This window comes from Glycine max, chromosome 20, assembly GCF_000004515.6.
Source record: "Glycine max cultivar Williams 82 chromosome 20, Glycine_max_v4.0, whole genome shotgun sequence".
NCBI lineage: Eukaryota > Viridiplantae > Streptophyta > Magnoliopsida > Fabales > Fabaceae > Glycine > Glycine max.
The window spans coordinates 21,888,780-22,032,958 of NC_038256.2; positions in this window are offsets into that span (position 1 = coordinate 21,888,780).

The window sequence follows — 144,179 nt, forward strand, 5'->3', positions numbered from 1 at the left end:
TGGCAGTGATTTCCTTGGCAATCTGATGCTCAGAAACATCAATATCCACCACTCCTTCAGTAGGTCTGCCCAGGTACTTGTTAATCACAGCAGGGGAGAATCTAACACACTTTCCTCTGACAAACACCTTTTGATACTCATCACTCTTTCTGTTAGTTATGTCAGAGGGAATGTTGACAATAAATTCCCTGACTAGGCCTTCATAACAGTCTCCCAATTTGGTGACTGTCTTCAGTAGTCCAGCAGCCTTGATGAGTTCCATGGTCTCCTTGCAATCCAAGGCATTTCTTCCCAGTTCTCTTTCAACCGCAAGTCTGCGTTGATACACATATTTCCACTTTTCAACATTGCCAATGGAGTGGAAAGAGATGTTGTCCAATGGTGCATCAGGAACATTTTCAGGCACCTTTCTTCCAGATTTCTTGACCCTCTTAGATGTCGAGACATCTAGTTCGACATCATCATCAGAATCGGATGAGGAAATTTCTTTCCTCTTCTTGGAGGGGATAGCAACCTTGCTTCTTCTGGATGTGGCAGGAGTGATTGGAGTACTCTTCTTCTGTGCCATAGTCTTGATTCGTCCAGACCTCTTAAGGGGGGTTTTTCCCTTTCTGTTTTGAAGTCTTTCCGCAATGCCAGGTGCCAACCTGTTGGCAATGGGTTCTTCATCAGATTCAACTTCTTCTAAGTCAATGAGGTTACCTGGAGCAGGTTCTGGTGCCCATGGTGCAGGAGTCTCCTCTGAGGCTTGATCCTCTTCTTCTGTTGATTCCTCTTCACTGGGTGAAGGGAGGGCTTCAGCATTTGGAGCAGAGGATGTTGGAACATCTTTCTCAGCATCAGGCACAGAAACACTTGGGGTGGAAGATGTTGGAACATCTTTCTCAGCATCAGGCACAGAAGCATCCTTCAGAATGCTACTCACAATACCGCGGATTTTCTTGTCCATCTCCGTGTCTACTTCCCTAGGACTTGTTGCAAGACTAGGGTTTTCAGCAATCTTCACTCCCTGTTGTCTTCTGGGAACCAGTTTCTCAGGGACAGAAGCTTGACCAGGAATTATTTGTATGGGTTGGATGTTGAATTCTGGTTGTTCCTGGTGCGGAGATGATGGTACAGATGGTGAACCAGGAGCTGAAGTTTCTTTTGGTGAGGTAGCCATGGAAATGCAGAGCGTTTGGAATGATTTCGTAAATCTCAGAGAACTATTGGGAAATGCTGGTGAAAACACGAATGCCAAGCAAATATAAATTTGAATGAGGAATGTAGAGGGCCGTGTGAAGCAACGGTCGAATTTGCCTTGGTTCAGTAGTGAACGTGCTATTAATGTTAAGTGATTCGTTTGGGCACGTTCAGATTGCAGTAGCTGCTATAATTCCTCTAGCAGACAAATGCCCAGCTTGCCCCTCAGTTCTTCAAACTGATTTGCATCCAAAGCCTTTGTGAAAATATCTGCTATTTGTTCCTCAGTGTCAACATGCTTCAGTGTGATCACTTTATCATCAACAAGATCTCTGATATAGTGATGTCTAATGTCAATGTGCTTGGTTCTGCTGTGTTGAACAGGATTTTTAGAAATATTAATAGCACTCATGTTGTCACAGTACAATGTCATGACATCTTGTTCGACATTGTACTCCTTCAGCATCTGCTTCATCCAAACTAGTTGTGAACAGCTGCTTCCTGCTGCAATATACTCGGCTTCTGCAGTAGATAGGGACACACAGTTCTGCTTCTTGCTGAACCATGAAATAAGGTTGTTGCCCAGATAGAAGCATCCACCAGAAGTGCTTTTTCTGTCATCTGCACTTCCAGCCCAATCAGCATCACAATACCCAACCAGCATTGAATCTGAACAATGACAGTACATAATCCCATAGTCACTGGTGCCATTTACATATTTCAGAATTCTCTTTACTTGAGTCAAGTGACTTATCTTAGGATTGGCTTGATATCTTGCACAAACACCTACTGCATAGGTGATGTCGGGTCTGCTAGCTGTTAAATATAGTAAGCTCCCAATCATGCTTCTGTACAGACTTTGATCAACACTGGTGCCTGCTTCATCCTTTGACAGCTTCAAGTGAGTAGGTGCAGGTGTCCTTTTATGACTGGCATTCTCCATCCCAAACTTCTTGACAATGTTCTTTGCATACTTGCTTTGAGAGAGGAATATGGAGTCTTCCATCTGCTTCACTTGGAGTCCCAGAAAATAAGTCAGCTCTCCAACAAGACTCATCTCAAATTCAGATTGCATCTGTTGAACAAAATGTCGAAGCATCTCATTCGACATCCCTCCAAACACAATGTCATCAACATATATCTGTGCAATCATCAAGTTTTCAGCATCTTGTTTGACAAAGAGAGTCTTGTCAATTCCTCCCTTCCTATACCCTTGCTGAGTAAGAAACTCTGTTAGCCTTTCATACCAAGCTCTTGGAGCTTGCTTCAATCCATAGAGAGCCTTCTTGAGCCTGTATACATGATCTGGATGAGTTGGGTCTACAAATCCCTTTGGCTGCTCCACATAGGCTTCTTCATTCAGGTATCCATTCAGAAACGCGCTCTTCACATCCATTTGGTACAACTTGAATTTGAGGATGCAAGCTACACCAAGTAACAATCTGATGGATTCAAGTCTAGCAACAGGAGCGAACGTTTCATCAAAGTCTACACCTTCAATCTGAGTGTAGCCTTGAGCAACAAGTCTGGCCTTGTTCCTGGTTATAACACCTTCTTCATTGGTTTTGTTCTTGAAGATCCACTTGGTGCCAATCACATTAGTTCCCTCGGGTCTCGGAACTAGCTCCCAGACTTCATTCCTTTTGAATTGTTCCAATTCTTCTTGCATAGCATTGATCCAGAACTCATCAGTCAGTGCCTCTTTCACATTCTTAGGCTCAATTTTGGAGACAAAACATGAGTTGGAGACAATCTCAATCTCCCTTGATCTTGTAGTGACTCCTCTGTTTGGATCTCCTATAATCAGCTCCTTGGGGTGCATCTTCTGGATTCTAATGGAGGGTCTCTTGTCAGGTTGGTTGATGTTTGATTCATCTGTAGCAGAATCAGAGTTTTCTGCATTTTCTCCACTTTTAGCTGCATCTGCTACATTGTCTCCAGATGTTCTGACATCTTCTTCGACATCCTTCTTTCTTGCTGGAGCTAGATCATCAACAACCACATTGATGGATTCCATCACAGTTCTGGTTCTGGAGTTGAATACTCTATATGCTCTGCTGTTTGTAGAGTATCCCAGGAATATTCCTGCATCACTCTTGGGATCCATCTTTCTCCTTTGCTCTCTATCTGCCAAAATGTAACATGGACTTCCAAAGATGTGGAAGTGCTTGACAGTTGGCTTCCTCCCTTTCCAGATTTCATACAGTGTGGTTGGAGTGCCTCTTCTAAGTGTGACTCTGTTGTGGATGTAGCATGCTGTGTTCATGGCTTCAGCCCAGAGATTATAGGGAAGTTCTTTGGCATGAAGCATGACCCTAGCAGCCTCTTGCAAAGTCCTGTTTTTCCTTTCAACTATGCCATTCTGTTGTGGTGTAATGGCTGCAGAGAACTCATGAGTGATGCCTTCAGATGTGCAGAATTCAGTGAACCTGCTGTTTTCAAATTCTCTGCCATGGTCACTCCTGATTCTCTTGATGACGCAGTCCTTTTCTCTTTGAAGTCTTAGACTCAACTCCTTGAATACTTCAAAGGTGTCTGATTTCTCTCTGATAAAGTTGACCCAGGTAAATCTGGAGAAATCATCCACAACAACATAGGCATACCTCTTTCCTCCAAGGCTTTCAACTTGCATAGGCCCCATCAAGTCCATGTGAAGTAGTTCCAGCACCCTGGAAGTGGTCTGATGTTGAAGCTTCTGGTGGGACATCTTGACTTGCTTTCCAATCTGACATTCACCACAGATTCTGCCTTCTTCTATTTTCAGATTGGGAATGCCTCTAACAGCACCTTTGTCAATGATTTTCTTCATGCCTCTTAAGTGCAGATGTCCAAATCTTTGATGCCATATTCTGACTTCATCTTCTTTGGAGGATAGACATGTGGAGGAGTAGCTGGTTTCTTGAGGTGTCCATAGGTAGCAGTTGTCCTTTGATCTGCAGCCCTTCATTAGAACTTCACTCTTCTCATGTGTCACCAAGCATTTTGACTTTGTGAAGTTTACATTGAATCCTTCATCACACAGCTGACTGATGCTGATCAAGTTTGCAGTCAGTCCCTTCACCAGCAGTACTTTGTTTAGACTAGGAAGTCCATCATGAACTAGCTTTCCCATTCCAATGATCTTTCCTCTAGAGCCATCTCCAAATGTCACATAACTAGTGGAGCAGGGCTCAATGTTCAGCAGGAATTCTTTGACTCCTGTCATGTGTCTGGAACAGCCGCTATCTAGGTACCAATCTTCCTTAGCTGATGCTCTAAGTGAAGTATGAACAACAAGACTGACAGCCTTGTGTTTTGGAACCCACATCATCTTCTTTCTGCTGTTGCTACTTTGAGTTCCATGATGTGGATGGCCATGTAGATGATAGCAAAAGGGCTTTATGTGACCATACTTGCCACAGTAGTGACACCTCCACTTCTTTCTTTTTCTCTTTTTCTGCTGCGTTCCATGATGTCGAGACCGATGTTGTGACATCGTGGCTCCAGTCCTGTTTTTGGCAGGAACAAATTCTGTCATGGTTGTTCTGCCAGCAGACTTAGGATTAAATCCAAGTCCTCTCTGGTTTCCAGCATTCTTTCCAAGCAGCAGCACCTCATCAAGCGTATCTGAGCCTTTATTCAGCATCTTTATTGATTTTGTCATGTTTTCCAGCTTAGAGTTCAGAAAACCAACTTCTCCTTTAAGCTCAGAGATCTCCTCTTCATGTGCCTCCTTTTCAGCCTCCAAATTTGCAATGACCTTCTTCAGTTGTGCTTCTTGCTGAAGAATCTTCTCACTTTTGATGCATAGTTCTCTATAGGATGTGGCAAGCTCATCAAAAGTGATTTCACTGTCTGTATCACTTGAATCTTCAGCAGATTCAAATCTCCCAGTGAGTGCATTTACATCTCTGTCAGAATCACTTTCTTGTTCACTCTCTGTATCATCAGACCGACATACAGAAAGTCCTTTCCTCTGCTTCTTGAGATGAGTGGGACATTCAGCTATGATGTGTCCATAGCCTTCACACCCATGGCATTGAATTCCTTTGCTGTGACTGGGCTTTTCATCTGACTTTTTCTGGTATTTGCTACCTTTCCTGATGTCGAAAGGGATGTTCTGGACATGTGGTTTCTGCCTCCTGTCCATTCTGTTCAGCACTTTGTTGAACTGCCTTCCAAGGAGCACAACTGCCTTAGTCAGACCTTCATCAGTATCCAGGTCATACTCATCTTCTTCTCCTTCATCATTGGACACGAACGCCAAGTTCTTGCTCTTCTTTTCAGCCCCATCCGAGAGTCCTAGCTCAAAGGTTTGAAGGGAACCAATGAGTTCATCCACTCTCATGTTGCAAATGTCTTGGGCCTCCTCTATTGCAGTGACTTTCATGTCAAATCTCTTAGGCAAGGATCTGAGGATCTTTCTCACCAGCTTTTCATCTGTTATCCTCTCTCCCAAGGCAGTGCAAGCATTGGCAATTTCAAGAATGTTCATGTGGAAGTCATGAATACACTCTTCCTCCTTCATCTTCAGATTTTCGAATTTTGTAGCCAATAGTTGCAATCTGGACATCTTCACTTTGGAGGTTCCTTCATGAGTGGTTTTCAGGATCTCCCATGCATCTTTGGCCACTGTGCATGTGTTGATCAGTCTGAAGATATTCTTGTCAACTCCATTGAATAGAGCATTCAAAGCTTTGGAGTTTCCAAGTGCCAATTCGTCTTCTTCTTTAGTCCAGTCTTCTTCTGGCTTCAATTCATCAGTGGGCTTTCCTTCTGTGTCCAGCATCTTGGGATGTTCCCAGCCTTTGATGACAGCTTTCCAGGTTCTGCTATCCAGTGATTTGAGGAAGGCCACCATCCTTGCTTTCCAGTATTCATAGTTGGTTCCATCTAGGATTGGTGGTCTGTTCACTGGTCCTCCTTCTTTCTCCATGTTCATCAGAATTTATCTCCCTAGATCTCACTCTGTGATTTCGAGTGTTGGCTCTGATACCAAATGAAATTCTGATACTGGGGACAGATGTCGTACAGGATGTCACGACATCACGCTTCAGAACATGCAGAATGTGTTTGACAGTGTGTACAGTTTAAACAAGTAAATAACACAAGAGAATTGTTAACCCAGTTCGGTGCAACCTCACCTACATCTGGGGGCTACCAAGCCAGGGAGGAAATCCACTCTCAATAGTGTTAGTTCAAGGTCTAACAGCCCCTGTTTACAACCTTCTCACCTAACCACTACCCGTGCGATCTCTACCTAAGAGCCACTCTTAGATATGAGAAACCCCGCTCACTCCCTCTCAAACACTCTCCCGTGTTTACAATTAAATCAAAGACACACCAGAGATCAACTCTGAACAAAAGGGATCAACCCTACACACTAGAGATCAACTCTATACACAAGAGATCAACTCTACACACTCAGGTCCAACACTTGATGTTAGGGTACCATCAAGGTGGCTCACAAAAGACTCAAGTCCCAAAACTCACAAAATAACTCTTCAATCCCGGACTTGGTACAGAACTCGTGCAGCCTCCATGTTTTTATAGCCGTGTACGATTCTGGGCTGCAACTTCTTGATGCTGGATGAGATCTATCTTCTTCCTGAAAATCTGCAGTTAAAGAACTAAAAGATAACGTTTGATCTTTTAGTTTGAATCTTTAATCTTTAATCTTTAATCCCTGAACGAACTCTTCTACTTTAATGATCTTTTAATTCGTTCCTAAAGATAGATCATCTAATCTCTTGCTAACTGCACAATAATCTGTTAAAGATATAACAGATTTATGTGTCCAGTATTTTCGGGCAAGATGTCAGGACATCGTATCCGACATCGTGGATCCTGCAGCTTCAATGCTTCATTTGACATTTTATCTTGACTTATGCATTGTGCAGCAACTCCAGTATTTTCGGGCAGGATGTCAGGACATTGTATCCGACATCGTGGATCCTGCAACTTCAATTCTTCATTTGACATTTTATCTTGCCTTGTGCATTGTGCAGCCCGATCTTATTCCTTGACATAACGTTGGACATCATGTGCAGCAACTCCAGCTTTCCTTCATTGTCTAAGTGCTTATGTTTTAACAAAATCTTAGCCAACCTTTTTAATACTCAGTAGAGCTAAGCACTAACAGAGTTGTTATTATTATTTTTTTAATCCGAAACTGGGCCTACCCTAACGATCAACATTTTGGACCCGATAAAGTAAGATTAAATTTTTATTTTTATTTTAGTCCCTTTAAATAACATTTGGTTGTTGCAGTTGTAATTTGTAGGCACTTTTCCTTTTTCTGTTTCCATCGTGATCATTCATTGTTATTGTTAGTGACCATCTTTATAGGTACAAATGTCTGTCATACTATTTTCAGGATTATTTTTGTTATGAATGCTTTTATAACTTGTATTATGTGATTAATGATGTACTATTGCTTCATATACAAGTTATGTTCATTATGAGTGAACCTTAGATTCCTATTTGAGATTGAATACAATGATTCTTCCAGATAGTTTGGATTAATCTTGTATTGAATCTTGAATTGTCTATTTGGACAATTTGGGAAGAGTCATTTTTTATAGTAGATTCTCATATGTATAAGTTAATTCTCTTTTGTTAAATTTGATGAAATTTTGGTACAATGCATTTCACTTTGTTCTCTGAGTGCATTCTTGATTGTGGTGGAAGTCATGTCACCACTTTCATGTTGTGTACTTGGAGATCAATGCAAAATGCTGCCGAAATTTTTTCAAATTTAAGAAAAGAGACTTAACCTTTATGTATGAATCTACTATAAAAAATTTCTTCCTAAATGGGATAGGGCCACACCTTTAATGAAAAAAGTGAGGTTTTCATGCATGGAATAACTTTGTGAGCATCACAGAGTTATTAATTAAATGGATTAAAGTTGGATGAATGCAAGTTGCATGAGCTCTGCGTATGAGGAAGGCATTGAAGAGTTCTTGCAATTTTCCTTCGAAAGAAGTCAACCGGATGAGGATGGAAAATATCTTTGTCCTTGTATAAACTATTTGAATGGGAGATGAGAAGTACTGGATGAGATACGAGAACATCTTCTGTATGATGAGATTAAGAAGAACTATACGACATGGGTATGGCATGGTGAATTGACATACATGTAGAGGGAGTCCTAAACTGAACTAATTGATGTAGAAATGGGAGATTGATTAGAGGATATGATTCATGATCTTGGACAAGAGTCCTTTGAGCAAGCACATGCCCCTATGTATGACACATTGGAAAGTGATTCCAAGAAGCCTTTGTATCCAGGGTGCAAGAAATCTTTGATCTTGTTGTTAATGGTTTTAAGTCTAGTTAATGTCAAGGCTAGATATGGGTGGAGTGACAAAAGCTTTACTTTATTTCTTTAAGTATTGCAGGATATGCTTCCAGAGGAAAATACATTTCCAAAAAGTTATTATCAGGAGAAGAAGATACTGTGTCTAATGGGTATGGAGTATTAGAAAATACACACATGCCTTAATGATTGTATACTATACAAACATGAGTATGAAGAAATGCATAATGCCCTAGGTGTGGGGTATCATAGTACAAAGTGAAGGATGATGATGAGTGTAGTAGTGATGAAAGCACAACAAAAGGCCCCCAACAAAGGTGTTATAGTATCTTCCAATCATTACAAGGTTCAAGCATTTATTTGCTAATGCAGATGATGCAAAAAACCTTACATGACATGTAGATGGGAGAAATTACGATGGAATGCTTCACCATCCAGCTAATTCCTTCTAGTGGAAGAAGTTTAATCATCTATATCCGGATTTTGGAAAAGAGGCAAGAAATCTTAGGCTTGGACTTGCCACTGATGGAATGAAGCAAAAATACACGATGTTGTTTATGATGATGTCAGGCCCAAGACAACCAGGAAATGACATCGATGTTTATCTCAGTCCCTTGATTGATGAATTGACAAAGTTGTGGGATGTGGGGTTTGTTGTGTTTGATGGGTATCGGGATAAGACATTCAAGTTAAGTGCAATGCTATTTTGTACCATTAATGACTTTCCAACTTACAAGAATTTGAGCGTATACAATGTTAAAGGCCATCGTGCATGCCCTATTTGTGAAGAAGATACAAGCTACATACAATTGAAACATGGAAGAAAAATAGTATACACTTGACATCGACATTTTCTAAAAGCTTATCATCCTTACCAGCGATTGAAAAAAGCTTTTAATGGAAATTAAGAGCATGAAAGTGTGTTGATACCATTAACTAGTCAATAGGTTCTTGAGCAGCTTGAGGACATCAATACTATATTTGGAAAGACCCAAAAAAAGGAAAAAAAGTAAAACTTGGATATGGAAGAAGAGGTTGATATTGTTTGATCTTCCATACTTGTCCGATCTAGATGTCAGACATTGTATTGATATTATGCGTGTGGAGAAAAATGTGTAATAGTGTCATTGGCACAATTCTTAACATTCTAAGCAAGACAAAGGATGGTTGATGGGTCATTATTTTCTCCTATTTCTTAACCCTTCTTGTCACCATTTTAATTACTGATTAGCCTTAATTGTCAAATTAATTATGCAATTTTATCATTTGGGCCTACTTGACTAATTTTGTGTTTTTAATTTAATTTCAGGAGAATTATAAGCAATTGGGCTTGAATCCAGAATTGGGCTTGGACTTGAAGAGAGCAGAAAATTTTATTTTATCAAATCTGATCTTATCCAGATTTTATTTCATCCAATCTTATCTTATCTTGTCCAGATTTTATTTTATTTCGTTTATGGGCTTGGACTTAAAATAGATTTGTAAGCTTTGGGGCTGAGGACCTATATAACAGCACCAGGGTTTTAGTTTAGGGAGTTTTTTTTGGAGAGGAGAATAATTTTAGGGTTTTGCAATTCTAGTTTTTATTACTATTCATGCACACTGTTCACATAGAATAAAATTTGTTTTCTGCAATTTTGTTTCTGCTTCAATCTACAATTTCGTTTTCTGCTGAATAATGGAAGGCTAAGTCTCCAGCGTTGTTTTCTCTTGAGGATCAAGCACAACTCTCTTTGAGGTTTTGTTATTACTATTGAATTATGATTAGTTTTTCCTCTTCACCAATTACTCTATATTTGTTGCTATTAATCCATGCATGCTTAGTGCTTAATTAATTGTCTCTGCGCTTAATTTACGTTCATGCTTAATGATCAGTTTCATTCATGATTAATTGGTGTATGTGTTGCTTAATCACATAATGATAGCCTTATGTTAATTTTCTCTTAGTAATTTAATTTATGGTTGGATTAAGTGGTTGAACTGGTTAGGGATAAATCCTCGTAACCTAGGATAAGAGACTTGCTTATGAATCAAGGGGAAACAACATGTTTTAATTTTTTTATTTTCTAATTAAAATTTGATTGTTGTTTAAATTACAAAAACAAACAACCCCCCAATTCGTTACTGTTTTATTACTATCTATTATGAACGTTTGGTTGACCATTGCTCGTTGGGAGACAACCTCGCATCACTTCCTAGATACTGCATTTTTAATGTTTATTTGATTCGGGTACGGCCTCGATCAATGATTTGAATACTCGTCAAGATCTAGTTGAGATTGGTATATAAGACCAATTACATCCAAGGTCTGATGGTAAGAAAATATACTTGCCTCAAGCTTGTCATACTTGTTCCAGAAAGGAGAAAATAAGTTTTTGTTAATGTTTGCGCCATGTCAAAGTGCCACAAGGATACTCTTCAAATGTTAAGAGCCTTGTGCAGTTCGAATTTCTAAAATGGCGATACAAGACATTTTACCTAACAAAGTCAAGCATGCCATAACTCGCTTGTGCTTTTTCTTCAATGCCATATGTAGCAAAGTCATTGATCCTCTCAAATCGTATGAGCTGGAAAACAAGACTGCTATTATCTTGTGTCAGTTGGAGATGTATTTTCCTCTTTCATTTTTTTGTCATCATGGCTCACTTAATTGTTCATCCAATGAGGGAATTAAATGTTATGGTCCCGTTTATTTGTGGTGGATGTACCTGGTGGAGCGATACATGCAGATCTTAAAAGGGTATACATAGAATCTTCACCCTCCTGAAGCATCTATTGTTGAAAGGTGCATTGTAGAAGAAGCTATTGAGTTTTATTCAGAGTACATTGAAAAGACAAAATTTGTTGGGCTTTTCGAGTCTTGGCATGACAAAAGAGTGGGAGGTAAGGGTTCAAGAGGAATGCATGTTATCACTCAAAGTCTAGAAGAATTGCAACAAACTCATTTATATATATTGGATAACAATAATGAAGTTCTACCATACATAGTTTGTCACGAAGCTTTTGTCAAGGAAAGTAACCCAAGAATAGGGTGTTGACAGAGCATAACAAGACATTCCTAAATTTGTTTAAAGATACAATCTTTGGTGATGGTAATGCTTAAAAAATGTTAAGGAAGTTAGAAGATGGGCCTAAAAGAAATGTTATAACTTAGCAAAGATACGATATCAACAAGTATTCATTCTACACAAAATCACAAGACAACAAGAGTACGATGCAAAACAGTGGGGTTAGTCTAAGGGCTGAATCTCAACACTTTGCTAGTATACGTGATGACAATCCATGTGTAACTTCCATGCCTTACTTTTGAGTCATTGAAGAAATCTGGGAGCTTAGTTATGTAAAATTCACTATTTATGTTTTCAAGTGTAAGTGGGTTGATAACAATACCAGTGTGAAAACCGATGATTTTGGATTTACTTTGGTAGATTTGAAGAAGCTTGCTTATCAGAATAAGCCTTTCATCATGTCAAAATAAGCTAAACATGTGTTTTATGTTTAAGATCCTTGTGATGAAAGGTGGTCAGTGGTTCTACACGGAAAAACCATTGGTATTAATGTGAAGATGATGATGATTCAACTATTGATACTTGTGTTAGTCCTTTCTCCATATAAATGTTGCCTAACATAAACAAAGAAGAAGTTGACAATGTCCATGAAAATCGTAATGATCATGATGAAGGAGAATTAATTTACATCGTATAATGTAATTTGTTTTTATATTTACTTGCTTTCATAGTTTCAATTACATAACTTAATATACTTTTGAGTTGACTTTAATTAATGTTTTTTTCAATAGACACATGGCTACACCACCTAACTCTCTTCATCCTCCTCCTAAGTCAGCAGCACCTTCGTCGTTTACGTCGAAGAAGACAAGAAAAGCAACACGACTTAGATCATTGGATACTAGACAAGTTGGGGTGGAGAGACCAGTGGTTCATGTGGATCCTACCACTAGGAAATCGATGGTCCCCACAGAAAGAAATTAAGAACATATTTGAGGATCGTCGCTCGTGATAAGGTGGATGCTACAATTGATAATTGGAAACAAGTTCCTGCAACTCAAAAGGATTTGATCTGGGAGGATACTCAAGTATTTCAATTAAAAGTTGAATGTTGTTCTAATTTGTTGTACTAAAAATCTTAAATTGTAATTGACTAACTATAAAATATATTTATTGTATCCTAGACTGAATTTGATATTCATGAACCATCCGATTTGAGGATCAAGAAAAAGATACTTCATACCGTAGGAGAGCGGTGGAGGCAATTTAAGTCAAATTTGACCTCCAAATGGGCTCTGACAGATGACAAGGAGGGCAAAGATGATAAAGTATGTGAAAAGTACAACATAAGCAAATAGAAGTGGAACTAGTTTTGTTAGAGCCATAGAGACCCTTCATGTGAGGTTAGTTGATTTTCATTATTATTTAAACTTTATATTTGTGCATTATTGTTAAGCATATTAAGTTAGCTTAATGTGTAATTGTTACAGGATGTTTCAAAGAAGGCACATGCCATTTAGAAACAAAACACTATCCCTCACATATTGTCTCGTGGGGGTTATGATTTTCTAGAAGAAAAGTTGATGGAGGACAAGAAAAAGAAACTATTGGAGGAAGCAGCCCAATCCAGGAGCACTAACACAATCGTTGATCCTCCATCTCCCATTAGACGACACGTTAAGTAGATGATGACATGCACGAAAAATTATAGTCAAATGACGTCTAATGCAACAAAGGAAATTACAAATAGAATTGTAAGTGACTCTCATTTGTTAGTGGTCTTTTTTTATAATAATTATTGGATCAGTAAACCAAATTTGTTTCATCTGTTGACAACATGATTCTCTAAAAGAGTAGATCTCATAGGGATGCTTTGTGACCCATGGACATAAGGATGTATAGATTGCTGCCACTGGGCGACCAAAGCACCCTGGTCATGTCTGTTCTGTTGGAGCTGGGGTCACGATCAAACAATACTTTTGGATTGGCCTAAAGGAGCTCCCACATGTCTATGTACATGGCTCCTGAAGACCTGGAGCTGCTGACACAAAAAATCAGGGACCAGTTGGAGGAGTCAATCACCAAACAAGTGACTTGACAACTAATGTTTTCTTCAACCAGATGCAATAACAGGGACTCACATTGCCTCCTGAGCCTGAGGTTGGTCCTTCTACTGCTCGTGTCAGCATAAAGGAAAGTTGTGTCAATCCCTTGGGGTAGGATCCTAGCTTGGTTGCCCTTGGAAGAGTTTATGAGGGGTTGACGACTGTCCACAAGTCCCTTTAGGCAATGATCAAGTCAAGGTCGGTGTTGAGGATGATTGAGATGCTGATGCCTGTGTTCCGGTACCCACTCAAGAGGTTCAGTTAGTGGGGCAGACACTTAATACCTTCATTGCTTAGCTGACACATCTTGTAAAGCCTTTTTTAGAACAAATATTTCATTTTGTTGCATTTAAGAATTACTAAAAAAACAATTTGTTACAAATAATGTGTTGTCTTTCATTCACTTATGTCTATTAATTGTGTAGGATAAACAGGGAGCTTAGGGACCGGTGAAACCTATAGGTAGGCCAGATCCTTACATCAATCCCCCACACCTGATGACATTGACCATGCCACAACTTTTTCTCAAGCCTTTGCAGGTACTGTGGTATGCCACCATGTTTGGGGTGTATAATAATAACTTTTTCTTGTACATAAAGCATGAAGATCTTTTTGAAATAGCACATGGTGGTAAATGTGTCAACATCTCTATTATACAATTGTGGATTTTGTAAGTCACTTTACATTATTGTATATTAGCTAATTAATTGTTTTAAATTGATACATAATGAAATTCTGATACTGGGGACAGATGTCGTACAGGATGTCACGACATCGCGCTTCAGAACATGCAGCTTGTATATGACCGTATGAACAGATTGAACAAGTAAATAACACAAGAGAATTGTTAACCCAGTTCGGTGCAACGTCACCTACATCTGGGGGCTACCAAGCCAGGGAGGAAATTCACTAAAATAGTATTAGTTCGAAGATCTAACAGCCACTGTATACAACCTTCTCACCTAACCACTACCCGTGCAACTTCTACCTAAGAGCCACTCTTAGATATGAGAACCCCTCTCACTCCCTCTCAATCACTCTCCCGTGTTTACAAATAAATCAAAGACACACCAGAGATTGCTCTCTGAACAATAGAGATCAACTCTACACACTCAGGTCCAACACTTGATGTTAGGGTAGCATCAAGGTGGCTCACAAAACACTCAAGTCCCAAAACTCACAAAATAACTCTTCAATCTCGGACTTGGTAGAAAACTCGTGCAGCCTTCATGTTTATATAGCAGTGTGCGTATCTGGGCTGCAACAACTTGCGCTGGATGAGATCTATCATTCTCCTGAAAAATCTGCACTTAAAGAACTAAAAGATAAAGTTTGATCTTTTAGTTTTTATCTTTAATCTTTAATCCCTGAACGAACTATTCAAGTTTGTAATTCGAACTTTAATTATCTTTTAATTCGTTCCTAAAGATAGATCGCCAAATCTGTTGCTAACTGCACATTAATCTGTTAAAGATATAACAGATTTATGTGTCCAGTATTTTCGGGCAGGATGTCCTGGACATCGTATCCGACATCGTGGATCCTGCAGCTTCAATTCTTCATTTGACATTTTATCTTGCCTTGTGTATTGTGCAGCCCAATCTGATTCCTTGACATAACGTTGGACATCATGTGCAGCAACTCCAGCTTTCCTTCATTGTCTAAGTGCTTATGTTTTAACAAAATTTTAGCCAATCTTTTAAAACTCAGTAAAGCTAAGCACTAACAATCTCCCCCTTTGGCAAATTTTGTCTAAAACATACTTAGACACTTCCTGAGCAGGTACGAGCATTCATGCAAGTGGGATCAGCAACTTTCATTATCAGAGTAATCAAGCACAGCAGTATCTGTAGTGGTGACAGCAAAATTCTGCAAGTTGCACATCTACAAGTCTTTTCCAGGATGTCAAGACATCTCACGTGACATCAGCTTTCTGCTCCCCCTGTCTCCATGCTCTTGCTGCTGTGAAGTGAATATTCTGCTAGGCAGCAGTTCACTGCAGCATCTTCTATCAGCTACTAGTTTCAGTAGCTTACATCAATCATCATCAGCAGCAACAGCAGTACAAATACTACTCCCCCTCAAAATCATAAATCATGCATAATATCCTACTACTCCCCCTTTTTAGACAGAATTTGGCAAAAGTAGAATGCATGAAATTAATGTGCAGTTATTACAGACCAATAACAATCAATTGTTCAAAGGGACATGCCCCAATAGCTAGTAAGAGTAAAAAGCAAAAACATAAAGGTCTGATGGTCATGGGGTGGCATCAGAATCATCATCATTTGATTCTGTATCCTCTGCTGCATCTTCTTCTTCCTCAGCTGCTTCTCCATCATCAACACCATTGTCTGAGAGTCTTTTGATCAGGCGTTCCAGCTCCATTTTCTTCTCTGTGTTGGCTTTGATGGTTGCCTCCAGCACCTTGCATGTGTCCTTGAGTTCAGCAATCAAATCATCCTTGGACACAGCACCTGAAGCAGCAGCTTTCCCTGATGTCGAGACAATGTCTGGGACATGTGTCCCCTCAAACAGTTTGTAATGCAGGGATAGAGGAGATTCTCTCTTCTTCACAGAGTCAATGTTGTTTAAAATATTGGGATGTTGACTCAACATAATGCCACACAATACAGTTGGAAAGGCAATGGGTAATTTGACAGCAAAAGATTCTGAATGCTTAATAGTTTGATCAAAAATATAGTTTCCAAAATTAAATTTGGACTTGGTTCCAACAGCATACAGAAATTTACCCAAACCTGTGGCAACAGTGGAAGTATGATTGGTGGGTACCCAGTTGGCAGTGCCAATCCTATGCAAGATTGCATACTTCACACTTAGCTTCCCGGCAGAAAGCTTCCCTTTCTTTGGCCAATGCTGGACTTGCTTGGCAGTGATTTCCTTGGCAATTTGATGCTCAGAAACAGCAATATCCACCACTCCTTCAGTTGGTCTGCCCAGGTACTTGTTGATTACAGCAGGGGAGAATCTAATACATTTTCCTCTGACAAACACTTTCTGATACTCATCACTCTTTCTGTTTGTTATGTCAGAGGGAATGTTGACAATGAATTCTCTGACTAGACTTTCATAGCAATCTCCCAACTTGGTGACAGTTTTCAGCAGTCCAGCAGCCTTGATGAGGTCCATGATCTCCTTGCAATCCAAGGCATCTCTTCCCAGTTCTCTTTCTAAGGCAAGTCTGCGTTGATATACAAATTTCCACCTTTCAACATTGCCAATGGAGTGGAATGAGATGTTGTCCAATGGTGCATCAGGGACATTTCCAGGCACCTTTTTCCCTGATTTCTTGGCCCTCTTATGTCGGGAACATCTAGTTCGACATCATCATCAGAATCAGATGAGGAAATTTCTTTCCTCTTCTTGGAAGGGATTGCAACTTTGCTCCATCTGGATGTGGTAGGAGTGATTGGAGTGCTCTTCTTCTGTGCCATAGTTTTGATTCGTCCAGACCTAGTAATGGGGGTTTTTCCCTTTCTGCTTTGTAATCTTTCTGCAATGCCAGGTGCCAACTTGTTGGCAATGGGTTCCTCATCAGATTCTACTTCTTCTAGGTCAATGAGGTCACCTGGAGCAGGTTCTGGTGCCCTTGGTGCAGGGGTCTCCTCTGTGGCTTGATCCTCTTCCTCTGTTGATTCCTCTTTACTGGATGAAGAGAGGACTTCAGCATTTGGGGTGGAAGATGTTGGAACATCTTTATCAGCATCAGGACAGAAACATTTGGGGTGGAAGATGTTGGAACATCTTTATCAGCATCAGGGACAGAAGCATTTTTCAAAATGCTACTCACAATACTGCGGATCTTCTTATCCATCTCCGTGTCTACTTCCCTAGGACTTGTTGCAAGGCTAGGGTTTTCAGAATCTTCACTCCCTGTTGTCGTTTGGGACCAGTTTTTCAGGAACAGGGGCTTGACCAGGAATCATTTGTATGGGTTGGATATTGAATTCAGGTTGTTCCTGGTTTGATGGTGCTTTGGTGGATGATGGAGATGATGGTACAGAGGGTGAACCAGGAGCTGAAGTTTCTTTTGGTGAGGTAGCCATGGAGAAGCAGAGCTTTGGATGGTTTCGTAAATCTCTGAGAGCTGTTGGGGAATGCTGATGAAACGAGATTACCACGAAATATGAGTTTGAATGAGGAATGTAGAGGGACGTGTGAAGCAACGGTCGAATTTGTTTTGGCCCAGTAGTGAACGCGCTATTAACGTTTGAGCACGTTCAGATAAAAGTAATTGCTATAAATCCTCTAGCAGACAAATGCCCAGCTTGCCCCTCAGTTTTTCAAACTGATTTGCATCCAATGCCTTTGTGAAAATATCTGCTATTTGTTCCTCAGTGTCAACATGCTCAGTGTGATAACTTTATCATCAACAAGATCTCTAATATAGTGATGTCTAATGTCAATGTGCTTGGTTCTGCTGTGTTGAACAGGATTTTTAGAAATATTAATAGCACTCAAGTTGTCACAGTACAATGTCATGACATCTTGTTCGACATTGTACTCCTTGAGCATCTGCTTCATCCAAACTAGTTGTGAACAGCTGCTTCCTGCTGCAATATACTCTGCTTCTGCAGTAGATAGGGACACACAGTTCTGCTTCTTGCTGAACCATGAAATAAGATTGGTTCCCAAATAGAAACATCCACCAGAAGTGCTTTTTCTGTCATCTGCACTTCCAGCCCAATCAGCATCACAATACCCAACCAGCATTGAATCTGAACAATGACAGTACATAATCCCATAGTCACTGGTGCCATTTACATATTTCAGAATTCTCTTTACTTGATTCAAGTGACTTATCTTAGGATTGGCTTGATATCTTGCACAAACACCTACTGCAAAGGTGATGTCAGGTCTGCTTGCTGTTAAATATAGTAAGCTCCCAATCATGCTTCTGTACAGACTTTGATCAACACTGGTGCCAGCTTCATCTTTTGACAGCTTCAAGTGAGTAGGTGCAGGTGTTCTTTTATGGCTGGCATTTTCCATCCCAAACTTCTTGACAATGTTCTTTGCATACTTGCTTTGTGAGAGGAATATGGAGTCTTCCATCTGCTTCACTTGGAGTCCCAGAAAATAAGTCAGCTCTCCAACAAGACTCATCTCAAATTCAGATTGCATCTGTTGGACAAAATGTCGAAGCATCTCATTCGACATCCCTCCAAACACAATGTCATCAACATATATCTGTGCTATCATCAAGTTTTCAGCATCTTGTTTGACAAAGAGAGTCTTGTCAATTCCTCCCTTCCTATACCCTTGCTGAGTAAGGAACTCTGTTAGCCTTTCATACCAAGCTCTTGGAGCTTGCTTCAATCCATAGAGAGCCTTCTTGAGCCTGTATACATGATCTGGATGAGTTGGATCTACAAATCCCTTTGGCTGCTCCACATAGGCTTCTTCATTCAGGTATCCATTCAGAAACGCGCTCTTCACATCCATCTGGTACAGCTTGAATTTGAGGATGCAAGCTACACCAAGTAACAATCTGATGGACTCAAGTCTAGCAACAGGGGCGAAAGTTTCATCAAAGTCTACACCTTCAATCTGAGTGTAGCCTTGAGCAACAAGTCTGGCCTTGTTTCTGGTTATAACACCTTCTTCATTGGTTTTGTTCTTGAAGATCCACTTGGTGCCAATCACATTAGTTCCCTCGGGTCTAGGAACTAGCTCCCAAACTTCATTCCTTTTGAATTGCTCCAATTCTTCTTGCATAGCATTGATCCAGAACTCATCAGTCAGTGCCTCTTTCACATTCTTGGGCTCAATTTTGGAGACAAAACATGAATTGGAGACAATCTCAATCTCCCTTGATCTTGTAGTGACTCCTCTGTTTGGATCTCCTATAATCAGCTCCTTGGGGTGCATCTTCTGGATTCTAATGGAGGGCTCTTGTCAGGTTGATTGATGTTTGGTTCATCTGTAGCAGAATCAGAGTTTTCTGCATTTTCTGCACTTTTAGCTGTATCTGCTACATTGTCTCCCGATGTTCTGACATCTTCTTCGACATCCTTCTTTCTTGCTGGAGTTAGATCATCAACAACCACATTGATGGATTCCATCACAGTTCTGGTTCTGGAATTGAATACTCTATATGCTCTGCTGTTTGTAGAGTATCCCAAGAATATTCCTGCATCACTCTTGGGATCCATCTTTCTCCTTTGCTCTCTATCTGCCAAAATGTAACATGGACTTCCAAAGATGTGGAAGTGCTTGACAGTTGGCTTCCTCCCTTTCCAGATTTCATACAGTGTGGTTGGAGTCCCTCTTCTAAGTGTGACTCTGTTGTGGATGTAGCATGCTGTGTTCATGGCTTCAGCCCAGAGATTATAGGGAAGTTCTTTGGCATGAAGCATGACCCTAGCAGCTTCTTGCAAAGTCCTGTTTTTCCTTTCAACTATGCCATTTTGTTGTGGTGTAATGGCTGCAGAGAACTCATGAGTGATGCCTTCAGATGTGCAGAATTCAGTAAACTTGCTGTTTTCAAACTCTCTGCCATGGTCACTCCTGATTCTCTTGATGACACAGTCTTTTTCTCTTTGAAGTCTTAGACTCAACTCCTTGAATACTTCAAAGGTGTCTGATTTCTCTCTGATAAAGTTGACCCAGGTAAATCTGGAGAAATCATCCACAACAACATAGGCATACCTCTTTCCTCCAAGGCTTTCAACTTGCATAGGCCCCATCAAGTCCATGTGAAGTAGTTCCAGCACCCTGGAAGTGGTCTGATGTTGAAGCTTCTGGTGGGACATCTTGACTTGCTTTCCAATCTGACATTCACCACAGATTCTGCCTTCTTCTATTTTCAGATTGGGAATGCCTCTAACAGCACCTTTGTCAATGATTTTCTTCATGCCTCTTAAGTGCAGATGTCCAAATCTTTGATGCCATATTTTGACTTCATCTTCTTTGGAGAATAGACATGTGGAGGAGTAACTGGTTTCTTGAGGTGTCCATAGGTAACAGTTGTCCTTTGATCTGCTGCCCTTCATTAGAACTTCACTCTTCTCATTTGTCACCAAGCATTCTGACTTTGTGAAGTTTACATTGAATCCTTCATCACACAACTGACTGATGCTGATCAAGTTGCAGTCAGTCCCTTCACCAGCAGTACTTTGTTCAGACTAGGAAGTCCATCATGGACTAGCTTTCCCATTCCAGTGATCTTTCCTTTAGAGCCATCTCCAAATGTCACATAGCTAGTGGAGCAAGGTTCAATGTTCACCAGGAATTCTTTAACTCCTGTCATGTGTCTGGAACAGCCGCTATCTAGGTACCAATCTTCCTTAGCTGATGCTCTAAGTGAAGTATGAACAACAAGACTAACAATCTTGTGTTTTGGAACCCACATCATCTTCCTTCCGCTGCTGCTACTTTGAGTTCCATGATGTGGATGGCCATGTAGATGATAGCAAAAGGGCTTTATGTGACCATACTTGCCACAGTAGTGACACCTCCACTTCTTTCTTTTGCTCTTTTTCTGCTGCGTTCCATGATGTCGAGACCGATGTTGTGACATCGTGGCTCCAGTGCTGTTTTTGGCAGGAACAAATTCTGTCATGGTTATTCTGCCAGCAGATTTATGATTAAACCCAAGTCCTCTCTGGTTTCCAACATTCTTCCCAAGCTGTAGCACCTCATCAAGCATATCTGAGCCTTTATTCAGCATCTTTATTGATTTTGTCATGTTTTCCAGTTTAGAGTTCAGAAAACCAACTTCTCCTTTAAGCTCAGAGATCTCCTCTTCATGTGCCTCCTTCTCAGCCTCCAGATTTGCAATGACCTTCTTCAGTTGTGCTTCTTGCTGAAGAATCTTCTCACTTTTGATGCATAGTTCTCTATAGGATATAGCAAGCTCATCAAAAGTGATTTCACTATCTGTATCACTTGAATCTTCAGCAGATTCAAATCTCCCAGTGAGTGCATTCACATCTCTGTCAGAATCACTTTCTTGTTCACTCTCTGTATCATCAGACCGACATACAGAAAGTCCTTTCCTCTGCTTCTTGAGATGAGTGGGACATTCAGCTTTGATGTGTCCATAGCCTTCACACCCATGGCATTGAATTCCTTTGCTGTGACTGGGCTTTTCATCTGACTTTTCTGGTATTCACTACCTTTCCTGATGTCGAAAGGGATGTTCCGGACATGTGGTTTCTGCCTCCTGTCCATTCTGTTCAGCACTTTGTTGAACTGTTTTCCAAGGAGCACAACTGCGTTAGTCAGACCTTCATCAGTATCCAGGTCATACTCATCTTCTTCTCCTTCATCATTGGACACGAACGCCAGTTCTTGCTCTTCTTTTCAGTCCTATCCGAGAGTCCTAGCTCAAAGGTTTGAAGGGAACCAATGAGTTCATCTACTCTCATGTTGCAAATGTCTTGGGCCTCCTCTATTGCAGTGACTTTCATGTCAAATCTCTTAGGCAAAGATCTGAGGATCTTTCTCACCAGCTTTTCATCTGTCATCCTTTCTCCCAAGGCAGTGCAAGCATTGGCAATTTCAAGAATGTTCATGTGGAAGTCATGAATACACTCTTCCTCCTTCATCTTCAGATTTTCGAATTTTGTAGCCAATAGTTGCAATCTGGACATCTTCACTTTGGAGGTTCCTTCATGAGTGGTTTTCAGGATCTCCCATGCATCCTTGGCCACTGTGCATGTGTTGATCAGTCTGAAGATATTCTTGTCAACTCCATTGAATAGAGCATTCAAGGCTTTGGAGTTTCCAAGTGCCAATTCGTCTTCTTCTTTTGTCCAGTCTTCTTCTGGCTTCAATTCATTAGTGGGCTTTCCTTCTGTGTCCAGCATCTTGGGATGTTCCCAGCCTTTGATGACAGCTTTCCAGGTTCTGCTATCCAGTGATTTGAGGAAGGCCACCATCCTTGCTTTCCAGTATTCATAGTTGGTTCCATCCAGAATTGGTGGTCTGTTCACTGGTCCTCCTTCTTTCTCCATGTTCATCAGAATTTATCTCCCTAGATCTCACTCAGTGATTTAGAGTGCCCGCTCTGATACCAATTGAAATTCTGATACCAATGACAGATGTCGTACCGGATGTCACGACATCACGCTTCAGAACATGCAGATTATATTTGACGTATGAACAGATTAAACAAGTAAATAACACAAGAGAATTGTTAACCCAGTTCGGTGCAACGTCACCTACATCTGGGGGCTACCAAGCCAGGGAGGAAATCCACTAAAATAGTGTTAGTTCGAAGATCTAACAGCCACTGTTTTACAACCTTCTCACCTAACCACTACCCGTGCAACCTCTACCTAAGAGCCACTCTTAGATATGAGAACCCCTCTCACTCCCTCTCAATCACACTCCCGTGTTTACAAATAAATCAAAGACACACCAGAGATTGCTCTCTGAACAATAGAGATCAACTCCACACAAACTATAGAGATCAACTCTACACACTCAGGTCCAACACTTGAAGTTAGGATAACATCAAGGTGGCTCACAAAACACTCAAGTCCCAATACTCACAAAATAACTTTTCAATCTCGGACTTGGTGGAAAACTCGTGCAGCCTTCATGTTTATATAGCAGTGTACGTATCTGGGCTGTAACAACTTGTGCTGGATGAGATCTATCATTCTTTTGAAAAATCTGCACTTAAAGAACTAAAAGATAACGTTTGATCTTTTAGTTTTTATCTTTAATCTTTAATCCCTGAACGAACTATTCAAGTTTGTAATTCGAACTTTAATTATCTTTTAATTTGTTCCTAAAGATAGATCGTCTAATCTGTTGCTAACTGCACAATAATCTGTTAAAGATATAACAGATTTATGTGTCCAGTATTTTCGGGCAGGATGTCCTGGACATCGTATCCGACATCGTGGATCCTGCAGCTTCAATTCTTCATTTCACATTTTATCTTGCCTTGTGCATTGTGCAGCAACTCCAGTATTTTCGGGCAGGATGTCCTGGACATTGTATCCGACATCGTGGATCCTGCAGCTTCAATTCTTCATTTGACATTTTATCTTGCCTTGTGCATTGTGCAGCAACTCCAGTATTTTCGGGCAGGATGTCCTGGACATTGTATCCGACATCGTGAATCCTGCAGCTTCAATTCTTCACTTGACATTTTATCTTGCCTTGTGCATTGTGCAGCCCGATCTGATTCCTTGACATAACGTTGGACATCATGTGCAGCAACTCCAGCTTTCCTTCATTGTCTAAGTGCTTATGTTTTAACAAAATCTTAGCCAATCTTTTAAAACTCAGTAGAGCTAAGCACTAACAAGCATCAAGGTGGCTCACAAAACACTCAAGTCCCAAAACTCACAAAATAACTCTTCAATCTCGGACTTGGTAGAAAACTCGTGCAGCCTTCATGTTTATATAGCAGTGTGCGTATCTGGGCTGCAACAACTTGCGCTGGATGAGATCTATCATTCTCCTGAAAAATCTGCACTTAAAGAACTAAAAGATAAAGTTTGATCTTTTAGTTTTTATCTTTAATCTTTAATCCCTGAACGAACTATTCAAGTTTGTAATTCGAACTTTAATTATCTTTTAATTCGTTCCTAAAGATAGATCGCCAAATCTGTTGCTAACTGCACATTAATCTGTTAAAGATATAACAGATTTATGTGTCCAGTATTTTCGGGCAGGATGTCCTGGACATCGTATCCGACATCGTGGATCCTGCAGCTTCAATTCTTCATTTGACATTTTATCTTGCCTTGTGTATTGTGCAGCCCAATCTGATTCCTTGACATAACGTTGGACATCATGTGCAGCAACTCCAGCTTTCCTTCATTGTCTAAGTGCTTATGTTTTAACAAAATTTTAGCCAATCTTTTAAAACTCAGTAAAGCTAAGCACTAACACATAATTTACATTATTTTAACAACAATAGGCATATGACTAAGACAAGTATGCGAGCGGGGAATGGCTCTATGTATGGATTCCTTGAGCCACAATCCTTACATAGATATGGCAATCACAATTTGAATAAGAAAATTATGTTAAGAAATGGATGCAAAATTCACAGAGAGATGTCTACCTAAAAGCCTACTTGAATGGGTAAGTTAAGTTGAACAAATCAATTTAAATAATGTATGCACTATAATAACTTAATGTTCTCCAATGCAATGCACATTGGCAAATGGTCGTTATATGTCCTAAGGAAAATTTTGTCATTTGCTTTTGTTCCTTGCACAATAGGCTCGACAACTACTTAAAAGGAATTAATAACAGGCCAGTTATATTTTGTAATACATTTACTTTATGATTAGTATTTGACATTAATATTTTAATTGTACAATATACATGCATGTTTCTCTTATTCAAGGCTTTGAAGGGATTTAACAATGGTCAAGGAAGTAAATCCAAGGTTGCAGCTAGATGGATTATAGTTAAAGTAAGTCATGTAAACATTGTTTGATGTCTAAAAATTACATTTTATTACTCTATACAATAATTTTGGTTAACTTAGAATATTTGAATATCCTATTCAATTTAGTGTAATAAGCAAAAAAGAAGAAGCACCGAGTGCAGGTAATACATAATGCATTGGATGTCAACGATAGTCCAAGGAGGTTTCAAGGATAATTGGGAAATGGTAACTATTTACTTGTAAACTAACTCAATTTGTTATAATTGTTATTATTTATACTTATTAACTTATGTTTTATTATATCATGCAATATTTTACTAATCCAAGACCATTGGAACCAGAGAGAATGAAGGCAATTGGCATTTAGTGGGCAACGTTTTATCTAAAAGTTAAAAATGAAACACTAGGCGTTTAAGTTACGTTAGAATTGTAGAGTTATGTTAATTTAGATTAGGTTAGAAATGATTTTATGTATTGACTTTCATTACTTTAAATATTTCTTTTAATTGACAGTAAATAATTATTATGGACAAAATTTGAACTGTCTAATAAAAATTGTCTAGATTGGTTCAGTTTTTCAATTTGCAGGTTAATTTTGGGTAATTAAAAAAATAGACAAAATTTTAAAAAAATTTCCAAATAACAACATTAGTTTTAAGAAAAACCAATGTTGTTTACCAAAAAACGACATCGGGTTTTTCTGAAAACCGATGTTGGTGAGTAGAAAACAATATTTTTAGATAAATCGATGTTGTTGTCAATTACAAAATTGGTTTTTTGAAAAATCGATGTTGTGAGTGGACCATAACATCAGTTTTTCTAAAACCCGATGTTGGATTATACATATTTTATATTTTTTTGTTATTTCTTACTATACAACATCGGTTTTTTAGAAAACCGATGTTGTGAGTTTAGCTTAATATCGGTTTTCAAAAACCGATGTTAACATTAATACTTTTAACGTCGGTGTCTGTTCACTTCCGGCAAGTGCACCGGATCGCGCAAGTAGTATAAAACAGTAAGAATCGAGTATCAAACTCTCGGGGAACTTGTGTTACTTGGTAAAGCTATTTTAGTGAATAGGTGTCTAGTGTGAAAAGAGATGTGTTTACTATGAACAGGTGTGTAAACTAACTATTAAAAGGGAAAAATCACGTGAGAAAATGACACGTTGGTCTTCCTAATAGGTGCCTGATGCTAGAAGGATATTCTCTACTTAACAATGCTCATGCGTTCTATGGTGTCTCCTAAAATGCTAAACCCCGATTCCTCATGATAGTCTAGCCTATTCCTGACAAAGCATCATCTGTAGATTCCTCTTGTTGGACTAAACTCGGCCAGGACTGCATTAAGACAAACATACAACAACAAGGTTATCGTACCCCGATTCCTCGTGAAAATATGACAAGCTAGCCCTGTCCTGTAGAAGCATGCTTCATGATGATGAATCAAGTTGATTCAAGTAGTTTTGATGATGACAAAAAGCCCAAAGAATGATTTCAAGATTGAGTCAACAAGTTCAAGATCAAGATTAATTTGAAGTTTCATGAGAATAAATCAAGAAGATTCAAGAATCAAAAGAAGTTTGATTTCAAGATTCCAGAGAAGATGAATTCAAGATTCAAGAGAAGAAATCAAGAAGACTTCACAAGGGAAGTATTGAAAAGATTTTTCAAAAAACAAACATAGCACAGTTTTGTTTTTCAAAAGATTTTTTCTCAAAATTTTCTAAGTTACCAGAGTTTTTACTCTCTGGTAATCGATTACCAGTTTCCTATAATCGATTACTAGTGGCAAAGTTTGATTTCAAAAGCTTTTAACTGATTTTGCAACGTTCCAATTGTTTTTTAAATGGTGTAATCAATTACAATATATTGGTAATTGATTACCAGTGTATCTGAACGTTGAGATTCCAATTCAATTGTGAAGAGTCACATCTTTTCATAAAATGCTTTGTGTAATCGATTACATGGTTTTGGTAATCGATTACCAGTGACAAGTTTTGAATAAAAATCAAGAGATGTAACTCTTCCAATGGTTTTCAGGTTTTTCTCAAGGTTATAACTCTTCCAATGGTTTTCTTGACCAGACATGAAGAGTCTATAAAAGCAAGACCTTGACTTGCATTTCAACAACTCTTACATGTCTTTTTGAATATGTTTTTGAACATCTTTTTGAACTTCTTCTTCTTCTTCTTCCTTTGCCAAAAAGCTTTCTAAGTTTTCTGGTTTCCAAACCTTGTTCTTTCACAGAAAACAAAAGTGGGTTATATCTTTTCATTCTCTTCTCCCTTTGCCAAAAAGAATTCGACAAGGACTAACCACCTGAATTCTTTTTGTGTCTCTCTTCTCCCTTTTCCAAAAGAACAAAGGACTAACCGCCTGAATTCTTTTGTGTCGCCCTTCTCCCTTTTCAAAGAATTCAAAAAGACACAGTCTGAGAATTATTTTGATTCTTCCCTTTCCCTTAAACAAAAGATTTCAAAGGACTAACCGCCTGAGATATCTTTTGCTTCCCCTTCACAAAGTTTCAAAGGACTAACTGCCTGAGAACTTTGTCTTAACACATTGGAGGGTACATCCTTTGTGGTACAAGTAGAGGGTACATCTGATTGGGTTGTTGTAACTGAGATCAAGAGAGGGTACATCTCTTGTGGATCAGTTCAAGTGGAGGGTACAACCACTTAGTTGTTCAAAGAGAACAAGGGAGGTTACATCCCTTGTGGATCTTTGCTTGTAAAGGCTTTTACATGGTTGAAAAGAAATCTCAAGGACCGCAGGTCACTTGGGGACTGGATGTAGGCACGGGTTGTTGTCGAACCAGTATAAATTCTTGAGTTTGTCTTCTTCTTCCCTACACTTTTTAATTTCCGCTATTCATTTTAATTATCGCTTTTACTTTTGGTTAAGTTTCTATTTCTGTTCTTTACTTTCTTAACATTATAGTAAAAGCCTAATTGAATCTAGAAACTTTAAGAAGGATAGTTTTTTAATTAGTAAATGTTCATTAATAATTAATTCAACCCTCTTTCTTAATTATTCTGAGGCCACTTGATCCAACATGTCCTATCAAGTTCTAAGAATCAAACCAGTTTCCACTGTTGAATGATCCTAAAAACACATGCATCTACGTGATCAAGGAAATGCATGGTTGAATGAAGGTCTGATAGCACAGTGAACACACAAAACATCATTAAATAGATAAAAAGATATTTACATCAAGTACCTACAAGGAAGATCCAACATAGGATTTAGCTTTCCATTGCTGGGAAGCTTCCTTTACAACCAAGAGAAGAGAAAGATGAAAGATTGCAGAAATACAAGTAGTGGGGATGTCTCCTCCACCTCTAGGACTTCGTAATCACTCACAAACTCATCTCAAGCTCTCAGGACAGCTTCCTCTTCTAGCTCTGGTCTCTGTGGATCTTCACACAACAAATTCTCTCAAAATCTCTAGAACTTGGACCTTTCTCTCTCTAGAACTCTCCAATTATGCAGAAGCTTCATGAAAAGGCCAAACTCCCCTTAGAAATATGATTTCAGGCTTAAATAGGTTGCTTTGTTTGTGCTCGTGCGCTTAGCACAACTCTGAACCGCTTAGCGCGCATTAGTGAATTTCGGCTTAGCATGGCTTTTCTCGCTCAGCGGATGGACCGAAGCGGTGCGCTTAGCGGGATGACCCTTCGCTCAGCGAACATGCATAGCTCATCCTTCTTCCAGATTCTTCCTCGCGCTTAGCTGAGGATTGTTGCGCTCAGCGGATATCTCGCTAAGCCAGCAGATTGGTTTAGCGAGAGGGTAAAAATCAGCACTTCAAAACTTGCCTAATGATCCTGAAATTGAGAGAAAATGATTATTAATTACACAAAATGGAAGTACTATGTATTTATTACCTATCTTTAACAAAAAGTAATTACAATACTACAAAATAACCATAAATTGGAGGAGTTTGATACAATTTACACAAGTTTTATACACAAAAGTTATTCGTATTCACTGACTAACAACTCCTCCAAATTTACAATTTTGCTTGTCCTCAAGAAAATAAAGAACAGTTCACTGGTCCCCAAGTGACAATAACATGCAGTTACTATGTAGAAAGGTGTATGCAACAAAAGTTACTGGTTGAATGATAAGAAAATGAAGTAAAATGCCCTCATCACTTGTCTTTTACAAGGCATGCAGTTATCCAAAGAGAAGAATAAAATGTAACCTAAAAAATTAGATGAAGTTAGGCATAAGATAGATCTCAAGGAAAGCAGCTTAAACCACAGTCTCACGGCCACTGTTTCACTCACCCATAAGTGTTTAAGCTATTCATTAATAACAACTAGCAAAAGCTCTAATCTTTGTACTTCATCTCATGCCATAAAGTCAAAAATGTATAAACAGAATCAGAAGGACTTTCCCAGGCTTGTAATGAGGTTTGGCTACAAAAATTCATTGGTTTTTCTAGGATTCAAAGGATTAGATTCTAAGAGAGCACAAATCCTAGACTTATCCAAGTGATCTTTTTAATACAATTAGCTTGCTCACTAGCTTTTCACTTTCATTTGCTTTTGACCTTATTACATCAGCACACATTTTCTTTGATTGCTTTCTTTTTCTTCTTTTTTTAACACACAACTTATTTGTTGTTTGTGCTGATTCTTTATCTTTTTTTTCTTTACATCCCATTCAGTTCCACTCTCCCAAATTTGGGGTGAATTTGCCTTGAACCATATGCTCTCCTAGAATCTAAACAAGGTATCTGGAGATAATCATTCAGGTTTAGGGTTCAATTATTGAAAAAATCATTCAGCTAAAAAAGGGTGCAAAGGGTACAATTATCATTCAAGGTAAGCTTTTTGGTCAAAAGGCTTGTATATGCATAATCATGGCCTTCATCATGTCCTCATTTATACATTTCATTCTAAAATTCAGAGATTGATGCAAATATTATTACTCACAGCTAGTTGTTCACTCACAGTTTAATTTCACACTCTCACTGGTTTTGGTTCAAGCTTTTCTTTCTCAATCAATCTGTCTACTGACTAACAATTCAAAATGCAAGTTCACATTCTTGTTCTTTCTTTGTCTAACATACACACTTGCTCAAACTCATGAAAAGAAACACAAATTCCATCACAATCATGCATTCAATCCAAAGCCAAACCATACACCAATTTTTACAAAAAAGATAAAAGTGTTCTACTGCCATATCATCACAATCAAGTCAAACTGTTCTATATGCTTCAGAATGAGCAAACCAATTACCCATAAATAAAACTAGTAGTGTCTATAAACATAAAAGAAATAATGTACTGAAACCATAATTATAATAACAATAAACCAAAAAGCAAAAACATCATCAGGAATTTAGAATTCCTGTGACTGGTCCTGGGTGTCCTGTGTCTGAACATCCTCTTCATCTGTTAGATGAAGTATTGGAGTAGCTGGAGGAGAAGTGTCCATAGCCAAGACTGGTGTGGTCGGGTCCTCTGGTATCTCTAAGATAGGAGTGGAAGGGTCTGCTGTATGCTGAGGTGAGGGTAGGTCCACCACTGGTGCAGGAGGCTCTAAAGTGGCCTCAAGGGATCTCTCGGGAGTGGTAGCAGCTACCTGTCTCACCTGTGTCTCATCTGCCTCTTCTCCTATAACAAATGGCTCTAGGATGGTGGCCTCAGTTGACTCATCCTCCACATGCTGAGGTACCTAGGCTGTGGGACCTTCATCTTCCCTGTGAAGAGAAGGTTGGGTCCCAGGCCAGGCTACCATCTCCCTGAACTGCTCAATTGAAGGAATAGATCCTGGAGGCACCACCACCTGTAAACTCTGTAATAAAATGAGCTATCCCTGATGAATGCTCTGAAGCATGGCTTCAAAGCGCTGAGAATCTGTCTGAGCTGGGACAGAAGGAGTTGCTGAAGTGGATGTTGGAGTAGGAGCTGCAGAAGTAGAAGGAAGCTCAGTTTGCCTTACCCTCACCCTCCTAGCCCCTCGGATAGAAACTATTAGATCCTCGGGATTCCAACAATTTTTCCTGATGTAGGCCAAGTTAATGACCGGGCTCAGGTGCTCAAAGGTAAGGTTGTTAAAGACAACCCCTCTGGCTCTATATAATGCAGTGATCAGAGCAGGAAACCTAAGTCTAGAAGTGTTAGACTGAGCTATAGAGGTCATCTGGCCAGAAATAAGAGCTCCTATGTTCATGTCCATGCGAGAGACTAGGCCAAAGATCAACCTAGCTCTGTCCACTGTCAGATTAGAGGTATATGATGTGGAGGCCCTTAGTGTTCAATTAGATCAACCTAGCTCTGTCCACTGCACACCCGAGCTAGAGTAGTCAAATCCTTCCTGAAAATCTTCCCAGGATGGCCCTTAGTGTTCAAGATGAACCCTCGGTCTGGTATGCATAAGGCAGCCTCAATCTCTCTGTAATCTATGGGCAACCTGTAGTATCTAAAGTATGCAGGTAAAGTCTCACCCTCTACTAATACCATAGGTGTCTCCAGGAATGTGTAGAGACTGTTAGCATCAATCTTCACTAAATGGCATCTGACTCTGGACTGCTTTGGTGAAGGGCCCTTAGAGCTGTATAAGTTTGCATAGAACTCTTTCACCAAAGCCAAGTCTATGCCCCCATCAACCAAATTGGTGAGGCATTTATGGAAATTACGCCTCTCCAATTCAGTTTTAAAATCATCTAGCTCAGTGTGATAGAGCTCTACCTTCCTCTCAGGTAAGATGTTTCTCCCCAAAACATTATTTGTGTACTGGTTCCAAGCATCTAAGGAGGAAAACCTCCTTGTATCATATTGTGTTGTGGGTCTTGAACCAATACTTTTGCGTTTCCTAGAAGCCATCTGCATATAAAGGAACCAAACAGTTAAACAAGACAAAAGTTGATCAAATTCAAAAACTAAAAAATAAAACTGAAAAAGGCACTGGCGGTTTAGTGAGACATGGTCCGCTTAGTTGGCCTTCACAAAAAAATATACTACCACTTAGCGACACATGAAGCCTCTTAGCAGAAGTTGCAGAAATTCAGCTTTTGCATAATTGGCTTAGCTGGCAAGTGCCCGCTAAGCCTATGGTCTGCCGCAAGGATTTGTGCTAAGCTCCTCAGAGGTTGCACTTAGCGACACCATACAGTTCAGAAAATAAACTAAGTATGGGTTTTGCCACAATGAAATGCGCATAGCTCAAGGAAGCTCAGCTTAGCGCACGACTATCAACAAAAAATTTGACTAAGTTACCTGGGCTTAGCGATTTAGCCTCGCTTAGCCACAAACATCTTAGCAAGAGGATGAGTGTTCATCCTCAAAACATGAACTCGCTTACCGCGCTAAGCGAGTTCTTCCAAGAACGCATATATTCAATGAATACTGATGAACTCACTTAGCGTAGCATGCTCGCTTAGCTATTTCATCGCATTTTCCAAAAAACGCAGTTCGTTTTCTTGCACTTTTCAAGCCTCTAAAAGGCATATCAGACATGCAATGTTCCCAAAATAATTAATACAGTACAAATGTATATAAAGTCCTAACCTTAAACTATTTATGAAAAAAGCATTAAAACTCTAAAAATCTAAAGCAAAACATAAGGTTTTCTACCCTAAAGTTCAGACAAGAAAAAGAGAAATGGAAGTAAGGACCTTACTTGTATCGTTGATGCTTTGTGATTGGAAGTTGATAATGCACAAAGAAATCACAGATGCAAAATGTGCAAAATTTTGGAGAGAGAGAATGTAGAGAAGAAGTTGGTGAAATATGGCAATTGTGAGTGTAACTGCCGTTACACTCACTTAAGTAGTTTTCGACACTCTCGCTTAGTGGACTGCTGCGCTAAGCGAGCCAGAGAGACGTTTGGTTTCTTAGAGAAGCTCGCTTAGTAGATCCGCGCGTTTAGCTGACGTTTCAAATTCAAAATCAGATTTTTTTTTTGCACAAACAAAAGGCTTGGCTTAGCGCTCGGATAAAACCGCTTAGCGAGTTATGCAGATCAAAAAACCTGCTACTCTCGCTAAGCCGGGCTCTCTACCGGTTTAGCTAAAATGATGCATTTTAAGTATAGAGGAGTGTAGAAGCAAGCTTCATGATGATGAATCAAGTTGATTCAAGATTGAGTCAACAATTCAAGAATCAAGAGAAGATTGATTTCAAGATTGAAGAGAAGATGAATTCAAGATTCAAGAGAAGAAATCAAGAAGACTTCACAAGGGAAGTATTGAAAAGATTTTTAAAAAAACAACATAGCACAACTTTGTTTTTCAAAAGAGTTTTTCTCAAAATTTTCTAAGTTACCAGAGTTTTTACTCTCTGGTAATCGATTACCAGTTTCCTGTAATCGATTACTAGTGGCAAAGTTTGATTCCAAAAGTTGTCAACTAAATTTGCAATGTTCCAATTGATTTCAAAATGGTGTAATCGATTACAAGATATTGGTAATCGATTACCAGTGCATCTGAATGTTAGAATTCAAATTCAATTGTGAAGAGTCACATCCTTTCATAAAAAGCTTTTTGTAATCGATTACAAGGATTTGGTAATCGATTACCAGTGACAAGTTTTGAACAAAAATCAAAAGATGTAACTCTTCCAATGGTTTTCAGGTTTTTCTAAAGGTTATAACTCTTCCAATGGTTTTCTTGACCAGACTTGAAGAGTTTATAAAAGCAAGACCTTGATTTGCATTTGAACAACACTTACAACCTTTACAAACAACTTTTCCACATATTCTTTTACAACCTTTGAATCTCTTTGAAAATTTTCTTGAACTTCTTCTTCTTCCTTTGCAAAAGCTTTCTAAAGTTTTCTGGTTTTCCAAACCTTGAAAACAGAAGTGTGCTAAATCTTTTATTCTCTTCTCCCTTTGCCAAAAAGATTTCGCCAAGGACTAACCGCCTGAATTCTTTTTGTGTCTCTCTTCTCCCTTTTCCCAAAGAATGAAGGACTAACCGCCTGAATTCTTTTGTGTCTCCTTTCTCCCTTGTCAAAGAATTCAAAATGACACAGTCTGAGAATTGTTTTGATTCTTCCCTTTCCCTTATACAAAATATTTCAAAGGACTAACTGCCTGGATATCTTTTGTATCCCCTTCACAAAGTTTCGAAGGACTAACCACCTAAGAACTTTGTCTTAACACATTGGAGGGTACATCCTTTGTGGTACAAGTAGAGGGTACATCTACTTGGGTTGTTGTGACTGAGAACAAGAGAGGGTATATCTCTTGTGGATCAGTTCAAGTGGAGGGTACATCCACTTGGTTGTTCAAAGAGAACAAGGGAGAGTACATCCCTTGTGGATCTTTGCTTGTAAAGGATTTTACAAGGTTGAAAAGAAATCTCGAGGACCGCAGGTCGCTTGGGGACTGGATGTAGGCATGGGTTGTTGCTGAACCAGTATAAATTCTTGTGTTTGTTTTCTTCTTCCCTACACTCTTTAATTTCCGCTGTGCACTTTTATTATCGGTTTTACTTTTGGTTAAGTTTCTATTTTTGTTCTTTACTTTCTTAACATTTTATTAAAAGCATAAGAAGGGTAGATTTTTAATTAGTAATGGTTCGTTAATAATTAATTCAACCCCCCCTTCTTAATTATTCCGAGGCCACTTGATCCAACAAGGAGAGACTGCTTAGCTGATAAGGGATCGCTTAGCGCTTACATTGCCACAAGGAATTTAGCTTAGCCGCCATGACTGGCACTTATCTCCAGGAAACCCAGGGCTGGCCATAAAGAAATGAGCTTGGCGGCCACTAGTTGCACTTAGCCAAATAATACACCGCGCTTAGCGGTTAGGCCATCGCTTAGCCGAATTCAGATCGAGTTAAAATTGGCTTAGCTTAGCCTTGGCCAGCTTAGCGGACCAAATCAGCCTCAGATGCCAGGGTTGATCACTAAGCGCGTGAGAATCGCGGCTTAGCACATGAAAAAAGATGCGCTTAGCGCGAGGCTTGCACTTAGCAAAATGACTACTTTTTAGAAAATGTTTTCTAAGTCATTTTTCAGTCCCTTCCTCAACAAATTGAAACCCTTATATCTAACAATCAAAGATAAGCTGATATACTCCAATGTACAGATTATAAAGCAAGTTCCACATGATATAATGCATGAAAAACAAAGATAACAGAAATTAAAACTGGGTTGCCTCCCAGGAAGCACTTCTTTAACATCATTAGCTTGATGCATTTACCTCAATGGGTGACATCATGTTTTGGTTCTCACCTCCAGAACTTCTTGACCCACTTCCATTACCTGTAAGCAAACATTTTGTTCTGGAGCAGGCTTGTCTTCAACAAACAAATCGAAATCAATTTTCTGATCTTCAAAACCCATCTCCAGCTTCTTTCTACCCATATCAACTATGTAGCTTGCAGTTAACATGAATGACCTTCCCAATATTACAGGAATGTCAGTATCTTCACAGTTATCCATTACCACAAAGTCTTCTGGGAAGAAAAAATGTTTCACTCTGACCAAAACATCTTCAATTACTCCATATGGTCTGGTAATGGAGCGGTCAGCAAGTTGTAAAGTCATCCTAGTCGGCATGATCTCCAACTCTCCCAACCTTTTGCACATGGAGAGTAGCATTAAATGAATGTTGGCTCCCTGGTCAATAAGAGCCTTTTCCCACGGTGACTTCTCCAATTAAACAAGGAATAGTTACACTCCCAGGGTCTTTATGCTTGGGTGGAAGGATCTTTTGAATCACAGCACTACAATTTCCTTCCACTACGATGTTTTCCTGGTGAATATACTTATGTTTCCTTGTTAACATATCCTTCAAGAATTTGGAGTAGAGTGGCATTTGCTGTAAAGCTTCTCCAAAGGGCATGGTTATTTCCAGTTTCCTGAAAATATCCAAAAATCTCGCCAAATGATGGTCCTTCACTTTCTTGGAAGGTACCACAAGATATGGTACTTCCTTACCTTCATTTATAGCTTTATCACTTCTACTCTTCTCTTCATTTTCATTTTTTTCAATTTTTTTATTTTCTTTTTCTTTTTCTACTTCTTTTTCTTTTTCTTGGTCATTAAATTCTTTTTTCTTGACCAATATTTGTTTCTCTTTTTCTTGATTGCTTTCACCTCTCACATCCTTTCTCTTGTCCTCAGTACCTTTCTTTTCAGCAGCTTTCTTCTTATGCACAACACTCTCCTCATCCTCAGCCTCCATAAACCTTTTACTCCTTGTCATCACAGCTTTGCATTCCTCCTTGGGATTCTTATCTGTATTTGCCACAAAACTGTTGAATGACTTGTTAGCTATCTGCTTTTATGATTTGACATTGTTACTTGCATAAACTGAGTCAAAGTCTCCTCCAGCTTAGTAGTCCTTTGAAAGATGTTAGGCCCTTGTTGGATTGGCCTGTTCGAAGGTCCACCATGGTCTTTGTTGAACTGATTACCAGGGTGCGACCTCCATTGTCCTTGTTGATTATAAGGACCCTGCTGGAAGCCTGAAAATCCTCCTTGAGTATACCCTTGTCGCTATTGATTTCCCGTATAATGAATTTCTTGTATGTTTTCTTCAACGGGAATACATTGGCCTGTTTCATGAGCCTCACCACAAATGGTATAACCAGTAACCTGCAAAACAGAAGAATGTGAAGGTTGACCAATAGACAGTTTAGTTGGCAACTTACCAAGTGTTTCTATTAAAATCTCAAGTTGCTTAGAAAGCAACTTATTTTGTGCCAATAAAGCATCATGTGGTGATAGTTCTAACAAGCTTTTCTTTGTGGGTTGATGGGTTTTGTCGTGCAGAATGGCGTTATCACTAGCTGACATATTCTTAATTAGCTCAGTTGCTTCTTCTAGGGTCTTTAGCTTTATTTTTCCCCCTGTAGAAGCATCTAGTAGTTGCTTGGTTTGTGGTCTCAGACCATCTATGAACATATTCAATTGGATGGGCTCTAAAAACCCATGGGTGAGAGTTCTTCTCAATAAACCTCTGAACCTCTCCAATGCTTCACTCATAGATTCATCAGGGAACTGATGAAATAAAGAGATTGCAACTTTCCCTTCTCCAGTCTTGGACTCTGGGAAGTATTTCTTCAGAAACCTTTCAACAACTTCTTCCCAGGTTTTCAGACTGCTACCCTTAAACGAGTGAAGCCACCTCTTGGCCTCTCCTGCCAATGAGAATGAGAATAGGCTGAGTCTTATAGCTTCATCTGGCACACCAGCAATCTTAACAGTGTTGCATATTTCAATGAATGTTGCCAAATGTGCATAGGGGTCTTCATTAGGTTATCCTTGGAATAAATTCCCTTGTATAAAATGAATCAAAGAATGCGGGTAGTTGATTTTATGAGCTTGCACTTCAGGATATGCAATGCTAGTAAAGAATTGCGGCACTGAGCTGCTTGAATAATCCTCAAGGGTGATCCTTTGGTGTTGTTGTTCGCAACCGGCAAGTGTACCGGATCGCACAAGTAGTATAAAACGGTAAGAACTTAGTATTGAACTCTCGGGGAACTTGTGTTATCTGGCAAGCTATTTCGATAAATAGGCGTCTGGTATGAAAATATGACTGTGGTTATGAACAGGTATTTAAACTATCTAGGAAAAAAGAAAGAAAATCACGCAAGAGAAATACTGTGTAAAAACAAGTAGAGAATGCGTTGGTCTTCCTCATAGGTTCTTGATGCTAAAATGGATGTTCTCTATTTAACAATGCTCATGCATTCCTATGTTGTCTCCTGGACTGCTAGACCCCGATTCCTTATGATAGCCTAGCCTAGTCCTGATCAAGCCTCATCCACAGATTCCTCTTGTAAGACTAAACTCAACCAAGACTGCATTAAGACACACATACACAACTAAGTTCTCGTACCCCGATTCCTCGTGATAGCACAACAACTTAGTTCCGTACTATCAAGGACTTTAGAATCAGACCAGTTTCCACTGTTGAATGACCTTAACAAAGCAAGCATCTACTGATCAAGGTAAAAGCACATTGGAATGAAAAGAAGATAGCATAGAGAACAACACACAAAACATCATTACATAGATAGAAATATATTTACATCAGGTACCTATAGGGAAGATCCAATAGAGGATTTAGCTTTCCATAGTCCGGAAACCTCCTTTACAACAAAGAGAAGAAAAAGATGAAAGACTGCAAAAACAAAAGTGGTGAGGATGTCTCCTTCACCTCTAGGATCTCACAAACTCATCTCAAGATCTTAGAACGGCTTCCGCTTCAAACTCGCGTCTCTGCAGATCTTCACACAACAAAATCTTTCAGAATTCTCTGGAACTTGGACCTTTCTCTCTCTAGAACCTTCGTGTATGCAGAGCTTCTCAAGAAAAGTGCCAAACTCCCTTTGCAAATCTGATTTCAGGCTTAAATAGGTGGCCTTGTTCATGCTCGTGCTCTTAGTGCATATCAGGATCGCTTAGCGCACAGAAGTGGATTTTGGCTTAGCGCGCTTGTTTCACTTAGCGGATGACCTGAAGCGGTGCGCTTGACGACCTGGAGCGGTGCGCTTACCGGACTTGACAACTCATGTTCGCTTAGCGACACAAAATGTTGCGCTCATACTGTATTCTCGTTTAATCACCATTAAAATAAAATTCAACTAATCATTTGTGTTGTAATCTCACTTAATCACTGTTTAAATGAATTTCAACCAATCGTTTGTGTTGTTATCTCAATCACTGTTTAAATGAATTTCAACCGATCATTTGTGTGGTAATCTCACTTAATCACAGTTTAAATAAGTTTTGACCGATCGTTTGTGTCGTAAACTCTTTTCATCAAAAAATAAGTTTTAACCGATCATTAGTGCCACAAGTTATCTCTAAAAAAGGATTGTAGATTAATGAGCCAAAACCAAATAAAACCAACTCATAAACTACTTCATTTCATCAAAAAAATCAAGAGGTCGTTTCAAGGTCCAACGCCTTAACGATTCTCTCCTTTCAAAATCAAGAGGTCGTTTCAAGGTCCAGCGCCTTAACGATTCTAGCTTTTCAAATTTGAAAAAGATCGTTTCAAGGTCCAATGCCTTAATGACTCTTTCCTCTTTTCAAAAATCAAAAGATCGTTTCGAGGTCCAATGCCTTAAAACAATTTAACCAACGTTCAGTTATAAAAGAACTGCGTAGGTCTGATTTCCTCATCGCAATTGAGGAATATGTAGGAGCGAGGGAAACAACCTTGTCGACCCCAAATAAGTAAAAAACATAAAAACGAACAAAAGTAAAAAAAAAACATAAAAAAGGAAAATACATAGTTTTGAAGTCATGATTTGCACACTCGATTAGAGGCTGCCTTCCTTTGTGACGGGCACGTGGGGTGCTAATACCTTCCCCGTGAGTAAACAACTCCCGAACCCTCATTTTCAAAATATGCAGACCTTCGACCTTTTCCATTTTTGGTTTTTCTAACGTTTTCCTCGAATAAATGTTGGTGGCGACTCCACGCATTTTTCCTTCCTTGGAAGATGCACTAACGGGTCCCACGTCGCACCCTCGCTGGAGGGTAGGTTGTGACAATTGGTGACTCCGCTGGGGACTTTTTTTGAGAGTTAGGCCATTTAATCTTGTGCATTCCTTATCATGACTTTCCCCTTTGTTGGTTTCCCTTTATTTCTCTTGTGTTATTGTATATAACTCTTTGATGCTTTTAGTGTATTTTTTTTATGTATGCATTAATAAATATTTGTTCATTTGATGCACACAAACACCTACACTTTTTCGCATACACAGTGTGTTGTTAAGGGCCCTATACCCAGGTCCGTCGGAACATAGGAAGTGGAGGTGAATCTGTGGTCATGCTGAGTCTCCGACTCGCTTGATGACAGTGAAGCCTCATCTAGAGTTTTTCTCTTTTAGTGATGCATTGACGCTGATAGTCCTTATCGCCACAATGTATTACCTAAGAGGATGATATCTCTAGAAGCCAATAAAGTTACTTGAAACCACCCTTTGGAATTATCACTAGAAGTTGGACTTTTGGATCATTTCAATTAGGTTCCTCAATTAGGGAAACTTACTCTAGCATATTCCTTGATTGCATCATGCATCTCTTGACGACATCGCAATAGACATATCATTCCCGCATTTTTCATTTATCATATTCGTGCATTGCATTTGCATAAATCGCCACATTATCATGAATCTTCATTTAACATGCTTTTTGTTCTATGATCTGCATGCCTTTTATTTTCATGTTCACTCATGCATGGTCCTTGCATTTTTCCTCTGCAAAAAAATGGGAAACAAGAAAAAACAAAAGAGAACAAAAAAGGTCACACCACATTCTTAGTTACATATGTTGGGTACCATGATAATGGCTATAAACCAACCATGTTGGGATCATACACCCATTTCTCTAAAAAAAAATTGAAAATCATGTGAATGTGGTACGTAATGCATGGTTAACTAGGAAAATAATGTTTCTTCGGGAATCTCAATCTCATAATTACATTTGTCATGCATATCATGAGCATACCCTAGTCATTCATCTCTATGATAGGTTGCTGAAGTATTGCCAATCAAAATTTCTTTTCCTCGGATTATGTGGTTGATCCAAGAACATGCTTTTAAGGAAAGGTTCATCAAGTTAAGGTCAAGTATGGAAGTAACTAGCTTGCAAAAATTAGGGCAAAAAATGGATCGAGTTACATAGTTTCTTTGTCTACTGCCAACACATAAATTGAGGACTGTTGACGTCCATGTGTTACTTCGAGTTTCACTCTGACTCTGACAAGATGCAATAAACAATGTCGTTTGAACTGATTCAACCCACATCCTATGTAAAATTTGCAATACTTTTGCGTCATTCGTATACGTTCATGCTTTTCATTGGTTGCATTGCTCATTGCATTCTTTCCTTGAAATGAGAATTGTAATCATTGTTATCAAAAGGAAAGAATGTGCTTTATGATGCCCTTACCGAACACATGCTAGAGCTAGGGTAATGGGCAAAGTAGACGGGGTGCAAGAGCGGATAAAGGCCGACATAGAGGCCTTGAAAGAGCAAATGGCCATAATGATGGAGGCCATGATGAGCATGAAGAAGATGATGGAGGCCAACATAGCTGCAGTTGCTGAGGTGGACCCGACTCCCCCATCTGGTCTCAACCAAATAAATCATCCAACCTCAGATATGGTACGTTAGGGAGGCAAAGAATTGGGAAGTGCAGGCGCCCCCCATTTTGTGCAAGTTCAAAACAAGCATCCCTTCCCACCATATGGCTTGCCTCCCAATTATACACCACCCAATGTGGTGCACACTCCTTATGAGAATGTCAATAACTCCATTCCCATACTCATCGAGAGCCAACAACCTCAATCTGATCATGCACATGTCTCTCAACCCATGAGGGAGGCACATGAGGGGTAAGCAATTGGTGGTGTACCCTTGCCAAACACTTTGGAGGAACCTCAGTCTCACCCACAACCACAACCCTTGCATTTTGCGGCAAGGAGAGTCCCTCCTGCTATGGCAGAAAAAGGGAAATTGGATCATATAGAAGAAAGGCTAAGGGTCGTTGAAGGAGGCGGAGATTATGCCTTTGCTGACATGGAAGATTTGTGCCTAGTACTCAATGTGGTCATTCCTCCGAAGTTCAAGGTACCGGACTTCAATAAAAACAAGGGGACAAGTTGTCCCAAGAATCACCTAAAGGTGTACTGCAGGAAAATGGGAGCATATGCGAAAGATGTAAAATTATTGATGCATTTCTTCCAAGAAAGTCTTACTAGGGCAGCCGTCACCTGGTACACTAATCTGGAACCTTCCCAAGTCCATTCTTGGAAGGACCTAATGATTGCTTTCGTTAGGAAGTATCAGTACAATTCTGATATGGCTCCGGATAGAATACAGCTACAGAACACGTGCAAAAAGGAGCACGAAACCTTCAAAGGATATGCCCAAAGGTGGAGGGATATGGCAGCTCAAGTAGCACCCCCAATGACGGAGAAGGAGATGATAACAATGGTATTAGACACATTACCAGTGTTCTACTATGAAAAGATGGTGGGTTACACGCCTTCAAGCTTTGTCGATTTATTTTTGCCGGCAAAAGGATCGAAGTGGGTTTGAGAAGAGGCAAATTTTATTATCCTGCTTTGATGAATGAGTAAACTGGGGCAAATGAAGAGAATGAGAAGGAGGGAGGAACCCATGCTGTGACTGCCGTTCCTACATGGCCAAATTTCCCACCAGCTCAACAATGTCATTACTCAACCAATATCGGCCCTTCTCATTACCCACCACCCAATCGACCACAAAGGCCACCCTTAAATCATCCAATGCCAAACACCACCCTTAACACAAACCAAGACACCAACCATGGAGGGAATATTCCAGCGAAAAAGCCTATAGAATTCACCCCAATTCTGGTGTCCTATGCTAACTTGCTCCCATATCTACTCGATAATTCAATGGTAGCCATAACCCCAGCCAAGGTTCCTCAACCTCCATTTTTCTAAGGATACGACTCGAACGCAACATGTGCTTACCATGGAGGAGTTTCAGGGCATTCCATTGAGCATTATAGGACCCTGAAACATAAGGTGCAAGGTCTAATTGATGCGGGCTAGCTGAAGTTTGAGGAGAACCGCTTGTGAATTTTGATATTGGCAAGCAACACTATACATGGGGCAATTTGAAGGTTGTTGTTAGATGTCTCTAATGACTCATTAGGATTTTCAAGTTTATGCCATTATTGTAAACTACAGTTACAATGCTAACAATATGGATAAATTTGACATCCTTGTCTCTCATCCTCTAACGATTACATCTTTTCTTATTTGACTTCCACTGGAATGTGAGTGTAAGCCGTTGGTTTGTTTGATCAAGTGACCTACGCTCTTGAGTTTATTTCCATGTCTGTTCAATTAGAAGTTGCTAGTTCTACACGTTCGGTAAGGGTGCCATAAAACAATGAGTAAAGTCCAAGCAAAAAAATTCAAAACAAAAAAATGTTTGATTGACTGTGTTTCAAATTAAGAAGTAAAAACATTAATGTGACCTCATTTTGTCATTCCTAAAAGTTGTCTTTTTGAGAGAAAAGTGAGTTATCAAGAACAGGAGTCGTTTGACTTAATCTGTCAATTGAAAAATCCTTCACATGTTTCTCGTCCTTGAAAATTCATTTTCGAGAATCTGCACAGCTTATTTTATTTTTCCTTGCTACAAGATCCTGAAAAGACATCAATAGATACCTCAGAACCCTACACTGGGGCAATATGAGGCACCATGCATGAGCCTCAAGCGAACCTAGGGTAAATCAAAGTTCTCACCCGGTAGGTCGAATACCTAAAAGGGCGGCCTAAGCAAAAATTAGGGTTGAGAAAAAATAAATATAATAAAAAAAACACTAATCAGGGGCGTGTTGTTAAGGTTCTGTCCCAAAATCCAAACTACAAAAGGATCTAAGTCAGGATTTGAAATGACACATGGCCATGCTTCAACATCCCAAACACTAGTTTATCCTTTGCTACCCCTTCTGAGGCTTGTTGTTTTCTAAAAAACAACAACAACAAAAACACAGCAAAAGCAAAAAAATAGAAACCCTGAGTGGGAACCATCGCTTAACCTGCGGGAAGAGCAATGCAAAACAACACATGTATGAAGTTGGGCAACAATGAAAAAGAAAAAAAATCCGCCAAAGGCGAGCAAAGAAAAGAGAGACAAAAGATCTCCAGATTTTACCAAAAAGGCACAAAAGTGCAACAAAAGGATTAATGTTTAAGACAAAAGGAGTAAAGCCCAACCCAAAAGGTACAAGCGACACTCTCAAGGTTCTTATTCAATATAACCCTCAAAAACTCTTTGAGCCTATCTAATCCTTTCTTTCATAGCCCTCTTACCTCTGACCACGTCACAAGCCCAATAAAGCCCATGTAGATCAAAGAATGACTAATTGGCTTTTAAGTTGGGATTCTAGAATGAAACCCACACACACTTGTGATTGTTGAAAAAAAGAGATATATATGTGTCAATCTATGTTTTCCACAAAAAAAAGGAAAAAATCAAATCAAAATCAAAATCACAAAAAATAGGAAAAAATGTCATGAACATTGTACAACTTTCCATTGCATTGCGTTGTTGCATACAAAGCCTGCATTTACTACATTTCAAGACAAAGGTTGCATGCATCTGCATCCCCAAAAATCATGTTTATATTAAGTGCATGGATTTCCTAAATCTAATGTCCAATCTTTTAAGTTTGGGGTGAAAGGCCCTCTCAAAGAGTCAATCTCTTGCTTTCTCATAAGGTTGAGCCCTTTGTTAGTAGTACCTATTGGCTTATTTTAGAGGACCCGAAGTCCTCGCCTTAAGAGGGCTCCAAGTCCTCGCCTTCGTAGGACTCAAAGTCCTAGCCTTTAGAGGACTCAAGGTCCTTGCCTTTAGAGGGCTCAAAGTCCTCGCCTTCAGAGGACTCAAATTCCCCACCTTAAGAAGGCTCAAAGTCCTCGCCTTTAGAGGGCTCCAAATCCCTTGCCTTTAGAAGGCTCAAGTCCTCGCCTTTAGAGGACTCAAGGTTCTCACCTTCAGAGGACTCAAAAGTCCCCGCCCTCATAGGACTCAAAGTCCTCACCTTTAGAGGGCTTAAAGTCCTTGCCTTTAGAGGACTCAAATTTCTCACCTTCATAGGACTCAAAGTCCTCACCTTTAGAGGGCTTAAAGTCCTTACCTTCATAGGACTCAAAGTCCTTGCCTTCATAGGACTCAAAGTCCTCGCCTTTAGAGGGCTTAAAGTCCTTACCTTCATGGGACTCAAAGTCCTCGCCTTCAGAGCACTCAATGTCCTAGCCTTTAGAGGACTTAAAGTCATCGCCATTAGAGGACTCAAAGTCCTAGCCTTTAGAGAACTCAAAGTCCTCACCTTTAGAGGACTCCAAGTCCTCGCTTTCAGAAGACTCAAGGTCCTCGCCTTTAGAAGGCCCAAAGTCCTCGCCTTTAGAGGACTCAAGGTTCTCACCTTCAGAGGACTCAAAAGTCCTTGCCCTTATAGGACTCAAAGTCCTCACCTTTAGAGGGCTCAAAGTCCTTGCCTTTAGAGGACTCAAATTTCTCACCTTCATAGAACTCAAAGTCCTCGCCTTTAGAGGGCTCAAAGTCCTTGCCTTCATAGGACTCAAAGTCCTTCCCTTCAGAGGACTCAAAGTCCTCGCCTTCAGAGTACTCAAAGTCCTAGCCTTTAGAGGACTTAAAGTCCTCGCCATTATAGGACACAAAGTCCAAGCCTTTAGAGGACTCAAAGTCCTTGCCTTTAGAGTACTCCAAGTCCTTGCCTTCAGAGGACTCAAGGTCCTCACCTTCAGAGGACTCAAGGTCCTTGCCTTTAAAGGACTCAAAGACCTAGCCTTTAGAGGAATTAAAGTCCTCACCTTCAGAGGACTCAAGGTCCTCCCCTTTAAAGGACTCAAAGTCCTAGCATTCAGAGGACTCAAGGTCCTTGCTTTTAGAGGACTCAAAGTCCTAGTCTTCGGAGGACTCAAGGTCCTCGCCTTTAGAGAACTCAAAGTCCTTGTCATGAGAAGACTCAAATTCCATGCCTTTAGAGGGCTCAAAGTCCTCTCCTTCAGAGGGCTCAAGGTTTTCGCCTTCAGAGGACTCAAAAGTCTTCACCCACATAGGACTCAAAGTCCTCGCCTTTAGAGGGCTCAATGTCCTTTCCTTTAGAGGACTCCAAGTCCTCGCCTTCTTAGGACTCAAAGTCCTCACCATTAGAAGACTCAATGTCCTAGCCTTCGTTGGACTCAAGGTCCTCGCCTTTAGATGACTCAATGTCCTACCCTTTAGAGGACTAAAGGTCCTCTCCTTTAGAGGACTCAAAGTCCTCGCCTTCATAGGACTCAAAGTCCTCGCCTATAGAGGACAGAAAGTCCTCGCCTTCATAGGACTCAAAGTCCTCGTCTTCATAGGACTCAAAGTCCTCGCATTCACAGGACTCAAAGTCCTCGCTTTCATACGACTCAAAGTCCTCACTTTTGCCCTTTTTAGGACTCAAAGTCCACACCTTTATCTTTCATAGGACTCAAAGTCCTCGCAATTATCACGACCAAGACTAGTTTAGTCTTCCCTTCGTCAACCAGGGGCAAGCGAGCCCATTGACATGTAGAGACCAACATGGTCGCCTGCACCCTTTGTCGAAGACTCAATGTCTATCGACTGAGACTACTTTAGTCTCCCCTTAGTCATCAACAACGATCGAGTCTGATGACATATAGAGACCAACATGGTGGTCTGCACCCTTTGTCAAAGACTCAATGTCTATCAACCGAGACGACATTAGTCTCCTCTTCGTCAACCCGATGCAAGCAAGCCTGTTGACATGCAGAGATCAACATGGTCGTCTGCATCCTTTGTCGGAGACTCAATGTCTATCGACCAAGACTACATTAGTCTCCCCTTCATCATCCAGACACAATCCAGTCTGATGACACGCAGAGACCAACATAGTCGTCTACACCCTTTGTCGAAGACTCAATGTCTATCAACTGAGACTACTTTAGTCTCCCCTTCGTCAACCAGAGGAAAGTGAGCACGTTGACACCCAGAGACCAACATGGTCGTCTGCACCCTTTCTCGAAGACTCAATGTCTATCGACCGAGACTACTTTACTCTCGGCTTCGTCAACCAGAGGCAAGCAAGCCCGTTGACACGCAGAGACCAACATAGTCATCTGCATCCTATATCGAAGACTCTCTATCAATCGAGACTACTTTAGTCTCCCCTTTGTTAACCAGACGCAAATTAGCTCGTTGGTACGCAGAGACAAACACGGTCGTTTGCACCCTTTGTCGAAGACTCAATGTCTATCGACTGAGACTACTTTAGTCTCCCCTTCATCATCCAATGACGATGGAGTCTGCGGACACGCAGAGACCAACATGGTTGTCTACATCCTTTGTCGAAGACTCAATGTCTATCGACCGACACTACTTTAGTCTCCCCCTCCTCATCCAGAGGCAATCAAGTACAATGAGACGCATAGATCAAAATGGTTGTCTGCACCATTTGTCGAAGACTCGGTGTCTTTCGACCGAGACTACTTTAGTCTCCCCCTCGTCATCCAGAGGCAATCAAGTACGTTGACACATAGAGACCAACATGGTCGTCTGCACCCTTTGTCGAAGACTCAATGTCTATCAACTAAGACTACTTTAGTCTCCCCTCGTCATCCAGACGCAATCAAGTCCGATGACACGCAAAGACCAACATGGTTGTCTGCATCTTTTGCAAAGACTCAATGTCTATCGACCGAGACTGCAATAGTCTCCCATTCATCAACCAGAGTCAAGTGAGCACGTTGACACCCAAAGACCAACATGGTCGTCAGCAGCCCTTCTCGAAGACACAATGTCTATCGACCGAGACAACTTTAGTCTCCCCTTCGTCAACCAGAGGCAAGCAAGCCCATTGACACACAGAGACCAACATGGTCATCTGCACTCTTTGTCAAAACTCAATGTCTATCGACCGAGACTACTTTAGTCTCCCCTTCGTCAACCAGAGGTAGGCAAGCCTGTTGACACGCAGAGACCAACATGGTCGTCACCATTTGTCAAAGACTCAATGTCTATCGACCGAGGCGACTTTAGTCTCCCCTTCGTTAACAAGAGGCAATAGAGCCTGTTGGTACACAGAGACCAACATGGTCGTCTGCACCCATTGTCGAAGACTCAATCACTATCGACCGAGACTACTTTAGTCTTCCCTTCGTCATCTAGAGGCAATCAAGTCCGATGACACGTAGAGACCAACATTGTCATTTGCATCCTTTTTCGAAGAATTTCTATTGACCGAGACTTCTTTAGTGTTCCCTTTGTCATCTAGAGGCAATAAAGTCCGATGACAGGTAGAGACCAATATGGTCATCTGCATCCTTTGTCGAATACTCAATTTCTATCGACTAAGACTACTTTAGTCTCCTCATCGCCATCCAGAGGCAATGAAGTTCGATGACACGTAGAGACCAACATGGTCGTCTGCACAATTTGTCGAAGACTCAATGTCTATCGACTGAGACTACTTTAGTCTCCCCCTCGTCATCCAGACGCAATCAAGTCCGACGACACGCAGAGACCAACATGGTCATCTGCACCCTTTGTCAAAGACTCAATGTTTGTCGATCGAGACTACTTTAGTCTCCCCCTCCTCATCCAGAGGCAATCAAGTTCGACGAAACGTAGAGACCAACATGGTCGTCTGCACTGTTTGTCGAAGACTCATTGTTTATCAACTAAGACTACTTTAGTCTCCCCCTCGTCATCCAGAGGCAATCAAGTCCGATGACACGCAGAGACAAACATGGTCGTCTGTCCCCTTTGTCGAAGACTCAATGTCCACCGACCGAGACTACTTTAGTCTCCCCTTCGTCAACCAGAGGCAAGTGAGCACTTTGACACCCGGAAACCAACATGGTCGTCTGCAGCCTTTCTCGAAGACTCAATGTGTATCGACTGAGATTTCTTTAGCCTCCCCTTCGTCAACCAAAGGCAAGCAAGCTTGTTCACACACAGAGACCAACATGGTCATCTACACCCTTTGTCGAAGAGTCAATGTCTATCGACCGAGACTACTTTAGTCTCCCCTTCGTTAACCCGAGGCAAGAGAGCCTGTTGGTACGCAGAGACCAACATGGCCGTCTACACCCTTTGTTGAAGACTCAATGTCTATCAACTGAGACTACTTTAGTCTTCCCCTCATCATCCAGAGGCAATCAAGTCCGATGACACGTAGAGACCAACATGGTCGTCTGCATCCTTTGTCGAAGACTCAATTTCTATCGACCGAGACTACTTTAGTCTTCCCTTCGTCATCTAGAGGCAATCAAGTCCGATGACACGTAGAGACCAGCATAGTCATCTGCATCCTTGGTCGAAGACTCAATTTCTATCGACCGAGACTACTTTAGTCTCCCCCTCATCATCCAAAGGCAATCAAGTCCGATGACACACAGGGACCAACATGGTCATCTACACTTTTTGTCGAAGACTCAATGTCTGTCGACCGAGACGACATTAGTCTCCCCTTCGTCATCTAGACACAATCCAGTCTAATGACACACAGAGACCAACATTGTCGTTTGCACCCTTTGTCAAAGACTCAATGTCTATCGACCGAGACTACTTTAGTCTTCTCTTCGCCAACTAGAGGCAAGTGAGCACTTTCACACCCAGAGACCAACATGGTCGTCTGCACCCTTTCTCGAAGACTCGATGTCAATCGACTGAGACTACTTTAGTCTCCCCCTCGTCATCCAGAGGTAATCATGTCCGATGACATGCAGAGACCAACATGGTCATCTGCAACCTTTGTCGAAGACTCAATGTCTATCGACCGAGACTACTTTAGTCTCCCCTTCGTCAACAAGAGGCAAGTGAGCACTTTGACACCCAGAGACTAACACTGTCCTCTGCACCCTTTCTCGAAGACTCAATGTTTATCGACTGAGACTACTTTAGTCTCCGCTTCGTCAACCAGAGGCAAACAAGCCCATTGACACCTAGAGACCAACATGGTCGTCTGCACCCGTTGTCAAAGACTCAATGTCTATCAACCAAGGCTACTTTAGTCTCCCCTTCTTTAACCAGAGGCAAGAGAGCCTGTTGGTACGCAGAGACCAACATGGTCGTTTGCACCCTTTGTCGAAGACTCAATGTCTATCGACTGTGACTACTTTAGTCTTCCCTTTGTCATCTAGAGACAATCAAGTCTGATGACGCGCAGAGACCAACATGGTCGTCTACATCCTTTGTCGAAGACTGAATGTCTATCGACTGAGACTACTTTAGTCTCCCCTTCGTCATCCAGAGGCAATCAAGTTCGATGACATGTAGAGACCAACATGGTCGTCTGCAGCCTTTGTCGAAGACTCAATGTCTATCGACTTAGACTACTTTAGTCTCCCCTTCGTCATCCAGAGGCAATCAAGTCTGATGACACATAGAGACCAACATGGTCGTCTGCACCCTTTGTCGAAGACTCGATGTCTATCGTCCGAGACTACTTTAGTCTCCCCCTCGTCATCTAGAGGCAATCAAGTCCAATGACACGCATATACCAACATGGTCGTCTACACCCTTTGTCGAAGACTACTTTAGTCTCTCCATTTCGTCATCTAGAGACAATCCAGTCCGATGATATGCAGGGACCAAGGTGGTCATCGGCTCTTTTCGTCGAAGACTCAATGTCTATCGACCGAGACTACTGAAGTATCCCCTTTTGCTATCCATAGACAATCAAATTTGATAGCACGCAGAGACAAATATGGCCATCTGCCCCCTTTGGTGAAGACTCAATGTCTTTCGACCGAGGCTATTAGGGTCTGTACTTTGCTATCTAGAGACAACTGAGTCTGATGGCATGCGGAGACTGTAATGGTCGCTCGCTTTCATTGTTCCGACACTATCAAAATCCCCCATCATCCAAAGACAAGCGAGTCCGATAGCATGCGGAGACCATCATGTTTATCCATTTTTATCGATATCAAGGCACCAAGGCTTTTGCTAATGCACCTAACCTCTTTTATGCTCTTTCTTTTGACAGGTTTTTCTGATTGAGCTAATCGTCGATCAGGTGGAAATTTGGCTTGAACGAAATTAGTGTCTTATCTATACTCCCATTTTATCTCCAATAAAAGATAAGTAAAGAGGAGCAACTGTCATACCCTAATTTTGTCCAGGGACATTTGTTTGTTGACATGTGGATCTTTGCCAGTCACGTTGAGCTGTTTAAAGCCAATTGCCACATGATCCATAAGATTTCGTGACGTTTCAAAAGGAAATGAGCAAAAAACTCAAAATGAAGGTGAAAAGATCAATTTAGGGGGTGTTCTTCAGCACTGGGCCCATCTAGGCCCATCAGGAAGCTTCAACAGGAAGCAACCTGCTCGCCTGGGCAAGCTAGGCGGTAACCTCCTCCTCCATTTTTTCTATAAATGGACGTGGAGGGCTGAGGGGAAGGGGTCAGCACCCTTGGTATTCATATTTCACATAAAATTAGTGAGGACAAAAAGAAAGGAGAAAATCAAGGCCGAGGCGCTTCCGTAACGCTTCTGTGATGTTTCCATGATCAAATCCGCGAATGTTCTTCATCGTTCTTCGTTCTTCATCCAGTTAGTGTTTGCTTTTAAGGATTTGAAATTGATTTATGGACCCTAAGGGGTCCCCTATATTGTCTTGTGCATCTTCATCTCCTTCTTTGATCATTGGTGATCTTTTTCTTTGTTTAAAGCGAGTTTTGACCGATCACTCATATCGTAATGTCGTTTAATCACCGTTAAAATAAAATTCAATCGATCGTTTGTGTTGTAATCTCACTTAATCACTGTTTAAATGAATTTCAACCGATCGTTTGTATTGTTATCTCACTTAATCACTATTTAAATGAATTTCAACTGATCGTTTGTGTGGTAATCTCACTTAATCACCGTTTAAATAAGTTTCGACCGATCGTTTGTGTCATATACTCTTTTCATCAAAAAATATATTTTAACCGGTCATTAGTGCCACAAGGTATCTCTAAAAAAGGATTGTAGATTAATGAGCCAAAACCAAATAAAACCAACTCATAAACTTCATCATTTCATCAAAAAAATCAAGAGGTCATTTCAAGGTCCATGCCTTAACGATTCTCTCCTTTCAAAATCAAGAGGTCGTTTCAAGGTCCAGCGCCTTAACGATTCTCGCCTTTCAAATTTGAGAAAGACTTTTCAAGGTCCAATGCCTTAACGACTCTCTCCTATTTTCAAAAATCAAAAGATCCTTTGAAGGTCCAACGCCTTAAAACAACTTTTGTTCGGTTAAAATCAATCTTTCAAAAAAGATAAAAAAAAACAACTTAACCAACGTTCAGTTCTTAAAGAACTACGTATGTCTGATTTCCTCATCGCAATTAAGGAATATGTAGGAGTGAGGGAAACACCTTTGTCAACCCCAAAAAAGTAAAAACCATAAAAAGGAACAAAAGTAAAAAAAAAAGGGAAAAAGACAACATAAAAAGGGAAAATACATAGTTTTGAAGTCATGATTTGCACACTCGATTAGAGGCTATCATCCCTGGTGACGAGCGCGTGGGGTGCTAATACCTTCCCCGTGCGTAAAAAATTCCCGAACCCTCATTTTTAAAATACGCAGACCTTCAACCTTTTCCATTTTTGGTTTTTCCGACATTTTTGTCAAATAAACGTTGGTGGCAACTCCATGTGTTTTTCCTTCCTTGGAAGATGCACCATATGGTCCCGCGTCACACCCCCGCTGGAGGGCAGGTTGTGACAGTCAGTAGTTTCAACATCGGTTAATAAACGATGTTGAAAGTTCTTAATAACCAATGTTAAAAGTCTATTTTTTAGAAGTAATACAATAGACATGATTGAGGGACCAATGATGGTTTAGAAAAAGGTTGTTGCATCTCCACTTCCATGCCCACCAAGCCTAGGTGAGGGGTTGGAAATGGTTACGTGAAGAGATAAGAGATATTAACCATGAGAAATATCAAGGTCAAGAATGAGGGCTTTGATATTGGTACGTAAGGGAACATATAGCGGTCAAGATCTGAGACTCCATTTGAACAAAGGTCAACAATATTGAGATGAAAATCACTAACATGCACATACTACACCATATGCAAATGAGGGAGCAATAGCAAGCCAATCTGAAAACTAGACTAAACAATGGTCATCTCCTAGATAATATGAATAAAGCCACTATGGAGAACATGCACGACTTTAAGGATACTTTGTTATACACAAATCTTTTAATTAAGTCATTTTACTTATTTTGCCTTATGTTAAGATGATGTACATAATCTCCTAGACAAAAAATTGGTCATCACCTAAACAATGCATGAAGCCACTATGGAGAACATGCACATGAAAAAAGATGATGGAACTCCAAAAACCAAGAAAAAGGTGAATTGGTATCTATATCAAATTAGACTTTAAAAAATCAAAGTAAAAAAAACTTCTTAAGGATCATATCACAAACTTTTGATAAACCAATATTTAATTTGACCAAGACTAGATTGAGAAATAAAGATAAGATCAAGGGAAGAAGTACACCAATTTTTATATTGGTTCACTCCCTATGTCTAGAGAAGCTAATCCTATCTAATCCAACCCGAATTAGATTTTCACTATGCATATAGAATTCTTAGAAGCAATCATAATCAATCTCAGTTCCTTCCCTAGAAAAAGAGACTAAGGCACCCAACCCTAGGGTCCTTTGTGAATACGAGCCTAAGAGAAACCTACCCGTAGCCCAAACTAGAAAATATATTCTAGCATGCCTTAAAAAATTCATGCATATGCTAAAAACATGTAACACACATGAAAAACTGAGTCAAGGAGAGACACAACCTGATCAATCATGCGCAAGAACCTTGCTTGAGTGAATGAGTGTCTTCTTGAACTCAAGAGAAATTCACAACTCACTTTTCACCATGAGATCTTCAAAAATGAAGTTTAGAAGTTGTGAGTCGCACTTTTTCTGAGCACTTAATCTTCTGTCTTTATTTCAGTTATTTTAGCTTGCATACTCGCACAAAAGTGAGAACACAAGTCGGTTGTTTATAGAGAAAACGACTATAACCACCTGCAATCGATTAAATAGTCAATGTAATTGATTATTTCGAAGAAGTAATTAATTATATTATCATTTCGGTCGATTAAAGTGTTCTTCCCAACATCTGGAAAAATTTCAAGAACAATGCAATTGATTAGATTCTTCATGTAATCGATTAAAGTGTTCTTTATCACTTATGGGAACACTTTTAAGAACAAAGTAATTGATTATGATTATCTGGTAATCGATTAAAGTAGATACTCCTGAAAAATCAATTATTGTCTCAACTGAACTATGTAATCAACAACGGTTAGCATGTAATCGATTAAACCGATATGAAAATCTCTTTACAAGCTACAAACACTTGTGTAATCAATAACGATTAGCCTTGTAATCGATTAAAACATAGAGTTTTATGCACTGAAGAAAGTTTCTAACTTTAGAAAAAATCTCCTTACTCTTACATGATGATGCATGATATACATATGAAAAGATAGAGACTAAGATGCAACTAGCAATACAACAATCAATACAAATGCCACTCAAAGAAGTTTGGCATGTAAAAGACAAAACTTCTTCAAACTTCAAGACTTAGTCATCATGTTGCTCCCCCTATCTCTAACTGCATGACTTTAAGGATACTTTGCTATATGCAAATCTTTTAATTAGTTCATTCCTACTTATTTGCACATGTATTTAAGACTTACATATTCTTTGTGTCTACAAATATATATTTTTTCTTTTAGTCAATGCATTATTTCTTTTCATTTTTTTCCTATTAGTTTTTTTTTTCATTTTTTGTCCTTATAAGGTTGTTAGTTCTTTTTTTTAGTTCTCGTATATTAATTTTTTTTTCATTTTTAGTTCCAAAAGTTCAATTATCTTTTCGTTTTTAGTCCCTTTAAATTCCTTTTTTTTTAGTCCATTTGGTATGGCATTGTTGCTGATGTGGCAATGGTTGACCAATGTGGCAATGCCACGTCTTCCTCTACTTGCCATGTCATGTATTTGTTTAAAGGAAGTAGGCAATATGTACCAAAATTGAAAAAATGTCAACTTATAGGGGTTAAAGTTGAAAAATGAACTTACAAAGACAAAAAATGAAAAGTGTTAACTTACTGGGGCCAATTTGATATTTAAGCTTATATGTAAAATAAAATTCATCTCACCAATGTATGGAAAAATTCCACTATAAGCTAATGCTTCACACCTTCTTTGTGATTTTGAATTAAGTTTTATCTTTTAAAACACAACTCAAAGCAACCATTAATAGCAAAGTTTATATAACTTGAGTCTGGATCGTTTCCTCCAAGAATCCTCTTCAGCTTCCTCCAATAAGTTTTTGAATCCTTGGATGGATCTCATGCTTGTTACACTCAAGATATTGTAATTGACAATTCATGTTATTAAATAATAAAATAATATATATTATTAAATATTTATATCAAAAAATATAATTATAATTATTAAAATAAATATTATATAATAATTTGACATATTATATATTTAATTTTTACTATTATTATTTAAAAAATATTATTCTTAAAAAATATTACATATTTTTAGTATTTTAAAATTGTTACAATAGAAAAATTATATTTTTATGTATAAAAAGCTTAAATACGAAGTACCCCAATGTTGGAGTGAACTAGTATAAGAACTTATGTGCACTTTCTCCTTTTACTCTTCCTCTTTACTTTTTCCTTGCACAAATCTAAAACTACTTTTGTATTAAACACTAAATCTGTTAACTCTTTATCTTAACAACTAAACTAAAATGTATTTTTTTTATCAAGAAGGTTTAGTAAAAGTTATCCTTGAACTATTTGCCGAACTATTTTTTTTCCAGAACTATTTGCATTTTCATTCTGAGCAGGTTGAATTTCCATCATGAGCTCAAAAAAAATTTTGTATTATGAACTATCTTCAAAAACCTTTTGGTTTCAAAGGAAGATTAAAAGTTCCAAAATTCCAATTCAACCCCCTTCTTGGTATTTTTGTCAAATAAATTGGCATCGAAGCTTAACTCTCAGGATTAAGCACACTTGATAGTGTGAGAGGAAGATCTTGGAAGAATTGATGGTTGGACAAGCTCCAAGAGTGTTTATATCTGAAAGTGCCTTAACTAACAAGCCTTCGGGTTTTGATGGAAAATAATTGTACTACTGGAAAGGTAGAATGAAGTTATTCTTGGAGTCTTAGGATTTAGATATGTGAGACAACATACATATACAAACCACATAAGATAACTCATGATGGAGTTCAAATAGACAAACTAAGAGAAGAATGGACCCTAGATGACAAAGCCAAAGTTCTTATAAACTCTAGAGCCAAATCTTTCTAACATGTGTTTTGAGTAGAACTAAGTATGACATAGTAGAAAAGTATGAGACAACACAAGAAATTTGGAACACACTCAGAACAACACATAAGGGTACAAATTAGGTAAAAAATTTGAAAGTCAATATCTTAACTCACAAATTTGAAGTGTTTAAGATGTAGGAACATGAATCCATAGAAGAGATGTTTGCAAGGTTCACTATTATAGTAAATGAACTTAATGCTTTAGGAGAAAAGTATATAACACTTCACAGAATCAAGAAGATTCTGAGAAGTTTGCCCAAAATATGGAGACCAAAGGTCATTGCCATAACAAAAGCCAAAAATATGAAAACCTTAGCTATGGATGAACTCATTGGTTCTATGAAAGCCCATGAACAAGAATTGATGGATGAAATACAACTGCCTAAAGGAAAAGTTAAAGCTCTCAAGGCCTCTCAAAAAACAAACACAAAACACTAATCCAAGGCATTAAGCTCAATAATGCTTTCTAAGGTTGAAAACAATGATGATGAGATTTTTGAGGAAGATAAAGAATAATTAGCATTCCTAACCAAAAGAATACTCATAAGAAGAAAAGAGCCAAGAAGGAACTTCTCTAGAAGAGGCTTCCAACAAGGAGAAAGTTTCAGATAAGTTAGATGCTTTGAATGCAACAAACCTAGCCATATCAAAACTTGTTGCCCCTTTCTTAAAAAATATTTCAAGAGGAATGATTCCAAAAAGAAAGCAATGATGACCACATGGGATGATACAAATTCATCAACCTCAAAAAAAGATGAAGAAAATGTAGCCAAGTTATGCCTCATGGTAGGCTCGGAAAAGAATGAAGTAACAAATTATGAAAGTTATCTAGATTTCTCTAACAAAAATGATTTAGAACAAGCTGTTAAACGCTGGATAACTCAATCATCTCTTAAGGTTTTGATGGAAACATAGATATGAATTTTTGTTAACCATTCTACTTCATGTAAGTGAGACTTATCCATAAATGGATACCTCGTCTACTGGAAGCAGGAAGTACTCATCTAGTGCATCCAAATACTGATTGGAATATGAATTTTATTTGAATTATCAATTTATGTCACTTTATATGATTCTATTTGAAAGGAATAAATCTTATATTTCCTTTTATAAGTCTAACGATCATATTAAGTTATGAATGATATATATGGAAAGTCCTTATCTTATCAGATAGAAACATGCAATATCTGATTATTTTAGGAAACAAGATCAAGGTACACAAAAGTCATATTATTCAATCCCAAAGATACTTTCCATAATTACGAGCCTATCTATAATACCTCAAATTCTTTTTTCTGAAATATAGCTTTAAAATCGTTTAAATAATAAATATTGCGGAATGCACATCATTAAATTAGTTTCTATTTATAAATTGTTAAAGTATATCAATATATGCATATTTTTTATGGGAAAAGAATGAACACGTATACATATATATTGCTTTGATTCAAACATGCACTTATAATTAAAATGCTCATGAATAAAAAGTATTGTCAAAATGCGTTCTAAAAAAACATTTTAAAAGTTATTGCCATTTTTGTTCTGTCCTTACACAATGCTATAATAAAGTACAAATTATAAAGAAATAACTTGCACAAAATTAAATGATGATAAATCGGAAGAAATACGTAAACATACATATTGAGTCTCGTTGACCCTTAAGGTTTAACATAAGTGTATCAGAATCATTAAACTATTAACAAGAAAATAAAATATACATCGCTCCTCAAAATATCACATAGCATCTCCAAAAGGTTTAATACAACAACATATTACAACACTAGGTATTGAAATCTTCCCACCCCAATTATACATCAAAAAGGGAAAAACAATCCTACACTCAGAGCAGTCACTACCCAAGACCCATAAACTGCCTAAGGCCAAGTCATATCTTTTGAAGGGTCACTTTTGTCTTCCGAGGAATCCCATTCCTTCTCAAACGAAACCATGTCTCCCTCAAATATCTCGTCACCGATGATATCCTGGTAGAAGGTGATCTCAGACGGTATGAGATTCTCATCATCATTGAAATCTCCCATATCCTCGTGAACTTCAATGGCTATGATTGAACGAGTACAAGAATCACTTAGTAGGCCTCCCATTGGCATCGTGCTCGAAGAACTACTACAAGAATCACAACGGGTTGTCTGACCTCGCAAGACCAAAGTAAGCATAGTAGGAAATAATATAGGTACACTGAGAGGTATGATTGAACGAGTGGTGGTATGAAGCATTTGCCTTTATGGTGATTAATGGCATCTAGGGATTGTATAACAGTAAAAGAAGGCATCTGATGTATCTAAAATGCATGTGGAGGTATGCCTCTTCCTCCATTGTGTAGTTGTAGCGGTAGCTACTAATCCATATGAGCATCCTCTGTGGATGCACCATGATCTCCCTTAGATATTTGTGGTTGCAAGGGTGAGTCCTTCGCTCTTCAAACGCCACAAAAAATAGACAATAGCCAAACAAGATTATAACAAACAATCTATGTAACCACTGTGTGTGGTTCTAAACAAACAACACTCTAGCAAAGTGAGGCTTGTGTGTTACCTATGCCAAATGAATGCACCAAATGCAAGGTAGTCACCACTCGCTAATTTCCCTAGGTTCTTCGAACCTCTCTACCAACTACACCCCACTATATCTTTATCCATCATTCACTTCCTCAACACAACCTCACCTTCTCATAGAAGAAAATAAAACCACTGGTTCTTTTACTCTCTGTCCAGTCTTCTTGAATCTTGCCACCACATCGCATGCGTAGTCCTCGTACCATGTAAATCAACAAACGTGTACAAACAAGCAAACAAAAAAGAGAGACCCGGCTTACACCTACGTACTACTCTCAGGGAACCACTCACGACCTGATGCAATCCTACCCCTCAAGGGTATTGGATAGAAGACTCCAAGAGACTTGGGCTAGAGCTACTAAACAAGGCCCTAGGGTTCTCATGAACCTTAGGGTAGATTTTTTAGCCCATGGGTCAAGGTTGGATCCTTTCTTCTTTGTAAATATTAGAATAGGTTTTTCCTTCTTTTGGGCCTTGTATTTTGGCCATTCTAGTAGTATAGGGTTTTAGCCTTGTATTTCAGGGCATTTTGAATAGTCTTTGTAGTAGGGACTTTTTTTTGTATTTTCATGTATTTTTGGAATGGGGTGAGCTTAGCTATTATAGTGGGTGTGTAGCTAAGCTCTAGCTTCTCATCTCAAGGAGGTGAGATTAGCTATTAGAGAGGTGTGTGTAGCTAAGCTCTAGCTTCTTTAGGAATCTTCTCAAGGAAGCTTCTCAAGGAGGTGAGCTTAGTTATTAGAGGGGTGTGTGTAGCTAAGCTCTAGCTTCTTTAGGAATATTCTCAAGGAGGTGAGCTTAGTTATTAGAAGGGTGTGTGTAGCTAAGCTCTAGCTTCTCAAGGAAGTTTTTCTCAAAGAAGCTTCTCAAGGAAGCTACCTAGTCTATAAATAGAAGCACGTGTAACACTTGTTGTAACTTTGATGAATGAGAGTCTTGTGAGACACAACTCAAAGTTCAACTTCTCTTCCTTTTTTCTTCCTTCAATTTCATCCTCCCTCGTTTCTCTTTCTCTCCCTCTTTCTTTTCCCCCATTTGTAGCTAAGCTCTAGCTTCTTTAGGAATCTTCTCAAGGAAGCTTCTCAAGGAGGTGATCTTAGTTATTAGAAGGGTGTGTGTAGCTAAGCTCTAGCTTCTCAAGGAAGTTTTTCTCATAGAAGCTTCTCAAGGAAGCTACCTAGTCTATAAATAGAAGCACGTGTAACACTTGTTGTAACTTTGATGAATGAGAGTCTTGTGAGACACAACTCAAAGTTCAACTTCTCTCCCTTTTTTCTTCCTTCAATTTCGTGCTCCCCCCTCTCTCTTTCTCTCCCTCTTTCTTTTCCTCCATTGAAGCATCCTCTCCAAGCTTCTTATCCAAGGCTCATCTTGGTGGTGAAGCTCCTTCTTCCATGGCTTATTCCCTAGTGGATGGCGCCTCCTCTCACCTCTTCTCCTTTGTCTTCCACTGCATCTCCATGGTGGAAAATCACCATTAAAGGACCTCATTGAAGCTCAAGATCCAGCCTCCATAGAAGCCCCACAAGCAAGCTTCCATCACGACCTCTTAAGCGGTAGAACCACTTGTTACACACAAACAATTGGACAACATAACGATTGTAATTATAGCTATCTAACCAAACATTGCAAACAATTTGTTGAGGGTCGAACACCCTCAGACCCCCACCACAACGCGAACAGATAAAAATGACAATATGCAAGCATATATATACTAGAAAATAAATTTTCTTGCCACAAATATAATTGTCAGAGTTCACACTCTACTGGTTTTCAATAATCATAATAAACACTGGCACACATTTCAGTAATTTTATAAGTAGAGAATCATCAAAATTTTAGAACATGCAATAGTCATTAGATATTGCATTTATCTCAGCAATATAATAGCAAATAAATCAGCAGTTCCAAAAAATAAATAATTTGAAGGTAAATTACACAAAGACATGGATTCCAAAGTTAAGCTATCTAGTGTCTAAAATCACTTTGTCGCTTGGTTCTTCAAAGTTTGCTCCTTACGTATTTTCAGCGCTCTCGGTGCTCCGAAAGTCAGATTTTCACAAATCTTATAAGCTACCCTACATTTTCAAACCTAACAAACTCAATTTTATTTTGTTCTAGAGAACTCCGATTTAGGTGAAATTTAAGGCTAACCCTATGTTTTAACATACAAAGAATTCATTTTTGGCATAAAAAAGTCAAGGAAAAAAACTCAGTACACAGATTCAGGACATGGCAGCATGCTAAAAAATTTCAAAGCAACATGTTTAAGGAAGTTTATCAACATGCATAGGGTTTAAGAGTTGGAGAGACCCCCCTTACCTCTTGATGAACTCATGAAATATTGAATGAAAATGAAGAATATTCAGTTGATGGAGGACTATCTAGGGAGGAAGAGTTTAGGTTGGGTGGGCTTAATATGGATGGACCAATCACTTGAGCAAGGAGTAAGAGACTTCAAGAAGAGCTTGGGAAGAGACTAAATTCTCTCATGGAGGAAAGAGAAGAAGAAGCAAACCTCATAAATTTTGCCAACTTTTAGAATAAGATTTATTTTTGTTTTTCTAATTGTATTTTGGGCCTATTTTCAGACTTGTAATGGGCTGCCATGACCTTTTATTGTTATTTTCAAGTCTTTTAATTATTAGATTAATTATTAGGCCTTGAGCCTAAGTTGGGGTTATTAGTAAGAGTATAAATAGATTTCTTAAATAGTTGTTTGACAACTTTGAATGAAATTTCATATTAGACACATTTAAGAGAGTGTTTCTCTTGGTTCTTGTGTAAAACCTTAGGTTCTTATCAAACAATTATATTCTTTGTGGCAAATCATCCACAACTTATCAATCTTACAAGATTGTGGCATTGTTCTTTCCATCTCCTTTTCTAATTATGTTTTTTCCTTTTTTATTTTCTCCAATTTTTGAGAGTCCTAAATAGTTTCCCCAGTTTGTTGATGCTAAAAATTGGATCCGTAAATTAGGGTTCGATCATCAGTTCTTTCAAATTTTTCCTTCATGAGTAAAACAAAATGATAGTTTCAAGTTATTAGAGAAGCCGAAACAAGAGAATGAAGAGGAATCAAGTCTATGATGAAGAATGAAGCTCATTGACTCAAAGGCTCAAGAACACTAGGAACAAGCTTGGAAGAAGAGAAGCACAACTGAACTCAACTCCCCTAAGATGGAATTCGTGTAAAATGAAGGCATGAAGGCTCCAATATATTTTTTTTCTCACAAAGACCAGTAAGCTATGGTGTAGGCTTAAATTGACAATGCTTTGTGACACTTGAATGACCCCATTGGCTGCCATTTTGAACTTGCCACTCTATGCCACAAAGCAAAACTACCAAAAATGAAAGGGATAGGATTTGCCAAAAATGGGTATTTTCATTTTTTACCAAAACTAGTAAATCTTATCTTAATCACCTAGGTTGTTGTGCTAATCTCCCTAGGAATATGTGTACCCAGAGTGATCCCCACGTAAAGAACACTTTCACATAGAGTTAAATTACATTGTCACTTGGTGCGCGGTTCAATTTCACTACAGATGAAATTTTTATTCGGACAGTTTCCAAATTTTTGACAATTAACTAAATAAATTATTTACACTAAAAATAAATATAACTATCACTAAGGTTATACATTTAATATCATACAGAGAATAAATTAAAACACATAGGCATATAATTAAATTACATAGTGCAAAATTTCCACTATCTAGTCCTTAACAGTGCAATTTTACACGTGTAGGAAAATAAATGGAGAAGGAAATTTCAGGGTGTTACACTTTCTCTTCTTATAAATATGACATCAAGGATTGAAGAACAACAACGAATACATACAAAAAAACAAGATTCGTGAATCAAGAAAAAGAAGAGAAAAGAAAAGCATTTATCGAGAAACACATTGAGTTTAAGAGAGTCCATGGTATACAAAGTACTTGTCAGAGATTAGAACTTCGTTGTAAATTCACTTGTTGAGTATTGTAAAGAATCTTTGATTCTATGTCAACTTGAAAATGAAAATAAGGTTTTAATAGAAAAATTTGAGAAACTTTCAAAAGATCTAGCTAACTTTGTAGATGGAACAAAAAATTTGGATAAGTTAATTAGAGTCCAAAAAAGCTTCTATGATAGAACTAGTTTAGGATTATATAAGAATCCTAAGAAGGTTTTTCAAAAGCCTAAAAAAAATACAAAGGCCAAAAGGAAATGCTCCAATTATAGGTATCTAAGATCTTACTACTTTAGAAAGAGGAAGGTTCTCTTCAGAAAGGTGACTAACACACAAGGACCCAATAAACTATGGGTATCTAAGATCTTACTACTTTCTAATGCAAGAATGTCTGCTCCAAAACAATAGGAAAATGGTTTGGTTTTTGGATAGTGGATGCTCTAGGCATATGACTAGAGACAAAAGTAAATTCTTCTGCCTTGAGAAAAGAAAAGATGGAGGGTATGCTGCTTTTGGAGATAACAAAAAAGCCCTCATTAAGGGAGTAGGTAAAATTGGTAAACCTAACTCTGCTCAAATTGAAAATTATTTTTGGGCAAAAGTGTTAAGTCTGGTTGCGTCCAAGTCATATTGGAATTTACCAAAAAATTAAATCCCTAAGGTTTTGATATTAACAAAGTATAAATTTTGTGTTAACCATTCATGCTTAAGCTGCAAGTTCATCTAGTTCTATAAGAGACAAGCAAACGGTATGAATAGAAAGGCTCTAGAAGATAACCAAAGTATTAGTCATTGGACGATACTACCTCAGTGTCCAGTCCTAAGAAGACAAGTGCTTTAGCACTTGGCTCATAGTACAAAGGCAATGGAACAATTACTCGATCCTTAAGTACTAAAAGTAATCTTCAAAAAGTAACATCCATAGGGTTAGTAAGCAATTCGTACCACAGTGCACAAAAAAAGGAAGTTTTAAATTGTCATGTCTTAACATTCTTAATTCCTTTTGTCTTATGTTATTAACTTTATATTTTATTTGTAAGCTAAAAATCAGCTCTGAGCATAAGGTGACACTGCCAAGTCATACTTCTCTGAAGATACGCTAGAGAAGATGTTTATGGTCCCCACACTTTCTCTCGCTGCACAGTAATGACCTCGTGTAAAGCACCTAAGCTATTAGACAATGACTAGCTAGGATATATGAAGCTTGAAGATGATCATGTTAATGTTGTTGAATCACAAAAAAATTATCTAAGTCAAAACAAACAAAGTGTTGTAACATTGTTAGTTTAGTTAGACGAAAAAAACTTGAGTGAATTAAGTGAATCTTAGCTTTGCTAAGTTAGCAAGTTTCATTGTATTCAAGCTTATTGTGTAAACACCGTTTGAGTGATTAGAATACATTTTCTATCAAACATCTACAATTTGTGAAAGCCAGGAGTGGCTTAGTGACAAAGAATACTTGGGTTTTAATCTTAGGGGGAGATTATGGGTAGAGCCAAGAATGGCCTAAAGAGAACTCATTGTAGCCAGGAGTGGTATAAATAATACTTGGTCATAATCAAAGATTTGATTAATGGAACCCTTCAAGTTTGGAAGGAGAACTAGACGTAGCCTAAGAGTTGGGGTGAGCTAGTATGAAACCTGTGTTTTCTTTATTGCTTCTATATAACTAGTTTCGTTCTATAATTTACTTCTACACTATTGTGTCCAAGTTTTGTGAACTTGTTTTTAAGCACAAAGTGATTTTGAAAACCTTGGACGAAACCTATTGTCCATTGATATCTATTTGAGAAAAGTATTAAAAAGTTTTCGGAAGACAAAGTTTTTTCCATCACACTAGTCAACCTCTTTCTAGTGTGTTTCAGGTACATTAGTTGATATTAAAGCTTGGCCTCTGGGTTGAGTTCTTGACAGGGTAGAGGGAAGGAAATTCCTAAAATGATAGAAGAATGATTTGCTACGATCAAACCTCCCATGTTCAAGGGAGCCAACTATGACTATTGGAAGGAAAGGATGATTGCCTTCTGTAAATGCGCTCACATTGATATGTGGGATGTTGTAGAAAAAGGCAATCACTTCCCCTAGACGCTTAGAAGAATGAGACCCCCAGGGAAAAATGGACGGATGATCATAAGTCCAAATTTCTTCTCAACTCACGTGCAAGAAATGTTCTATTGTGTGCTCTATCACATGAATAATATTCTAAGGTTTACAACTTTAGAAGCGCCAAACAGATGTAGGACACCTTAACCATTACCTATAAAGAGTCCTTTGAGGTAAAACGTAACAAACTGAGCCTTCTGACACATAAGTACGAACTTTTTAGTATGGAAAAGGGAAAATTTATCCAAACCATGTTTGAAATCTTCCCATTATGAATGAGCTACATTCTTTAGGTAGACGTTATGCTAATTATGATCACATTGATAAAATCTTACGAAGTTTATCTAGAAAGTGGAAATCACAGGTTACAGCCTTAAGAGCCATCAAGAATCTTGACTAAATGACTCTTGAAGAGCTCTTTGGGATTCTTAAAGTCCATGAGCAAGAGATTGCTTAAGATAATGGAAAAAATAAAGGGAAGTTGCTAGCCCTTATGGTTCAAAGACCAAAATGTAACTCTGCATCCAAAGAGTAATCATCCAAAGCCCTTGTTGTTGACGATGCTTCAGAAGAAGAATCTGATGGTGACGACTCAGGTGAATGATGAGCTAAGTCTAATCACTAGAAAGATAAAAAAATATGTGAAAAAAATAAAAACTCCTCCAGGTTCAACAATTCGACCAAAAGGTCCTTTCACAAGAAGGAGAAAAGTCTAATCATATGCTATGAATGCAAGAAGCTAGGACACTTCAAGTAAGAATGTCCTGACCTTGAAAAGTCAAAGGATAAGGGGAAGATATTCTTCAAGTCCAAAAAGAAAAGTCTCATGAGCACTTAAGAGGACCTGGACGATTCATCGTCTGTTGATGACAATAAAGAAGAAGTCAACCTATGTCTAATGCCTGATGCGTCCACCAATAAAGTAGAACCAATACTGGACACAGGTTTAGATGATGAGGATCCTCGGTCTAATGACATTGTCAACCCTGACGGTGAAGAGGTAATATTCAAATCTAGAGAATATTTAATTAAAGGTACAAGTAAGTTCTTTCTGAAGTAGCTCTATGTGGAGCTTGTAGGCCTTGGATCTTCTTCATCAATGGAGTCATTTGCTTCTTGAAAATCAATGGCAGTGGAATGGAGAAGGAAGAAAGATGATTTGAGACACCACTTCAAGGAGAAGATGACTCAAGAACAAGCTCACCACCATAGGAAGCCATGGATAAGAGCTTGAAGGTAAGAGAAGATGAGCGGAGGGAGAAGGATAAAAGGATCAAGAAATTTTATGCCTCAAATGAGGTCTGAAGTTTGAAGTGTAATTCTCAAATGATCAAAGTTGAAAAATGCACACACATAGCCTCTATTTATAGCCTAAGTGTCACACAAAATAGGAGGCAAATTTGAATTTCAATTCAAATTTCACTTGAATTTGTGGAGTCAAATTTTGGAGCCAAAATTTCACTAATTATGATTAGTGAATTTTACCTATGGTTTAGCCTACTAATCCAAGATAAAGTACAAGATTCTCTACTAAGTGTGCTTAGGTGTCATGAGGCATGTAAATCATGAAGGACATGTATATGATGTGGCAATGGGGTGTAGCAATCAAATGCTCACCTCCCCCTCTAAAATTTAATTGGATTGGGTTTCTCCCGATTCAATTAAATTTATTTCCCAACACACATCAAATATTCACTTAATGCATGTGAAATTACAAAACTACCCCTAATACAAAAACTAGTCTAGGTGCCCTGAAATACAAGGGCTAAAAACCCTACATTTCAAGGGTACCCTACCTACATTATGGAGTCCTAAACATGAGGCCCAAAAATAATGAAACCTTAATCTAATATCTACAAAGATAAGCGAGCTCATACTTAGCCCATGGGCCCGAAATCTACCCTAAGACTCGTGAGAACCCTAGGGCCTTCTCTTGCATCTCTGGCCCAATCTTCTTGGAGTCTTCTATCCAATGCCCTTGAGGGGGTAGGATTGCATCATTCCCTCCCCCTTGAAAAGCATTTGACCTCAAATCCAGAGGTTCTTGAAACTTTGGGCTTCTACCCTCAACACCTGTAAAAAGAATAAAAACATTTATATTAATGGTGTTTGGTATGTTGGAGTAAGGTGAGGTCTAAAAACCCATTTCCTGGGCATCTTCCCATAAGGGAACAGGGTTCCTCACCAACTCAATGAGTGGTGCTACATGTAGAGAAAAATATGGAACAAACCTTTTGTAAAAGTTTGTTAAGTCATGGAAGCCCCAAATTTTCCTTATACTTGGTGGAGTGGGCCACTTAGGAAAGACTATTATTCTCTTATTGTTCGTGCGAACCCCTTGATCACCATTTAAAAAAATAAGCAAAATAATGCAATAAAACATACTTTTTTTTTTTATATTTTCATGTTGATTACTCCTACCAAAAAGTATGACAAACCTAAGGTGTCCCATATGAGCACTGTTCGGCTTCCGACAAGTGTACCGGATCGCACAAGTAGTATAAAGCGATAAGAACCGAGTATGGAACACTCGGGGAACTTTTGTTATTTGGTAAGCTATTTCAGCAAATAGGTGTCTGGTGTGTAAAGGTAAGTGTGAACATGAACAGGTGTATAAACTATCTGTGCAAAAAGAAAGAAAATCACGCGAGAGAAATGGTGTTAAAAAACAAGTAGAGAACACGTTGGTCTTCCTAATAGGTGTCTGATGCTAAAAAGATATTCTCTATCTAACAATGCTCATGTGTTCTTATGGTGTCTCCTAAGATACTAAACCCCGATTCCTCATGATAGTTTAGCCTAATCCTGAGCTAGCATCGTCCGCAGATTCCTCTTGTAAGACTAAACTCAACCAGGACCGCATTAAGACACACATACTCAACTAAATTATCGCACCCCGATTCCTCATGAAAGCACGACAATTCAGCCCTGCACTATCAAGGACTTTAGAGTCAGACTAGTTTCCACTATTGAATGACCCTAACAAAGCATGCATCTACGTGATCAAGGTAAAGGCATAATGGAATGAAAAGAAGATAGCACAAAGAACACACAAAACATCATTAAATAGATAGAAATATATTTACATCAGGTACCTACAGGGAAGATCCAACAAAGGATTTAGCTTTTCGTACCAGGAAGCCTTCTTAACAACAAAGAGAAGAACAAGATGAAAGATTGCAAAAATACAAGTGGTGAGGATGTCTTCTTCACCTCTAGGATCTCACAATCACTTACAAACTCATCTCAAGCTCTCAAACTGGTTCCTGCTTCAAGCTTTGGTCTCTGCAGATCTTCACATAGCAAAATCTCTCAAAACTCTCTAGAACTTGGACCTTTCTCTCTCTAGAAACCCTAGACATGCAAAGCTCTGAATCCCAGTCAAAAATTTCTTCACAAAATCTGATTTCAGGCTTAAATAGGTGGCCTTGTTCGTGCTCGTGCGCTTAGCGCACTTATGGACTGCTTAGCACATGTTAGTGATTTTTGGCTTAGTGGATGAACTGAAGCGTTGCGCTTAGTGAGATGAAGCGGTGCGCTCAGCAAACCTGTACAACTCATCTTTTTCTAGAGTCTTCCTCGTGCTTAGCCCCTGAGTGTTGCGCTTAGCGAACGCTCGCTAAGCCAGCAGATTGGCTTAGCGAGAAGGTGAAAAACAACACTTTCCAAAGCTTGCCTAATTAACCTGAAATTCAGAGAAAATGATTATTAAAAACACAAAATGAAAATACTAAGTATTTATTACCTATACTTAACAAAAAATACTTATAACACTACAAAATAACGATAAATTGGGAGAGTCTGATACAATTTATACAAGTTTTATACACAAAAGTTAGTCGTTTTCACCGACTAACAACTCCCCCAAATTTACAGTTTTTCTTGTCCTCAAGCAAAAAGAGAACAACTAACTTGTCTTCAAGTGATAATGACATGCAGTGACTATGTACAAAAGTGTATGCTACAAAGGTTACTGATTGCATAATAAGATAATGGAGTAAAATGCCCTCATCACTTGTCTTTCACAAGGTATGCAGTTATCCAAAGAAAAGAATGACATGTAACCTGAACAAATAGATGGAGTTAAGCATAAGACAAATATCAAGGAAAGTAGCTTAAACCACAGTCTCACGGCTATTGTTTCACTCAAGCACAAGTGTTTAAGTTATTCATTAATAAAAACTAGCAAGAGGTCTAATCTTTGAATTTCATCTCATGCCATAAAGTCAAAATTGCATAAATAGAATTAGAAGGACTTTCTCAGGCTTGTAGTGAGGCTTGGCTACAAATATTCATTGGTTTTTCTAGGATTCAAAGGCTTAGATTCTAAGAGAGCCCAAATCCTAGACTTATCCCAATGGTCTTTTTCATGTGCTTAGCTTGCTCACTAGCTTTTCACTTTCATTTGCTTTTGACCTTGTTACATCAACACACTTTATTCTTTTCTTTTCTTTTTTTTTTTAACATACAACTTATTTGTTGTGTGTACTAATGCTTTCTCTCTTTCTTTGCATCCCAATTAGTTTCACTCCCCAAAATTTGGGGTAAATTTTCCTTGAACTATATGCTCTCCTAGAATCTAAGCAAGGTATCTGGAGAGAATCATTCAGGTTTAGGGTTCAATTTATTGACAAACTCATTCAGCTCAAAAAGGGTGCAAATGATAGAATTAAAATTTAAGGTAAGTTTTTTGGTCAAAAGGCTTGTGTATGCACAATCATGGCCTTCATCATATTCTCGTTAATACACTTCATTCTAAAATTCAGAGATTCACACAAAGATTATTACTCATAGCTAGTCATTCACTCATAGTTTAAGGTCACACTCTCACCGGTTTTGGTTCAAGCTTTTCTTTATCAATCAATCTGTCTACTGACTAACAATTCTAAATGCAAGTTTACATTATTGTTCTTTCTTTGTTTAATGTACACACTTTCTCAAACTCATGAAAAGAAACACAAACTCCATCAAAATCATGCACTCAATTCAAAATAAAGACATACACCCATTTTCATAAGTCAATAAAAGTGTTTTACTGCCATGTCATCAAAATCAAGTCAAACTGTTCAAAATGCTTCAGAAAAAGCAAACCAACTATCCATAAATAAAACAAGCCAAAAGGAATTATTGTACTAAAACCATGACCATAATAATAATAATCTAAAAGGCAACAGCTGAGTCATCGGGAATGAGTCATCGGGGATGATTATCAGAGGTGGTGCTGGAGGAGACAATATCTCAAGTCCCAGAGAAGCAGGTGCATCTATTACAGGAGGTTGTGGCTCAACTGATGTCGGCTCAGTCCTAGCTGGTACAGATTTGGGAGAAACAATGGTCCTAGCTGGTACAGGCTCGAGAGGAACAACCTCATGGCATCTGTCCAAAGGGAGATGAGCTTCAAGCCAAGCCACTTATTCCAGAAATTGCTCCATAGATATGATTGGCCAATTGTGAGCCAACTCCTGCTGGTTATATATGATCATCAACTGTCCCCTAAATAAGCTTTGCAATATAGGAATTAAAGAATGTGCTTGTTGGGCATCTGGTTCCATGGCTGTTGTCGATGGAAATGGGTTGGATGATGAAGGGATATCCTCAGTTCTCACTCTCTTTCTTAATGCCATCTGTAAGAAAAGAATGTAGACAATTACAAAAATCAAGTTGAAAGCAACATAAAGGCCGCTTAGCGAGATTGAAGTCGCTTAGCGGACCTTCACAAAACAACACATACCGCTTAGCGAAACATGGTTCGCTTAGCGGGTCTTAAAAAAAGAAAGGTATACCCGCTTAGCGACCTATAGAGCCTACTAAGCCTAAAACCAGTAGCACAGATATGCACTTAGCTCTCTATGAGTTGTGCTTAGCGACATTAAATAGAGTAAAAATTTCAAAATTTTTACTATGTTATGGGAGCTAAGCAAATTGAATCGCTCAGCTCAGTAACTGCCACAAGGAATCTTGCTTAGCCCAGAGAATCTCGGCTTAGCGAATTAGCCTCGCTTAGCCACAGGTACTACATCAAGAGGATGAGTGTTATTGACATCCTAGAATTTCTACCCGGAATTTTGTAAGTGCTACATTTAAATAATTATATATATATATATATATATATTCTTGGTAGAAGTATGTACATTGGGGGAAAGATACGCGAGTTAGACTAATTAACGAAGAGTAACCCATAATCGAATGGTTATAGATTAATTTGCAATTAATTAGTCCAAAAATTATCATTTTGAGCATTTTGATATATATATATTGCCTACTTTCGAAAACGGGCCTCGACGGGTGCAGAGAAACGCGAGGAACTGGAACCAGAGAGGCAGCACGCAAACTGAGGCATGATTTCAGTATCCAAAAAGGTTCAATTTTTTTTCTTCCTTATGGCTGAGTATGATGTCAAAACAAAGGAAAAAGGTGGGCCCTTTTACTCCACTTAAAATGGGACATGTGGCAATTGCTTTTAGAAAAGAAAATGAAAAAGAAAAGAAATTTTTTATTTATAAAAAAAGCCCAAATCTTCTCTCTCTTCCTTCAGAAAAAATTTCAGAAGCTTCTTCCCTCTTTCCATGTTGTTTTTTCTCTTCTTCTTCTCCACCATTGTTGCCTCCATTGAAGCTCCAAATTCCTCTTCCTTTCTACCCCAAATTGCAAGGAAAAGCCATTTTCAGAGTCTTGGAGCCTCCCTCTACTTCGTGGGGCTTTAAATTTCAGGTAAGGGTGGACTTCTTCTCACTTGAAATTTGTGGGTGTTGGGTTTTTGGGAGCTATGATGGGTAGTTCTACTAGGTTCTTGCCTTAGAGTAGTTGTTTGTGAAGGAATTTGTTGAAATCATGCTAAACTTGACATGTTTGATGTGTGCAAAACTACCCATGCTGATTTAGGGTTTAATAATGATGCTTTGTGATATATGTATGCTTGAAATGTTGGTAGAAAACTGGTAGAGATGATGGGGAGAGTTAACTTAGGGTTAAATGTGAGAATGGTAGTGTTTTAGGTGGAAAAGTGTGAGATTTTGAGGGTGAGAAAAGCCAAATTTGGGGTTAGTGGAAATTGGAGTCTAAAGTGAGTTGATCCTAGTTTAGAATGTCAATTAGGACTTGTAGGAAAGCTTGGACAGAGCAAATGAGAAAAATGAGTGACAAATGTGAAAGAAAGGAGCCATTTCTAGGGTAAATTGGGTGTTGAGAGGTCAAATTTTGAATAGGTGGAGATTTCACCTTAAAACCAGTTTGAGCAAGTCTAAATCCATGTTATAGACTTGATGAAGATGAGAGTTTACCCCAAAATTACCAAATTTTAATTTTCACCTTTCAAACCTTGAGAATTCACTAAAATTGATGGGTTTTGGATACCTATATTTTGATTTACCTTGATTTGAAGTTTGTTTTTGTTTTGAACATGATTTAGACATGGTTTAGGACTTGTAGGATCTAATTTGAGTGAAATTGGATACAAGCAAGCTAGAATTCGAAATCTGCTACACTATGCAGAAAAATGCTGTTAAATTGTGCAGCAAATTTTGCCTTTTATGCAGAAAAATGGTTGTTCATTGCTAGTCACGGGAAAGGTAGTACATCTCGTGTTCTAGATATTTTCTAGCAGATCCCAACGGTCAAAATTTAGATTTCTGTATTAGGAACCTCCAGTAAAATTGATCCAATGGTTAACAAATCGGAACGAAGAGAATGTTACTGAGGCATGTGAGTAGGAAAAACTGTGAAATTCAAAGAAAATGATTATTAAACACACAAAATGAAAATACTAAGTATTTATTACCTATACTTAACAGAAAATACTTATAACACTACAAAATAATCATAAATTGAGAGAGTTTGATACAATTTATACAAGTTTTATGCACAAAAGTTAGTCGTTTTCACCGACTAACAAGCACCTAGATTTGTATTGAAACAAAAAATAAGAACAAACCTTCATTTTATGTTGTTGCTCTACCCTTATTTCCCAATCTAAGTATCCCTCTACATTGTCCTTCCCATGGAAGTATGGGAGGTTAATGTTAGCCTCTTGAGGCTATTGGATCAAGTGGCCTCGGGATAATTAAGAAAGGGGAGTTGAATTAATTATTAATGTACCTTGACTATTTAAAAATGTATCCTTCTTAATGTTACTAGATTTAATTAGGCTTTTACTACCAAGTTAAGAAAGTAAAGAACATTAATTGAAACTTAACCAAAAGTAAAAGCGATAATTAAAGTGCACAGCGGAAATTAAAGAGTGTAGGGAAGAAGAAGACAAACACAAAAATTTTATATTGGTTCGACAACAACCCGTGCCTACATCCAGTCCCCAAGCGATCTGGGGTCCTTGAGATTTCTTTTCAACATTGTAAAAGCCTTTACAAGCAAAGATCCACAAGGGATGTACCCTCCCTTGTTCTCTTTGAACAACCAAGTGGATGTACCCTCCACTTGAACTGATCCACAAGAGATGTACCCTCTCTTGTTCTCAGTTACAACAACCCAAGTAGATGTACCCTCTACTTGTACCACAAAGGATGTACCCTGCAATGTGTTAAGACAAAGTTCTCAGGCGGTTAGTCCTTTGAAATCTTTTGTTTTAGGAAAAGGGAAGAATCAAAAGAATTTTCAGACTGTGTCATTTTGAATTCTTTGAAAAGGGAGAAGGGAGACACAAAAGAATTCAGGCGGTTAGTCATTTGTTCTTTTGGAAAAGGGAAAAGAGAGACACAAAAAGAATTCAGGCGGTTAGTCCTTGGCGAATTCTTTTTGGCAAAGGGAGAAGAGAATGAAAAAGATGAATAGCACAAGTTTTTTAATGAAGAACTTTTCTTGAAAGAGAAAGTTTTGAACAAAAACTTTTAGAAAGATGAAGAGAAGATGAAATCAAAAAGTTCTGAAAGAAATGAAAGAAGATGTTGAAAGATAGAATGATTGAAAGAGATGATGGAGATGAATTTTATGATTCATGCCAAGGTCACATATTTATAGTTTCTTGATGACTCAAGTCAAAACTTGTAACTCTTGGAAATTCCTTTAAAACTAATCACTTAAAAAGTTATGACTTTTGAAAGAATCTTCAGAAACAAGTCACTTGAAGAAATGTCACTTTTGGAAATGAATTTTTCGAAAATAGTCAATGGTACATAAAGGTGTAATCGATTACAAATCAACAGATGTGACTCTTCATTTTGAATTTTGAAAATCTTAACGTTTTAAAACACTGGTAATCGATCACTACAATCTGGTAATCAATTATCAGAGAGTAAAACTCTTTGGTAATGATTTTGTAAAAAACTACTTGTGCTACTCAATGTTTTGAAATAATTTTTAATACTTATCTTGATTGAGTCTTCTCTTGATTCTTGAATCTTGATCTTGATTATTCTTGAATCTTGAATCTTCTTGATGAATCTTTCTCTTGATTCTTGAATTGTTCTTGACTCAATCTTGAAATCATTCTCTTGGGCTTTTTGTCATCATCTTTGTTATCATCAAAACACCTTGAATCAATCTTGATTCATCATCATGAATCAATCTTGATTCATCAACATGAAGCAATGAAGTTTGCTTCTACAATCTCCCCCTTTTTGATGATGACAACCCTGAAATCAAGAAACACATACACACACTTTTTCCCAGTCGATCACTCACTTAAATTCTCCCCATTTGTTTTTGAGTTTATGCTTCACTTGAAATTAAGTTAATTACCTATGTGAGTTCTTGATTTAATCCGTATTTCTCTCCCCCTTTGGCATCAACAAAAAGCCAAAGTGCGTAACAAGTAGAAATTATACATACACTACTAATCATTCACAAAACATTCATTGAATAATATAAACCAATCATGAAGCAAGAAACATGAATAGATCAAATATATAAAAACCACATAGTCATATAACAAAATTCATAATTGTTCAATCAAACCATGCAAATAAAGAAATACTAAATTATCCAAATGTCATCATATAGCCAAATACACGGCTAGAAAACAAAGTACTAGTAATATTAAATGATAGAAAACTAAGATGATGGTGGCGGCGGTGGTGGTAGATCAAAGCTTGTACGAATATAAGAAACATCTTCTTCGACCCTGGTGATTCTTGACTCCATCTCATTAAAGTGTAACTCCAAAGTATCAAACCTTTCACCAACAAAGGTTTGAAGACCATCGAACCTATCCAAAATCTTTTGAAGAAGAGAGGAATCTTCTCCACCATGTCCTTCTTCATCAACAGGTCGAGCACCCTTTTTCACCCAAGAGCCATCATGCTCTTTTTGATAACCAAAGGATGCAATGACAACAACACCTATTAGAAAGGATCTCTTGATTGGAACATAAGGTTCAGAATCAAGAGGGACGTTAAAGTGTTGAAGGAAGAGGGTGACTAGATGTGGATGTTAGACAAATGGCCTCAGTTATCTTAAGAAGGGGGCGTTGAATTAAGATAACAAGAACTATTCCCCAATTTAAAATTTCGCTCTCTCTTTTTAGATTAACAATGCACCCTTAACATGAATTACTCAAAAGACAATTCAGAATAAACTTCTTTAAAGGCAAGAGATAAATAGCAATAAATAAAAGAAGTTTAAGGTGAAATTCTGATACTGGGGACAGATGTCGTACAGGATGTCACGACATCGCGCTTCAGAACATGCAGCTTGTATATGACCGTATGAACAGATTAAACAAGTAAATAACACAAGAGAATTGTTAACCCAGTTCGGTGCAACGTCACCTACATCTGGGGGCTACCAAGCCAGGGAGGAAATCCACTAAAATAGTATTAGTTCGAAGATCTAACAGCCATTGTATACAACCTTCTCACCTAACCACTACCCGTGCAACTTCTACCTAAGAGCCACTCTTAGATAAGAGAACCCCTCTCACTCCCTCTCAATCACTCACCCGTGTTTACAAACAAATCAAAGACACACCAGAGATTGCTCTCTGAACAATAGAGATCAACTCTACACACTCAGGTCCAACACTTGATGTTAGGGTAACATCAAGGTGGCTCACAAAACAGTCAAGTCCCAAAACTCACAAAATAACTCTTCAATCTCGGACTTGGTAGAAAACTCGTGCAGCCTTCATGTTTATATAGCAGTGTGCGTATCTGGGCTGCAACAACTTGCGCTGGATGAGATCTATCATTCTCCTGAAAAATCTGCACTTAAAGAACTAAAAGATAAAGTTTGATCTTTTAGTTTTTATCTTTAATCTTTAATCCCTGAACGAACTATTCAAGTTTGTAATTCGAACTTTAATTATCTTTTAATTCGTTCCTAAAGATAGATCGCCAAATCTGTTGCTAACTGCACATTAATCTGTTAAAGATATAACAGATTTATGTGTCCAGTATTTTCGGGCAGGATGTCCTGGACATCGTATCCGACATCGTGGATCCTGCAGCTTCAATTCTTCATTTGACATTTTATCTTGCCTTGTGTATTGTGCAGTCCAATCTGATTCCTTGACATAACGTTGGACATCATGTGCAGCAACTCCAGCTTTCCTTCATTGTCTAAGTGCTTATGTTTTAACAAAATTTTAGCCAATCTTTTAAAACTCAGTAAAGCTAAGCACTAACAATCTCCCCCTTTGGCAAATTTTGTCTAAAACATACTTAGACACTTCCTGAGCAGGTACGAGCAGTCATGCAAGTGGGATCAGCAACTTTCATTATCAGAGTAATCAAGCACAGCAGTCTCTGTAGTGGTGACAGCAAAATTCTGCAAGTTGCAAATCTACAAGTCTTTTCCAGGATGTCAAGACATCTCACGTGACATCAGCTTTCTGCTCCCCCTGTCTCCATGCTCCTACTGCTGTGAAGCAGTTCACTGCGGCATCTTCTATCAGCTACTAGTTTTAGTAGCTTACAACAATCATCATCAGCAGCAGTAGTATAAATACTACTCCCCCTCAAAATCATATAACTACTACTCCCCCTCAAAATCATAAATCATGCATAATATATAATATCCTACTACTCCCCCTTTTTAGACAGAATTTGGCAAAAGTAGAATGCATGAAATTAATGTGCAAATATTACAGACCAATAACTAGTAAAAGCAAAAATAAAAGTCTGATGGTCATGGGGTGGCATCAGAATCATCATCATCTGACTCTGTATCCTCTGCTGCATCTTCTTCTTCCTCAGCTGCTTCTTCTTCTTCCTCAGCTGCTTCTTCTTCTTCCTCAGCTGCTTCTCCATCATCAATGCCACTGTCTGAGAGTCTTTTGATCAGGCGTTCCAGCTCCATTTTCTTCTCTATGGTGGCTTTGATGGTTGCTTCCAGCACCTTGCATGTGTCCTTGAGTTCAGCAATCAAAGCATCCTTGGACACAGCACCTGAAGCAGCAGCTTTCCCTGATGTCGAGACAATGTCTGGGACATGTGTCCCCTCAAACAGTTTGTAATGCAGGGACAGAGCAGATTCTCTCTTCTTCACAGAGTCAATGTTGTTTAAAATATTGGGATGTTGACTCAACATAATGCCACACAATACAGTTGGGAAGGCAATGGGTAATTTGACAGCAAAAGATTCTGAATGCTTAACAGTTTGATCAAAAATATAGTTTCCAAAATTAAATTTGGACTTGGTTCCAACAGCATACAGAAATTTACCCAAACCTGTGGCAACAGTGGAAGTATGATTGGTGGGTACCCAGTTTGCAGTGCCAATCCTATGCAGGATTGCATACTTCACACTTAGCTTCCCTGCAGAAAGCTTCCCTTTCTTTGGCCAATGCTGGACTTGTTTGGCAGTGATTTCCTTGGCAATTTGATGCTCAGAAACAGCAATGTCCACCACTCCTTCAGTTGGTCTGCCCAGGTATTTGTTGATTACAGCAGGGGAGAATCTAACACATTTTCCTCTGACAAACACTTTCTGATACTCATCACTCTTTCTGTTTGTTATGTCAGAGGGAATGTTGACAATGAATTCCCTGACTAGACTTTCATAGCAATCTCCCAACTTGGTGACAGTTTTCAGCAGTCCAGCAGCCTTGATGAGGTCCATGATCTCCTTGCAATCCAAGGCATCTCTTCCCAGTTCTCTTTCTAAGGCAAGTCTGCGTTGATATACAAATTTCCACCTTTCAACATTGCCAATGGAGTGGAATGAAATGTTGTCCAATGGTGCATCAGGGACATTTCCAGGCACCTTTTTCCCTGATTTCTTGGCCCTCTTGATGTCGGGAACATCTAGTTCGACATCATCATCAGAATCAGATGAGGAAATTTCTTTCCTCTTCTTGGAAGGGATTGCAACTTTGCTCCATCTGGATGTGGTAGGAGTGATTGGAGTGCTCTTCTTCTGTGCCATAGTTTTGATTCGTCCAGACCTAGTAATGGGGGTTTTTCCCTTTCTGCTTTGTAATCTTTCTGCAATGCCAGGTGCCAACTTGTTGGCAATGGGTTCCTCATCAGATTCTACTTCTTCTAGGTCAATGAGGTCACCTGGAGCAGGTTCTGGTGCCCTTGGTGCAGGGGTCTCCTCTGTGGCTTGATCCTCTTCCTCTGTTGATTCCTCTTCACTGGGTGAAGGGAGGGCTTCAGCATTTGGGGTGGAAGATGTTGGAACATCTTTATCAGCATCAGGCACAGAAGCATTTTTCAAAATGCTATTCACAAGACTGCGGATCTGCTTATCCATCTCAGTGTCTACTTCCCTAGGGCTTGTTGCAAAGCTAGGGTTCTCAGATATCTTCACTCCCTGTTGTCTTTTAGGGACCAGTTTCTCAGGAACAGGGCCTGGACCAGGAATCATTTGTATGGGTTGGATATTGAATTCGGGTTGTTCCTGGTTTGATGGAGTTTTGGTGGATGATGGAGATGATGGTACAGAGGGTGAAACAGGGGATGAGGTTTCTTTTGGTGAGGTAGCCATGGAGAAGCAGAGCTTTTGGAGTGGTTTCGAGATTGCCACGAAAATGTAAGTTTGAATGAGGGAGGTAGGGGGACGGAGTTTGAATTTGTTTTGGCTCAGTAGTGAACGTGCTATTAATGTTGAGTGAGACGTTTGAGCACGTTCAGATAGAAGTAGCTGCTATAATTCCTCTAGCAGACAAATGCCCAGCTTGCCCCTCAGTTTTTCAAACTGATTTGCATCCAATGCCTTTGTGAAAATATCTGCTACTTGTTCCTCAGTGGCAACATGCTTCAGTGTGATAACTTTATCCTCAACAAGATCTCTAATATAGTGATGTCTAATGTCAATGTGCTTGGTTCTGCTGTGTTGAACAGGATTTTTAGAGATATTAATAGCACTCATGTTGTCACAGTACAATGTCATGACATCTTGTTCGACATTGTACTCCTTCAGCATCTGCTTCATCCAAACTAGTTGTGAACAGCTGCTTCCTGCTGCAATATACTCTGCTTCTGCAGTAGATAGGGACACACAGTTCTGCTTCTTGCTGAACCATGAAATAAGATTGTTTCCCAAATAGAAACATCCACCAGAAGTGCTTTTTCTGTCATCTGCACTTCCAGCCCAATCAGCATCACAATATCCAACCAGCATTGAATCTGAACAATGACAGTACATAATCCCATAGTCACTGGTGCCATTTACATATTTCAGAATTCTCTTTACTTGATTCAAGTGACTTATCTTGGGATTGGCTTCATATCTTGCACAAACACCTACTGCAAAGGTGATGTCAGATCTGCTTGCTGTTAAATATAGTAAACTTCCAATCATGCTTCTGTACAGACTTTGATCAACACTGGTGCCAGCTTCATCCTTTGACAGCTTCAAGTGAGTAGGTGCAGGTGTTCTTTTATGGCTGGCATTTTCCATCCCAAACTTCTTGACAATGTTCTTTGCGAACTTGCTTTGTGAGAGGAATATGGAGTCTTCCATCTGCTTCACTTGGAGTCCCAGAAAATAAGTCAGCTCTCCAACAAGACTCATCTCAAATTCAGATTGCATCTGTTGGACAAAATGTTGAAGCATCTCATTCGACATCCCTCCAAACACAATGTCATCAACATATATCTGTGCTATCATCAAGTTTTCAGCATCTTGTTTGACAAAGAGAGTCTTGTCAATTCCTCCCTTCCTATACCCTTGCTGAGTAAGGAACTCTGTTAGCCTTTCATACCAAGCTCTTGGAGCTTGCTTCAATCCATAGAGAGCCTTCTTGAGCCTGTATACATGATCTGGATGAGTTGGATCTACAAATCCCTTTGGCTGCTCCACATAGACTTCTTCATTCAAGTATCCATTCAGAAACGCGCTCTTCACATCCATCTGGTACAGCTTGAATTTGAGGATGCAAGCTACACCAAGTAACAATCTGATGGACTCAAGTCTAGCAACAGGAGCGAAAGTTTCATCAAAGTCTACACCTTCAATCTGAGTGTAGCCTTGAGCAACAAGTCTGGCCTTGTTTCTGGTTATAACACCTTCTTCATTGGTTTTGTTCTTGAAGATCCACTTGGTGCCAATCACATTAGTTCCCTCAGGTCTAGGAACTAGCTCCCAAACTTCATTCCTTTTGAATTGCCCCAATTCTTCTTGCATAGCATTGATCCAGAACTCATCATTCAGTGCCTCTTTCACATTCTTTGGCTCAGTTTTGGAGACAAAGCATGAATTGGAGACAATCTCAATCTCCCTTGATCTTGTAGTGACTCCTCTGTTTGGATCTCCTATAATCAGCTCCTTGGGGTGCATCTTCTGGATTCTAATGGAGGGACTCTTGTCAGGTTGATTGATGTTTGGTTCGTCTGTAGCAGAATCAGAGTTTTCTGCATTTTCTGCATTTTCTGCACTTTTAGCTGTGTCTGCATTATCTCCCGATGTTCTGACATCTTCTTCGACATCCTTCTTTCTTGCTGGAGTTAGATCATCAACAACCACATTGATGGATTCCATCACAGTTCTGGTTCTGGAATTGAATACTCTATATGCTCTGCTGTTTGTGGAGTATCCCAAGAATATTCCTGCATCACTTTTTGGATCCATCTTTCTCCTTTGCTCTCTATCTGCCAAAATGTAACATGGACTTCCAAAGATGTGGAAGTGCTTGACAGTTGGCTTCCTCCCTTTCCAGATTTCATACAGTGTGGTTGGAGTCCCTCTTCTAAGTGTGACTCTGTTGTGGATATAGCATGCTGTGTTCATGGCTTCAGCCCAGAAATTATAGGGAAGTTCTTTGGCATGAAGCATGACCCTAGCAGCTTCTTGCAAAGTCCTGTTTTTCCTTTCAACTATGCCATTTTGTTGTGGTGTGATGGCTGCAGAGAACTCATGAGTGATGCCTTCAGATGTGCAGAATTCAGTAAACTTGCTGTTTTCAAACTCTCTGCCATGGTCACTCCTAATTCTCTTGATGACACAGTCTTTTTCTCTTTGAAGTCTTAGACTCAACTCTTTGAATACTTCGAAGGTGTCTGATTTCTCTCTGATAAAGTTGACCCAGGTAAATCTGGAGAAATCATCCACAACAACATAGGCATACCTCTTTCCTCCTAGGCTTTCAACTTGCATAGGCCCCATCAAGTCCATGTGAAGTAGTTCCAGCACCCTGGAAGTGGTCTGATGTTGAAGCTTCTGGTGGGACATCTTGACTTGCTTTCCAATCTGACATTCACCACAGATTCTGCCTTCTTCTATTTTCAGATTGGGAATGCCTCTAACAGCACCTTTGTCAATGATATTCTTCATGCCTCTTAAGTGCAGATGTCCAAATCTTTGATGCCATATTTTGACTTCATCTTCTTTGGAGGATGGACATGTGGAGGAGTAACTGGTTTCTTGAGGTGTCCATAGGTAACAGTTGTCCTTTGATCTGCTGCCCTTCATTAGAACTTCACTCTTCTCATTTGTCACCAAGCATTCTGACTTTGTGAAGTTTACATTGAATCCTTCATCACACAACTGACTGATGCTGATCAAGTTTGCAGTCAGTCCCTTCACCAGCAGTACTTTGTTCAGACTAGGAAGTCCATCATGGACTAGCTTTCCCATTCCAGTGATCTTTCCTTTAGAGCCATCTCCAAATGTCACATAGCTAGTGGAGCAGGGTTCAATGTTCACCAGGAATTCTTTAACTCCTGTCATGTGTCTGGAACAGCCGCTATCTAGGTACCAATCTTCCTTAGCTGATGCTCTAAGTGAAGTATGAACAACAAGACTGACAATCTTGTGTTTTGGAACCCACATCATCTTCCTTCTGCTGCTGCTACTTTGAGTTCCATGATGTGGATGGCCATGTAGATGATAGCAAAAGGGCTTTATGTGACCATACTTGCCACAGTAGTGACACCTCCACTTCTTTCTTTTACTCTTTTTCTGCTGCGTTCCATGATGTCGAGACCGATGTTGTGACATCGTGGCTCCAGTGCTGTTTTTGGCAGGAACAAATTCTGTCATGGTTATTCTGCCAGCAGATTTATGATTAAACCCAAGTCCTCTCTGGTTTCCAACATTCTTCCCACGCTGTAGCACCTCATCAAGCATATCTGAGCCTTTATTCAGCATCTTTATTGATTTTGTCATGTTTTCCAGTTTAGAGTTCAGAAAACCAACTTCTCCTTTAAGCTCAGAGATCTCCTCTTCATGTGCCTCCTTCTCAGCCTCCAGATTTGCAATGACCTTCTTCAGTTGTGCTTCTTGCTAAAGAATCTTCTCACTTTTGATGCATAGTTTTCTATAGGATATAGCAAGCTCATCAAAAGTGATTTCAATATCACTTGAATCTTCATCAGATTCAAATCTCCCAGTGAGTGCATTCACATCTCTGTCAGAATCACTTTCTTGTTCACTCTCTGTATCATCAGACCGACATACAGAAAGTCCTTTCCTCTGCTTCTTGAGATGGGTGGGACATTCAGCTTTGATGTGCCCATAGCCTTCACACCCATGGCATTGAATTTCTTTGCTGTGACTGGGCTTTTCATCTGACTTTTTGTGGTGTTCACTACCTTTCCTGATGTCGAAAGGGATGTTCCGGACATGTGGTTTCTGCCTCCTGTCCATTCTGTTCAGCACTTTGTTGAACTGTTTTCCAAGAAGCACAACTGCGTTAGTCAGACCTTCATCAGTATCCAGGTCATACTCATCTTCTTCTCCTTCATCATTGGATACAAACGCCAGGTTCTTGCTCTTCTTTTCAGTCCTATCTGAGAGTCCTAGCTCAAAGGTTTGAAGGGAACCAATGAGTTCATCTACTCTCATGTTGCAAATGTCTTGGGCCTCCTCTATTGCAGTGACTTTCATGTCAAATCTCTTAGGCAAAGATCTGAGGATCTTTCTCACCAGCTTTTCATATGTCATCCTTTCTCCCAAGGCAGTGCAAGCATTGGCAATTTCAAGAATGTTCATGTGGAAGTCATGAATACACTCTTCCTCCTTCATCTTCAGATTTTCGAATTTTGTAGCCAATAGTTGCAATCTGGACATCTTCACTTTGGAGGTTCCTTCATGAGTGGTTTTCAGAATCTCCCATGCATCCTTGGCAACTGTGCATGTGTTGATCAATCTGAAGATATTCTTGTCAACTCCATTGAATAGGGCATTCAAGGCTTTGGAGTTTCCAAGTGCCAATTCGTCTTCTTCTTTTGTCCAGTCTTCTTCTGGCTTTAATTCATCAGTGAGCTTTCCTTCTGTGTTCAGCATCTTGGGATGTTCCCAGCCTTTGATGACAGCTTTCCAGGTTCTGCTATCCAGTGATTTGAGGAAGGCCACCATCCTTGCTTTCCAGTATTCATAGTTGGTCCCATCCAGAATTGGTGGTCTGTTCACTGGTCCTCCTTCTCTCTCCATGTTCATCAGAATTTATCTCCCTAGATCTCACTCAGTGATTTAGAGTGCCCGCTCTGATACCAATTGAAATTCTGATACTGGGGACAGATGTCGTACAGGATGTCACGACATCGCGCTTCAGAACATGCAGCTTGTATATGACCGTATGAACAGATTAAACAAGTAAATAACACAAGAGAATTGTTAATCCAGTTCGGTGCAACGTCACCTACATCTGGGGGCTACCAAGCCAGGGAGGAAATCCACTAAAATAGTATTAGTTCGAAGATCTAACAGCTACTGTATACAACCTTCTCACCTAACCACTACCCGTGCAACTTCTACCTAAGAGCCACTCTTAGATAAGAGAACCCCTCTCACTCCCTCTCAATCACTCACCCGTGTTTACAAACAAATCAAAGACACACCAGAGATTGCTCTCTGAACAATAGAGATCAACTCTACACACTCAGGTCCAACACTTGATGTTAGGGTAACATCAAGGTGGCTCACAAAACACTCAAGTCCCAAAACTCACAAAATAACTCTTCAATCTCGGACTTGGTAGAAAACTCGTGCAGCCTTCATGTTTATATAGCAGTGTGCGTATCTGGGCTGCAACAACTTGCGCTGGATGAGATCTATCATTCTCCTGAAAAATCTGCACTTAAAGAACTAAAAGATAAAGTTTGATCTTTTAGTTTTTATCTTTAATCTTTAATCCCTGAACGAACTATTCAAGTTTGTAATTCGAACTTTAATTATCTTTTAATTCGTTCCTAAAGATAGATCGCCAAATCTGTTGCTAACTGCACATTAATCTGTTAAAGATATAACAGATTTATGTGTCCAGTATTTTCGGGCAGGATGTCCTGGACATCGTATCCGACATCGTGGATCCTGCAGCTTCAATTCTTCATTTGACATTTTATCTTGCCTTGTGTATTGTGCAGCCCAATCTGATTCCTTGACATAACGTTGGACATCATGTGCAGCAACTCCAGCTTTCCTTCATTGTCTAAGTGCTTATGTTTTAACAAAATTTTAGCCAATCTTTTAAAACTCAGTAAAGCTAAGCACTAACATAAGGGAAGAGAGAAATGCAAACTTGATTTATACTGGTTCGGTCACTTCCTGTGGCTACGTCCAGTCCTCAAGCAACCCACTTGAGATTTTCCACTCTCTTTGTAAAATCCTTTTACAAAGTCTGAATCACACAGGGACAACCCTTCCCTTGTGTTCAGGAATCCTTTACAACAAGAGACCCTCGGTCTCTTAACCCCTTTTCGGAAGTAAAAAGAAAAGAAGAAGAAATCTCTCTTGAAAGAGACAGATTGTACAATGAAGATCAATCACAATTCCTTATTTGAATATGCAAGTGTTTGACCAAGGAATCTTTGAGAGGATAAGACATTTCAATTTAGAAAAACTCTCTTAATCTTTTTGAGAGGATAAAACTTTTTGGGCAATCAAAAACTCTCTTTATTCGTGTTTCCAAGTCACATATAAATAGACCTTTGATGGCCATTCATAAACCATTTGAATAGATGTGACTCTTGAAAGTTATTTTCTGAAAATCTCCTCTGGTAATCGATTACAATAATTGTGTAATCGATTACAGGCTTTAATATTCGAATTAAAACGTTTATTAACTGCTGGTAATCGATTACCAATATGGTGTAATCGATTACACAGTGTAAAATTTGAATTCAAATATTTAGTAGCTGTTGTAAACCATTTTTGGCCACTGGTAATCGATTACATCCTCTGGTAATCGATTACCAGAGAGTAAATCTCTTGAAAAACACTTTTTAACTCAAATTACTTGGCCAAACCTTTTGTTATATCAATTAGGAATTCCCTTCCTAAAACACTAGTGATCATCTTGATGTTGTGGCTTGTATTCTTGAATCATTGTCTTGAATTTAAACTTGAAAAGCCCATTTGCATCATTTGCATCAAATCATCATGATCATCATCAAAACACCAAAGTCATTTGCTTCTACAGTGGATATGGCAATGGAGCATTTAATCACAATGCCTTATGCATGCGATATTGGACTAAGTGTGCCCAATCAATTTGTCGGCCTTTATGAAAAGCCCACATAACAATAAGATCTTCTTCAGAAACTTGTGCAAGGTTTGAAGATCTTGGAAGCAAGATATGAACAATAAGGTAATGAAGGATGCGACTCTCAAAAGCCAATGAACCGGCAAGAAGCCTTCCGGTCATATCCGCTTGGTTGGTGCAAACCAACCAGCGTACATCATGCACAGAAAATTCATATTTCCAATCATCAATCAGTGTACTTTCAAATGGTACACCTTCACTGGATAATTGGGTTAACTCATAGAATAGGGATTGGTCAATGACCATTTTAATCCCATAAACTTCAGAAATTAAAGTGCCTTCTTGGATTTCAAGGTTTGAATAGAAGGCTTTGACTAACTCAAAGTAAACAGGCAATTTTAAAGACATGAAAGGAATAAGATTGGAGTTTTGAAATGCCTGAATGCATTCAAAACTCTCATTTGAAAAGAAATCCATATCAATGAATTTTGGATCAACAATAGAGCGAGAAGAAAAGAGATTTGTGTATCGTATCCGATGTTCTTCGGATGAAAACAATGAGGCAGAGGGAATAAAGGAAGGAATTGGTGTTTCTTGAGTCTTGGAATGTCGTTGACTCTGACTTGAAGAACCCTTTCTCTTCTTTGATGGTTCCACCATTTGAAGATATTTTTTGAAATTTCAATCATTTCAAATGAAAGAGAATGAAAAAAGATGAAGTTTGGGCTTTGTGGGGAGTGATTTGGACAAGAAATGAGTGAGATATGGCAGAAAAGAGAATTGGGAACGAGGGTTTTCGAAAATAAGAGAGGTTGCAGATTTCTGATTTTGAAATTTGTATATATAGGTGCAAGGAAGCGTGGTAATCGATTGCACTAATATGGTAATCGATTACCAGAGAGCATATTAGCCAAAAATAATTGCCTGTAATCGATTACACTAATATGGTAATCGATTACCAAAGAGCATTTTAGCCAAAAAATAAAAGCTGATTGATTTTTAAGAAAACAATTTGAATGAGTATCAAAATACTTTCTTAAAGAAAATATATATATTTTAAAAATACTTTATGAATGAATCTTAATCAAGTAATACATATTCAAAAACATGCATAATTAGAAAATCATGTATACATGAAATTGTATAAAAAACAATCAACATAAGTATTGAAAAATAATAATCATAGACATTATCAAAATACTTAAAAGTAGACTTCATGCTTTGAGAAAGGAAAGAAAAAAAATAACTCAATCAAGAACATTTAACCACATACTCACAATTTCAATCAATCAGGATAAACAAATAAAAGTTTGTTAGTCATCATAATCAAATTAATTGAAAGAGAAATATCAATCAAAATAAAATTTCAAAAGAGAATGGTTTTGATGTTAATTTTTTCATGATTAAAGGTGTCTAGATCTTTGAAGATGAAAGTCATACTCTTGCTTTTTGTTTAAACTTATTGAGAGAAGTTCTCATCACTGTCATAATCCTTGGTTAGAAGATTGATCTCCTTTTTTGAACCATCGGATGAATCATTGTCGTCCCATGCAATGTAGGCCTTCTTGGTACTTCTTTCATCATACCTTTTCTTATAACTTTTCTCAGGCCATTCTTCATTTGAAGGACAATTAGCTTTGATGTGACCAAGTTGGTTGCATTTGTAACATCTAAGAACTTGAGAGTCTTCTTGTGATCTTCTTCCATTGTTAAAGTTCTGACGCCTCTCTATTCTTCTTCTCTTGACAAATTTCTAGAACTTCTTCACAAAGAGTGAGAAGTCTTCTTCATCATCTGAATCTTCTTCTTCATTTTCTTCTTGTATTGATGATGAGGCTTTAAGTGCTATACTTCTCTTCTTTTTGTCGGTTTCTTCATTTTGATTTAGACGTTGGAGTTCCATTTCATGTTCTTGCAATTTTCCAAACAGAGTAGCAAGAGACATAGAAGAGAGATCTTTACATTCAGAAATAACAGTTACCTTGGGCTACCATTCCCTACTTAAGCATCTTAAAATTTTATTAATTAAATCTTCATTAGGGAAGATTTTTCCAAAAGAGGCAAGATGATTAACTATATGTGTAAATCTTTTATGCATGCTATGGATGTTTTCATTAGGGTTCATCCTAAACAATTCATAATCATGTGTAAGGGTACTAACTCTAGATCTTTTTACATCAGTAGTTCCTTCATGTGTAAGTTGGAGTGTATCCCACATCTCCTTGGCATTTGTGCAATTTGACACTATAAAATACTCATCTATTCCTAGGGCTGAAGTAATAATGTTTTTGGCTTTAAGATCATACTGGATTCTTCTTCTATCTTCTTCTGTCCACTTATCTCTAGGTTTTTGTGTTGTGGTGCTTGTGCTTACATATACTACAATGGGTATGTATAGTCCTATTTTTTATTGCTTCCCAAATGTTTAAATCTATGGCTTCAATGAAAATTTGCATATGGGTTTTCCAATAATGGTAACCCTCACCATTGAAAATGGGTGGTCCATGAATGGAACTTCCTTTAAGAAACAAAGGATTTGAAGAGGCCATGAATCTTGAAGTGGTTAAACTTTCTACAAGATACCTGCTCTGATACCACTTGTTGGATCAAGTGGCCTCAAAATAATAAAGAGGGGGGGGGGGGGTTGAATTAATTATTACTGAACCTTTACTAATTAAAAATCTACCCTTCTTAGGCTTTTACTATGTTGTTAAGAAAATAAAGAATAGAAATAAAAACTTAACCAAAAGTAAAAGCAATTATTAAAGTGCACAACGGAAATTAAAGAGTGTAGGGAAGAAGAAGACAAACACAAGAGTTTTATACTGGTTCGGCAACAACCCGTGCCTACATCCAGTCCCCAAGCGACCTGCGGTCCTTGAGATTTCTTTTCAACCTTGTAAAAATCCTTTTACAAGCAAAGATCCACAAGGGATGTACCCTCCCTTGTTCTCTTTGAACAACCTAGTGGATGTACCCTCCAATAGAACTAATCCACAAGAGATGTACCCTCTCTTGTTCTCAGTCACAACAACCCAAGTAGATGTACCCTCTACTTGTACCACAAAGGATGTACCCTCCAATGTGTTAAGACAAAGTTCTCAGGCGGTTATTCCTTTGAAACTTTATGAAGGGGGAAACAAAAGAATTCTCAGGCGGTTAGTCCTTTGAAATCTTTTGTTTTAGGGAAAGGGAAGAATCAAAAGAATTCTCAGACTATGTCGTTTTGAATTCTTTGAAAAGGGAGAAGGGAGACACAAAAGAATTCAGACGATTAGTCCTTTGTTCTTTTGGAAAAGGGAGAAGAGAGACACAAAAAGAATTCAGGCGGTTAGTCCTTGGCGAATTCTTTTTGGCAAAGGGAGAAGAGAATGAAAAAGATGAATAGCACAAGTTTTTTAACAAATAACTTTTCTTGGAAGAGAAAGTTTTGAACAAAAACTTTTAGAAAGATGAAGAGAAGATGAAATCAAAAAGTTCTGAAAGAAATGAAAGAAGATGTTGAAAGATAGATTGAAAGATAGAATGATTGAAATAGATGATGGAGATGAATTTTATGTTTCATGCCAAGGTCACATATTTATAGTTTCTTGATGACTCAAGTCAAAACTTGTAACTCTTGTCAATTCCTTTAAAACTTATCACTTAAGAAGTTATGACTTTTGAAAGAATCTTCAGAAACAAGTCACTTGAAGAAATGTCACTTTTGGAAATGAATTTTTCTAAAATAGTCACTGGTAATCGATTACCATAAAGGTGTAATCGATTACACATCAACAGATGTGACTCTTCATTTTGAATTTTGAAAATCTTAACGTTTTAAAACACTAGTAATCGATTACTACTATCTGGTAATTGATTACTGTCGCAACCTACCCTTCGGTGGGAGGGCGACGCGGGGCTCACGGGTGCGTCTTCCAAGGGAGGAAAATGCGTGCAGTCGCCACCAACTTTTATTCGAGGAAAACGTCGAAAAAACCAGAAAGGTGTGGTCTATGAACTTTAAGTGTGAAAGGTTCGGGAGTTGTATATACGCACGGGGAAGGTATTAGCACCCCACGCATCCATCACAAAGGATGGTAGCCTTTAATCAAGTGAGCAAATATGACTTCAAAATGTTCTATTTTCCCTTTTTATGTCTTTTTGTGATTTTATGTTTTTTTTGTATTTTTTATCTTTTTGTGGTCGACAAGGGTGTTTCCCTTGCTCCTACGTATTCCTCAATTGTGATAAGGAAATCAGACCTACGTAGTTCTTTGAGAACTAAACGTTGGTTAAGTTGTTTTTATCTTTTTTAGCAAGATATATTTTAACCGAACAAAAGGTCATTTAAGGCGTTCGACCATTAAACGATCTTTTGATTTTGAAAGGAGAGAAACGTTAAGGCATTGGACCATTAGCGATCTCATGGTTTTGAAAGGAGAGAAACGTTAAGGCGTTAGACCATTAACGATCTCTTGTTTTTGAAAGGAGAGAAACGTTAAGGCGTTGGACCATGAATGATCTCTTGTTTTTGAAAGGAGAGAAACGTTAAGTCGTTGGACCATTAACGATCTCTTGGTTTTGAAAGGAGAGAAACATTAAGGCGTTGGACCATTAACAATCTCTTGTTTTTGAAAGGAGAGAAACGTTAAGGCATTGGACCATTAATGATCTCTTGGGGTGGTCGATAAAAGCAGGGATTTTGCTCCTATGTATCCTCAATTGCGATGAGGAAATCAGACCTACGTAGTTCTTGCAAAAGCGGTAAAGTTATGGGTTGATTTTATGCTTTTGAACGGTCCATGTTAACCGATAAAAGCAAAGAGGACCGTTTAAGGCGTTGGACCTTAAAATGGTTTTAAGTGACTTTTGTGGACAAAGCTTGATTTGTGAGTTGATTTTAGCCTTAGTTCCACTTTGGTTATTAGTCAATTCATTCAAGGAAACTTTCAAAGAAAAACGTCCGATTAATTTTTTTGATTATTTTATTCAAAGATATTTTGATTATTTTATTATTAACCCTGCTTCGAAAATACTCTGGAAGGGCTCAGATTCGAAAATTTGAAAATTGCTATTTGCAACCCATCTTGATAAGTGCACCCCCCCTTCTTTCGCAATTTACTGAAAAGTTAGGGAAGCCTTACGGAAGCATATAGGACTTGACTTTATTCTTTTTTTCTATTCCTTCTCACCCATATTAAGTGAAATATGCTTATTTAGGGTTATGGGAATTTTATGGAAGCATTACGAAAGCATATAGGACTTGATTTCCCTCTTTTTCCTCTTCTCTTTCACCAATATTAAGTGAAATAGGCTTACTCAAAGTTTTAGGAATTTTACGGAAGCATTACGAAAGCCTCGGAAGCTCTGGAAACCATTTTCCAACAAAACGTGGAGGATCTTGATAAGTTCACCCCCCCTTTGCTTAATGCACTCCTATTTATTTACACACACCCCACTTTGCTAAATACACTCTCATTTTCGTGTTTTTTACCGGTTTCTTCCCGAAACATTACGGAAATTTACAGATTACGTAACGACACCCATTTCCTTTCCGGAATGTTGTGAAACTTTACGAATTACGCAACAAGGCTCTTCTTGACTTCTGAAATGTTGTGGAACTTTAGGGATTGTGCAAGAATGTCGCGAAACTTTGCGGATTACCTAACGATGGATGTTAAGTACCTCGAGGCGGTCAAGCGAAGGTTTCATGCCACCAAACAATGATCCCCGGATGAAATTAGGGTGTGACAGTTGCCCCTCTTTACTTATCTTTTATTGAAGATAAAAGCGAAGTAAAGATAAGACACTAATTTCGTTCGAGCGGAACATCATTCGACTGGTTAATATCCCGACCAGCGGAAACTATCATTCAGAAAGAAAGAAAAGGCATCAGAAGCGTCAACAAACTTCAGCATCTTGAAAGTGACAAATTTGGACAACCACGACACTTCCCTACGCCATCACACTCAATTGCCCCCGCCCAGCAGAGAAGAATCTCGCGCGTCGTCAGGCTTGAATGTTTCCGGACAACGAGTGTAAAACCTGCAAAAATATTGAAAATAATCAGAACCGAATGACCAACATCATCCTGATACCGTCAAATTCGTTCCCCTCGGTTGACGAAAGGTGCGGATGACCTTAAGGTATCTCCGCCTGCCACCTGACTCGCTGTCCCTGGATGGCAAGAGGCGGAGAAGACGATGTTAGTCTCTGCACGTCAACGGGCTCGTTTTCCCCTAGTTGACGAAAGGTGCGGGTAGCCATATGGTAACCCCGCATGTCACCTAACTTCACGAGTTAGGATGACAAAAGCTGTAGAAGACGATCTTAGTCTCTGCGTGTCAACGGGTTCGTTTGCCCCTGGTTGACGAAAGATGCGGTGAGCCATACGATAACCCCGCATGTCACCTGACTTCACGGGTCAGGACGACAAAAGATGCAGAAGACAATGTTAGTCTCTGCGTGTCAACGGGCTCGTTTGTCCCTGGTTGACGAAAGGTGTGGGTAACCTTACGGTAACCCCGCATGTCACCTGACTTTACGGGTCAGGACGACAAAAGGTGCAGAAGACGATGTTAGTCTCTGTGTGTCAACGGGCTTGTTTGCCCCTGGTTGACGAAAGGTGCGGGTAACCATACGGTAACCCCGCATGTCACCTGACTTCACGGGTCAGGACGACAAAAGGTGCAGAAGACAATGTTAGTCTCTGCGTGTCAACGGGTTCGTTTGCCCCTGGTTGACGAAAGGTGCGGGCAACCATACAGTAACCCCGCATGTCACCTGACTTCACGGGTCAGGATGACAAAAGGTGCAGAAGACGATGTTAGTCTCTGCTTGCTATCGGGCTCTGAGTCTTACGAATAGCGAAAGAGTGTTTATACGGATAACCACTTGGGTATCTCCACCTGCTCCCTAACTTCACGGGTTAGTATTGATAGATTTGTCTATGCAGAGAATTACTTGTGTATCTTTGCCTGCCCCCTAACTTCATGGGTTAGTACTGGCAGAAATTGTCTGTGCGGAGAATTACTTGTGTATCTCCGCATGCCACCTAACTTCACGGGGCAGTATGACAGATAGCACGGAAGACGACGTATATCTCTGCGTGTCAACGGGCTAGTTGGCCGTGAATTACAAAGGGTGCAGAAGACGACGTCAGTCTCTGCATGCTATCGTGCTTTGAGTCTTACGGATAGCGAAAGAGTATTTATACGGATAACCACTTGGGTATCTCCGCCTGCGCCCTAACTTCGCGGGTTAGTATTGATAGAAATTGTCTGTGGGGAAAATTAGTTTTGTATCTTCGTCTGCCCCCTAACTTCACGGGTTAGTGATGCAAGCTCCATTGGAGCTTGTAGGCCTAGGATATTCTTCATCAATGGATTCCTTTGCTTCTTGGAAGATAAATGGAAGCGGAATGGAGAAGGAAGAGAGAGAGGAGACGCCACTTCAAGGAGAAGATGAGTCTAGAAGAAGCTCACCACCATAGGAGGCCATGGATAAGAGCTTGGAGGAAGAAGGAGATGAATGAAGGGAGAGGGAGAGAAGAGCACGAAATTTTGTGCTCAAAAAGAGCTCTGAAATCTGAAGTTTATATTCAAATGATCAAAGTTCAAAAAAATGCACACACATGACCTCTATTTATAGCCTAAGTGTCACACAAAATTGGAGGGAAATTCAAATTTCACTTGAATTTGAAATTGAATTTGTGGAGCCAAACTTTGGAGCCAAAATTTCACTAATTATGATTAGTGAATTTTAGTTATGGTTCAGCCCACTAATCCAAGATCAATTCCAAGATTCTCCACTAAGTGTGCTTAGGTGTCATGAGGCATGAAAAGCATGAAGGACATGCACAAAGTGTGACTATATGATGTGGCAATAGGGTGTAGTAAGCAAATGCTCACCTCCCCCTCTAAAATTTAATTGGATTGGGCTTCTACTAATTCAATTAAATTTATTTCCAACCACACACATCAAATATCCACTTAGTGCACTTGAAATTACAAAACTACCCCTAATACAAAAACTAGTCTAGGTACCCTAAAATACAAGGGCTGAAAAATCCTATATTTCTAGGGTACCCTACCTACATTATGGAGCCCTAAATACAAGCTCCAAAAATAATGAAACCTTAATCTAATATTTACAAAGATAAGTGGGTTCGTACTTAGCCCATGGGCCCGAAGTCTACCCTAAGGCTCATAAGAACCCTAGGGCCTTCTCTTGCATCTCTGGCCCAATCTACTTGGAGTTTTCTATCCAATGCCCTTGCGGGGTAGGATTGCATCATTCCCTCCCCCTTGAAAAGGATTTGACCTCAAATCCCGAGGTTCTTGAAACTCTGGGCTTTTTTCCTCAACACCTGTAAAAAGAACAAAAACATATGCATTAGTGGTGTTTAGTATGTTGATGTAAGGTAAGGTCTGAAAACTCATGTCATGGGCATCTTCCCATGAAGGAACATGGTTCCTCACCAACTCAATGATTGGTGCTACAAGTATAGAAAAATATGGGGCAAACCTTTTGTAAAAGTTTGTTAAGTCTTGGAAGCCCCAAATTTTTCTTACACTTGGTGGAGCGAGCCACTCAGGAATGACCTTTATTCTCTTAGGGTTCATGGGAACCCCTTGATCACAATTTAAAAAATTAAGAAAAGTAAAGCAATAGAACATACCTTTTTCTGTATTTTCATGTTGATTATTCCTACCAAAAAGTATAACAAACCTAAGGTGTCCCATATGAGTGCCTAAGTTTGTATTGAAACTAAAAATAAGAACAAACCTACCTAATGAGTCCCTATGTACACAAATCATGAAGATGTTGGGTGCACGAGTGATTTTACAAAAGAGTGTTGCACCACCCAAAGCATTCATCACACCACCTATTTTAGGGATTTGGTGCCTAATAATACCTATTTTGGGCACCAACAAAGCACAAGGATTTAATCTCTTGCGAACCAAACCCTCATCCAACAACTCCTTTACTTGAGGAATAAACTCAAGCCTAAGAGATGTGGCAATGCTAACAAGTGTCTTTTTACAAAGGAGAAAATGTGGAGGTTGTCTAAGAAGGGAAATTTCTTTAATTTTGTCTTTATTTCAAAATGTCTTTCCTTCTTAGCTAACCTCTTGGAGGAGACACTTACCTCCTTACACTCCTCCTTAACCATTAAATGTTTTCCTTCTTCTTGGGGGTAGATTTCTTCACTAGATTCTTCCCCTTTTGCTTCTTCACTTTCACTAGAGGAAGGTGAAGTAGTATCCTCATCTTGGCTACTATAAATGTCTTGGCTCCTCATAATCATGGTTTTCTTGGTGGAGCATTGAGAAGTAATGTGTCCTCTTCCAAGACATTTAAAGCACTTTATGGAGCTAGTCTTTTCTTGCATACTAGCCTTAGGGGGTTGCTCTTCTATTGTCTTCCCCTTATCATCATTGGGCTTAGAAGGTCTCACCCCTAAGATTCCTTGACCTTGGTCTTTCTTTGGATAAGAGTGAGAGCCATAAGATTTTGAAGTAGACTTCCTTTTAAGTTGTTGCTCTACCCTTATTTCCCAATCTAAATTATCCTCTACATTGTCCTTCCCATGGAAGTATGGGAGTTTAATGTTAACCTCTTGAGGCTTTCTTTCATTTTCTCTCCTATGGGAGTGAGGTCTAAGATGTGACCTATGCCTTCCTTCATAATAGTCACGAAGTTCTTCACTTAGGCTCTTGCAAGAGTTATGACTACTATAGGAGACATGTTTTTCTCTTTTCATTTCTTTCCTTATTTTTCTTCTTTCTTCCTCTCTTATTTTCTCTCTTTCATCTTGACTTATTTCTTCCACTCTTTTTTTACCTTTTTCTTTTCTCTCTTGTTTTTCTTTCCACAACTTAAGGGATCTCAACTCATCTAATATCTTATACAAGGGGTCCTTAGGAGTAGAACCCTCACCATTAACACTAGATGAAGAATGAAGACTCATGTTGGTTCCTAAGTTATGGTTCTTTCTTGTTGGGGGTTTGAAAAAAAGGTAAAAGAAACTATGGTTGAAACTAGACAAAATAAACACTAAAAGAGGTGTGAAAGATAAGGTAAAAACTAATTGGTAAAAGGCAAGCTATCTAGGCGGTTTGACAATGGAGGGTAAAGGAAATAAGCTATGAAAGTAAGCAAGAAATTAAAGTGCAAGAAATGCAAACTAGGCGGATCCTAAGAGTGTTTGGATGACCTCATTTAAGGTTCCCAACAAAACACTCACTATCCTAAGGGGAAATTGCCTAAAATTATTACACACAAATGGAAGTAGGGTGACCTAGCGGAGGCTCCCAACTTACTTCCAATGAAAGACCTTTTTGTTACAAAATTTGAAAGCAAAGCAAATTGCCAATTACAAAATTACAAAGAAAAAAAGTCCTCAATTGTGGTGGCTATTCTCTCTTTAGTGTTTCACTCAATTTGTAGTGCTTCTTAGTCCAATAGCTCTTAAGGTGGTTGGCCCCTTGCTTCTTGACTCAAATTCTTCAAGATATGGCACCAATCCTCCTTTCCAATTCCCTATATGGCAACTCACAAGCAAGGAAACAAAGAGACAAGCAATAAGCAAAGACCAAAAAAAATGAAATGAAAGCTAAACCAATAGAGTTTTAACAAGACAAATTTCCAAGGATTATTCAACAATTAAAGCCATGAAAAGCACAAAAAAGCAAGCTAGGACTCAAAGAGAAACCTAGAATGGCTCTAGAGTAGAGTAGAAAAACTCTAAAAAAAAAAGACTCAAGAAACCTCTAGTTTTGGCACTTGTTTTCACAATAATTTTCAATTGAAATTTCAGAACTAGGATTGGTATAAAATAGGCACCAATTATAGAACAAATTTTGAGCCAAAACAACAAGCACACTTTCCTTTCACTTTTCTTTTTTTTCCTGGACACTGATTTTTCTGCCAAGTTGTGAGATTTTTCTTATTTTTTCCTTTAATCCAAATCGCTTGGTTCTTTTTTTATAATTTTGGTCCAGATGTCTAAAAAATTCAGCAAAAGTTTCAGCTCAAAAAACATAGTGACCAATTCCCAGTAATTTATACAAGTTCGTATATTCAAGCTGCCAGCACCAGCGATTTCAACCTAGAAATCAAGAGTAGTGTTTATGTTGCTTAAGGCTTGGATAGTTACAATTTGTGTTTGCTTATGCTCAATTATCTTGAATAACACAATTCAAGAGAGCTTAAGACTTATTTGATTCACAAATCCAGCCACAACTCAGCACCACAACTCAACTTCATCATAGGCATCATGTAGGAATCTTAGAAAACAAAAAAGAGTTCAACAACAAGACTACTTCTAGGAATTGATTTAGAACATGTTATGAACTAAATAACATGCATGAATTAGACTAAAAATTCAAAAGATAGGCTAAGAATGACAAGAATACATGAACAAATGTATCTAGAATTCAATCAACAAAATAAAAATTCAACACAAACTTAGAACATAATGTGACATACTATGACTAAACATGACTCTAAGACAACATGGATTAAGTGATTTACACTTAGATTTTTGTGTTTTTTTTTTCTAATCAATATTTTGGAAGAAAATTTAGATCTAAGGTTCAGCACATGAATATTATGAATGAAAAATGATAGAACCTAAAATCAACACAAAGACAAGATTCAAGAGTAGATCTACAAAATTTGAACCATAGAAATGCAAGAACAAGTGTAGATCTAAGATTTAATCGGTTTATTTTTTTGAATATACTATAAACAGCACCAAACCACAAGACAATGGAGGATATACATGGAGAATAAAATGAAGAACAAGGAATTAAAGAGAATTCACCGAACAAAAAGATAGAGGAAGCAAAAGAACATCACCTAGATGAAGATGCTCTTGATACCACATGATGCAAGCTCCATTGGAGCTTGTAGGCCTAGGATCTTCTTCATCAATGGATTCCTTTGCTTCTTGGAAGATAAATGGCAGCGGAATGGAGAAGGAAGAGAGAGAGGAGATGCCACTTCAAGGAGAAGATGAGTCTAGAAGAAGCTCACCACCATAGGAGGCCATGGATAAGAGCTTGGAGGAAGAAGGAGATGAATAAAGGGAGAGGGAGACAAAAGCACGAAATTTTGTCCTCAAAAAGAGCTCTAAAATCTGAAGTTAATATTCAAATGATCAAAGTTCAAAAAAATGCACACACATGACCTCAATTTATAGCCTAAGTGTCACACAAAATTGGAGGGAAATTCAAATTTCACTTGAATTTGAAATTGAATTTGTGGAGCCAAACTTTGGAGCCAAAATTTCACTAATTATGATTAGTGAATTTTAGTTATGGTTTAGCCCACTAATCCAAGATCAATTCCAAGATTCTCCACTAAGTGTGCTTAGGTGTCATGAGGCATGAAAAGCATGAAGGACATGCACAAAGTGTGACTATATGATGTGGCAATGGGGTGTAGTAAGCAAATGCTCACCTCCCCCTCTAAAATTTAATTGGATTGGGCTTCTACCAATTCAATTAAATTTATTTCCAACCACACACATCAAATATCCACTTAGTGCATGTGAAATTACAAAACTACCCCTAATACAAAAACTAGTCTAGGTGCCCTAAAATACAAGGGCTGAAAAATCCTATATTTTTAGGGTACCCTACCTACATTATGGAGCCCTAAATACAAGCTCCAAAAATAATGAAACCTTAATCTAATATTTACAAAGATAAGTGGGCTCGTACTTAGCCCATGGGCCCGAAATCTACCCTAAGGCTCATAAGAACCCTAGGGCCTTCTCTTGCATCTCTGGCCCAATCTACTTGGAGTTTTCTATCCAATGCCCTTGCGGGGTAGGATTGCATCAGTTAGTATTGGCAGAAATTCTCTGTGCGGAGAATTACTTGTGTATCTCCACACGTCACCTGACTTCACGTGTCAGTATGACATACAGCGCGAAAGACGACGTAAATCTCCGCGTGTCAACAGAATCGTTGGCCGCGATTGACAAAGGGTGCAGAAGACGACGTTAGTCTCTGCATGCTATCATGCTTTGAGTCTTACGGATATCGAAAAAGTGTTTATACGGATAACCACTTGGGTATCTCCGCCTGCCCCCGAACTTCACGGGTTAGTATTGACAGAAATTGTCTGTGCGGATAATTACTTGTGCATCTCCGCATGTCACCTGACTTCATGGGTCAGGATTGACAGAAATTGTCTGTGCGGATAATTACTTGTGTATCTCCACATGTCACCTGACTTCACGGGTCAGGATAACAAAAAGTGTGGGGCGGTTGACAAAAGCGAGGCTCTTGCTCCTATGTATCCTCAATTTGTGATGAGGAACTTAGACTTACGTAGTTCTTTCTAAAGAAGTGCGAGACTAAAATAGTCTCTACCGGAAGATGCTGACATCTCCGAAAAGGGTGTAGATGACCACATTGGTCTTTGCTTGTCAGTCCGACTTGGGGTCTCCGAATGACGAGGTGTGAATAACCGTAAGGTGTCTCCACATGCTACTGGACTCTTGGGTCACTAGATATCAAAGGGTGTGTGCGGGTTACCGTCGGGCGTCTCCGCATGCCACCGAACTCTTGGGTCACGGTAGTAAAAGGTAGGGTGGTCGACAAAAGCAGGGCTTTTGCCCCTACAATCCTCAATTTGCGATGAGGAACTCAGACCTACGTAGTTCTTGCTAACTGTGTGGGACTAAAATAGTCTCAGTGTTCTTTAACTAAAATGTGAACATGCTTTAGTAAAGAAACAAAACTCCCAACTGATCAGAGCAACATATAATTTTTGATGGAAATCAATGCGTCTATTGGGGAAGGAGAGTATGCTAATGAAATTTTATCATAACCATAAATGAGATTTCGAATGTTAGCGTTTCGTTTCTAAACGATCATCTAGAGGAAACACTGGGTCCAACAAAAATAGAAGAAAATCACTCAAAGTGTATCAATCTCACACAGGTAAGTGTTTCATCCTAATTTCGAACCATTGATATGTCATGACTTGATTTTGCAAATCATCTCCTATCAAATCAAAGATTACATGCGTGATCATGGATCAATAGGACTTCTTCTTGGGAATGGGTTTTTTTTTTTGTGGGAAATTTGGCTTTGAGTGTTTTGGCCTTTTTCTTTTCTTTTCTTGTTTAGTGCGAGGCGAGAAAGTCACTGTCGCACAGGATTTTGGTTGGCAATCAAAGGGAGAGGACCACTTCAGGTCGTGGTTTCCTTTCTTTCCTTATTTGGTGGTGACAATTCTGTATTGTTCATATATTGTCTGGCCCAAAGACCTTTCAGCATATTTCTTCTGTTTTCTTCCGATCTTTGATCGGGAATTTTCTTTCTTTTTTTTCTCCCAATCTTTGATTGGGGATTTTCTTCTTTTGCTTTCTTCCGACCCCTGATCGGGAAATTTTTTTTGTTTTGTTTTCTTTTGAGAGCAAGGATGGGCATTCTCACCCTGGGTCAAGGTTTAGGATTTTGGCTTAAGGCTTGTAGAACAGCTGGACGTGATATATGCCAGGGTATTGGTTTGGCCAGCGGTTCAAGGATAAAGGAGATGTCCCACATTATTTCCATGATACACATGCAACAATGATGATTAGGAAATTTTATGCAAAACTGGTCATGCATGCACCTATGTGGACACTCAAGCATCAAGTTCTTATGGTCATGCAACACTAGGGCTCAGGGTTCATTTTCCCTACTTAAGTAACCCTGCTGTTTCCAAAATATGCTCCTTTATCAATTCATGCATTCATCCGAGTCCATTTTGGGTGTTTCAAGAAATTTTCGCAGCATTCACCCTTCAGTGAATCTTTTTCAAAAGAAAAGTTGGAAGTTATTTCTTTTCAAAAGCGTGCTGGCTTTTCTGCTAGACAATTTTATTTTTATTTTACTTTTTCTGTTTTTTTTTTCATGAGGTATTTTGCTACCTAAACATATGTATATTTTTGTGAGGTATTTTTGCTATATACATGCGTATCCAAGGTATCTTGCTACCTAAATATACATACATACACACACACACACACACACACACACATATATATATATATATATATATATATATATATATATATATTGTGAGGTATTTTTTTGCTACCTAAATTACATACATGCATATCTAAGGTATTTTCGCTACCTAAACGCACATACATATATTTTCTGAAGGTGAGGGCGTGTAGTCCTCTGAAGGTGAGGACGTGAAGTCCTCTAAAGGCGAGAGGGTGTGCAACCCTCTGAAGGTGAGGTCATGTCGCCCTTTGAAGGCGAGGGCGTGCAATCCTCTGAAGACAAGGGCGTGTAGTCCTTTGAAGGCGAGGGCGTGTAGCCCTCTGAAGGCGAGGGCGGGAAGCCCTCTGAAGGTAAGGGTATGTAGCCCTTTGAAGGTAAGGGTATGTAGCCCTCTGAAGGTGAGGGCATGTAGCCCTCTGAAGGTGAAGGCGTGCAGCCCTCTAATGGCGAGGACGTGCAGCCCGCTGAAGACAAGGACGTGTAGTCCTCTGATGGCGAGGACATGTAGTCCTCTGAAGGCGAGGACGTGTACTCCTCTAAAGGTGAGGATGTGTAGTCCTCTGAAGGCAAGGGCGTGCAGCCCGCTGAAGGCGAGGACGTGTAGTCCTCTGAAGGTGAGGACGTGTAGTCCTCTAATGGCGAGGACGTGCAGCCGTCTGAAGGTGAGGACGTGTCGCCCTTTGATGGAGAGGGCGTGCAATCCTCTGAAGGCGAGGACGTGTAGCCCTCTGAAGGTGAGGACGTGTAGTCCTCTGAAGGTGAGGGTGGGTAGCCCTCTGAAGGCGAGGACGTGTATTCCTCTCAAGGGGAGGACGTATAGTCCTCTGAAGGTGAGGACGTCCAGTCCTCTGAAGGACAGGACGTGTAGTCCTCCAAAGAGGAGGACGTGTAGCCCTCTGAAGGTGAGGGCATGCAGCCCTCTGAAGGCGAGGACGTCAAGTCCTCTGAAGAGGAGGACGTGTAGCCCTCTGAAGGTGAGGACATGTAGTCCTTTGATGGCAAGGGCTTGCAGCCCGCTGAAGGTGAGGACGTGTAGTCCTCTGATGGAGAGGACGTGTAGTCCTCTGAAGGTGAGGATGTGTAGTCCTCTAAAGGCGGGGGCGTGTAGCCCTCTGAAGATGAGGACGTGTCACCCTTTGAAGGCGACCACGTGCAATCCTCTAAAGGCGAGGACATGCAGCCCTCTGAAGGCGACGACGTGTAGTCCTCTAAAGGTGAGGACGTGTAGCCCTCTGAAGAGGAGGACGTGCTGTCCTGTGAAGGTGAGGACGTGTAGTTCTCTGATGGCGAGGGCATGTAGCCCTCTGAAGAGGAGGACATTCAGTCCTCTGAAGGCGAGCGCATGTAGCCCTCTGAAGGTGAGGACATGTAGTCCTCTGAAGCCGAGGACGTGTACTCCTCTGACGGTGAGGGTGTGTGGCCCTCTGAAGGTGAGGGCGTGTAGTCCTCTAAAGGCGAGGACATGTAGTCCTCTGATGGTGAGGACATGTAGTCCTCTGAAGGTAAGGGTACGCGACCCTCTGATGGCGAGGACATGTAGTCCTCTGAAGGTAAGGGAGTGTAGCCCTCTGAAGGTGAGGGCGTGCAGCCCTCTGAAGGCGAGGACGTGTAGTCCTCTGAAGGTGAGGGTACTAGTACCCATGGGTCCACCGTTATAAGAAAGCAAGAGATTGACTCATTGAGAGGGTCGATCATGCCAAATTCAAAAGATTGGACATTAGATGTAGGAAATCTATGCAGTTAACATGATTTTTAGGGATGCAGATGCATGCAACCTTTGTCGTGAAATTTGGTAAATGCGGACTTCATATGAAACAATGCAATGCAGTGGAAAGTTTTACAATGTTCATGACATTCTTTCCCTATTTTGTGGTTTGGATTTTGATTTAATTTTTTTTGGAAAACAAAGATTGACTGTCCTTTTGAAAGAGGTGATAATTCATGCAACCTTATCCTATCTTTTGCAAATCTCTCCGGGAACTCCCTCAGAGTGTATGTTCTATTTCATTTAGCCACTTGACCATTTTGGAGTGATGATATTGGAGCCTTTTTTGTTTAAAAACATCGTTGGGTGAGAACTTTTGATCTGCCCCTAGGTTCGCTTGAGGCTCATGCACGGTGCCCCCTCATTCCCCCAGTGTAAGGCTTTGAGGTACCAATCGTTATCTTTCGTCATGACCCTGTAGCAGGGAACCTATTGGGTGAAAACTTCTAATCTGCCCCTAGGTTTGCTCGAAGTTTATGCATGGTGCCTTACATTGCCCCAGTGTAAGGCTTTGAGGTATCCATCGTTGTTTTTTTTTCATAACCTTGTAGCAAGGAAGAATGAAAAAGGCGGTTTGATTCTCGCAAAAAGAATTTTTCAAGGATGAGAAATAGTTGAAGGATTTTTTTTTTTAGTTGACAGGTTAAGTCAAAATGACTCCTATTCTTGATAACTCACTTCTCTCTAAAAAAGACAAACCTTCTGGAATGATAAAATGAGGTCACATGAACTTCTATATTTTACTTGAAAACACGGTCAATCAAACGATTTTTTTCGTTTTCTTTTTGAACTTTTCTGCTTTACTCGTTGTTTACGGCATCCTCACCAAATGTGTAGCACGAGTAATTTCTGATTGAACGGTCTTGGAAGTCCAAACTCAGGAGCGCATGTCGCTTGAGCAAACAAACCAATGGCTTGCACCCACATTCCAGTGGAAGCAAAGATGTAATTATGAGAGGATGAGGGACAAAGAGGTCAAATTTATCCATTTTATTTAGCATTGTAATTGTGGTTTATAATAATGGCATAAACTTGAAAATCCTGATGAGTCAGTAGAGACATCTAACAACAGCTTTCAAAACAACCCCATGTGTGGTGTCGCTTGCCAATGTTAGGATTCAACAAGCGATTCTCCTCAAATTTCAGTCAGCCTGCATCAATTAGACCTTGCACCTTATGCTTCAGGGCCCTACAATGCTCAATGGAATGCCCAGGGGCTCCTCCATGATAAGCACATGTTGCGTTCGAGTCGTATCCTTAGAGAAATGGAGGTTGAGGAACCTTGGTTGGGGTTATGGCTACCATTGAATTATCAAGTGGATATGGGAGCAAGTCAGCATAGGACACCGAAATTTGGGTGAATTCTATAGGCTTTTTCGTTTGCAAAATTCATTTCTTTGTTGGTGTTTTGGTTTGTGCTAAAGGTGGTGTTCGTCATTGGAAGTGTGTAGGTGGGTTTTTATGGTTGAATTAAGGATGACCTTTGTGGATAACTGGGTGGTGGGTAAGGAGAAGGGTTGTTATTGGCTGAGTAATGGCATTGTTGGGTTAGTGGGAAACTTGGCCGTATAGCAATGGCAGTCACAACATGGGTTTCTCCTTGATTCTCACCCTCTTCATTTGCCCCAGTTTTCGCATTCATCAAAGCAGGATGGTCAGATTTACCTCTTTCAGGCCCACTTTGATCCTTTCACCGGCGAAGACCAAATCCGCAAAGCTTGAAGGTGTGTAACCCACCATTTTTCATAATAGAACACTGGAAATGTGTCTACTATCATTGTTATCATTTCTTTCTCTGTCATTGAGGGAACCACTTGGGCTACCAGATCTCTCCACCTTTGGGCGTATTCTTTAAAAGATCCGTGCCCCTTTTTGCACATGTTCTGTAGTTGCATCCTATCTGGAGCCATATCAGAATTGTACTGATACCGCCTAACGAAGGCAACCATTAGGTACTTCCAAGAATGGACTCAGGAAGGTTCCAAGTTAGTGTACCAGGTAGCAGCTACCCCAATAAGACTTTCTTGGGGCAAGTAGTCCCCTTGTACTTGTCAAAGTCCAGAGCCGTGAACTTGGGAATGACCACGTTCGGGTACTAGGAACAACTCTTCTATGTCAGTAAAGGCATAATCTCAGCCTCCTTCAATGGCTCTAAGCCTTTCCTCTAGATGATCCAACTTTCCCATTTTTGCCATAGCATGAGGGTTTTTACCCACTGTGGAATGCAAAAGGTGTGGTTGTGGGTGTTACTAAGGACCCTCCAAAGTGTTTTGCAGGGGTATATCACCAACTGCTTGCTCTTCACTGGCATATCTGAGGCAAGACTCGAAGTTGGCTAGATTCTGGTGGGGCATTTCATGTGTCTCCCCATGGGTCAAGAGACATTTGCATGATCAGATTGAGGTTGTTGGCTCTCGATGGGTGTAGGAGTGGAGTTATTGACATTCTCATTGGGGGTGTATGCCACATTGGGTGGCGTATAGTTGGGAGGCAAGCCATATGGTGGGAAGGCATGCTTGTTTTTCGCACTAAATGAGGGCCGCCCATACCTCCCAACTCTTTGCCTCCCAGACCTACCATATCTGAGGTTGGATGATTCATTTGGTTGAGGCTAGATGGGGGCGTCGGGTTCACTTTAGCAACAGCGCCGGTAGCGGCAACTGCAACCGCCTTGGCTTCCATTATCTTCTTCATGCTCATCATGGCCTACATCATTGGGGCAATTTGCTCTTTCATGGCCTCCATGTCAGCATTCATCTGCTCTTGCACCTCCTCTATTTCACCCATTACTCTAACTCTAGCACGGATTCAGTAAGGGCACCGTAAAACATGCTTTTTTCTTTTTGCTAACAATGATTAAGTTCATTATTTTTTCAAGGAAAGAATGCAATGAGCAATGCAACCAATGAAAAACATGGATGTATGTGAATGATGCACAGTTAAAGTATTGCGAATTTTTACCCAGGACATGGGGTTGAATCAATTTAGATTTTCAACATGGTCCATGACATCTTTGTCAAGGTGAAACTGGAAGTAACAAGGACATCAACAGTCCTAAATGTGTTTGGCAGTAGACGGAGCAACAATGTAACTCGATCCATCATTTGCCCCAATTTTTTTGCAAGATTGTTACTTCCATACTTCAACTTGACTTGATGAACCTTTTCGTAAAAGCATGAGCTTGGTTCAACCCCATAACCCAAGGAATGGAAATTTCAATTGCCAATAATTTGACAACATTTCATAGAGATGAATGACTCGAGCATACTTAAGCTATGAATGGCAAATGTAATTATGAAATTGAGATGCCCGAAGAAACAACTTTTCTTAGTTAACCATGCATTAGGTACCATGTTCAATCATTTTGTTTTTAAGTGAAACGGGTTTATGATCCCAACATGGTTGGCTCATGGTCCCGAACATATGCAACGTGAATTTTCATGCTTCCTTTTTTGTTTTTGTTTTGGAGAGGAAAATGCAAGGATCATGCATGAGTAAACATGAAAACAAATGGTAAAAAACATGTTAGATGCAGATGCATGGTGATGAAGTGACTTATGCAAAATGCAATGCATGAATATGGTAAGTGACAAATGCAGGAATGATATGTCCATTACGATGCCATGAAGAGATGTTTATGTGGTGCATGATATGAATGCATTTACGGACACGAGAGACCGAAAAATCATATCTTCTTACTTGCGTATTTGGTGGCATAGTGCCCCATGTATGCATTTAAGAAGGTGATATTGATGGAAGCTTGCTTGTGGAGCTTCAATGGAGGATGGATCTTTTGAGCTTCAATGAGGTCCTTCAATGGTGATTTTTCACCATGGAGATGCAGCGGAAGGCAAAGGAGAAGAGGAGAGGGGAGGCACCATCCACTAGGGAATAAGCCAAGGAAGAAGGAGCTTCACCACCAAGAATTGCCTTGGATAAGAAGCTTGAAGAGGATTCTTTAATGGAGGAAAAGAAAGAGAGAAGGGGGGAGCAGGAAATTGAAGGAATAAAAGAGGGAGAGAAGTGGAACTTTGAAGTGTATCTCATTAGACTTTCATTCATCAAAGTTACAACAAGTGTTACTCATGCTTCTATTTATAGACTAGGTAGCTTCCTTGAGAAGCTTTCTAAAGAAAACTTCCTTGAGAAGCTTCTTTGAGAAAACTTCCTTGAGAAGCTAGAGCTTAGCTACACACACTCATCTAGAAACTAAGCTCACCTCCTTGAGAAGCTTCCTTGAGAAGCTGGAGCTTAGCTACACACACCCATCTAAAAACTAAGCTCACCTCCTTGACAAACCTTAGGGTCCGTGGGAACCCCTTGATCACTATTTAAAAAAAATACGACAAACCTAAGGTGTCCCATATTCCTACGGCGTACCTTTCTCTGTATTTTTATGTTGATTATTCCTACAAAAAAATACGACAAACCTAAGGTGTCCCATATGAGCACCTAAGTTTGTATTAAAACCAAAAATAAGAACAAACCTACCTAATGAGTCCCTATGTACATGAATCATGAAGACGTTGGGTGCATGACTAATTTTACAAAAGAGGGATGCAACACTCAACAAATTCATCATATCACTTATTGTAGGGATTTGGTACCTAATAATATCTATTTTGGGAACCAACAAAGCACAAGGATTTAAGCTCTTACGAACCAAACCCTCATCCAACAACTCCTTTACTTGAGGAATAACCTCAAGCCCAAGAGGTGTGGTAGTGCTAACAAGTGTCTTTTTACAAAGGAGAAGATGTGGAGGTTGTCTAAGAGGGGAAGTTTCTTTAATATTTGTCTTTATTTCAAAATGACTTTCCTTCTTAACTAACCTCTTGGAGGAGACACTTACCTCCTTACACTCCTCCTTAACCATTAAAGGTTGTCCTTCTTCTTGGGGGTAGATTTCTTCACTAGATTCTCCCCCTTTTGCTTCTTCACTTTCACTAGAGGAAGGTGACGTAGTAGCCTCATCTTGGCTACTATAAATGTCTTGGCTCCTCATAATCATGGTTTTTGTGGTGGGGCATTGAGAAGTAATGTGTCCTCTTCCAAGACATTTTAAGCACTTTATAGAGCTAGTCTTCTCTTGCATACCAGCCTTAGGGGCTTGCTTTTCTATTGTCTTCCCCTTATCATCTTTGGGCTTAGAAGGTGTCACCCCTAAGATGCCTTGACCTTTGTTTTTCTTTGGATAAGAGTGAGAGCCATAAGATTTTGATGTAGACTTCTTTTTAAGTTGTTGTTCTACCCTTATTTCCCAAACTAAGTTAGCCTCTACATTGTCCTTCCCATGGAAGTATGAGAGGTTAATGTTAGCCTCTTGAGGCTTTCTTTCCTTTTCTCTCCTATGGGAGTGAGGTCTAAGATGTGACCTATGCCTTCCTTCGTAATAGTCACGAAGCTCTTCACTTAGGCTATTGCAAGAGTTACGACTACTATAGGAGGCATGTTTTTCTCTTTTCATTTCTTTCATTATTTTTCTTCTTTCTTCCTCTCTTATTTTCTTTCTTTCATCTTGACTTATTTCTTCCACTCTCTTTTTTCCTTTTTCTTTTCTCTCTTGTTTTTCTTTCCATAACTTGAGGGAACTCAACTCATCTAAGATTCTAGATAAAGTGTCTTTATGACTAGTACCCTCACCATTAACACTAGATGAATGATGACTCATGTTGGTTCCTAAGTTGTGGTTCTTTCTTGTTGGAGGTTTGAAAAAAAAAAGGTAAAAGAAACAATGGTTGAAACTAGCCAAAATAAACACTAAAAGAGGTGTGAAAGATAAGGTAAAAAAACTAATTGGTAAAAGGAAAGCTATCTAGGTGGTTTGACAATGGAAGGTAAAGGAAATAAGCTATGAAAGTAAGCAAGAAAAGTAAACTAGGTGAATCCTAAGAGTGTTTGGATGACCACAATCAAGGTTCCCAACAAAACACTCACTTTCCTAAGGAAAAATTGCCTAAAATTATTACACACAAATGGAAGTTTGGTAACCTATTGGAGGCTCCCAACACACTTCCAATGAAAAGCCTTTTTGTTACAAAACTTGAAAGCAATAAAGGTAAGTAAATTGCAAATTACAAAATTACAAAACGGTCCTCAATTTTAGTGGTTGTTCTCTCTTTGGTGATTCACTCAATTTGGAGCGCTTCTTAGTCCAATAGCTCTTAAGGTGGTTGGCCCCTTTCTTCTTGACTCAAATTCTTCAACGGATGGCACCAATCCTCCTTCCAATTCCCTATATGGCAACCCACAAACAAGGAAACAAAGAGACAAGCAATAACCAAAGACCAAAAAAAAAAATGAAATGAAAGCTAAACAAATGGAGTTTTAACAAGACAATTTTTCAAGGATTACTCAACTATTAAAGCAATGAAATGGACATAGAAGCAAGCAAGGACTCAAAGAGAAACTTAGAATGGCTTTAGAGTAGAGTAAAAAAACTATAAAAAAACAGACTCAACAAACCTCTATCTTTGGCACCTGTTTTCACAGTAATTTTCAATTGAAATTTCGGAACTAAGATTGGTATAACATAGGTGAAATTCTGATACTGGGGACAGATGTCGTACCGGATGTCACGACATCACACTTCAGAACATGCAGATTAGATGCGTCCGTATGAACAGATTAAACAAGTAAATAACACAAGAGGATTGTTAACCCAGTTCGGTGCAACCTCACCTACATCTGGGGGCTACCAAGCCAGGGAGGAAATCCACTCTCAATAGTGTTAGTTCAAGGTCTAACAGCCCCTGTTTACAACCTTCTCACCTAACCACTACCCGTGCGATCTCTACCTAAGAGCCACTCTTAGATATGAGAAACCCCGCTCACTCCCTCTCACTCACACTCCCGTGTTTACAAATCAATCAAAGACACACCAGAGATCAACTCTGAACAAAAGAGATCAACTCAACACACTAGAGATCAACTCTACACACAAGAGATCAACTCTACACACAAGAGATCAACTCTACACACTCAGGTCCAACACTTGATGTTAGGGTACCATCAAGGTGGCTCACAAAACACTCAAGTCCCAAAACTCACAAAATAACTCTCCAATCCCGGACTTGGTACAGAACTCGTGCAGCCTCCATGTTTTTATAGCCGTGTACGATTCTGGGCTGCAACTTCTTGATGCTGGGTGAGATCTATCTTCTTCCTGAAAATCTGCAGTTAAAGAACTAAAAGATAACGTTTGATCTTTTAGTTTGAATCTTTAATCTTTAATCTTTAATCCCTGAACGAACTCTTCTACTTTGAAATTCGAACTTTAATGATCTTTTAATTCGTTCCTAAAGATAGATCATCTAATCTCTTGCTAACTGCACAATAATCTGTTAAAGATATAACAGATTTATGTGTCCTGTATTTTCGGGCAAGATGTCAGGACATCGTATCCGACATCGTGGATCCTGCAGCTTTAATGCTTCACTTGACAATTTATCTTGACTTATGCATTGTGCAACAACTCCAGTATTTTCGGGCAGGATGTCAGGACATTGTATCCGACATCGTGGATCCTGCAACTTCAATTCTTCATTTGACATTTTATCTTGCCTTGTGCATTGTGCAGCCCGATCTTATTCCTTGACATAACGTTGGACATCATGTGCAGCAACTCCAGCTTTCCTTCATTGTCTAAGTGCTTATGTTTTAACAAAATCTTAGCCAATCTTTTAAAGCTCAGTAGAGCTAAGCACTAATAATCTCCCCCTTTGGCAAATTTTGTCTAAAACATACTTAGACACTTCCTGAGCAGGTACGAGCAGTTATGCAAGTGGGATCAGCAACTTCCATTATCAGAGTAATCAAGCACAGCGGAAATTCTTCAAGTTGCAAATCTACAAGTCTTCTCCAGGATGTCAAGACATCTCTCGTGACATCAGCTTTCTGCTTCTGCTCCCCCTGTCTCCATGCTTACTGCAGCATCTTCTATCAGCTACTAGTCTTCTCCAGGATGTCACGACATCTCATGTGACATCAGCTATCTGCTCCCCCTGTCTCCATGCTCTTACTGCAGCATCTTCTAGTAGCTTCCATCAGTCATCATCAGCAGCAGTCTCCCCCTCAAAGTCATATACATACAACTCCCCCTCAAAATCATGAATCATGCATACATCGTTTCCTACTGCCATACATCGTATCAATCATGCATAATACGACTATTGCATACATAGTATTCTACTACTCAAAATCATGCATAATAGCAATAGCAAGCATAATACTATTACTCCCCCTTTTTAGACATAAATTTGGCAAAAGTAGGATGCATGAAATTAATGTGCAAATATTACAGACCAATAGTAATCAAATGTTCAAAGGGACATGCCCCTTTAGCTAATAAAGGTCTGATGATCATGGGGTGGCTTCAGAATCATCATCTGATTCAGTATGCTCTGCTGCATCTTCCTCTTCCTCAGCAGCTTCTTCTTCTTCTTCAGCTGCTTCTCCTTCTTCCTCAGCTGCTTCTTCATCATCAATGCCACTCTCTGAGAGCCTTTTGATCAGCAGTTCCAGCTCCATTTTCTTCTCTGTGGTGGCTTTGATGGTTGCTTCCAGCACCTTGCATGTGTCCTTGAGTTCAGCAATCAGAGCATCCTTGGACACAGCACCTGAAGCAGCAACTTTCCCTGATGTCGAGACAATGTCTGGGACATGTGTCCCCTCAAACAGTTTGTAATGCAGGGATAGAGGCGATTCTCTCTTCATCACAGAGTCAATGTGGTTTAACATATTGGGATGTTGACTCAACATAATGCCACACAATACAGTAGGGAAGGCAATGGGTAATTTGACAGCAAAAGATTCTGCATGCTTAACAGTTTGATCAAAAATATAGTTTCCAAAATTAAATTTGGACTTGGTTCCAACAGCATACAGAAATTTACCCAAACCTGTGGCAACAGTGGAAGTATGATTGGTGGGTACCCAGTTTGCAGCACCAATCCTGTGTAGAATTGCATACTTCACACTTAGCTTCCCTGCTGAAAGCTTCCCTTTCTTTGGCCAATGCTGGACTTGTTTGGCAGTGATTTCCTTGGCAATTTGATGTTCAGAAACATCAATATCCACCACTCCTTCAGTCGGTCTGCCCAGGTACTTGTTAATCACAGCAGGGGAGAATCTGACACACTTTCCTCTGACAAACACTCTTTGATAATCATCACTTTTTCTGTTTGTTATGTCAGAGGGAATGTTGACAATAAATTCCCTGACTAGGCTTTCATAACAGTCTCCCAACTTGGTGACAGTCTTCAGCAGTCCAGCAGCCTTGATGAGTTCCATGGTCTCCTTGCAATCCAAGGCATTTCTTCCCAGTTCTTTTTCAACCGCAAGTCTGCGTTGATACACATATTTCCACTTTTCAACATTGCCAATTGAGTGGAAAGAGATGTTGTCCAGTGGTGCATCAGGAACATTTCCAGGCACCTTTCTTCCAGATTTCTTGGCCCTCTTTGATGTCGAGACATCTAGTTCGACATCATCATCAGAGTCGGATGAGGAAATTTCTTTCCTCTTCTTGGAGGGGATAGCAACCTTGCTTCTTCTGGATGTGGCAGGAGTGATTGGAGTACTCTTCTTCTGTGCCATAGTCTTGATTCGTCCAGACCTCTTAAGGGGGGTTTTTCCCTTTCTGTTTTGAAGTCTTTCCGCAATGCCAGGTGCCAACCTGTTGGCAATGGGTTCTTCATCAGATTCGACTTCTTCCAGGTCAATGAGGTCACCTGGAGCAGGTTCTGGTGCCCGTGGTGCAGGAGTCTCCTCTGAGGCTTGATCCTCTTCTTCTGTTGATTCCTCTTCACTGGGTGAAGGGAGGGCTTCAGCATTTGGAGCGGAGGATGTTGGAACATCTTTCTCAGCATCAGGCACAGAAACACTTGGGGTGGAAGATGTTGGAACATCTTTCTCAGCATCAGGCACAGAGGCGTCTTTCAAAATGCTACTCACAATACTGCGGATTTTCTTGTCCATCTCCGTGTCTACTTCCCTAGGACTTGTTGCAAGGCTAGGGTTTTCAGCAATCTTTACTCCCTGTTGTCTTCTGGGAACCAGTTTCTCAGGGACAGAAGCTTGACCAGGAATTATTTGTATGGGTTGGATGTTGAATTCTGGTTGTTCCTGGTGCGGAGATGATGGTACAGCGAGTGAACCAGAAGCTGAAGTTTCTTTTGGTGAGGTAGCCATGGAAAAGCAGAGCGTTTGAAATGGTTTCGTGAATCTCAGAAAACTATTGGGAAATGCTGGTGAAAACACGAATGCCAAGCAGATATAAATTTGAATGAAGAATGTAGAGGGGCGTGTGAAGCAACGGTCGAATTCGTTTTGGCTTAGTAGTGAACGTGCTATTAATGTTAAGTGATTCGTTTGGGCACGTTCAGATTGCAGTAGCTGCTATAATTCCTCTAGCAGACAAATGCCCAGCTTGCCCCTCAGTTTTTCAAACTGATTTGCATCCAAAGCCTTTGTGAAAATATCTGCTATTTGTTCCTCAGTGTCAACATGCTTCAGTGTGATCACTTTATCATCAACAAGATCTCTGATATAGTGATGTCTAATGTCAATGTGCTTGGTTCTGCTGTGTTGAACAGGATTTTTAGAAATATTAATAGCACTCATGTTGTCACAGTACAATGTCATGACATCTTGTTCGACATTGTACTCCTTCAGCATCTGCTTCATCCAAACTAGTTGTGAACAGCTGCTTCCTGCTGCAATATATTCGGCTTCTGCAGTAGATAGAGACACACAGTTCTGCTTCTTGCTGAACCATGAAATACGATTGTTGCCCAGATAGAAACATCCACCTGAAGTGCTTTTTCTGTCATCTGCACTTCCAGCCCAATCAGCATCACAATACCCAACCAGCATTGAATCTGAACAATGACAGTACATAATCCCATAGTCACTGGTGCCATTTACATATTTCAGAATTCTCTTTACTTGAGTCAAGTGACTTATCTTAGGATTGGCTTGATATCTAGCACAAACTCCTACTGCATAGGTGATGTCGGGTCTACTAGCTGTTAAATATAGTAAGCTCCCAATCATGCTTCTGTACAAACTTTGATCAACACTGGTGCCTGCTTCATCCTTTGACAGCTTCAAGTGAGTAGGTGCAGGTGTCCTTTTATGACTGGCATTCTCCATCCCAAACTTCTTGACAATGTTCTTTGCATACTTGCTTTGTGAGAGGAATATGGAGTCTTCCATCTGCTTCACTTGGAGTCCCAGAAAATAAGTCAGCTCTCCAACAAGACTCATCTCAAATTTAGATTGCATCTGTTGAACAAAATGTCGAAGCATCTCATTCGACATCCCTCCAAACACAATGTCATCAACATATATCTGTGCAATCATCAAGTTTTCAGCATCTTGTTTGACAAAGAGAGTCTTGTCAATTCCTCCCTTCCTATACCCTTGCTGAGTAAGGAACTCTGTTAGCCTTTCATACCAAGCTCTTGGAGCTTGCTTCAATCCATAGAGAGCCTTCTTGAGCCTGTATACATGATCTGGATGAGTTGGGTCTACAAATCCCCTTGGCTGCTCCACATAGGCTTCTTCATTCAGGTATCCATTCAGAAACGTGCTCTTCACATCCATTTGGTACAGCTTGAATTTGAGGATGCAAGCTACACCAAGTAACAATCTGATGGATTCAAGCCTAGCAACAGGATCGAACGTTTCATCAAAGTCTACACCTTCAATCTGAGTGTAGCCTTGAGCAACAAGTCTGGCCTTGTTCCTGGTTATAACACCTTCTTCATTGGTTTTGTTCTTGAAGATCCACTTGGTGCCAATCACATTAGTTCCCTCGGGTCTCGGAACTAGCTCCCAGACTTCATTCCTTTTAAATTGCTCCAATTCTTCTTGCATAGCATTGATCCAGAACTCATCAGTCAGTGCCTCTTTCACATTCTTGGGCTCCATTTTGGAGACAAAACATGAGTTGGAGACAATCTCAATCTCCCTTGATCTTGTAGTGACTCCTCTGGTTGGATCTCCTATAATCAGCTCCTTGGGGTGCATCTTCTGGATTCTAATGGAGGGTCTCTTGTCAGGTTGGTTGATGTTTGATTCATCTGTAGCAGAATCAGAGTTTTCTGCATTTTCTCCACTTTTAACTGCATCTGCTACATTGTCTCCAGATGTTCTGACATCTTCTTCGACATCCTTCTTTCTTGCTGGAGTTAGATCATCAACAACCACATTGATGGATTCCATCACAGTTCTGGTTCTGGAGTTGAATACTCTATATGCTCTGCTGTTTGTAGAGTATCCCAGGAATATTCCTGCATCACTCTTGGGATCCATCTTTCTCCTTTGCTCTCTATCTGCCAAAATGTAACATGGACTTCCAAAGATGTGGAAGTGCTTGACAGTTGGCTTCCTCCCTTTCCAGATTTCATACAGTGTGGTTGGAGTGCCTCTTCTAAGTGTGACTCTGTTGTGGATGTAGCATGCTGTGTTCATGGCTTCAGCCCAGAGATTATAGGGAAGTTCTTTGGCATGAAGCATGACCCTAGCAGCCTCTTGCAAAGTCCTGTTTTTCCTTTCAACTATGCCATTCTGTTGTGGTGTAATGGCTGCAGAGAACTCATGAGTGATGCCTTCAGATGTGCAGAATTCAGTGAACCTGCTGTTTTCAAACTCTCTGCCATGGTCACTCCTGATTCTCTTGATGACACAGTCCTTTTCTCTTTGAAGTCTTAGACTCAACTCCTTGAATACTTCAAAGGTGTCTGATTTCTCTCTGATAAAGTTGACCCAGGTAAATCTGGAGAAATCATCCACAACAACATAGGCATACCTCTTTCCTCCACGGCTTTCAACTTGCATAGGCCCCATCAAGTCCATGTGAAGTAGATCCAGCACCCTGGAAGTGGTCTGATGTTGAAGCTTCTGGTGGGACATCTTGACTTGCTTTCCAATCTGACATTCACCACAAATTCTGCCTTCTTCTATTTTCAGATTGGGAATCCCTCTAACAGCACCTTTGTCAATGATCTTCTTCATGCCTCTTAAGTGCAGATGCCCAAATCTTTGATGCCATATTCTGACTTCATCTTCTTTGGAGGATAGACATGTGGAGGAGTAACTGGTTTCTTGAGGTGTCCATAGGTAGCAGTTGTCCTTTGATCTGCTGCCCTTCATTAGAACTTCACTCTTCTCATTTGTCACCAAGCATTCTGACTTTGTGAAGTTTACATTGAATCCTTCATCACACAGCTGACTGATGCTGATCAAGTTTGCAGTCAGTCCCTTCACCAGCAGTACTTTGTTCAGACTAGAAAGTCCATCATGAACTAGCTTTCCCATTCCAATGATCTTTCCTTTAGAGCCATCTCCAAATGTCACATAACTAGTGGAGCAGGGCTCAATGTTCAGCAGGAATTCTTTGACTCCTGTCATGTGTCTGGAACAGCCGCTATCTAGGTACCAATCTTCCTTAGCTGATGCTCTAAGTGAAGTATGAACAACAAGACTGACAGCCTTGTGTTTTGGAACCCACATCATCTTCTTTCTGCTGTTGCTACTTTGAGTTCCATGATGTGGATGGCCATGTAGATGATAGCAAAAGGGCTTTATGTGACCATACTTGCCACAGTAGTGACACCTCCACTTCTTTCTTTTGCTCTTTTTCTGCTGCGTTCCATGATGTCGAGACCGATGTTGTGACATCGTGGCTCCAGTCCTGTTTTTGGCAGGAACAAATTCTGTCATGGTTGTTCTGCCAGCAGACTTAGGATTAAATCCAAGTCCTCTCTGGTTTCCAGCATTCTTTCCAAGCAGCAGCACCTCATCAAGCGTATCTGAGCCTTTATTCAGCATCTTTATTGATTTTGTCATGTTTTCCAGCTTAGAGTTCAGAAAACCAACTTCTCCTTTAAGCTCAGAGATCTCCTCTTCATGTGCCTCCTTTTCAGCCTCCAAATTTGCAATGACCTTCTTCAGTTGTGCTTCTTGCTGAAGAATCTTCTCACTTTTGATGCATAGTTCTCTATAGGATGTGGCAAGCTCATCAAAAGTGATTTCACTGTCTGTATCACTTGAATCTTCAGCAGATTCAAATCTCCCAGTGAGTGCATTTACATCTCTGTCAGAATCACTTTCTTGTTCACTCTCTGTGTCATCAGACCGACATACAGAAAGTCCTTTCCTCTGCTTCTTGAGATGAGTGGGACATTCAGCTATGATGTGTCCATAGCCTTCACACCCATGGCATTGAATTCCTTTGCTGTGACTGGGCTTTTCATTTGACCTTTTCTGGTATTTGCTACCTTTCCTGATGTCGAAAGGGATGTTCTGGACATGTGGTGTCTGCCTCCTGTCCATTCTGTTCTGCACTTTGTTGAACTGCTTTCCAAGGAGCACAACTGCCTTAGTCAGACCTTCATCAGTATCCAGGTCATACTCATCTTCTTCTCCTTCATCATTGGACACGAAAGCCGGATTCTTGCTCTTCTTTTCAGCCCTATCCGAGAGTCCTAGCTCAAAGGTTTGAAGGGAACCAATGAGTTCATCTACTCTCATGTTGCAAATGTCTTGGGCCTCCTCTATTGCAGTGACCTTCATGTCAAATCTCTTAGGCAAGGATCTGAGGATCTTTCTCACCAGCTTTTCGTCTGTCATCCTTTCTCCCAAGGCAGTGCAGGCATTGGCAATTTCAAGAATGTTCATGTGGAAGTCATGAATACATTCTTCCTCCTTCATCTTCAGATTTTCGAATTTTGTAGCCAACAGCTGCAATCTGGACATCTTCACTTTGGAGGTTCCTTCATGAGAGGTTTTCAGGATCTCCCATGCATCCTTGGCCACTGTGCATGTGTTGATCAGTCTGAAGATATTCTTGTCAACTCCATTGAATAGAGCATTCAAAGCTTTGGAGTTTCCAAGTGCCAATTCGTCTTCTTCTTTTGTCCAGTCTTCTTCTGGCTTCAATTCATCAGTGGGCTTTCCTTCTGTGTCCAGCATCTTGGGATGTTCCCAGCCTTTGATGACAGCTTTCCAGGTTCTGCTATCCAGTGATTTGAGGAAGGCCACCATCCTTGCTTTCCAGTATTCATAGTTGGTTCCATCTAGGATTGGTGGTCTGTTCACTGGTCCTCCTTCTTTCTCCATGTTCATCAGAATTTATCTCCCTAGATCTCACTCTGTGATTTCGAGTGTTTGCTCTGATACCAATTGAAATTCTGATACTGGGGACAGATGTCGTACCGGATGTCACGACATCACACTTCAGAACATGCAGATTAGATGCGTCCGTATGAACAGATTAAACAAGTAAATAACACAAGAGGATTGTTAACCCAGTTCGGTGCAACCTCACCTACATCTGGGGGCTACCAAGCCAGGGAGGAAATCCACTCTCAATAGTGTTAGTTCAAGGTCTAACAGCCCCTGTTTACAACCTTCTCACCTAACCACTACCCGTGCGATCTCTACCTAAGAGCCACTCTTAGATATGAGAAACCCCGCTCACTCCCTCTCACTCACACTCCCGTGTTTACAAATCAATCAAAGACACACCAGAGATCAACTCTGAACAAAAGAGATCAACTCAACACACTAGAGATCAACTCTACACACAAGAGATCAACTCTACACACAAGAGACCAACTCTACACACAAGAGATCAACTCTACACACTCAGGTCCAACACTTGATGTTAGGGTACCATCAAGGTGGCTCACAAAACACTCAAGTCCCAAAACTCACAAAATAACTCTCCAATCCCGGACTTGGTACAGAACTCGTGCAGCCTCCATGTTTTTATAGCCGTGTACGATTCTGGGCTGCAACTTCTTGATGCTGGGTGAGATCTATCTTCTTCCTGAAAATCTGCAGTTAAAGAACTAAAAGATAACGTTTGATCTTTTAGTTTGAATCTTTAATCTTTAATCTTTAATCCCTGAACGAACTCTTCTACTTTGAAATTCGAACTTTAATGATCTTTTAATTCGTTCCTAAAGATAGATCATCTAATCTCTTGCTAACTGCACAATAATCTGTTAAAGATATAACAGATTTATGTGTCCTGTATTTTCGGGCAAGATGTCAGGACATCGTATCCGACATCGTGGATCCTGCAGCTTTAATGCTTCACTTGACAATTTATCTTGACTTATGCATTGTGCAGCAACTCCAGTATTTTCGGGCAGGATGTCAGGACATTGTATCCGACATCGTGGATCCTGCAACTTCAATTCTTCATTTGACATTTTATCTTGCCTTGTGCATTGTGCAGCCCGATCTTATTCCTTGACATAACGTTGGACATCATGTGCAGCAACTCCAGCTTTCCTTCATTGTCTAAGTGCTTATGTTTTAACAAAATCTTAGCCAATCTTTTAAAGCTCAGTAGAGCTAAGCACTAACAATAGGCACCAATTATAGAATAAATTTTGAGCCAAAACAACAAGCACAATTCCTTTCACCTTTTTTATTCTGGATACTGATTTTCCTGCCAACTTGTGTGATTTTTCGTATTTTTTCCTTTTATCACTTGGTTCTTTTTTTATAACTTTTTTCCCGATGTCTAGAAACTTCAGTAAGAATTTCAGCTCAAAATTATAAGTAACCAATTCTCAGTAATTTTTACAAGTTTGTATGTCCAAGCTGCCAGCACCAGCAATTTTTTTTAAGCATGGTATATTGATTGCCTTGGGCTTACTTTCAACCTTCCTATGTATGTTGAACTCACTAGGATTGTTTACCACAGTTTCAACAGTTCAATATTCACTTAGGATCAACATTTCAGCCAGAAATTCAATCACCAAAACTCAAATTCACAATAGACACAATCATAAGGAAACCTAAAAGTTCAAGAAAAGGTTCGCAATCAAAGACTCTCTAAGAATTTTGCATGAACATGTTAAGGACTAATTAACATGAAAGATTTGACTCAAATCAAATAATAGGCCAAAATACTTTCATACACTCATGAACAAATGAGTTAGACAAAGAAACAAGAAAATAAAATTCAGTACAACATAAGAAATCTTATGTGACAAGTTTCATGACTAGACATGACTTCTATGACAAAACTACAATAGGTGAACAAGTCACTCTAGATTTTTGAGGTTTCCTTCTACTTTAATATTTTTGTAAGAATTTTATGGTTTAGGTTTCAGCAACAAAAAATAACAAGACAAATCTCAAAGGAACCTAAACTCAACACAATTCATGGTTCAAGAACAAGAACAAGAAATTTGAACCATAGAAAATCAAATCTAGCTTCTATAGCAAGTTTAATCGGTGGAAACTCTAGAGAATCAGGTTAGCAACATTTAGCACAAGACATGTGAGGAGATACATGGAGAAAAAATGAAGAAACAACAATGGAAGAGAAGGTAAAGCAAAAAATTCATGGAGGTTTAAGGAGCACCTACTTGAAGCTCTTGTGCTCTGATTACCAGTTGATGGAAGCTTGCTTGTGGAGCTTCTATGGAGGATGGATCTTTGAGCTTCAATGAGGTCCTTCAATGGTGATTTTTCACCATGGAGATGCAGCGGAAGGCAAAGGAGAAGAGGAGAGGGGAGGCACCATCCACTAGGGAATAAGCCAAGGAAGAAGGAGCTTCACCACCAAGAATTGCCTCGGATAAGAAGCTTGAAGAGGATGCTTTAATGGAGGAAAAGAAAGAGAGAAGGGGGGGGCAGGAAATTGAAGGAATAAAATAAGGAGAGAAGTGGAACTTTGAAGTGTATCTCATAAGACTTTCATTCATCAAAGTTACAACAAGTGTTACACATGCTTCTATTTATAGACTAGGTAGCTTCCTTGAGAAGCTTTCTTAAGAAAACTTCTTTGAGAAGCTTCTTTGAGAAAACTTCCTTGAGAAGCTAGAGCTTAGCTACACACACCCATCTAAAAACTAAACTCACCTCCTTGAGAAGCTAGAGCTTAGCTACTTACACCCATCTAAAAACTAAGCGCACCTCCTTGACAAAATACATGAAAATACAAAAAGAAAAGTCCCTACTACAAAGACTACTCAAAATGCCTTGAAATACAAGGCTAAAACCCTATACTACTAGAATGGCCAAAATACAAGGCCCAAAAGAAGGAAAAACCTATTCTAATATTTACAAAGAAGAGTAGATCCAACCTTGATCCATGGGCTCAAAAATCTACCCTAAGGTTCATGAGAACCCTAGGGCCTTCTTTAGTAGCTCTAGCCCAAGCCTCTTGGAGTCTTCTATCCAATACCCTTGGGGATTAGGATTGCATCAGATATGGACCTCCCGGCTTCCCGTGACAAAAGACGAGACCAATATACAATGCGTGCGTGACGACATGATGCAGATGCGCAAAAGCATAACCGGGGGATGTACACAACATGGCAATATCATACAACAAAGGCATACATGACATTTAGGTTATATGCATGGCAGTGTTTAAAAGAAAACAAAACACGTAGCGTGTTTGCTTCGTGTCCCTACTTTGGGAACCTAAATGGGAGGAGCTAAAGGTCTTTAGTGATAATTCCCAAGGTGGTCATATCTCTCTTGATGGTTTCTAGAGGTATCATCCCCTTCGAAAAAAACATATTGCGGCAGTAGGGACTACCAGCAACAATATGTTATCAAAGAGAAAAACTCTAGATGAGGGTTCACTATTATCAAGCAAGTCGGAGACCTTGCATGACCACAGATTCACCTTCACTTCTTATGTTCCCATGGACCCGGGTATAGGGCCCTTTTTTTTTTAACTCACCGTGTGTACAAATAGTGTTGTTATTTGTGTGCATCAAATGAATAAATATTTATCTCATGCATACATTTCAAAAACACACTAAAAGCATCAAAGAGTTATATACAAGAACGTAAGAGAAATAAAAGGAAACCGACAAAAGAGGTGGTCAAGATATCGCACGAGATTAGAAGGCCTAACTCTCTAAAAATAGTCCCCAGTGGAGTCGCCAATTGTCGCAACCTACCCTTTGGTGGGAGGGCGATGCGGGGCTCACGGGTGCATCTTCCAAGGGAGGAAAATGCGCGGAGTCGCCTCCAAAGTTTATTCGAGGAAATCGTCGGAAAAACTGGAAAGGTGTGGTCTATGAACTTTAAGTGTGAAAGGTTCAGGAGTTGTATTTACGCACGAGGAAGGTATTAGCACCCCACGCGTTCATCACAAAGGACGGAAACCTTTAATCAAGTGTGCAAATATGACTTCAAAATGTTTTATTTTCCCTTTTTTATGTCTTTTTGTGTTTTTATGCTTTTTATGTTTTTTTGTATTTTTTATCTTTTTGTGGTCGACAAGGGTGTTTCCCTTGCTCCTACGTATTCCTCAATTGTGATAAGGAAATCAGACCTACGTACTTCTTTGAGAACTAAACGTTGGTTAAGTTGTTTTTATCTTTTTTAGCAAGATATATTTTAACCGAAGAAAAGGTCATTTAAGGCGTTGGACCATTAAACGATCTTTTGATTTTGAAAGGAGAGAAACGTTAAGGCATTGGACCATTAACAATCTCTTGGTTTTGAAAGGAGAGAAATGTTAAGGTGTTGGACCATTAATGATCTCTTGTTCTTGAAAGGAGAGAAACGTTAAGGGGTTGGACCATTAACGATCTCTTAATTTGTGAGTTGATTTTAGCCTTAGTTTCACTTTGGTTATTAGTCAATTCATTCAAGGAAACTTCCATAGAAAAATGTCTGATTGATTTTTTGGATTATTTTATTCAAAGATATTTTGATTATTTTATTATTATTATTTCAAGATATTTTGATTATTTTATTATTATTTTGTCCTTTTTTGGTTTAACCGTGGTTAAATTGTGAACGATCGATTAGATTTTATTTTAACAGTGATTAAACGATATTACAACGCAAATGATTGGTTGAAATTCATTTTATCATTTATTAGGCGAGATAACGGCTTAAACGATCGGTTAAAGCTCGTTAAAAATGGAAGAAAAGAAAACCGAAAATGAACGAAATGAAGATGAAAGCTAAAAAAACAAGAAATGAATTGAAAGTCTCGGATTCGAAAACTTACCCATTGAAGAACGAAGAACGAATGAAGAACGACGGAAAACCTTCACGGATTTTCTCACAGAAACGTCTCGGAAGCACCTCGACTTGGATTTTCTTCACGGAAATAATTTTTTTCACCCAAAACAGCTGAAATGCATAGCCAAGGGGGTTAGGGATATTCGGAACAACCTCCCTTCGCCTATTTATAGGAAAATGGGGGAGGAGGTTTCCGCCCAGCTCGCCCAGGCGAGCTGGGTTGCTTCCTCCATAAGCAACCCTGCTTCGAAAATATTTTGGAAGGGCCTAGATTCGAAAATTTGAAAATTGCTATTTGCACCCTAATCTTGATAAGTTCACCCCCTTCTTTCGTAATTTACGAAAAAGTTACGGAAGCATATAGGACTTGACTATATTCTTTGTTTCTCTTCCTTCTCACTCATATTAGGTGAAATATGCTTATTTAGGGTTATGGGAATTTTATGGAAGCATATAGGACTTGATTTCCCTCTTTTTCCTCTTCTCTTTCACCAATATTAAGTGAAATAGGCTTACTCAAAGTTTTAGGAATTTTACGGAAGCATTACGAAAGCCTCAGAAGCTCCGGAAACCATTTTCCAACAAAACGTGGAGGATCTTGATAAGTTCACCCCCCTTTGCTAAATGCACTACTGTTTATTTACATTTGCTAAATACACTCCCGTTTTCATGTTTTTTACCAGTTTCTTCCTGAAACGTTACGAAACTTTACGGATTACGTAACGACACCCATTTCCTTTCCAAAATGTTGCGAAACTTTACGAATTACGCAACAAGGCTCTTCGTGACTTCCGAAATGTTGCGGAGCTTTACGGATTGCGCAAGAATGTCGCAGAACTTTGCGGATTACCTAACGATGGATGTTAAGTACCTCGAGGCGGTCAAGCGAAGGTTGCATGGCGCCAAACAATGGTCCCCGGACGAAATTAGGGTATGACAATTACCAGAGAGTAAAACTCTTTGGTAATGATTTTGTAAAAAACTGCTTGTGCTACTCAATGTTTTGAAAAACTTTTTAATACTTATCTTGATTGAATCTTCTCTTGATTCTTGAATCTTTGAGTCTTGAATCTTGAATCTTCTTGATGAAACTTTCTCTTGATTCTTGAATTGTTCTTGACTCAATCTTGAAATCATTCTCTTGGGCTTTTTGTCATCATCTTTGTTATCATCAAAACACCTTGAATCAATCTTGATTCATCAACATGAAGCAATGAAGTTTGCTTCTACAGAGAGGAGCTCACTCATGATAGGTGAGGGGAGTTTATTATAATTTTATGGCTTTGATCCCATAATTGGGGTCTGGGAACCCAATTATGGGAATTTTATGTCTATCCCTGTGTATGTTGGTTTTCAAGAAAACAATATTTTCGACTAATGGGATGCGATACATCTGTTATTGATAAATGACATTATTGTTCTTATTAGACTTGTGTTGTCTAAAGACCTGGGGAGTGTGAATCTCAACCATGAACTGTATATGTATGTATGTGCGGAATGTGATTTATTGATGATATTATGAGTTGACGTTGATGTTTAGGATAATGTTAATAAAGAATGATGTTGTTATTGGAGAAGATAATTGATAAGAGACGAAGTTAGTGTTTATGATAATATTGATATGAGATGATGATGTTATTGATGATTATGTTGATATGATATGATATTGTTGTTGTTGACAATGTCATTGAGATTAGATGATGTTGATGTTGAGAATGACATTCAGATGAAATGATGTTGATGTTGATAATGAAATGTTGTTGATATTGAAAATGTCATTGTGATGATGTATGTTGTGTATGTACATGGGGGGTGCAGTGACCATGACGGATATCCCTGGTGGGGGAAATAAGTGGCTAAAGAGTTTTAAGCATCTCTGGAGGTGGATGGCTTAAAATTTTTAATTATCCACGATCAGAGCATTGATGGTGCCCATGTTTCATACTTCATATTGCATGTAAATAGTATAAATTTGTTAGTAAGTACTTGTAGTTTCTCATGAGGGGGAATACTTGTACTTGAGGGCATGTCACTCAGTTTGGAACTCCCTTGAGACTCAGGTTGATCACCATGGGGGAGGGGGAGTTGCTTATGCACGACAGGGTGACCTCGACACTTGCTGCCTAGTTTTCCTAAGTGAGAGTGTCATGTGGACACGCTTAGGCTATTTCCTGATGAATGGTACCACATTGCATTTGAGAGTTGAGGTTAGGTGCATACATCACACTGAACATGATTGATTGGAATTAAGGAAGGCTGATGACTACTTGTTGAGTGTATGTTGGACTAATGGATGTTTTTGTATGATTATGATATTTGTGAATGTTTTCTTACTAATCATGGTCATTTGATTTTTTTGTTGACTTCTTTTATAATAAACTCACCCTTACAAGTTTTGTACCATGTGGTTGGTACCTGCGATGATCGCGAACCTTTGTTCATGGGAGCAGATGGACAACAATAGAGTACGTGAAGTGAGATTATTTTATTGAGCCGCCAAGCCGACGTGATGACGTTGGGATTATTTTGGGAGAGAGATGTGTTTTGTCAATCAACTCATCCGTAGCTGGTCCTATAATTCTTTTTGAATTAAGGATGTAAATCACATATATATATATATATATGTATGAACTAATTTACTTTATATATATATATATATATATATATATATATATATATATATATATATATATATATATATATATATATATATATATATATATATATATATATATATATATATATATATATTCATTTAAGTAATTGTGCATTTTTTGGTGAATTTATATCGCAAAAAATTAATTCTCATTTTTCATAAGCAAATTAATAGATGTTTTCTTTTAAAAATTGAAATTTATGCGGTTTAAAGTAGTAATATCATAGTGACGAACCAGTTCATTACATAATCGATTATAGTGTTCTTGATCTCTTCTGAAACACTTTTAAAAGAGAAGTAATCGATTATATCACCTGGTAATTGATTAAAGCATAGATTCCTAAAAAAATAAGCATTGTCTCAAAAAGAACTATGTAATCAATTATGATAAGCTTGTAATCGATTAAAACGATACAACAAACTTCTATGCAAGCTTCAGACAATTGTGTAATCGATTACGATCAGCCTATAATTGATTAAAATAGAGAGTTTTAACTTCAGAAGAATTTTTCTAACTTTAGAAAATTTTCTTCTACATTATGATGCATGATGCACATATGAAAAGATAGATACTAAGATGCAACACACAATATAACACTTAATACAAATGCCATTCAAGAGAGTCGGACATGTAAAAGACAAAACTTCTTCTCTCTCCCTCAGAAACCTCACTGCACCTTAACCTATTCTTCTCTCAGTCACTCAAAAAACTTGAAACCCTAATTGTGGCCAAGAAATAGAACCAACCCCAAGTTGTCCAAGTCACACCTAACTTTAGAAACAACCCTCCCTCTACATCATTCGAGGACGATTCCACCATTTAGATTACCAGACCCACACCCATGACCATCCTTTTTGTCGAAGTCACAATGAAGGACAAGGAAGCACGAGTTCACATCGAGCATTTCTTCAATATCGATTTATTGGAAAACACTAGCTATGTCATCAAAGTCCATCTCATGCTATATGGCATCCACCACTTCTTTGAAGTCCCCAAAATGGTGGTGCCTGAACTTATCAGAAAGTTCTAAAGGACTGCCAAAGTCTATAGGAATGAAGACATTGGATGATACTTTGCCGGAAAGGTACTGGGTATACAAGTAAAGTTTTCTTTTGAGATTATCGCTCAAGCCATTGGCTATAAGCGTTGTGGAACAAAGATCACCAATGATTGAAGAAGGAGATGAAGATGCACGAAGAATAAAGGGGACCCCTAAGGGTCCATAAATAAAATTCAAATCCATAAAGCAAGCACTAATTGGATGAAGAAGGATGAACGAGCGAAGAACGATTGAAGAACGAATGACGAACGGTGTAGGAATCGATCACGGATGCGATTCAGAAGCGTTCCGGCTTTGTTTTCTCTTCTTTCTTCTTCTTTCTGGACCTCTGGACTTTGGGAACTCAAGGACCCTTTACTTCAGCCTTCCCATGCCTATTTATAGCAAAACATGGCATTTGGGTTGAAGGTAGCTCGCCTAGGCGAGCTGAGCTCACCCAAGCGAGCTGATAACTTTATTCTGAAGCAACCCTGCTCACCCAAGCGAGCTGGTTACTTCATCATGAAGTTGTCTAGGTGGCTCAGGGGCTGAAAAATGCCCCAAAAGTGACCCTTTTGCCCTCCTTTTGAGTATTTTGCTCTTTTTCATCCGAAACGTCAAAATACCTTACGAAATACGTGACAATTGGTGTTAAGCAACTCAATTCGGCTGGCAAGAATCTAAATGTTTGCAAATGATTGTCCCCGGACGAAATTAGGGTATGACAGTTGCCCCTCTTTACTTATCTTTTATTGAAAATAAAAGGGAAGCAAAGATAAAGACACTAATTTCGTTCGAGGGATCTCACCATCCAACTGGCCACTAGCGGAAGTCCAAGCAGTAAAACCCATGAAAACAAGAAGACATTGAAGTTCTTCTTCCCTTTTTTTTCTTCTTTTTTTTTCATTTTTATTTTCTATATATCTATTTTTTATTATTTCTTCCTTTTTTTTCTTTTTTTTAAAAAAAGCATAGAAACAGAGTACGTCGAGTCCTATGAAGCACAAGGTCAAAAGACATTGAAGTCTTTGAGATGAAGACATTGTCATCTTCAAAAGCATAAATGACGACATTGTCGCCTTTTGAAAGCATGCAATGATTGAAGACATTGTTGTCTTTGAAATGTAAATGAGGGCATTGTCACCTTTTGAAAGCATGCTATGACTGAAGACATTGTCGTCTTTAGAATGTAAATGAGGGTCATTGTCGCCTTTTGAAAGCATGCAATGAATGAAGACATTATCGTCTTCGAAATGTAAATGAAGGTCATTGTCACCTTTTGAAAGCATGCAATGACTGAAGACATTGTCTTCTTCGAAATGTAAATGAAGGTAATTGTCTCCTTTTGAAAGCATGCAATGGCTGAAGACATTGTCATCTTCGAAATGTAAATGAAGGTCATTGTCGCCTTTTGAAAGCATGCAAAGACTAAAGACATTGTCGTCTTTGAAATGTAAATGAAGGTCATTGTCGCCTTTTGAAAGCATGCAATGACTGAAGACATTGTCATCTTCAAAATGTAAATGAAGGTCATTGTCGCCTTTTGAAAGCATGCAATGATTGAAGACATTGTCATCTTTGAAATGTAAATGAGCAGATGACCTTGTTTGTCTCTGCAAGCCGACGGACTTGATTATCTCTAGAAGGCGAAGGAGACTGCAATAGTGTTGTAAACAACGAAAAGTGGATAACCATGATTGTGTTCGCATGCCATCGGACTTGATTGTCTTTGGATTGAAAATGAGACTTTAATAGTCTCAGTCGAAAGACATTGAATTCTTTGAGAAGAGGCAGATGACAATAATTTGTCTCTGCGTGCCAATGAACTTGATTGTCTCTGGAAGGCAAAGAGAGACTATAATAGTCTCAGTCGAAAGACATTGGAGTCTTTGACAAAGGGGGAGATGACCATAATTTGTCTTTGTGTGCCATCAGACTTGATTATCTCTGGATGGCAAAGGGAGACTGTAATAGTCTCGGTCGAAAGACATTGGAGTCTTCGACAAACGGGCAAATGATCATAATTTGTCTCTACATGCCCTCGGACTTGATTGTCTCTGGATGGAAAAAGAGACTTTAATAGTCTCGGTCAAAAGACATTGAAGTCTTCGACAAGGGGCAGATGACCATAATTTGTCTCTACATGCCGTCGGACTTGATTGTCTCTGGATGGCAAAGGAGACTTTAATAGTCTCGGTCGAAAGACATTGAAGTCTTCGACAAGGAACAGATGACCATAATTTGTCTTTGCATGCCATCGGACTTGATTGTCTCTGGATGGCAAATGAGACTTTAATAGTCTCGGTCGAAAGACATTGAAGTCTTCGACAAGGGGCAGATGGCCATAATTTGTCTTTGCATGCCATCAGACTTGATTGTCTCTGGATGGCAAAGGAGACTTTAATAATCTCGGTCAAAAGACATTGAAGTCTTTGACAAGGGGTAGATGACCATAATTTGTGTGTGCATGCCATCAGACTTGATTGTCTCTAGAAGGCAAAGGGAGACTGTAATAGTCTCTAAAAGCATACATGACAGAGGACTTAGATAAAAACATAGGACTCTGAGTCCTATAAAGGCGAGCAAGGATTTTGAGTCCTATGAAAGATAAAGACGAGGACTTTGAGTCCTATGAAAGATAAAGGTGAGGACTTTGAGTCCTACGAAGGCATAAAAGTGAGGACTTTGAGTCCTATAAAAGATGACGTGAGGACTTTGAGTCCTATGAAAGATCAAGTGAGGACTATGAGTCCTATAAAGGCGAGGACTTTGAGCCCTATGAAACAAGCCAATGGGCACTAGTATCAAAGGGCTCAACCTTATGAGAAAGCAAGAGATTGACTCTTTGAGGGGACTTTTCATCTTTAAGGAGAAATCTATGCATTTGAACACGATTTTTTTTGGGGTGCAGATGCATGCAACGTTTATCTTGAAATGTAGTAAATGTAGGTTTTGTATGCAACAATGCAATGCAATGGAAATTTGTATAATATTCATGACATTCTTTCCTATTTTTGTGATTTTGATTTGATTTTTTTTGTAGAGAATGTTGGATTTTCCCATACGGTTCCTTTTTCTCCAATTCTCAACAATTATATTCAAGGTAAATGAAACACCAGAAAGCGCACCGGATCGTTAAGTATTTAAAATTAAAACGGATAAATACGAGTATCGAACTCAAGGAACTAGTATTAGACAGGGTTAAATTCAGAAATAAGGCATTGCTGAATGAAAAATTGATAATTGGTGGTTTAGAAAAAAATTAAACTAAGTCTAGGCTAAAAACAGTAAAAATGCAAGTAAGTAAGATTGACATCAGTAGGTAAAAGTGTTGGGTATTTCTAACAAACAAGCTAATGCATATAAGGATGTTTCTCTAATCAATCATGCTTTTGTGTTCTATGTTGTAGCCTAAAGTACTAAACCTCGATCCCTCCTTAGGCTAGCTTAACCCACTCTTCGTCCTCAGATCCCTCTTGTTGGACTTGGCTTAACTTAAGCAGCCCTTGTTGGTTTAGACTAATTTAAACTAAGCTTCGTCCGCAGATCCCTCATTTAAGACTAGGGTCAGCTTAAACAGCTTACATAAATTTAAACTTATTTAACCTAAGCTTTGTCCGCAGATCCCTCATTTTAGACTAGGCTTAGATTTAACAGCATTATCATCACAACATATTAAGAAAACTAAAACTTAATCCGCAGATCCCTCATTTAAGACTAAGTTTCAATCCTGCTTCTGTCAATTTCTAAGGCAACAGTACATTTCCCAATGCTAAAGTCACCTAACTAAACATACAAATAGGTGATCAGACCAAGAGCATGTAGAAATTAAGCATTGAAAGAAGCATTGAACCCAAAAAAGACAATCAATTAGATATAAAGTAATTACATTAGCTGTTCCTTAGAAATCCCCAACAAGAGTGTTTAGCCAGCCATATAGAAAAACCCTAACACAATTGAGATTAAGAGAAGAGAATAATTGTTCCTTACACAAGAAGGGGGATCCCTCCTCCTCTTCTCAGCATCTCACAATCACTATGCAACTCACTAATCTCTCTCTAATTACAAAACCTAGGTCTCTTTGCAAAAGCTGCTCCTCTTGCTGCCTTTAAAACTCTTTTCTCGAAATAGGCACTGTGGTGTGCTCTGACATCTATGTGTGATAGTGATTCTTTGGATTGTTGCCCTAATTCTGCACAAAACAGCTTTAAATAGGCTCTGAACCTGTGACGTTGCGCTTAGCGCGAGTAAGTGGATTTGAGCTTAGCGCCAGTCATGCGCTGAGCCTGGTTGAAGACAACCTTCGCGCTTAGCAAGAGAATACTGTGCTTAGCGCGTGACCTTGATATTGATGCTCTGCTAGATTCTTCTGTCGTGCTAAAGCTATGCTTAGCGATGGATGCATGCTAAGCTCAGATGGTGAGCTGAGCGCAACTACCACTTTTAGCACTACAAGATTTAGCCTCATTTAACTTGAAATTGAACAGATTTCATCGTTAAATCCAATGGAAAATATTCTAGAGACAACTATAACAAGAAAACAATTTATTTACAAATCCCTATAAAATAACTATAAATTGGGGAAACTATACAAGTTTTGGAAAATGTTTTCTATACAAAAGTTAGTCATATAAGACGACTAACAGAGAACACAAATTGATTATCTCTTTTTTGAAAGATGTAATAACTCATGCAACCTCATCCTATCTTTTTGAAAACCTCTTTGGGGACTTCCTCAAAGTGTATGTTCTATTTGATTTAGTCACTTGACAATTTTTGGGTGATGGCAGTGGAGCTGTTCGAAATTTAATCAATCAACCGAAATATTGATCCTAGGGTTTTCCCCTTTCTTTCTAAAAAACCTCGATTATTCTGCACAGCAAGTGAAATATAAGGTTTTGGGACCAATCGCATGCACCATTGAATGATGGCAATGGATTGTTACACTTTGGTACATAACCAAGTGAAATTTTCTTAATTTAAGGCCATTCAATCATGCCATGGGTCTGTTGATCCCACTGATACTTGTCGCAACCTACCCGTCGGCGGGAGGGCGACGCGTGACTCGCGGGATGCGTGTTCCACGAAAGGAATACGCGCGGAGTCGCCACCAATGTTTATTTGAGGAAAACGTCGGAAAAACCGGGAAAGACGCGATCTACGAACTTTTAAGTGAAAGGTTCGGGAGTTGTATTTACGCACGGGGAAGGTATTAGCACCCCACACGTCTGTCCCAAGGGACGGCAACCTTTAATCAAATGTGCAAACATGACTTTGATTTTTTTATGTTCCCTTTTTATGTCTTTATATCCTTTATACCCTTTTTATATTTTTTCTCTTTTTGTGGTCGACAAGGGTGTTTCCCTTTGCTCCTACGTATTCCTCAATTGCGATGAGGAAATCAGACCTACGTAGTTCTTTTTTATCAAGTGATTCTTTTTTACTTAAAAGGTGATCATTTTAAGGCGTTGGAACTTGAAAATGATCCATTTACTTAGTAAGAAATTGAAATGACAAACCTCAAAAACCTATTTTTATGGACGAGCTTGACTAGGCGAGTTGATTTTAGCCTTAGTTTCACTTTAGTTATTAGTCAATTCGATTAAGAATGAGAAATCCCAAAGAGAAAACGTCCGATTAATTTTCCGCTTTATTTTACTAAAAGGTATATTTTTTGTTATTATATTATTATTTTACCTCTTTTTGATTTCCAACGTGGTTACGGCACGACCGAACGGTCGGAATTCATTTTAACCGAAATTAACGGATAATACAATTCAAACGTTCGGTGGAAATTTATTTTATTTTTAGGTTAAGCAAGAAATCACTTAAATAAAATGGCTTAAGCACGTCAAAAGGGGGTATAAAAAGTAAATAAAACGAGAATAAAAATGCACGAAACACAATGTGGACCACCACGAGTACATAGAATGAATCGAAAAGCTTGGTTCGAGGTACTTACCCGTTGAAGATCGAAGAACGATGAAGAACGAATGAAGAACGTCGAAGAACGGTCGAAACCTTCGCGAAATTCCTTACGGAAATGTTACGGAAACGTTTCGGAAGCGCCTCGGCTTAGATTTTCTTCACGGAAACAATTTTTCCAAGCAAATTCGAAAGAGAGAGAAGTGCCTAAGGGGCTGAACCCTTTTCTACTTCACTTCCTCCCCTATTTATAGCAAAATAGGGGAGATGCTTGCCGCCCAGCTCGCCCAGGCGAGCAGGGTTGCTTCCTCCAGAAGCAACAGCCTTCTGGAGGAATCTTCTGGAGGGCCCAAGTGGGCCTGCTTGCTATTTGCACCCCCATTTTTTACTAAGTACACCCCCTTGCCTTTTTTTGGTGATTCTTTTTTCGTAAAGTTACGGAAACTTTCGAATTTCGTAACGATACCTGTTTTCTTTCCGTAATGTTACGGAACCTTGTGGATTACATAATCATCCCCCTTTTGACTTACGGAATGTTACGGAACCCCACTAATTGTGCAACGATGCTTCCATTTGATTTCCGGTGTGTCACGGAACCTTACGGATTGTGCATCAATATTTTATTTTGTTTTTCGGCATGTCCCGGAAATTCACAAATTGCCTAATGATGGGTGCCAAGCACCTTACAAGGACCAAACAAAAGTTGCATGTCATCAAGCAAAGGTCCCCGGACGAAATTAGGGTATGACAATTGCCCCTCTTTACTTGTCTTTTATTGGAGATAAAAGGAAAGTAAAGATAAGACACTAATTTCGTTCCTCTCGGTTGACGAGAGTCGCGGGTGACCATAAAATTTCCGCATGCAAATGACTCGTTGTACACGGGGGAACAAAAGGTGCAAAAGACGATGTCAGTCTCAGCCTGCTATCAAGCGTTCTGTCTTAAAGATAGCAAAAGAATGTTTATACGGATAACCACTCGGGTATTTCCGCCCGTCAGCGTGACTCAAAAGTCAGTATGACAGATCTTGTGAGTGCGGAAGATGATGTAAATCTCCGCGTGTCAACGGGCTTGTCGGCCGCGATTGACGAAGGGTGCAGAATGACCATAATTTGTCTCTGCGTGCCATCGGACACGACTGTGTCTGAATGGCAAAGGGGTGCGGAATGACCAAATTTTGTCTCCGCGTGTCATCGGGCCCGCCGCCTCTGGATGACAAAAGGGTGCAGAATGACCAAATTTTGTCTCTGCGTGCCATCGGACACGACTGTGTCTGAATGGCAAAGGGGTGCGGAATGACCAAATTTTGTCTCCGCATGTCATCGGGCCCGCCGCCTCTGGATGACAGAAGGGTGCAGAATGACCAAATTTTGTCTCTGCGTGCCATCGGACACGACTGTGTCTAAATGGCAAAGGGGTGCGGAATGACCAAATTTTGTCTCCGCATGTCATCGGGCCCGCCGCCTCTGGATGACAAAAGGGTGCAGATGACCACACTGGCCTCTGCTCGTCAATCACACTTGGGGTCACTGAATGACGAGGTGCGAATAACCGTAAGGTGCCTCCGCGGGCTACCAGCTCTTGGGTCATGGCAACAAAAGGTGGTGTGGTCGACAAAAGCGAGGCTCTTGCTCCTACGTATCCTCCAATGAGGAACTCAGACCTACGTAGTTCTGGATAACTTGTGAGACTTGAAAAAGTCTCGGTGTTTTCTCCACTAAAATGCAAACATGCTTTAGCAAAGAGACAAATATTCCAACTGATTAGAGCAGCATATGCTTTTTTGAGTGAAAAACAATGCGTCTACCAGGGAAGGAGAGTCTGCTGATGAAACCCCCCATAACCATAAATGAGATTTTGGATGTTAGCATTTCGTTTCTAAATGACCATTTAGAGGAAACACTGGGTTCGACAAAAATAGAAGAAATCCACTCAAAGTGTATCAATCTCGCACAGGTAAGTGTTTTATCCTAATTCCGAACCATAGATATGTCATGACTTGACTTTGCAAATTATTTCCTATCAAATCAAAAATTACATGCGTGATCATGGATCAATAGGACTTCCCTTGGGAATGGGTTCTTTTGGTGGGTTTTTTGGCTTTTGAGTTTTTTCATCTTTTTTTTTTTGGCCCTTTTTTGGCTTTTTTCCTTTTCTGTTTTGGTTTAGTGCGGGGCGAAAAAGTCGCTAGCACACAAGATTTTGGTTGGCAATTAAAGGGAGAAGACCACTTTAGGTCGTGGTTTCCCTTCCTTCTTTTTGTTCATTTGGTGACAATTCTGTATTGTTCAGATATTGTCCGGTCCAAAGACCTTTCTGCACATTTCTTCTGTTTTCTTTCGATCCTTGATCAGGAGCTTTCTTTCCTTCTTCTTCTTCTTCTTCTTTTTACTTTCTCCCATTCTTTGATTGGGAATTTTCTTTCTTTTCTTTTTGCTTTCTCCCACTCTTTGATTGGGAATTTCCTTTCTTTTCTTTTTGCTTTCTCTTTGATTGGAAATTTTCCTTCTTTTCTTTTTTGCTTCCGAGGGTAAGGATTGACATTCTCACCCTGGGTCAAGGTTTATGGTGAGTCAGGATTTTGGCTCAAGGCTTGTAGAATGGCTAGACATGATACATGTCGGGGTTTGGTTTGGTTCAAGGATAAAAGGGATGCCCCACATTATTTCCATGACACAAATGCAAAAATGATGATTTGGAAATTTTATGAAAAACTGGTCATGCATGCACCTATGTGGACACTCAAGTGTCAAATTTTTATGGTCATGTGATGCTAGGGCTCAGGATTCATTTCCTCTATTTTAAATCAACCCAATGTTTCCAAAATATGTTCTTTTATCAATTTGTGCATTCATCCGAGTCCATTTTGGGTACTCGGGAAAATTTCACAGCATTCACCCTTCGGGTATACACACACATTTCTTCCAAAACTAGTTATGATCAGTGAATTTTTTCAAAGAAAAGTTGGAAGTCATCTCTTTTCAAAAGCATGTTGGTTTTTCAGCTAGACAACTTATTTTTCTTTTTTTTTTTTTGTTTTTTTGAGGTATTTTGCTACCTAAACATATATATGTTTTGTGAGATATTTTTGCTATATACATGCGTGTCCAAGGTATCTTTCTACCTAAACATACATATATATATTTTGTGAAGTACTTTTTGTTTACATACATGCATATCTAAGGTATCTTTCTACCTAAACATACATATATATATTTTGTGAAGTGTTTTTTTTTGTTTACATACATGCATATCTAAGGTATTTTCACTACCTAAACATACATATATATATTTTGTGAGGTATGACTACCTTCTGAGCTTGCGCTTGTTTTATTTAAATTCCCAGGATCATGAGCAACTAGGTGCGTCCTACTATAAAAAGTGATCAAATAACAAGCATAGATTCAAAAGGTACTAGGTTGCCTCCTAGTAGCGCTTCTTTAACGTCTTGAACTGGACGCCTTATGACTTGTCGGTCATTGACCTAGTACTTTGCTTACCTTTGGCTTTGGACTTGGTCGCCTATTGGTCGGCCATGTGGTGTAAGCAATACTCAAACCTTTTTGTGGATGAGCAGAGGTGAACTCTAGAGGTGATGGCGGTGCATCTGTTGCTCGCTGCCGGCCATCCCCAGGCTGCTGTGGTGTTTCGCCCTGCGCCTGCCTGGAGATGCAGTACTTCTTGATGAAAGCTCGATTAGTAGAGGGGGCTTGATGACCTTGCTGGGGGGCGACAGGCACTCCCTAGAACTGACAGAGACCCGTATTTAGAGCTGGCAACTCCAAGACCCTGTTGGCCTTCTTCGGGTCCACTAGGTGTCTTGCGGGCACAATCCCTGCAAACAATAGATGACATCAGAAATCAGTTGGGGGAGGTGCACACTTACCTATGCCACGACGACATGAACTTGCTGGGGGAAACGGGCGCCCTGTAGGGCCGACAGAGGCCCGTAACCAGAGCTGGAAACCCCAGGGCCCTGTTGGACTTCTTCAGGTCCACTGGGTGTCTCTGTGGGTGCGATCCCTGCAAACAATAGATGGTATCAGAAATCAGTTGAACCATATGCATACTTACCCATGTCGGGACGACACAGACCAACTGATACTTTTGCAGGGGGAGATTGGCATTGCGGTCGCTGGGCAGAATGTTGCTAAGTAGCAATGTCATCTATATCTGTGTAAGCGTGGTCATGTTGGTGCGCATGGTCCGCACTCGTCTCTTTGCAGCGGTACGGGTGAAATCTTGCCCCGGTATGCATAGTAGCTGTGTGACAGCCTCCCTCTCTAGTTGTGCTCGCACAGTTGGCCCTCCTCCAATATCAGGGGGTGGCCTAGGAACCGTTAAAAGGAAACTACTGGCCCCTTAACCGGGAGTGCAAGTCTCGGTTAAGCATTTACGGACAGAGGACCTTAAATTCTCTTAAGGTGTAGATGTGGAGCACACTGAAAATGAGGACACGTAGCCCTCTAAAGGTGAGGGCGTGCAGTCCTCTCAAGGTGAGGGCGTGCAGCCCTCTGTTGGCGAGGACGTGCAGTCCTCTCAAGGTGAGGGCGTGCAGCCCTCTGTTGGCGAGGACATGCAGTCCTCTCAAGGTGAGGGCGTGCAGCCCTCTGTTGGCGAGGACGTGTAGTCCTCTAAAGGTGAGGGCGTGTAGCCTTACGAAGGTGAGGACATGCAGTCTTCTGATGGCGAGGGCGTGTAGCCCTCTGAAGGTGAGGACATGCAGTCCTCTCAAGGTGAGGGCGTGCAGTCCTTTGATGGCGAGGACATGTAGTCCTCTGGAGGTGAGGGTACTAGTACCCAAGGGTTCACCCTTATGAGAAAGCAAGAGATCGAGTCATCGAGAGGGTCGGTCATCCCAAATCCACACGACTGGATATTAGATGTATGAAATCTATGCAGTTAACATGATTTTTTAGGGATGCAGATGCATGCAACTTTTGTCTTGAAATGCGGTAAATGCAGACTTCATATGAAACAATGCAATGTAATGGAAAGTTTGTACAACATTCATGACATTCTTTCCCTATTTTGTGATTTTGATTTTGATTTAATTTTTTGGAAAACACAGATTGACTGTCCTTTTGAAAGAGTTGATAGTCCATGCAACCTTATCCTATCTTTTGCAAATCTCTCCGAGAACTCCCTCAGAGTGTGTGTTCTATTTGATTTAGTCATTTGACCATTTTGGAGTGACGGCAATGGAGTCGTTTGATGTTTAATCAATCCATTGAAATCCTAGGGTTTGTCCCCTTTTTTTTGTTAAAAACATCGATGGGTGAGAACTTTTGATCGGCCCCTATGTTCACTTGAGGCTCATGCACAGTGCCCCTCATTGCCCCAGTGTAAGGCTTTGAGGTACCAATCGTTGTCTTTCGTCATGACCTTCTAGGAGGGAACCTAGTGGGTGAGAACTTCTAATCTGCCCCTAGGTTCGTTTGAGGTTTATGCATAGTGCCTTTCATTGCCCCAGTGTAGGGCTCTAAGGTATCCATCGTTGTTTTGTTTTCACAACCTTGTAGCAAGGGAGAATGAAAGAAGCAATTGATTTTTGCAAAAAGAATTTTCCAAGGACGAGAAATAGTTGAAGGATTTTTTTCAGTTGATGGATTAAGTCAAATGAATCCTATGTAGAAGCAAGATATTTTGATGTTTTGATGATGCCGAAGGATCAAGTGCTTCTAAGTTTTATTCGAGACAAGAAATTAAGATATATGATCAAGTTGATCTCTAGAATCTTAGGAAGAAGTTTCCAAATTGAAAAACAAAAGGTTTGAACAAAGAATTCTATCATTTCAAATTGAGATTTGCTCTCTGGTAATCGATTACCAGCAGTTGAAAATGTTTTAATTCAAATTTTTAAAACCTGTAATCGTTTACACAAGTTTTGTAATCGATTACTAGAGGGGATTTTCAGAAAATAATTTCCAAGAGTCACATCTATTCAAATGGTTTATGAATGGGCATCAAAGGTGGCTTGGAAGCACGAATTTAAAGAGAGTTTTCATTGCCCACAAAGTTTATCCTCTCAAAAGATTAAGAGTTTTTCTGAACTGAACTGTCTTATCCTCTCAAAAAGATTCCTTGGTCAACCACTTGCATATTCAATAAGGAATTTTGATTGTCTTCATTGTACAATCTATCCCTTTTAAGAGAGATTTCTTCTTCTCTTCTTCTTACTTCTGAAAAGGGATTAAGAGACTGAGAGTCTCTTGTTGTAGAGGATTCTTGAACACAAGGGAAGGGTTGTCCCTGTGTGGTTCAGACTTTGTAAAAGGAGTTTTACAAAGAGAGTGGAAAATCTCAAGTGGGTTTCTTGAGGACTGGACGTAGGCGCGGGAAGTGGCCGAACCAGTATAAATCAAGTTTGCATTCCTCTCTTCCTTTAAACTTCTTTTATTGCTATTTATCTTTTGCTTTAAAGAAGTTTATTTTGATTTGTCTTTTGAGTAATTCATGTTAAGGGTGCATTGTTAATCCAAAAAGAAAGAGTGATAGTTCAATTGGGGAATAGTCTTTGCATCTTAATTCACCCCCCCCCCCTTTCTTAAGATAACTGAGGCCATTTGTCCAACATCCTATTCTTGACAACTCGCTTCTCTAAGAAGACAAACTTTCCGGAATGATAAAATGAACGTCTATATTTTTACTTGAAAACACAGTCAATCAAATGCCCCCTCTTTTTCTTTTTCTTTTTTACTTTACTCGTCGTTTTACGACACCCCCACCAACGTGCAAGATGAGTAATCTCTGATTGAACGGTCTTGGAAGTCAACACTCAGGAGCGCAGGTTGCTTGAGCAAACAGACCAATGGCTTACACTCACATTCCGGTGGAAGTTGAATAAGCAAAGATGTGTTTGTGAGAGGATGAGGGACAAAGATATCAACTTTATCCATTTCATTTAACATTGTAACTGTGGTTTACAATAATGGCATAAACTTGAAAATCCTGATGAGTCATTAGAGACACCTAACAACAGCCTTCAAAATTGCCCAATGTGTGGAATCTCTTGTCAATGTCAGGATTTACACGCGATTCTCCTCAAATTTCAGCCAGCCCGCATCAATTAGACCTTGCACCTTATGCTTCAGAGCCCTACAATGCTCAATGGAACGCCCCGGGGCTTCCCCGTGACAAGCACACGTTGCGTTCGAGTCGTATTCTCGGAGAAATGGAGGTTGATGAACCTTGGCTAGGGTTATGGCTACCATTGAATTATCAAGTAGATATGGGAGCAAGTCAGCATAGGACACTGGAATTGGGGTGAATTCTACAGGCTTTCTCGCTGCAAAATTCATTTTTGGTTGGTGTTTTTGGTTTTGCTAAAGGTGGTGTTCGTCATTGGAAGTGCGGTAGACAGACTTTGTGGTTGATTTAGGGATGGCCTTTATGGATAACTAGTTGGTGGGTAAGGAGGAGGTTTGTTATTGGTTGAGTAATGACATTGTTGGGTTGGTGGGAAACTTGGCCGTATAGGAATGGCAGTCACAGCATGGGTTTCTCCCTCTTTCTCACCCTCTTCATTTGCCCCAGTTTTCTCAGTCGTCCTAGTAGGATGATCAAATTTGCCTCTTTTCGGACCCACATCGATCCTTTCACTGGCGAAGACCAAATCTGCAAAGCTTTGAGGGTGCATAGCCCACCATCTTTTCATAGTAGAGTATCGATAATGTGTCTACCATCACGATTATCGTCTCCCTTTCCATCATTGGGGGTACCACCTGGGCCGCCAGATCCCTCCACCTTTTAGGCGTGTTCTTTGAAAGATCTGTCCCCCTTTTTGCACATGTTCTGTAGTTGCATCCTATCCGAAACCATATCAAAATTGTACTGATACTGCCTAACAAAGGCAACCATTAGGTCCTTCCAAGAATGGACTCGGGAAGGTTCCAAGTTAGTGTACCAGGTAACAACTACCCCAGTAAGACTTTCTTGGAAGGAATGTATCAGCAATTCCTCATCTTTTGCGTATTCCCCCATCTTCTGACAATACATCTTTAGATGGTTCTTGGGACAAGTAGTCCCCTTGTACTTGTCAAAGTCCAGCACCTTGAACTTGGGAGGGGTGATGATATTAGGTACTAGGAACAACTCTTCTAGGTTAGCAAAGGCATAATCTTCACCTCCTTCAATGGCCCTAAGCCTTTCCTGTAGATGATCCAACTTTCCCATTCCTGCCATAGTCATGAGGGTTTTAAACCGCTGTGGAACATGAGGGTTGTGGTTGGGGGTGATACTGAGGGCCTTCCGAAGTGTTTTCAAGGGGTATACCACCAACTGCTTGCCCTTCAGTGGCATATTCGAGCCAAGGCTCGAAGTCGGCTAGATTGTGATGGGGAATTTCATGTGTCTCCCCCACGGTTTAAGAGACATGTGCATGATCAGTTCGGGGTTGTTGGCTCTCAATGGGTATAGGAGTGGAGTTATTGACATTCTTATTGGGACTGTACGCCACATTGGGTGGCGTATAGTTGAGAGGCAAGCCATATGGCGGGAAGGCGTGCTCGTTTTGAATTTGCACATCATGGGGGCTGCCCGTACTTCCCAAATCTTTGCCTACCATATCTGAGGTTGGATGATTCATTTGGTTGATGCCGGATGGGGACATCAGGTTCACCTTAGCAACAACGCTGGTAGTGGCAATTGCAACCGCATTGGCTTCCATTATCTTCTTCACGCTCATCATGGCCTCCATCATTGTGGTCATTTTCTCTTTAATGGCCTCCATGTCGGCCTTCATCTTCTCTTGTATCTTCTCTACTTCACCCATTACTCTAGCTCTAGCACAAGTTCGGTGAGGACGCCGTAAAGCATGTTTTTTTTTTTTGATAACAATGATTAAGTTCATTTTATTTTATTTTATTTTATTTTTCAAGGAAAGAATGCAATGAGCAATGCAACCAATGAAAAGCATGGATGTATGCGAATGATGTACAGTTGAAGTATTGCGAATTTTTACGCAGGATATGGGGTTGAATCAATTTAGATTTTCAACATGGTCCATGACATCTTTGTCAAGGTGAAACTGGAAGTAACAAGGACATCAACAATCCTAAATATGTTTGGCAGTAGACGAAGCAGTGATGCGACTCGATTCATCTTTTGCCCCAATTTTGCAAGACGGTTACTTCCATATTTCAACTTGACTTGATGAACCTTTTTATAAAAGCATGAGCTTGGTTCAACCCTATAATCCAAGGAATGGCAATTCTGATCGCCAATACTTCAACAACATCTCATAGGGATGAATGACTCGGGCATACTTTAAGCTATGCATAGAAAATGTAATTATGAAATTGAGATGCCCGAAGAAACACCCATTTCCTAGTTAACCATGCATTAGGTACCATGTTCAATTATTTTGTTTTGTTGTTGTGTGTTTTTTTAGAAATGGGTTTATGATCCCAACATGGTTGGCTCATGGTGCCTAACACATGCAACTAAGAATGTAGTGTGAAGTTTCACGCTTCCCCTTTTTTGTTTTTGTAGAGGAAAACACAAGGATGAGCAAACATGAAAACAAATGGTATGCAATTTTGCAGATCAAAAAGTTTGTTGAACGCATATGCATGATGATGCCATGACTCATGCAAAATGTGAGGCTGGAATATGATAACGGACAAATGCAGGAACGATATGTTCATTATGATGTTATGAAGATATGCTTATGCGATGCATGATATGAATGCATTTTACAGACACAAGAGCCCGGAAAATTATCTCTTCTTACTTGCGCATTTTGGCGGCGCAGTGCCCCATGTGTACAATTAAGAAGGTGATATGGACCTTCCAGCTTCCCGTGACAAAGGACGAGACCAACATACAATGCATGCTAGAGATAAAATGTGGGAGTGACTTGATTCGCACTGATTTTTGGAGTAAAAACGTGGGATAAACTCATTTTTTTCAAAAAGTTATAACTTGTCAAGATCTGAGCGACAATACAAACTTCCTAGCGGTTTCTAATCATATGGTCCATTAAGTCTATCATATGCTGACAATAGCTGAGAAGTCCGTGGATCTCCTTGGGGGCGGAGTATGTGTCCGCCATTGCTTTGGCCTTGGCTAGCAATCGGGGAAGTTCTTGACTCCTGTTCAAAGTAAGAGCAAATCGGTCCGTCCACATTGTTGCCTCTTGGTACAATGAATCAATTACCCTTTCCCTTGCTTCCCTTTCTGCTGATATCTTGGCATACTCATCCTCTAGCCTTTGCTCGTGAGTCGCCGCTAGATTTAGCTTCTCTTTGCACTTATCGATGATGGCCCACATATTCCCTTCAGTCTCGCTTAACTGTTGGGACAAATTTCTTTTCGACCTAAGGCAAACCTTTAGCTCGTCCTTCAAGATCATGCCTTTGACCCGTGATGATTCCTTTCACCTCTTTGGAGCTTGAGCTCACTATTGCTGCCCTATAAAGCCCCTCAAAACTTTGCTTTGGTCGTGTTCTTCCTTTCGGGCCTATTTGGTTTCTCGTTCCAAGGCTTCAGCTGTGGCCATATTGACGTCCCTTAGTTCATCATACTCTTTTCAGACTTTGATGGCTATGGACATGAACTTCTCTTCGACTACCCGGGCTCTTTCAAGCTCTGCCTTTAGGGCTTGTACCTCATCACTTTCTTCCGAAGCTTTAACCTCATCGTCTCTCACAGTCTTTAGATTTGGGAGCCAATCCAATCCTTGTGTTCGGACTCTCAGCCACTTATGATAGCCGCCGATGATCCCATTACTGCTTCCCCTAAGCTCTCTGTCCTTTCTTCACGCCGCATCCCATGCCTTGCGAACTCCTTGGAGTACCCTCGCGTTGTGGTCACCGAAACCCCGTGCGATGAAAGGCGTGATGCTTTCGTCTGATGGCACTCCTCTCATGGGGTAGCCAAGCTGTCTTATGGCGAGGACGGGATTATAATTAATACAACCCATTGCTCCATCTAGGGAACATTTGGACATCCTTCGCATAAAGATAGAATCCTGATTCTTCCTTCCTTCTAGCGAGGGAACAAATTAACAGATGCCCCTCCATGCTAGCCAAGAGTTGGTCCCAATTCGCCTTTTCCTTTTTCGACGCACGAGCGGTGACCTTGTAGCGGATAGACGGGCCTACTGTAACATCCTGGAAATTTCTACCCGGAATTTTTGAAAATGATGTATTTTGTATGATTATATATATATATATATATATATATATATATATATATATATATATATATATATATATATATATATATATATAAGTATTATTCAGTGTATATGCATATAGGTTCTTGGTAGAAGTAGGAATAGTGGGGGCAAGATATGCGGGTTAGACTAATTAAGGAAGAGAAATCCATAACTGGGGGGTTATGGGTTAATTCTTAATTAATTAGTTTAAAAATCATCGTTTTGCGTGCGACTTAGAATTTAACGAAACCAACCTCTAAACCACGCTCGGGGTTTTATTCTGAGCGTTTTGATATATATATTGCTTGCTTTCGAAAACTGGCCCCGACGGACGCAGAGAAACGCGATGAACTGGAATCAGAGAAATGACACGCAAACCGAGGCAAGATTTTAGCGTATCAAGGTCAGATTTTTCTCACTTTTTGTGGCTGAGTATGGGTCACAATCAAAAGAGAAAGTGGGCCCTTCTTGCTCCACTCAAATGGAGACATGTGGCATTGCTTAAATAAAATAATAGAAAAAAAAAAGAGAAAACCCTTTTATTTAAAACCAAAAAGCTTTTCTCTCTCCTCACTCAGCCAAAGCAGAAAAATTCAGAAGCTCTCCCTCTCTCTCACGCAGCCTTCTTCTTCTCTTCTTCCTCCACCATTGTTGCCCAACAAAGCTCCAACCTTTAGCCATCATTTCTGCTCCAAATCGCGAAAGGAGGGCATTTCCGGAGTCGTGAAATGCGTGTCTACGAGTGGGACTTCGAAATTTCAGGTTTGGCTGGACTTCTTTCTCCTTTGATTTTCGTGGGTATGGGGTTATGGGAGATATGATGGATAGTTTTGTTAGTTTTCTGCTTCATGATAGTTATTTGTGAAGACTCTTGTTGAAAGCTTGTTGAAATTGCCATGTTTGGATGAGTTAAACATACCCATTCTGTTTTAGGGTTTTTATGATGATGCTTGTGATGTTCATGTGCTGAAATTGCATATGGAAAACTGTTAGAGATGAAGGGTAGAACTAACCTAGGGCTAGAAAGTGAGAATGTGGTGTTAGAAGTGGAAAAAGAGTGAATTTTGAGGGCTGGAAGGCCAAATCTGGAATTGGTAGTATTTAGAGGTTAGAGTGAGTTAATCTTAGCTTGAAATGCCATTTAGGACTTATGAGAAAGGTTAGGCTGTGCTAGAGAGAAAAAAAAATGACCAAAGTGAACAAAGAGCCATTTCTAGGGCAAATTTGGGTGTTGAAGAGTCAAATTTTGATTCGGTGAAATTTTAAGCGTAAATCCAGTTTGAGCAAGTTTAGATT